This window comes from Euprymna scolopes, chromosome 43 (genome assembly GCF_053919585.1).
Source record: "Euprymna scolopes isolate OS-2025 chromosome 43, ASM5391958v1, whole genome shotgun sequence".
Lineage (NCBI taxonomy): Eukaryota > Metazoa > Mollusca > Cephalopoda > Sepiida > Sepiolidae > Euprymna > Euprymna scolopes.
In genome coordinates, this window is record NC_136524.1 from 30,665,984 (window position 1) to 30,810,162 (window position 144,179).

The 144,179-nt window shown below is 32.9% G+C and overlaps 3 protein-coding genes across 5 annotated transcripts in view; 2 read left to right on the top strand and 1 right to left on the bottom strand.

Annotated features, from left to right (window-relative positions):
- LOC145268265 (scaffold protein ILK-like) overlaps positions 1-16,643 on the top strand; it is a 95,194-nt gene extending 78,551 nt beyond the window's left edge. The window contains exons 10-12 of one of the 2 annotated variants that reach the window (XM_080123626.1): positions 8,779-8,878; positions 12,501-12,631; positions 16,345-16,643. In XM_080123626.1, coding sequence (XP_079979752.1) covers positions 8,779-8,878; positions 12,501-12,631; positions 16,345-16,497 — 384 coding nt within the window. In that variant the 3' untranslated portion in view covers positions 16,498-16,643. The remainder of the gene's footprint in view (positions 1-8,778; positions 8,879-12,500; positions 12,632-16,344) is intronic. The other variant, XM_080123625.1, reaches the window with a different exon arrangement.
- Positions 16,644-61,324: 44,681 nt separating this feature from the next.
- LOC145268266 (uncharacterized) lies at positions 61,325-118,296 on the top strand. Of its 2 annotated transcripts, none has more exons than XM_080123628.1 (9): positions 61,325-61,612; positions 80,468-80,607; positions 92,236-92,377; positions 95,474-95,595; positions 95,986-96,093; positions 101,513-101,558; positions 106,762-106,822; positions 111,728-111,818; positions 117,958-118,296. In XM_080123628.1, exons 1-9 carry the CDS (start codon positions 61,588-61,590, stop codon positions 118,093-118,095), a joined length of 873 nt encoding a protein of 290 aa, XP_079979754.1. In that variant the 5' UTR covers positions 61,325-61,587; the 3' UTR covers positions 118,096-118,296. The 2 variants fall into 2 exon arrangements, with proteins under 2 accessions (XP_079979754.1, XP_079979753.1); XM_080123627.1 differs by lacking the exon at positions 61,325-61,612 and adding an exon at positions 61,930-62,342.
- Positions 118,297-140,634: 22,338 nt separating this feature from the next.
- Positions 140,635-144,179, bottom strand: part of LOC145268267 (uncharacterized) — a 20,290-nt gene continuing 16,745 nt past the window's right edge. Inside the window, exon 3 of the mRNA XM_080123629.1 lies at positions 140,635-143,536. Within this exon, the coding sequence (XP_079979755.1) occupies positions 143,364-143,536 (173 nt within the window). The 3' untranslated portion in view covers positions 140,635-143,363. The remainder of the gene's footprint in view (positions 143,537-144,179) is intronic.

A 144,179-nucleotide genomic window follows, 5' to 3' on the forward strand; every position in this document is an offset into this window, starting at 1 on the left:
AGCTCAGGCATTAACGTCAAAGGAAAAAGTAAATTGTAAGCTAAACGTTTTGATTTTTGGTGCTAGTGCACAAGTCATTCTTTTTAAAAACTTTTTAAATCATTACTATATATTGGGTTCGGTATAATCTATATATATAAAAGTGAAAATGTATGTGTGTATGTATGTACACTTTTCCTCGATGTCCACAAAAGGCTTCTTTCAAAGAAGCACTTGCTCGGTTCACAACTTCTTAAAACTTTTTATATCCTCTATAAATTATAATATTTCAGAGTTATCCACGGAGCTCGCCTGTCTATTTAATTTTATTGACTTTCAAACGTTAATTATTCCACATTTCCCACATCAGCACGCGTTACATTCGGTTTTCAGTATAAAAAAAAGCGAAACTCGACTTTAATCACAGGCCGAAAGCCAGTTGTGTCAAGAGAGCTAAGTAACGTTTGTTCAATGTCGACCGTCATATCAGAATGTAGCTTTCATTTCGCTCCTCCTAATAAACAGGGAGCAGGTTTTTAAAAACAAACAAACCGATTTATTCACCTCATTCAAAACTGTCCCGCACAAAATGCTAACTGCTGAATACCTATCGCCATCACGTCAATCAAAAACGCGCACCTGTTTTTTTTTTAACACTTTACTATTTTCCAACTGCGCGTCGTGAAGGCTTCGTTTTTTTTTTTTTCACGGGCACCTGTTTTTTTTTTTCACATACCCCGAAAAACACCCGGGCAACGCCGGGTACCCCTCGCTAGTATAATAATAAATACAAAATCTGCATTAATCAAAATATAATATTTGAGCATATTTTACGACAGGGTAATACAGGGCAGCATGCTAGTGTGTGTGTGTGTGTATATATATATATATATACACACACACACACACACACACACACATCATCAAAAAAAAGGTCATCAACATCAACAAAAAAAGAAAATCGGTTTTCATCAAATGGAAATGGAATCATGTCTTTTCTGGGGTGACAATTTTATCATTCCACGATTTTCTTTTTTTGTTGATGACCATCTATTAGTTGGCTAGTTGTGTACAAATTGCAATAGTGATAGGAGCTTCCTATCATGTCTGAAAGTGACACAATGTTCAACGAGCGAGATTAGAGATGCACCCCTGTATAATTCATGCTCTCTACCAATCCAAGTTATGACAGCAGGAGCATTGCCGCAAATAACAGGGATGTGCTCAGGGTGGTGAAAAAGTTTCCGGCCACAGTTATGGTCCTTAGTGTGATTTCCAGTGAGAGCCATATCATGCCACCTCGTATCTTCAAAGTCTACTTGAAAGTGAACACCAAAGTATACCTGGATGTGCTGAAGAGTGTGGTGATCCCCTGGTGCAATCAGGTGGCTGCTGGCAGATCCTGAGTGTGGCAGTAGGACTTAGCGCTGGCCCACAAGTCCAAAGAGACCCAGACTTGACTTCAGAAAAAGTACTACGATATCATACTCTCCTCTTACTGGCCCCCGACGTGAACCTGCTGGACTACTTTGTTTGGTCATACATCGAGAACATCACCAACATGACCTCCCGCAACACCAAAGTCAGCCTAATTGCCACCTTCCGCCAAGTATTCACATAGCTCCCGCTGGCGCTTATGGAAAAGGCATGCTCCCAATTCAGGACCAGTATCGAGGCAGAGATTGATGTTGAAGGTGGCTACATTGAATAGATGTTAGCACTATTACATAATCAAGTTACTTGAATTGATCTTTTCAAAAAAGTAAGGCTGTAGTGTTGTTTTCTTTACGATGACAATTTTATCATTCCACCCTGCATAATTCCAGGTTAATATTTTCTAGAAGTAAAATAACCAATGAAGTTTTAATGAGGTCAATACAAGAGTGCTCAATACCGAAGTAGGGCAAGATATACTTTTTATTTGTTTTATGTAAGCATTTGAATTTCACCACACATTCATGAGCATGTTTCAGTCAGCCAGTTACTAATAACTAGTGGCTTATGGCGATGTTGCTTATACATGCAATTTGTATAAGCAATATTGTCTGAAGAGGTCTCTAGTTATTAGTAACTAGCTGATCAAAACATGCTTATGAATGTGTAGCGACATATTAATGCTTATGTAAAACAAATAAAGTGTGTGTGTGTGTGTGGATATATATATATATATATATATATATATATATATATATATTATAACACAAAAATATTTTTAAAAAGTTTTTTTTCTGCATTAGCCATGATCGTATAGAAGTCTTCAGTAATTGGCAATTGTATTGTTAGTATCGCCCACGCTGAAGATTGGACCTTCAGCCTCCAGAAGAGAGTGACTTTACAAATGAATTTCACTTATTCTGTTTGAAATTCTGTGCAGATCCCAGAGTTCAGCCAGATAGACCTGAGAAAGTTCTGAGGTTACATTGGCCAAAACATTTAGAAAAATAACACTCGGGATGAGCACAATAATCAGAATTATCCAAATTAAAAAAGATTTATTGGCATTGATTTTCCCGATATTTTTCTAGTCTTTATTTCTACAAAGACATCAGGTACTTATGAGAGGAACCATGTGAAGGTTGCCAACATCCAAACTAGAAGCGATTTTTGTGGAACAAACTAGATGGATTTGAACTGGGGATTCCCAGGTCGTCAGTCCATGTCATTAACCACTAGCCCATTGTCACCTCTCAGTTAATTTAGTGGAGAATCTTAAATTAAAAAAAAAAAAAAAATATATATGAATTAATATACATTGTGTGTAAATACAAAAATATATTTTATTTTTTAATTTCTTGGGGTTTTTTGGGTTTTTTTTTTTTCTATTTTTTACTTTTGGTTTCATCTTTCTTTTAGTTGAGATTCATTTTTTCACTTTGTTTTAAGTTTTTTTGTTTTTTTTTGGGGGGGGGTTATGTTATTTTGAACTGTAGATTTGACTTTTTTGATTTTTAACATTTTAAGTTTAAAATTACAAATGAAATGTTTTTTTTTTCATTATTCTTAACATATTTTTGTTAAAGTTTTTTTTTTAAATTATATTTTGTTTAATAAAAATATTTTGCTGTTTTTGTTTTCATTTGTAAAATTTTATTAAAATCTGTTTTTTATTTGTTTTTGCTCTTTGATTTTGGGGTGCTTTACCTGTTCTTTCTTTTTTGAAATCAGGTTGAGGAGTGGTGGTGGTGGTGGTGGGGAGGAGGGGAGAGTAAATATTTATTTTGAAGAAAAAATTTTTTTTTTTGTAGTTGGAAAACAAACCCGTTTTCTTTATTATAAATTTTTAATACCCCCCCTCATTAAATTCATATTTTTATTAGAAAAAAAAAAACATTATATCACATCACATCACATCCATCATCGTTTGATGTTCAAATTAAAAATATAGAAATTAACTCATTTTTTTGTGTAGTTGTTTGATAATAAATTAGCTTTGATCATAGAAATCAGTACCTCAACTTGTCGAAGTAAGTCAAACACCTTATATATATATATATATATATATATATATATATATATATATATATATTATATATATAAGAAAGTAAATATAAAATAAGTTTCAGACAACATGGAAAATTATTCTATGAAAGAGTTGATTAGCAAGACAACACACTTGTAAAAATAAGGACACAAACACATCATTAACATTGAACAAAAATATTTCACTTTGCTCAAACATATTCATTTAATAAAAAAAACAAAAAAAAACATTCATTCTTTTTTGGGGGACTGTTATCCTCTTTTTCATAGTTATTGTTGTTGTTTCATCACATTTTGGCCAACTCATCCTCTGACCTTCTTCAGGTGATCCAGCATTCCTATCCCGTCATGGTTAATGGAGAATGAGTTGTTCGAAACGTGGTGAAACAATAAAAGATGAAGATAACAGTCCGCAAAAAAGAATGAATACACAAAGTATGAAGCCTCATCTCAAATGATTAAAAAAAAAAATAAATAGATAAATAAAAAAAAGCAAATGGATATGGTCGACTGAATCGACAGAAATATCTTAGTATAATTTTAATGATATGTTTGTGCCCTTACTTCTACTAGTATGTTGCCTTTCTATCCACATTTTCACAATTTAATTTCACATACATACATACAAACATATATATATATATATATATATAATTCACAAAATAATCTAATTACAATTTAAAGCAAGGCATTGGAATTTTAATTGCATCCTGAATCCATTGAATATTATTCACGACTGTTACTATATGTTACTATATGTTTTGAATGATGGAGATGCTTTTAGTTCTCATTTATTTATTTTGAATCTCATTTTCTACATATATCTGAATGTTTTTTTTTTTATCTAGTTAGGATTACCATATAAATATTAATATCTATATTACATTAAAGTTTACAAAAGCTTTTGATTTATAAACTTAATAACTATTTCTGGATTATATATATATATATATATATATATATATATATATATATATATATATATATATACACATTCAATTCAAAATAAGACACAATGACTTGTGAATAATGTTCAATGGATCAAACACCCAGGATGCAATTTATATTCCAATGCCTGGCTTTCAATTATAATGAGATTATTTTATGAATCAATATGATATACATATATATATGTAGATTGAATTTATATTATTATAATCTCATATATATAATATAGATAGATATATAGATACATTTTTTTTTGTTTTTGCATGTAATGAAATAAAAAAAAAAAAAAAGGCTTTTGCTAATTTTAGTGCATGAATAGATTTTTTAATTCTTTCCCTGAAATGCAATTGGCAGAAAATGCAAGGGTTGAAGAAATAAAGAGGAATGTCTTTGTTTTTTTTTTTTTTTGGGAAGGTTTTATTTTTTATTTATTTTTTTTTTTTTCATTTTAAATTTGACCTTCATCATGAATTTAACCATCATATTTGCATTGAAACATGGGGGCAAAATTAAACAAACAAAAAAAAACAATGCTTGAGCATGTATTCATGTATATAGAAAACTAGTAGACAGACCTAGTGTTGCCTGACAGAAAAATATGCTAAAAGAGTTTATGTAAATTTATGTAGGTCGCCTGTTTATTATTATACTGCAGCAACAACACAATCAAATTCTTTAATGTTTTTTTTTTTTTACAATTTTGAAAGCCATGAAATAATCTATATTGTAATATGCTAAACCATTTCATGTTCAGACCTACGTTATCACCTTTCACACACATTTAAAAAAAAAAATCAGATCATCCAATTAGTAAAAAGATGGTGATTAGTGATCTGATGTCGCTAGAGTAAAAATTTCAGACTTTACCTGTTTTAAAATTGTTCCAAAATCAGATTGTCATCTGCAACTAAAACGCTACAATTTTGAATAAATACGTTTCAAAAAGTGATATTCATTTTATTGGTTTGAAAAATATTTAACTCAAAACTATTTTCACAGAAAGAAGACAGAGAATATTGTTTTAACAATAATTATAATTGTAAATAAATGAGCATATTCATTTTATTTATTTCCAGAATATTTAGCTTGTAATAAAAATTACTTTTCTAGAACAAGAGTAATTTTTTTTTTTTAGTATAATACTTAAAAAAAAAAATTACTCTTGTTCTAGAAAAGTAATTTTCATTACAAGCTAAATATGCCCTGACAGACATTTGTTATTTTAAAAAAAGAATATTATTTTTAATAGTTATGATTGCTGTAAAAAGACCCATGGAATTTCCACAGTTCTTGCTAGTATTAAATTATTGCCTGCCAGTTTTATAGCTCTTTAAAATATAATATCTTTAATAGTGTCTAATGGAATTAAGCATTTTAATGTTTATATTTTATGAAAATACTCATCCCAGGAGGTGTTAGTAATATGTGCAATAGACTGGTTGTACACTGCTATGAGGTAAATCTAGTAAGTAACTTACATGATTGATTTTTTTTTTTTTTATCCAATTGAAATTTTTAAAAAATTTCTAAATGAACATAAAATTGTGTACTTTAAAAAGAAAATATTAAATGTGGTTAATCCTATCCTGCCATGACAGAGTTTAAAACCAACTATGTAACTTAGTAGATGATGCCCTTTTCTCTTCTCTGCAACCTCTTTCCCCACAGAAGAGACATTGCAAGCCTGCTCTATCATTATTTTCATGGCAAGTACTCGACTGAGCTTCAATATATGCCCCCTCCACTAAGCTTTCACAAAAAAAGAAACACTCGATTAGCTACAACCACTATCAATAATTTTCCCCACTTTCTATCAGTGCCTAAACCCAAACGTGGATTCCATGAACAAAGCTTCTTTCCTGGAACTCCCCACCCGTGAAACTCTGTTCTACTGGTCTGTTTTCCAGCTGACTACAATATTATCATCTTCAAGTTCAATGTAAACAAGTTCTTGTTGAACTGTCCTCTTAAATAAATCTATTCAATGTAGCCAAGCCCATTCCTCTTTAGCTGAACATACACACAGGCAGTAGAAGTGCACTTTGACTGTTCATATAAGATTCATTACAACAGCTAACTCATTGAATCGTCTTAATATGATTCATAACACAGCAGAGAGATCAAGACAGATTTTTTTTTTAATTGTACATTAATTTCTTTAAAAAATTTAGATTTAGGTCATGTAAATACAGATGGAAACAAAATTTGATAATGAGGCAAAACTTTAATTCACTAATTTTTCAAATTTTTCTGTGTGTGATGCAACTTAAAAGCATACAATAAGTTCATTATATTGAGGAGTGGTCCTTTTTCTTTAAGATGGGACTGTTTTTTATATGCATAAAAAAAAACGAAATATCATGCACATCTAAGTTGACAAAAAAGCAACATTAAAAAAAAAAAAATCAAACAAACTTCAGCAAAAATTGTTACTTAATTTTAAGTAACTTGATAAAAGATTATTAATGCCGCAAGAAAAAAAATTGCACATTTATAAAAAAAAAAAAAAAAAGATTAGAATTTGCTTGCATACAAATTTTATCAAAGTAACCCCAAAAATAAAAAAGATATGAGAAGTTGAAAGTGAAAGGAATTCCACTACATTTACCTATTTTTAACTACTAAACTCTAAGCTAGTTAGTGATACTTTTCAAAAGCCAACAGTCTAGGTCATTCTTGTAATTATCTTCTGTCAGTTGACTGCGGTGTATTGCTGGTCCTGTGCACTTCTAGGAACTCTTTCCTCCCAGACTTATGCCTTCACTGTTTGAGAAGGGGATAGTTTATTGCTAATTACCTGATTCTTTTTTCTTTTCTTTTTTTTCTTTTTGTGAAAGAGAACTTAAAACTTTATTTTAAGCCCATTATATTGAGGAGTGGTCCTTTTTCTTTAAGATGGGAATGTATTTTGTATGCATAGAGAAGCACAATATAATGCACATCTAAGTTTAATAAACAGCAACATAAAAAAAAAAATCAATCAACCATTACCAAAAATAGTAACTTAATTTTTTTTCTTTTTTTTACATAGGAGTCATCACTTATCAAGGCCTGAAGGCCACTGGAGGACAAGGGTTAATGAGTGTAAAGTAGTCAATGGGACAATATTGTAGTAATCGTTAGTAGTGGGAATTTGGTAAAGCGAATGTCTCATCAAGAATTTGTTTATGTTGGACTTAAGTAACTCACTACATTTAGCGATGGTTGCATTTTAAACTGGACTGGTTCCTGATATTTTCTTATGACATAGATAGACTGGCATCTGGCATATGAGATTGGTTTAATAATTTTAAAAAAATACATTAATAGAAACTGACAATATCTAATAGCAAGATAAAGAGAAAATAACTATTTAAAAAATTGGGGATTTATATAACTACATTTTCATTAATTTCTTTATTTCTTTAATTGACATAATACATCTAATTTTTAAGGTTATAGTTAAGCTTTACTTCTGGCTGGGGTACCCGGAGTTCCTTTTGAAGAAGAGCGAGCGAGAAAAAACTCAAAATTTTCTTCATACATGAATAAGTTTGGTAACAGACAAAATGAAGGAAATATTTGAAGAAAAAAAATGCACATATTTTTACACAAAATGATATATCTTATAGCTCTCTTTCTCTAATAAATTGTCCCAATCGTATTTCTTTTTCTTCAACCCTTGTATTTATTTTCCATGTTTGTAAACATTTATATAATTAGAAATTTTGAAAATTTTGCCGAGTGACAGACATTTTTCTTTTTAATTCTCTATACCGTTTGTCATTCCTTGGCAGGAATTTCCTGTTAACAAAAAAAAAGAACTTGAGAGGAAAAAAATTAATAAAAAAAAACAAAACTATATGACGCATTAAAATAAACATACAAATATTTTTTAAATATCATTTTTATTTTTTTCAAATCATTGTCTTAATAATTTTTCAATTTGTGAGAAAAAGATAAAGATTGTCCTTTTTGGGGGTGGGTGGGGATCATTATTTGATAAAAGAAAACCGTCTGCATTTTAATTTTATTAAAACAAACATGATTTCACTTCCATCCTTATAAGATTGTTGCCATATTTTTTAAATAATTTTTTTCTGTAACTTTCTAAAATTTGAATATTTATGTTTTATAATCTATACAATTTTAAGCATTTATACTTTACAATTTATGCAATAAATATTAGCATATTATTTTCTTTTTTATCAATTACACATGATTGTGAAAAATAATTTTCTTATAAATAAATGCCTACAGAGTTATTTCTGTGAATAAAGGTTGATAATGGCTCCCGGCAGCCGTGTCTCTTGCACCAGAAACTATATGGGGTTTGATCATTTAGAAACCATTATTATTTCATGAGCATTCGATCTTTTATTTTCTTCACAGATTGACGAAGACCTTACTGCTAGAATCAATATGTCTGACTACCGTTTCTCTTTCCATGAGAAGGGAAAAGTGTACTCTCCTGCCTGGATGGCTCCAGAAGGTAACAAAACCACTCTAACATGTTTCTGAATATTTTAGATGAGGATTGGTTATTCATATTATTTGGATTCGTTAGACTACTGTTCTCATTTAGAGTGTGATTTTCACAACGTTTTGGTCGCTAAACCTCCAACCTTCTTCAGGTGTATCTTGTCGAACTCGGGAATTCCATCTAAATTCCCAAGTTCAATAGAAACATTCCTGAGTTCGACAAGATACACCTGAAGAAGGCCGGTGGTTACAACGACTGAAACGTTATGAATATGAAAATCACATTCCAAATGAGAACAGTAGTTTGATAAATCCAAATAATACGAACCACTCTAACACATTTGGGGTCAAATTATTTATCATTCTGTTGTTAGACCCAAATGCCATACCGAATTTTTTATAGAAATCTATTTTCGTAATTACTTTTACTTGAACATGTCTGTAATAAACGTCAGGTGATAACATGAGTCTTCAAAATTTTGGAACCCTCTTAAAAATTCTTTTGAAATTTGCTAAAATTGTTTTCATTCATGTATGAACTTATATATACGAGTTTTTCAATAGTAAGCCACTAACTTATTGCAATGTACCTGTTTGTGTGGACTGTTTTGTTTGATTTCTAAAATATATCACATATACTGTGACGGTACCCTCGGGTAGGGGTCTCCTAAGAAGATTCCAACACCGAGAGCGCGTCTTGAAAAAAATAAATATAGGGTGCCAGCTGAAAGTTATTCAGCCGAGATAGCACCTGTCCAAGTTCGGATCAGTGATATCGTTGTGGAATACTTCGGTGACATTCACGTTAACAAATGCAAGGTAACGAAAAATGATGACGAACACGACGGCATTTATATAAGTGTTATAAACACAACAATTTATTTATAAAACAAGGCTGGAGAGAAAATAACGGAAAACAAAACAGGGCAACAAGACAATAATTCAAACAAAAAAAATCATGCAGACAATGTTATGGGATAAAGAAAGGGGGGGGGGATATGTGATACTTATAATTGTTCAAAGAATATCGTCTCTTATTCTCTTTTCCTTCCTTTTCTTTTTCAAATGGAAATCAATGAGGTGCATAAGTAATGTTCCAGGGGGGGGGGTTATAATGAGAAATTTCAAGAAAATAAAGATTGTCTCTTTTCACTACTTTTTTTTTTCTAGGAGTCAATAATAGATTGTTCATGGGCCGGCCAAAGGGAGGGTCCAGTGATGGGGAGAATTATTTAGAGAATTGCTTCTTTATCTCTTTCTTTTTCTTTTTATATGAGGCACATAATAGTTCAACGTAGTTAGCTATTTCTACGAGATGGGAGTTGGACAATTTGAAAAGTGTACTTATCTTTCCTTTGTCCGGAGTTGCTGGTCCGTATTCCGACGGCGTGAAGTTTCATTAATATTCGTTTCTTGCTTTTCGTTTTTCTTTCCCTTTTGTTTGTTGATAAGCAATTCTCATGACTAACTTTTAAATTCCAACCATTACGTGCCAAAGTATGACCATTGTCTCCTTATCGGCATGATGTGAGTCGACTGGGGTTTTTTTCTTCACCGTGCGATCTCAGTCCAACTATCTCGTGCCAAGGTATATCCATTGTTTCCTTATTGGCGCGATGTGAGTCGACTGGTGTTTTTCACCATGCGACCTGGGCCGCAGTGTCTATAGGTTGAAGAGAAGAATCGCCACGCGTGTGATCGCGTCTGCGCTCTCAGTCCGACTGATTAAATTTCCCGCTTTTTCTTTGCTTCCAGACCGGTTGGGGATGGGGATGTTGTATCAATGACATCCGCTCAAGGCTGGGGTGGGGGTGTGTCATCTCGATATACTGTTGCCATAACAACACGGAAAACTGGGTCATCCCGTCTAGTCTCGCTTTAACTACGACTGATTGTGATATGAGAGGGGGGGGGTTGTCTGCTTGATTAATATATATATATATATATATATATATATATATCACAAATAAAGAGGAGGGGGAGGGGGTATAGCCATTTCTCTTAACAATACCCAGTGTCCTATTTATAGGAGGAGAGTCAATATTTCATTTTCTAATAATTTCTATTTATAGGAGGGTCATAATTTCTATTTATAGGAAAGTGTCCTATTTATAGGAGAGTCAATATTTCATTTTTTAATAATTTCAATATTTCATTTTAATTTGTGTATTCTAACCCATTTTTAGTCATGACACAAAGTTTCAACTCAATAGCAAAGCAATTTAGATACCCTGGGACTTAATGGGTAACCCAAACATCACCCCCTTTTTTTTTTTATTATTTGTATGTAATCAAATTAATATTGCTTGTATGACTCAGATAAATAATGGATTTCAAATCTGTGAATATATTTTTTGAGTGGAAGTTAATTATTTTAAAAGGACACCCATGTTTTGTAAAGATAATAAATGACATTGAATGAACAGGTAATCCTTTGAAACATAACATTTAGTTAATTTAAAAAGGTTTCGGCCATGAAAAAAACGTGAGAAAAAATCTGTTTAAAACATTAAACATAGTTTTATGCCATTGTTTTTTGTTTTTTTTTGTTTTTTCATTATATGTTATGTATACTAATTCTTTACTATTGAGTCGAAACTTTGTGTAATTACTAAAAAGTAATTTCACAAAGTGTCGATTCCATAGTAAAAAAAATTAGATATCCTGGGGTGTAATAGCTTAAATAATCTTTGTACAGTTGTTTTTATGGTTCTGGAGTTTTGAGATGAGGATTGGTTATTTATATTTGGATTCTTCGGACTACTCTTCTCATCTTGAATGTCATTTTCACAACGTTTTGATCGGTGTAATCGCCGACCTTCTTCAGGTGTATCTTGTCAAACTCTGGAAACGACACAAAATTTTCAACGGAACATTTTGTTGAATCCACAGGGTAGCATGCTCTCGTTCCGTCAGCCATGACTGGGTAGAAGTTCTAAGTAATTGCAAGGACACCTAGCATAGTAGATGAAGTACTTGGTAAATAAAATTCAGTTGTAAAGTTACTCTTCTGAAAGATGAAGGTTTAATCCGCAATGCAGGTGACACTCAAGAAAATACAATTGTGAATTATTTAGGAATTCTACCATTATGGCTGATGGAACAAGAGCATAATATCCTCGTGAATTAAATAAAGGTTTTTTTTTTTTTTTTTTTTTTTTTTTTTTTTTCAAAATTCTATCCAGATTCCAAAGTTTAATAGAAAGATTCTCGAGTTTGACAAGATACACCTGAGGAAGGTTGGAGCTTACATCGGCCAACACATTGTGACAATAACACTCAAGATGAGAACATAAAATATACTTATATCAACTTTAAAAAATCCCTGCTTATCATTTGTAGTTAAGATAAAAAGTTATTCCACACTAGTTGTGTTAATTCAATGACAAACTGTTTTTTTTTGAGCCTGTGAATGTTTTTCAAGTCTTCTTTAATACTTTTATTTTAACTTAGTCTTTTTTTTTAGTAATTCATTTTTTTATTTTAATTAAATTTTAATCAAATCGGTTTTATTTTCTATTTTATAAATTTTAATTAGTTCTTTTTTTTTTTTAATTTTGATTGTAATTAAATCATTTTTTTTTTTAACTAAATATTTTTTGTTCAAATTTTAACCAATTTTTATTTTTCAGCTCTGCAGAAAAAACCTGAAGAAATCAATATAAAAGCTGCTGACATGTGGAGTTATGCCATTCTTCTATGGGAATTGGAAACCAGAGAAGTCCCATTTGCTGACCTTTCCCCTATGGAAATTGGAATGAAAGTAAGACTGCTATCTGTCTTTTTTGTAAAAAAAAAAAAATAATAATAATAATAATAGTTCTAGCAGATCTTCTGCTCATTTTTTTAATAATTTTTGTAATTTGTACTAATTTCAACATGACAGGTAAGTACATAATATTTTTACCCGAAATATATTTTTTTAAATTCCATTATACTACACAAGCACCTAAATATAATTTGAGAATGTGTATGTGTGAGTGCATAATAACTTATGTCCTTAACTAAATTATACCTTGAAAACTAATAGATATATCTCTAGCAGATTTTTCATTTCATAAAAAATTGACAAAGAGAAAAATTTGTCTGAAAATTTTCTGACATCTCAATAAGAATCTTAAAAAAAAAAGAGTGCATCAGTATTGTAATATATAAACATATATGCACATACCTAACTTTATTTATACATATAGAGATATAAATAATACGAAGAACGTTCCAAAAATAATGCCTCCTATTTTTCTATTCCGCCCAAACGGATCAGAGAAGATTGCAAATTGCATTGTTGTGATAACTGAACTTATGCGTTCATGACCTAGAGGTTCATCTCTGTCACAGATATTAGTGGTGTAAGACTCTAAGAAAGCAACCTCTGTCATGGACGTGTGTTAGAAGCAGAGATGTGTTATTGAATTTCTGGCAAAAGTGCATTGAGAATAGAATATGTAAAAAAATAAATTCTGGCGCAGAAAGGGTCACTCATTTTAATGGTACCATTCTCGTCTTCATATCTGTTAAACTTTTTTGAGTTAAAAAATAAATAAATAGGAGACCGCTTTTTTTAAACAACCCTTGCTTCAGATACCCATGCACAGCCATTGTTTATTGCTGGCAAAAGTGCATTGAGAATGGTGGTGATTATATAGAAAAATAAATTTTCTATCACAAAAGGTCACTCATTTTAATGGTAGCATGCCCGTCTTCATAGCTCTTCAACTTTTTCAGTTAAAAGCAAAAAATAGGAGGCTTTACTTTTGGAACGGCCCTCGTATTTTGTATTAAATTTTTTAAATGCACGCAAATGAGTAGATAAATCAAAGCATTTTGATAAATTTTCCAATTGTATTCCTTGAAAATAATTTATGTTGGTTGGTTGGTTGGTTGTTTTTGTTTTACGGCATATCAACCCTTTTCGAGTTATTTAATGCCGAATCCAAAGATTTAAGAAAAAATTTTTAATAGAATATATTTGTTGTTTTCAAGTCGGTTTCTATTTAACCCATAGTTGGGACCCTAACAGGTACTACCACTCCGGGTCAGAGTGGACCTGGGAGCAATGGTAATTAAAGGGTGGCAAGCTGAGGCCTCACCACTGGATATAGTTTAAGGCCATATCCAGGACCTCCATTGAGGGATTTTTACCCTCTGCAGGGGGGCAGTCGGTGTATTCTAATTCCCCACCGACAGGGCCAGGAGTTATTAGGATAAGGGTTAGTAAGTGTGTAGTGATCAATGGAACAATGTCGTAGTAATCGTTAGTAGTGGAAATTTGGTAAATTGGATTACTTAAGGGGAACGGCTCATCAAGAACTTGTTTACATTGGACTTGAAGATCATATCCAGGACCAAATAATTTATGTCAGCTATAATAACATTTATGTTTTATTTATTTACTCTTTTCAATCCAAACAAGGCATATTACCACTTGGAACCCTATAAAGGGACTACTGTATCCTTTTCTTGAGTAAGCCAGTTCATGTGTTGGATGACCTTAAATTAATGTCCTTATCTATGTTCTTTTCAAAAATATCTTTTTAACTCTAATTTTCAATATACGAGTTAAATAGCAATATTTATGGCTGTTCATAATGATTATTTTGCTAAATACATTTCCTCTGAAAATATGAGTCAAGTATTGAAAATCTATCGATTAAGGAAATAACTTCAAATTTATTGCATTCCTTGTTTCAGACAAAAAAGAATTTTTGTTTGAAAAATTCTATATTTTTACTTCACAAAATTTGACTTTAAATCCTACAATTTTTATTTGGCTGGGATTGTCTAATATAAAAATATTTCCTCCCAACAATATTTTATATGACTGTAAACCACAAGATTAATTAATCTGTGATTTAACTCCTCTCATTGTTCGGGGATATATATATATATATATATATACAGGGTGTTTCAAAAGTCTTGAGAACATTACAAGTTATTAAAAATCGTTAAGTTCCCAAGACTTTTGAAACACCCTGTATAATGAGACGTGTTTGAATGATGTGATCACCCAGCAATGTTGCACTATTTTTATTTATTTATATACTAGCATTTCAGCCTGGCGTTGCCCGGGTGTTTGGAGGTGTATGTTGAGCAAAAAAAAAAAAAGTTGTAGTAGGCAGGCAGGCTCAAACCCGTGATCCGAAGGAGGAAAAGAACGGGGGCGGGAGGGAGACGTCTTTGCTGTTATGACCACCGATAAAACGAAAATGACAGGCTAGACAATCGAAAAGAGGGGATGACTTTCGAAAATATCAGCGAAAAAAGCAACTCCCCTCTGTTGAAAAGTGTCCAGTTGAGGGTAAAGAAATTAATGTTTTTAGCCAATTTTTCGGTATTTGTCGTCTGAAGGGTCGAGCTTCAAAACGATACTGATCTTGTGAAAATCAGTCACCACTGTCGAAAGTTTTAGACGGACATGCAAACATGCATACATTTCTGTATTGGTAGCTCAAATTTTCAACCCAAACCGATTAAAAAGCTTGCCCTATCTCTGAATACCCTTTATGTAAAATTTCAAATGTTTAGACCAGAAATTGTCTGAGTAATTTGGTAGAAACCACAGAGGTCAATTTTTTTTTAACTTTGGCCCCTATTATGACCCCTTAACATTTATTGTTTTGGGCTCAAATCAAGTTAAATCCATGTTCAAGGAACCTATATCTAAAATTTCAATAGTTTATAATCAACATTGTCGGAGGAGTTTGGTAGCATTCTCAAAGGTCAAATCGTTGAACTTTGACTCCTTGACAGCCAAATTTCTGGCCGAAAATGGATTACAAAGATTTTCTCAAATCTCAATACCCTGTATATCAAATTTTGAGTTTTTAGACTGAAAGTTGACAGAGTTATTGTGTAGGGAAATGTACACAGACAGACAGACACTTTCACTTTTTATATATATATATATATATATATATATATATATATATAAATCTTTATGATGTATGTACCTGTCACAAAACTAACTTGTCATATTCCAAAAATCACATAAATTGATCAAGTAGATTTATTTTTAATTAAGAAAATCAATATTTTTGAGTAAGTAAAAAGAGACTGTCTCGAATCGCTATCTTGAAAAAAAAACAAGATAGATAAGTCCGTAGTAATATGAGATCAGCCTTGTAATACTACAGGTTTCACATTAATCGCTTTAAATCGTTTAAAGATGATTTTCTTTATAAAAAATGAAACTACTTGATCAGTTTGTGATTTTTTGGAATATGACATTTTCGTACCATGACAGGCATGTACACCATAAAGATTTTTCTGTATTTTTACTTTATTTATTTTATTTATTTATTTTTTAATTACGTTGAATTCTAAACAAAAACCGCATTCTCATATCATTTCTCTCCATTTAACGCATGTTCATAATCCTCACTAGCAAGGTTTTACTTTCAACACAAACCATGAAACATATCTTTTTCTATTTTGTCGATATTTCTGACCCTTTATTGTAAAAATTATTACTTTCAGATAACTCTTGAAGACCTGAGGATTACCATTCCTCCTGGAATTTCACAACATATTAGCCGATTGCTTAAAATCTGCATGAATGAAGAGCCGGGCCGTCGTCCGAAGTTTGATATGATTATTCCACTGCTGGAAAAGATGCGTCATTCTAGTTAAGACCTTAAATCTTATTTGACTCCCAAAATTTACAAATTTGAAGAAATAGATTGGGTTCTTATCCAGAATTCAACCTAAAAAAATTTTTTTTTAAATCTGTACAATGTACATACCTGTCATAGAACAAAAATGTTCTGTTCCAAAAATCACATAAAGTAGTTTTTTTTATTATATAAATAAAATCATTTTTAAACGATTTTAAGCTATTAATATGAAATTGTTAGCATTACAAGTTTTAATCATGGAATTATCTGCCCTTGTTTTCTTCCAAGGTGGCAACACGAGACAGCCCCTTTTTGCTTACTCATAAACTTTGATGTTTCCTGTTAAAAACAAAACTACTTTATCAATTTACATGATTTTTGGAATGTGACATCTTCATTCCATGACCGGTATGAGCATTATAAAAAATTTTCTGTATTTTTGTTTTTTAATTAAGTTGAATTCTGGACTTGTATCAAAGATTTAAAAAAAAATACTTATACAACTAATTTTGGGAGATATGAATATATATGTCTATTCATAAGTAGTACATACATATATATATATATATATATATATATATATATATATATATGAAATCTATGCATACAGGTTATATGCAAAGTTATATATAAATGCATATATTCTCAGATGAAAACACTCCTATTGTATACACACATTTGGGTTAATATTAAGTGTGTGGGGAATCCTAAAAAATTGTGCTCAGCACTGCTTCAAAACATCTCATTATATAAAAACATGTTTAATGGTATGTAAATGTATAAGAAGGCTGTTTGCAATGTAGAATATCAAGGTATTGAAGTGACATGAACAAAAACAAACAAACGAATGAACAAACAAAAGTCTTAAGATTATAAATCTTTGTATATCGATTTTTTTTTAATTTTATTTATTTTTTTTCAAAATCATTCACATATATAAATCGGTAAGTACAAACTTATTTTTCAATATAACTGTATTTGTATATCTATTTATTTATTTTAATATTTTTTTTTTCACATATACAAATCAGTAAATACATGAACTTCCTATTTAAATATAACCGTAATGGTAAAATGTCTTTGATATTTTCGAGAAGTACCTCTTTTTTTCAAAAAAAAAAAAAAAAAGAAAAAAAACTTTTTTAAATTTCAAAAGTAAAAAAAAGAAACAGTAAATATAATAGTTTTATCCAATAATAATTTATAGTGTTTTTTTTTGTTTTTTTTAACTATACCTAAAAAAAAAAAGAGGTAAAACAAAATATACACAACAAATAAATGTTATTAAATGCAAGACAATTTACTCTTTTACTTACCTGAGTAAGTTTCTTTTGTGTGTTTTAACTTATTTTAAAGAGTTTTTTTATTCAAAACAATGTCTACTGTTTAGCGACAAAAACATGCCTATCATAAATATTGCAAGAGGAGCCTCAATAATCAATCAAAAATCGAAAATTAAACAAAATGCTGGTAGACCGTTAGATTTTTGCATGATTGATGACATTTATTAAATGTATTTCTATCAGTGATTTTTTTAATTTTAGATTTTGAACGATTATCAAGGGTCCTCGTCCATGCTTTATGGCAGACATGTTTTTTGTTGTTTTTTTTTCATTCTAACTGAACAGATACTCGGTTTGTTTTAAACTAAAAAAAAAAAACTCTTTAAAATATGTTACACACAAATAAACTAATAATATGTAGAAAAATAAATTATCTTGCCTTTAGTAACATTTATTTGTTTGTTTAAACTATGTTTAAAAATACCCATAAGTTGCTTTAAAATAGTACCATGGAACATTTGTTAGGATTCCTCTAACCCACACGTGTAGTGTAATACATTTTATACTATTTTTACTAATGTCTACTATTACGTATACTATAGACATTAGTAACGCACCATCATATATAACATATAAGTGTTTAATTTTCTATTATGTATTAAACACGTCATTAATAAGAGTGTTATTTGTTTTTATCACTCCGCCAAAATAATGTGTGTATAACCACTGATATCCCGAATAAAAAATTTAAAAAAATTGCTTTCGTAGGTAGTCATTAGGTTACAAACGAGCTCTGTTCTTATGTCTGTCTTTGAAGTTGGATTTAATGGTTATAGTCAGCTAACATACTTCCTTATTTCCCTGCGTGGCTGCTATCAGAAGCAATGGCAAGGCAAATCAGTTCCTTCACTTTTATTGTTCTTTAGTATTTCTATTGTGAAGCGATTTATTGAAATAAAATATAAAAAAAGGACATTATTAAAGTCTTTTCTATACACAGTTTGGTCTTCATTCTTTGCTTGTCACTTCGCATATATGGGTGTGGCTTTTGGTCATCCAATAATTGTGATCTGTTAACTCTAGACTAATAAAATTCATGCATAGAAGCACAAGGAGACTTATTGGCGATTTAAAGTATTGGTTATAGTGAGTTAACCTACTTCCTAACTTCCGGCATGGCTGCTACAGGAAGTGGTGACAAGGCAAATCAATTCCTTCACTTTTATTGTTCTTCAGCATTTCTATTGTGAAGCGATTTATTGAAATAAAATAGAAGAAAATAACATTATTGAAAAGTAAACAATAAAAATGAACAAAATTATAAAAAAGATAAAAATAACACAATTAGTCTTTATTTGCACTTTTAATAACAAAATTAAAAAAAAAAAAAAGTTATTTCATTTGAAATTTTATAAGAAATACATGTTTATGAAATTATAAAAACTAGCAGGACCTGTGGAAATTCCTATATAATATTGATTGATGTTGGCATTCTATATATGTTCAACGTAAATGGGGACACTATTATTGTAGCTCTTTTGTTAAAACTGCAAAAGTATTTATCTAAGCTAGCAAGGACACTCAGCGTAGCCCAGTCATAAAGTACGCTTAAATATGATATTTTAATTCTTGCAGATTTCGTATATATTATTATAGAGTTAATGTTCTATCGATTTTAATATGTTATAAAGTTGCGATTTTTAAAAATAAAAAATATATCCATATGACTTGGGTGCATCAGCTTGAATCGAAACTAAAACTTAAGGAATATATATATATATATATATATATATATATATATATATATATATATATATATATATAAAATACTTGAGTTCCTTCAGTTATAATCGAAACCAAAATCAAAACTTATAAGAATTCTTGATAAAATAATTTATAAAAAAAATTAATTACTGAAGTGCCATCAGCTATAATTAAAACCAAAACTTATGAATAATTCTTGGTAAAATTATTTATAAAAAAATAAATGACTTGAGTGCCATCAGCTATAATTGAAACCGAAACTTATGAAGAATTCTTGGTAAAATTATTTATTACAAGAAATGGAAATACATAATTAAATAATGAGTGACTCGGATGTGAGCGTAACACACAAAATAAATAACACACACGTTATTCTGTTAATATATAGATAAATTTATAATAAATTATTTCAATAATTCTTAATTAAAATATGACCAAAAAAACTTTTCAATGATTATTAAATAAAAAAAGAAAGATCGGAAAAACATTAAAAAAAAAGAGTACATGCACAGGGAAGATATAGGTGTGAGAGAAAAAGTAAAGTAACTGATTTGCCTTGTCACCAGTAGTGCTATGCCGGAAATTAGGAAGTATGCTATCTGACTATAACCGATTTAATATATAAAGTAGAAATATTAGACACACTATGCATTCAGAGTCAATACAGGATCACCAAAGTTCCTTACATGCATTAAAACAAAAATTTGTTTCTTATCAAATATTTAAAAGGAGTCAAAGACAATATGTAATTGTTATGTCAGAGGACTTGTTTTATTCAGAGGTCGCCTTAAATTTCCAACACGTCAATCTCTAATTGCAATAATTTTTTTTCTTTTTTATAGTGAGTAAACAAGGGAGATAATTTAGAACAATTTTTTTCTTGCTTTATTGAAAAATAATTATTTATATTGTCTAACGTTGTTTAAATAATATAAAAATGTCATTTTATTTCCTTTTTGTGTAATAGCAGCAATATGTTAAATATATTTTTCATATCTATTGCCCCCCCCTCCTCGATTTTTTTTTTTTTTTGTCTAATATTTTGTTGGATATCTGAAATCTATTAATACGCATACACAAGTAAGATCTGAGTATATAATAACTTTTATTGCTGCAAATTATGAATTCATAATTTTTTTTTTGGCTAAAAATTTTTTTTGTTTAATTCATTGTTGATTGTAATGTAGTTTTTATTTTTATCTACTTGTTCATTATTATTATTACTATTATTATTATTATTATTATTATTATTATTATTATTATTATTATTACTATTGCTATTTTCTGAAACATATTTTTGAGAGAGAAAGGTGAGGCAAAAATAAATAAAAAAAACTCTTTCTGTCCTTCTTTCTGAGTATCTCTTTCGCTTTCCTCCCTCTCCCCCTCTCTCTCTTTCTTTCCCACTCTCTCTTTTTCCCTCTCTCTCTAAGATATGTATTTGTTTTGGAAATATAATTGTCATAAGGTGACACAACTAAGAAATCATCTTATGCATCATTTAATTCAAGATAACAATATTTTCTGCAAACAATGAAAACGAATCGTCGGCTTTTTCAATCTCTTTATTATCCTCTCATTTTATATTTATAATTTTAACTACTAAAAACAACTAACAACATAATATTTACATATCTTTTTTATTAAAAAAAAATACAGACATTATTTAAAATACAGTTCTATTCAATTATTTGCAGGGATGGGGGTAAATGTTATTATTCTATAAGTATTTCATTAAAGTAGTATTCTCCATAGGAGTAGGTGGGGTATTAAGCACTAGGTGGAATACCGATTCCAGGATGACTTCTTATTTCTGAGACACTATTGTGCCCCCTTGATAAGTGTTAGCAGTCATACCACCAGATATTTCAAAGGAATCAAAAACATGCCACATACTGAAACTGTTTGAAAATAGAGCTTATATGCCTGAAGTTATTGTCTTAGAAAAATGTTGAGTTCATGTGGTTAAGAGTGTCTTTCAAAATGAACAAAATTTGCTCCAGTTTTTAGAATCAGGAAAATTTTGCATCATTTATCAATAATTTAAGTCTCATTGAAATCTGAAACAAAATATTTAATGCTCTGTATAAGAAAAAAATAAAAGAAACACACACACACACACACACACACACACACACACACACACATATACAAAAAACATAAAATCTCATAAAAATGCAAAATTGTTCTTTATCTTCTAAACTTATGGCCGTTTCATCAATAGTGAATACAAACGAGACATTTATAAAAAAAAAAAAAAAAAAAAAAAGAAACATATAAGGCATAAATTTTATATACAAATGAATCTTCAGATTTCAAGAAAAAATGTAATTACTTTGGATATTGAGGGTTTGGGAATGTTGGAAAATGTCTCCATTCGTAACTTCTCTGGAATTAAAATTTAGTACTGAGTTCAACACTCAACTTTTACTGCATGACATGTTGTTAGAGGATAAAAATCCAGAGAATTTCCACCGGGTTTATGTAATGATATCACATAATCTTCATAACTGAAAAGGAACGGCAGAATGTGTCAGTTACATGAACTATGTAAGTTAAGTTTTTTAAGTTAAACAACTGACAAGTACTTGGTTAAATATGCAGCAATAACATAATTTTGTAGACTTTTTAGCCGCAATATAAAACAATATTTTAATGGATATCCTTTTGAAAAGTAATAAACAACCAACTGAGAAAACTTGATATTTTAAACTTGGAGAATTATTATATTACACTGTATATGTTCTGGAACCCAATAAAAAGGCATTCATTGAGCTTGAACTTTTTTTCTAAATTAACAAAATTTATATAAGAAAAAAAGATTTTTTTTTCATTATAAAAAAAACTTTATTTATTAGAATGATTTTTTAATCCATTACGATTGGTATATACAATTCAAGTAAACGATTGACAGATATATTGTATTAATGAAGCTGAATCTGCATAGCTTATTCTATCATAATTTATTATTTTATTAATTTGCTTCATTTTGTGTTGATCCATTACACCTCTGCAGTGTACTGCCTTCTAGAAATTTAAATTACCTTTATATACATACAAAACAATACTTCAAGCAAACTACCTTAACCTCTTATTTCAAACATTATCATAGTGACAACTTTTTTTCATCTACATTCTCTTATTAATTACATTCTCCTGGTGTATCAAAATATGTTTGTTCGTATTTTTTTTGTTGTTTTGTTTTTTCATGAACACATGATGTATTTTTTAAGCACATGTACTTCTTAAACACCTGATGTACTTTGAAATAATTTCCTAATGTATAGTTGCTTATTATTTTCAGTGAAGTTGGTTTCAGCATTACTTATTGTTATCAGTTATGGACCTATTCAGAAATGGTTCATCATTTGTTTTATACCCAGTCGTAATGAGGGGGGGGGGGTGATGATGATATAAATAACAAAACAAAAAGTTTAGACTTTTGAACACCCACGATTTTAATAAATTATGTAAACAAAAAAGAAGAAGAAGAAGAATTGGAGTACAAAAAAAATTAACTATGAGTACGACTACAAAAATCAGACAAAGAAAATCGTAAAAAATTTTATTTTTTATACTTACCTCTGTTGCAATAAACAAGGCATTCTATAATTCCTGCCAATTTTATAAAATCTTATTAAAAAATCATATAAAATCCGTTCCTGTTTTCAAAATCGTTAAATTTCAGGGAGAAATCATTTATTTTGATTTATTTTACAGTCTAAATATAAAAATATTTTGTATTTTTATTGGAATTTCTCCTACCTTTTATCACATGAATCTCTGCAAAAAAAAAAAAAAAAAAAAATGACATAAATATTTGAATTTGTGGCCTTAGAAATATGTCTCAAAATTGCTTAAATCAAAACTCCTTCCAGAAAAAAAAGTATATGTTTATTTAAAATTACACTTATTTAAAAAAAACAAAAATACAGAAAAAAAAAAAAATTCATGATCTACATACTCATTACAGGATGAAGATGTCATATTCCAAAAATCACAAATTGATTAATTTTTTTTATTTTACTAAGAAAATTTTATAACGCAGTGAGACAGTAATTTAATAGGCTATGATGTATAAATATAGGTAGACAACTCCATTCGAATTATTAAAATCAGTCTTATGATGGCTATAATTTATTATTAAAATCACTAAAAAACCTAAACTTTTATTTTCTGAATTAAAAAAAAAAAAATGACTTGATCAATTTATGTGACTTTTGAAATATGACGTTTTCGTCCGTGACAAATACATACAGCAGATTTTTTTTTTGTATTTTTTTTTATAAATAAGTGTAATTCTAAATAAGCCCCAAAATATTTTATCGTACGCACACAAAATATACTATGAGAAAGTGATAGACCTTAAAAACTATATTTAACAATACAAATGAAACTTTTTTTTTAAATTATTACCAACACACACACACACACACACACACATATATATATATATATATATATATATATATATATATATACATACATACCAAGTTAAAGGTATTCAAGAGTAATAACTAATGAATTTAACAAGAGTGCTCAATAAAAAAAGAGCAAGATATATATTTATTAATCTAAACAAATTTACATGGTCGCAACACTGGACATGCTAATGTTTTAGACATGTTGCAACCATTTGTTAAGTCACCTGACAAGGACTTCTGGTTTTAGCTGTCCATTTGTCCAAAATATTAGCGTGTCCAGTGTCAAGACCATGTAAATTTGTTTATATCAATAAATATATATAATGCGAAATTATATAAATACCAGAAAAATATGATTTGAATTAATCTGTTTCAATGATATTAATCGTCTCCTCAGAGTTTCAAGACTGACTTAAAATGATTAAATGAAAAGTTAGACATAAAATAAACATAAAAAATTTTAAAATAAATATGCTAATAACGTTTTTATTCTAAAATGTTGTCTTTTATTTTTATTTCTTATTTCATTTTACTATTTTTTTTGGTTTATTTAGTATATTAGCCTTTTGTTTAATCATTTTATGCATGAACACTTAAGGAGACGATTAACAGAGTTGAAACGTAGATTAATCCACGTTGGGTTTTTTTCTGATGTTTATATAATTTTATGTATAATAGCTCTACATAATGTATTGAACACTTTTGAGAGAATATTGTTTTTTTGCCTTATTTAATTATATATATATATATATATATATATATATATATATATTGATAATGGGACGATTCTAATATTATTCCCGATTTGGATGCAATTACTGATTCCGATTCTTTATAAATCTCTAAATATTTAACTATAAAAAGTGTTATTTTGTCCCGATTACCGTAAAAAAGCACATCTTAAATGTCCCTATATTTTCTCAAACATAAAAACACACTTGTGACGGGGTGATCTAGAGATTTTAGTCTTACTGGAAGTTTAAACCAATAAATATTTATTATTTTATTATTGCTACAAGCAGTGGAAGATGTTTCTTAAACCAAAATCAAATAAAAAAGATAATTTAAGGAATCGGTTTTAGCATCGGAAAATAGGCTAAAAAATTTTTTAATTCCAATACCAATTCTGACACCCTAAAAATCTCTGATTTTCCGATTCCGATTAATCATCCCAACACTTATATATATATATATATATATATATATATATATATATTACTATGAAGTCATCAAAGAATATATCTTTACTGCATATGCTTAACTCTTTCCTCTTAGTTATATTTTAATATTTTTATTTTCATATTTCAAAGTTTTTATTCTTGTATTTTGTACCTACTTTAACATATATTAATATATACTTCCTTCATTTCCAATCTAAATATTCCTATTTACAATGCATCCCCACGGGACAGAGTTAGACACCAGGGTCGTTTTTTAATGTGGAGAAAAGGAACAAAAATAAAAATTGTCTCAGTCGTGAAAGATTTCTCCTCCACTAACAGAGAACCAGAAATTGAAGTGCAGTATCTGAAGAACAGATACTACACTTTGATCTGCCCGAATCTAAATGTTATGAAGCCAGTTCTTTATCTATATTTTACATTTTGTATATTTATGACCCTTCTCTTCTGGTGAGATGCGTTTAGTTTCGAAATGCCATGGCCTAGAGAGGCTTTTCCCTCTTATTCATTCCTTTTTAATCTGATGATATAATAAATTTATATGTAACTTTTATGCCTCAACTTTTATTACGCATTTTATTATTTATGTAAATGTAATTATACCAAGTAAGTTACACATAGGCATTTGCATTTCTTAAGTAAAAAATAAAAAAATCCTGTTTCAGTTGAAATAATGCATGTTAGAGATTGAAATAAATTAACTGAAATTTTTATTACTGTTAAAGTTTTTTTTTTATTTATTTGTTTTTTTTTGTAATTTTTATTTTGAGAAATCGATTTCTGCAAAAAAGACTGATTTAATGCTAATAAAATTTTCAGTTATCTCATATTTTATTTCATGCAAATTCAAAACGAATTAACAAACAATTTGATTCTTTCATTTATTTGTGATGCCAAAAAACTAGTGATGGAATGGATTCCGATATTTTTCCCCCTGATTCCATTTACAATTACTGATTCTGATTCCAATTTTAAAACTTTTAAATATGGGAACTATAGAAATATTAGCTATAGAGTTTGTTTTTATTCTGGATTACAGTAAAATCCCATGTAATATGTGCATATATTTTCACAAACATAAACGATACATTTATGGTGGAATATATTGATTTTAGTTTTACTGGTCTTTTAAAATTAATAAATATTTATCATTTTATCATTAGTACCAGCAATGGAAAATTAAATTTTAAACAAACAAAAAAGTAAAAAAAAAAAAAAAAAAAAAAAAAGAACTTAGAAAAGAATCGTTTTGGGCACTGGAAAAGAGTCACAAATTTTTCTAATTCCAATTCCAGATTCTGGTTCTGATTTATTGTCCCAACACTACCGAAAACATAAGCAACAAACATTTTTTTTTTTTTTATTATTTAAAAAAAAAAAAAATTTCAGTTTAGAAAACTTTGTGATAATGTTTTCTTTTTGAAAAAAAAAAAAAATTTATTAGCAATAAATACATTTATATACTAAAATATACTTTTCTGAATTATTTAGATATGGATTGATTCTTCATTCTTTTTGGATTCTTTGGACTACTGTTCTCATCTTGAATGTTATTTTCACACTGTTTTGGTCAATGTGACCTCCAAGCTTCTTCGGGTGTGTCTTATCCAACTCTGGAATCTTTCTGTTAAGCTCCGGAATCTGTATGGAATTTCAAACAAGACTCTTTACTTAATCCACATGAATAGCATGTTTTCATTCAAGGTTCCCAAAATTAATACAAGAATTGTCTGTGCCATAAAGTACTTGGTAAAATTCAGTTGTAACGTTACACTTTTCTGGAGGTTGAAGGGTCAACCCTCAGTGCGGATAATACTCAAAGATACAATACTCGGTCATGATTGAGGAAACGAGTGCATGTTAGCCTCGTGGATTAAATAAAAGGGTTCTATTTGAAATTTTGTGCAGATTCCTCCGTTCATCAGAAAGATTCCAAGTTTGACAAGATATACCTGAAGAAGGTTGGAGTTTACATCAACCGGAACATTGTGACAATAACACTCAAGATGAGAACATAAAATATACTTATATATATCAACTTTAAAATCCCTGCTTATCATTTGTAGTTGAGATAAAAAAAAGTTATTCCACATTAGTTTAGTTGTTTTAAGCCTATGAACGTTTATCAACATTCTCCTTTAATACTTTTATTTTAGTTTAATCATTTTTTTTAATCATTTTTTTTATTTCAATTAAATTTTAATAAATCTATTTTTATCTTCTGTTCTATAAATTTTAATTAGATCTTGTTTTTTTTTTTTAATTTTAATTGTAATTAAATCAATGTTTTTTTTTATTTTAATAAATCTTCTTTTTTTTTACATTTTAATCAAATCTTATTTTAAATTTTAATTAAATTTGTTTTCAATTTTAATTTTAAAAAGTTTTAAGATAGAAAATGAATGTTTTTTTTTCTTTTGCTTCATCATTTGGTTCCTTAAAAAGGAAACGCATATTTTCTTTATATTCATAACACTGCTGTTTATTGTTATCAATTTATTATGCCTGTGAAAAAAAATAAATAACTACCACAAAATTTTAAATATGAATTTAATAAAACATTTTTAACATTTTTGTTTGTTTGTTTTTTTATTCAGTTGAATCCCAAAAACTTTAAGTAATGTTTCTTCTTTGCGTTTTTTTTTTCTTTTCTTGATGCTCTGCTATATAATTAGATATCAAAAATATGCCTTTTAAGTAAAAACACTATTACATATTTACATGTGATGTTGAAATTAGTAAAAATTCTAAAAATTCAAAGAAATGATTCATTAGAAGATCTGCTAGTATAACTTTTAACAAAAAGTCAAAAAGAAACAGATATTAGCAATCCATTATTTTTTATTTCAAAATGTCAGATTTTAATAGTCATAGACTGCAGTTACCTACCCTGGATTTTAAGAACTTTTTGGTACTTGTACAGTTTAGTCAAGACATTAAAAAATGAAAATATTGAAAAAAAAAAAAAAAAAAAAAAAAGTTTAAATTGTATGTATCTGTTATGGAATGAAGTTATCCGAAAAAAAAAAAAAAAGTTCCACTTAATTTTATCAAGTAGTTTCTTTTTTTTACAGCGAACAAAACAATTTGTTATGATACCAAGCAAAAGATTTGATTTTTAGGAAGAAAAGCTAGTATTAAAGATGGGGAGGGAGTGTCGGCACTTTAACTGGAGTTATCTCCTGTGTCGTTTCTAAAATCCAAACAAAAATTTAAAACAAATTCAAGATGTCTGCCTTCAACGCGCTCTCATAAAAACGTGTTTTTCCGCTGTAAAAAAAAACTACTCAATCAAAGTAAGTGAAATTATTTTTGGAGATCTTCATGTCAAAACGGATACGTACAATATAACTTTTTTCCATATTTTCATTTTTAATGTCTTGATTAAACTGTACAAGTATCAACTTTTTATTAACATTTATGCTAAAACTACAATTTGATACATTTTATTTTTTACTTGTAATAATTTTTCTACTCGATCACTTTTTGGAATTTTTACTAATTTTGACATGACATGTAAGTACATGTTTTTTTGTTTAAACGCTGAAATGCATTGGAACTGTAATTATACAGGGCTCTACATAGCCAGTGAAGTAGTTGCAATTTGCGAGTGATATTTCAAAGTGATGACTAGAAATAATGAAACACTTATCTTTTGGCGATTGTATTTCTTTCACCGACGATCTTCCAAAGTTCACTACTGAGTGAAAAATGTCTTTTCAACTTTTTTTTTTATATAAAACGAACAAAGTTAAATTATTTAAACAATAAAAGTTTAATAGAACAATATACTTTTCTTTTTTTAACGAAGGATGTTTAAAAAAAATATCTGAAGAAATTAGAATGTTTATACTTTCAAGTATCAACATAAAATTTGTTGTATATTTAGAATTACACTTATTAAAAAAAGAAGAAAAATCTTTATGATGTACATGCTCACCACAGAACTAAGATGTCATATTCTAAAAATCATGTGGGTTTGGCTAGTAACTTTTCTATTTGGCTAGTAAACGAAAATATTTAGTTGTCACAGGTAAAAAAAAAAAAAAGTAAGTATGAGGATCGAACCCGAACCGTTGAGGCAAAGTTGTAAATTAAAGTGTGAAAAAAAAAAAAAAAGTGCAATGTTAACCATTGCCCCACCGTGAGATGCTAACGGAAGCACGTTTGAATTTATTTAATTAGTTGGATTTAGCAGGTGCCCATTTTAAATGAGGTAAAGTTTTGACTGCGGGATTGCTGAACGCTTTCTTTTTTTCCCCGAAGATGTTATAGGAAAAAGACTAACCCACATGCGGCGAGCGACAAATATTGAATATTTATCTTCCTGAAATCAAGCAAATTAAATAGACAGGCGAGCTTCGTTGTTAACTGTGAGATATTACGATTTGTATGTGATATAAAAAGTTTTAAAAAGTTGTGAAGCGAGCGACCGCTTCTCTGAAAGAAGCCTTTTGTAGACACACAGAAAAAGTAAACACACATACATACATACATTTTCGCTTTTATATTTATAGATTATATACTTTGGGATTTCAGTCAAAAACCTGTTTGAAAGCAATTAGTGAATGCAGTTTCCTGACTCTACCACATATTGACATGGACATTGCTAGTGTGCTTCTTCTTTTTTTTTTTTACATAGGCATCGCCACTTATCAAGGCCAAGAGGCCACTCGAGGATAAGGGTTAAAGAGTGTACAGCAGAAATTGGACAATATAGTAATCGTTAGTGATGAAAATTCGGTAAATTTCTTAACTTATATGGAACGGCTCATCAAAAACTTGTTTACGTTAGACTTGAAGACAACCATATTGTAGTCAGCTGGAAAGCAGGAAAACGGAAGACAAACAAAACCATATATTTATTTTAAAAAATACTTTAGTTTTAACAAAAAGTGTTATTACGAAACAAAAATAAAAGAAAGAAAACGTATTATCAAAGAAAGCAATCTTGTTACCTCATGAGATCGCCAGCCCATAAGTAAACACAGCAGCCATTTTTGTTTTCATTCTCCTTGCTTGATGCGAACACTTCATGCTGTATAAAAAATTAATCACAAAAACAATATGAATTGCACTTCAAATTGCTTCCATACCCACATTCTCTAGATTTGGCTCCCAGTGACTAGTTTCTGTTTGCAGACCTCCAAATAATGCTCCAGGGAGAGGGATTTGGCTCCAATCAAGAAATAATATAAGAAACTGAGACCAAAGACAATTCCTTTTACAAAAAATGCATTTAATTTTTAGCAAAGGATTGGAATCAGTCTCTTTTTAGAGTGATAAACTATGTTGATGAATAAAGTCAAATCTTGCATTAAAGGTATTGTTTTATTAATTAGGTAAAATTAGAACCATTCAGAGGGACAGAGGCTAAGCTTTGTACTCTATAGTTTTGAATAGGAGGCTTAGCCCCTCTCCTATTATTTTAAAATAAAAATTTATAAATGAGTATTTCCTTTGTTGTTTTCAAGTAAACATTATTGATCTTTCTCATATTTTTTCTACTCCTGTATAGAAACTACTAATGAACTAAAAACATTAAAGTTTCTTTGTGTTAAATCTTAGATGTAACCATACTTTTTTTTTGGGGGGGGGGGGGGTATGAGTGTGAGGATTACATTGCAATTGGGACTAGGGTAAATGAAATGGCTTCTTTAGAAGGAGTACCCTTCAGATTTAGGGTTAGTGGTAGAATAAGGCAATTTTTTTTTTCGGGGTGGGGGACTATTGCAGTGTTATGGAGGATTGTGTAATAAGAGTCACCTAAATTTTGAGTTGGTTGTAGGTTTAAGAAAGGATTGTTTGTGTTGAAGGGTGGTGGGGGTTGGGTGCTGTTTCTAGCCTAAGTTAGAGCTACTGAGAGGATTAAAAGAGGGGTGTTCTTTTTAGGGTCCATCCTGTTGAGGGGGGGGTGCTAGAATTTAAGGTTAGTGTTTAAGTTGGATTTTTTTTTTTTTTTTTTTTTTTTTTTAGAGTGGGATGTTTCCACCCTGACTTAGGGCTAGTGAAAATTATGAAATAATTACCTTTCCTCCCCCTTAAAATATTCTAGTGTGTAATCGTTCAAAAAAAAAAAAAGAAAGTAGAATCTCATTTTGAGGAGGAGATTTAGCTGAGAGTTATCATCTACTTTTAAGTATTAATATAATTTCTTTATAATTTGACAAACTTGTTAATGTTTTCCTTTTATGTATTGTATGAAAAGTTTTGATGAACTGATTTGCGAGATTTTCATTTTTATTTTTTTACTCTTGCTATTTTTTCATCGTGCCATTTTTACCTAAATTAATAAACTAATTTAAAAAAAAAAAAAAATATATATATATATATAGGTCATCGTAACATATTTCTTTTTCAAAAGCGCAGATTTTAATCTAGTGTATGGGAGCAAATAAAAGTAAAGTGGAAGGCACCTTGTCATAAATCGTCCCTATGAATAATAGAATTTGAGGTAAAGGGGGTTAACAAGAAAAAAAAAATATGAAGCCTTTTTTTTTTTAATTTAAAATTTTAAAAAATTTAGTATTTAGCCTTTTTTTATTTAAAATGTTTAAAAATTTAGAATTTAGCCTTTTTTTTTTTTTAATATATCTACTTCATGAATGCTTGTGAAATCTACTTTTAATCGATCTTTATTAATTGAAGAGTAGAAAGTGGACCTCGGTTTTACTTTCCACAGCTTCGTAGCTCTTGCTTCCAATATTTTGTCCTTTAGTCCCCACATTCCAAGACGAAGAGGGAAGAATTGCTGTTTTAACAGTCAGAATCGATTCTATTTAACATTTATCAGTGGCTGTTTTGTTTTTTTATCTTGAAGTAGTGGGTTTTTGTTTTTTTTGTTTTTTTTTAGCTCCTTAAATTAACTGGCTTGCGATTTTCATAACAAAAAAAAGTAGCCCAATTTTCCTACCTAACAACTTTTTTGCCGGAGCATTTTCTTCCAGGCGCCAAATAATCAAACTGTGTTCATCTGGTTAATAATTTTCAATCCTCCCATAATATTCTTCATCATTCAACTAACAACCCATTCATCTCATGCGAGTTTTGGTTTTTATTAATAGCAACTCGTTTTAGCAAAAACAAATAAGGCATAAGTTAATCTAATTAAAAAAAATCTTTTTTTTTTTTTTTTACATTATTCTTTCTAAAACCTTTTAAAGTCTTAAACCGGCATTTAAAATTCTTTCGCTTTTCATTTTCTCAATAAAAAAAAATAAAATCAATTTATTCTTTTCAAAAAATATTTCAACTTTTATTTTAATTGAAAAAAAATAGATAACTTCCATGATTACCTATTTTTATAGGTCACTCTAACCCATATATAAATATATATATTCAAAATTCTGTTAACATAAATATAATTTAAGTAATCATGACACAGATAAAAATGATGCAGGTAAAAATGGTACAAGTGAATGAATATAGGTGACAATCTTGATGCCTGAAAAAAAGGGTAATGGCTAAAAAAAGGGCCATTTTTGCTATGCAGGAAAATTTTGCCAATAAATATAAATTGAAAAGAGATTTTGTGACCGTTTTGAAAATTGGCTACCCTCTCCACCCAAAAATTTATGTTAAAAAAAATTGATATAATATTTAGGGAAAATTATACAAGAATATGTTCTTATGGTGTCCGGAGAGCTCATCCGCAGAAAACTTGTCTGTAGATATATCGTCCGTTTTTGCTAGGTAGGAATTCAAAAGAATTTAGGAAAACTCGTCCCGGGAAAACTCGTCTCGGGAAAACTCGTCTCCGGAAAACTCGTCTCCGGAAAACTCGTCTCGGGAAAACTCGTCCCCTTTCGCTAGGTAGGAAAACTGGTCCCTTATTGAATAAATATCGATTGAAAACACATTTTATGATCGTTCTTGAAGGAGATATTGTTTTTTAAAATAAACTATAGCCCCCCCCATAATATTTTTTAAAAAATATTTTTACTTGTTTAATGTTTTTTTTTTTTTTTTTTTTTTAAATAAAATCGATTTTCTAAGTGTCCGTTTTCTACCTAACTGGCTAAGTTCTTAGTGATTTAACTTATTTTAAAGCGTTTATTATGTTCATACAAAGTTAATTACAAATTTTTTTTGTTCTTATTTTAACGATGTTTTTTGGAGTCATAAAAACAATAAAAAAAACAAAACCCAAAAATTAAAAAACAGGGAGCGATTCGATTCTTCGTTACGCTTTTGGTTTTGTTTTTTAATTATGATAGTTTTTTGTTGTTATGTTTTTGTTTTCTGTCATACCAAATGCACTCATGCGTTATTTAAAATTATGATTTTATCAATTATCAACATTTATTGTCGTCCTGTCAAATTTTGCAAAAATTAACTAATAAATTAAAAGCGAAATATTTTTTTGGCGCGAGAGATGCCATGTGTGCTAACAATCTCTCGTTAACTCATTTTTAATTTTTTAAATTTTTACTTCAAAATTCTAAAATCAATCATTAAGAGAGAAAGTAATCACTAAATAAATTTATTAATCAATTTTATTGAAAACTTCGCTATCGTTTATCAAGAATCTTTTTAATTTCATTTTTTGTTGGTTGCTTTTCGAAGGGAGGTTTTATCCCCCCCCCTCTCTCTCTAAATTATATTTTAAAAAATATTAAAATTTATTATTTTCTTTTTAAAACCAAATCTCCCTCAGTAATTTCTTTAATTTTCTATTTTTTTAGCGATTATCAAGACCCCCTCGTTCTCCCGTAACACTCGACCGACATGTTTTTTGTTTGTTTTCTGTTTTTTTTTTTTTTCTTTACCAAATAAACGATTCCAAATGAATTAAATAAACAACATAGTCGGCGAGGTAGAAAAATCGATTTTACCCTTTTATAAACAGTATATAAGTAAATTCTTTTCATATTAATATAAAAAAAAAAAATGCGGTCTTTTTTTTAAAAATATTAGGGGGGGGGGGCTATAGTTTATTTTAAAAACAATATCTCCTTCAAGAACGATCATAAAATGTGTTTTCAATCGATATTTATTCAATAAGGGACCAGTTTTCCTACCTAGCGAAAGGGGACGAGTTTTCCGGAGACGAGTTTTCCGGAGACGAGTTTTCCCGAGACGAGTTTTCCCGAGACGAGTTTTCCCGGGACGAGTTTTCCCGGCACCAATTCAAAATGGTGCCCGGAAAACTCATCCATGGAAATCTTGTCCATTTTTGCTAGGTACGAATTCAAAACTGCCCGGAAAACTTGTCCATGAAAAACTCATCCATTTTTGCTAGGAAGGAAAACTATTCGATTATTGAATAAATATAAATTGAAAACACATTTTATGACCGTTATTGAAGGAGATATTGTTTTTAAAAGAGAATACAAACCTCAATATAATATTTAAAAAAATATTCTTGCTTGTTTACTGTTTTTTTTAAAAAGATAAAATTAATTTTTTAAGTGTTTGTTTTCTACCTAGCTTTGCAAGATTTTAGTGGTTTAACTTATTTCAAAGTGTTTATTCAGTTAAAACAAGTAGTTTCGAGTGTTACTTTAGAACAAAAAAAATATCCGACATGACAGGAGTCCATCTTGGTTGTCTTGATAAGCGCTCAACAATAGGATAAAAAATATTATGGGGTATATATTCTCATTTAAAAAAACAATATATTCTTCAAGAACGGCCATAAAATTTGTTTTCAATCGATATTTATTCAATAGGGAACCAGTTTTCCTACCTCGCAAAAATGGACGGGTTTTCCGTGGACAAGTCTTCCTAAATCCGTTCTTACAACATATAGGAAAGAATGCGATGGTAGGATAACCAATTTGCAATTGAGATCTATTGATTTTTAAGACCGAGGTTGCGGGTGCAGGAATCTTTAGAAGTCGAAAGTAGTAGAGTATCAGTGGGACCGTTAAGGGTAAATTTAACGTGACCTCCAATTTGCAAAAGGCTTTCACCAAAGCACGTCCTCGCCTATATAAAATAAAAAGATGTGAATTAACTTCAGAAAAATAATGACACTCGATAAAGAACTCGAGATCGCTGTATTGTAATGAAACAACATTTATTTACATGTTTCAGAAGCAGTAATTCAAATCGTTCCAACGTAAAGGTTTTTGCAACGAATGTTCATTAGGCAAGCTTAGCTAAATGAGTGTCTCGTGGAAAAGGCATAAAGTTCAAAGAAAGAATAATTCACATTTGATATAGTAACTTTCCATGCTGAGAATTTAGATGCATGATGCACGCAAAGTCATGTAGGATGATTTAACATCCCACAGGAACAGAATCCGGTGTATGTGCTAAGGACAGGCAGTGGTGTTGTTTATTTGTGAACTGCATTCTGGACGGGTTTGATTTTCACTGGCAAAACCTTATATACGTGTGTTCTTGAACATTCCAGTCTGTTTTTTGCATTACAATCCTTTTATTGCATGTCTATGGATTGTCAAATTACGACGTTGTGTGCCTGCACGTATTTCACACACGTGTGGTTTGAAAACGGTGATTGCTATGAGATGTTTTTGCTGAACGTAGCGGTCGCTACAAACACTTAACTTAGACAAAACTAATAAATAAAATTTTATTTAAATCTATTTTTTAGACAAAATGGCCACCAACAAGTAAAACTTTGGGCACTTCTGCATTACACAAATGCCGCAATATTTTTTGGTATGTTTCACTAAACTGTTGCCAGTTGGCACTTCTCAATTAAAGAACAAGGGACAAAGTTCATTCATTTCATTTTATTCAAATTATTTATTAATTTAAAAATTAAAATTATAATATATAATATCTGTGCTCCATGTTTAAAAACAATGTGTCCTCCATAGTATCAGACCTAACGGAATGGTTAATTGTAGGTATAGACAGCTTCATACCCTTGAAAAAATTCCAGCAAAAACCTAACAGCCAGCCATGATTCTCTCCAAAATGTGTTGCTGCCATAGCACATAGAAATCACTTTTTCCATTGCTTCTAACATAATAGATGTACTGAGACTAAAGCCACCTTCAGGACTGCCAGCAACCACTGTTAAAGAGTAATAAAAAATGCAAGAGAGTTGTTTCTCAGTCTGTTAAATCCAAAGTAGCTGAGCAGCGGCTAGGTTCCCACCAGTTTTGGCAAATAGCAAACAGGGTCCTGAACAGAAGTGTGTGCTCTATCCCAACCATCATCAATGGACCTGAGGTAATCTCGTCAGCATTAGACAAAGCCAAACTCTTTACCAGGAACTTTGCAGGTAATTCTACCCTATGCGACCAAGGTCATCAACCTCTCATATTTCCTCCTGTAACAGAAAACACGCTATGCGACATACAAATATCTGTATGTGATGTTGCCAAGCTAATCAAGAACCTTGATTCCAGTAAAGCAACTGGCCATGACAGCATTCCAATTATAGTGTTTAAAAAGCTTCAACCAGAACTAGCCCCCATACTTACAAAGCTGTTTAAGCTTGTCTTAAGGAGAATTGCTTCCCAATACCTTGGAAAACCTCATCAGTATGGCCTGTATTTAAGAATTCAGGTGATCGCTCATCTCCCTCTCAGTACAGACCAATAAGTCTCCTGTGTGTTATGAGTAAGTTGCTTGAATCTGTGTTAAATAAAGAAGTAGTCAACCACCTCAGTATAAATAACCTTCTTAGTGACATGCAATATGGTTTCCGTTCTGCAAGATCTACAGCAGATGTGCTCATACGATTAGCCAATCTCTTGATAAAGGCTTCCCTTCTAGGGCAATTGCTCTGACATATCAAAGGCCTTTGATAGGGTATGGCATAAAGGCCTACTTCACAAATTTCAAGCTACGGTATAGCTGGAAATCTCTTCTCAATTATTAAATCATTTCTCTCTGATAGGTTCATAAGAGTAGTGGTTGATGGGCAGAAATCGGAAGCTCTCAATATTAATGCTGGAGTTTCTCAGGGGTCCATCCTAGGCCCAACTCTCTTCTTGATCTACATCAATGATCTCCCAAAACACATACTAAGATCATTCGTAGAGATTTATGCTGATGACACTACCACCTATGGCAACACATCAAAGGCAATAAATGACCAGGTTCTCTCTGATTCTCTCTCTCCTCTGATCTTGAGCACAGTACAATGGGGAGAGAAGTGGCTGGTTACTTTTAATGCATCTAAAACCAAGCTTCTATCTTTATGTCATCAACGCTCTGATCCTCATCTGACATTTATTGAAATGAATGACTATAGTCTTGGGGAGGCCTCATGTTTTGACAAGCTTTTGGGCTTGACCTTTACTCCTGATCTGAAATAGAACACGTACATCAAATCTGTTGCCAAGGTCGCTGGAAAAATGGTCGGATCCTTCTGCCGCTCCAATAGATATCTCACTGCTGATGCAATTCTCTTTCTATATAAGAGCCAGGTACGTCCAATGATGAAGTACTGTTGCCATATCTGGGCAGGAGCTGCTAGAAGCAGCTTATCCTGCCTTGACAGAGTTCAAAATAAACTTCGTAGCTTAGTGGTGGATGCCCTTTTCTTTTCTCTGCAGCCTCTTTTCTACAGAAGAGTTGTTGCGAGCCTGTCTCTGCTTTATTGTTATTTCTATAGCAAGTGCTCATTTGAGCTCCAGACAATGGTTCCCCGCTGGTCAATCTTTCACGAAAAACACCCGTCTAGCTAAAACCACTGTCAATAATTTTCCCTACTCTTTATCTATGCCTCAGCTAAAACGTAGATTCCATGAACAAAGCTTCTTTCTCAGAACTGCACGCCTGTGGAACTTTCTTCCGTTAGTCTGTTTTCCAGCTGACTGCAATTTGGTTGTCTTCAAGTCCAATGTAAACAAATTCTTGATGAACCGTCTCATTCAATAATCAAATTCACCAAATTTCTACTACTAACGATTACTATAAAATTATTCCATTGACTATTGTACACTCAATAACTCTTATCTGTAAGTGGCCTCCTGGCCTTCATAAGTGGTGATCCCTTTATAAAAAAAAAAATTAATATATATAACTTGTTGACCCATCAACAGGTGCCACAATTATATCTTGTTATAGCGAGAATTTTACTTTAATTAAAAAATTGTTTTAAAAAAAACCCTAATGTTGCTTTAATTTGAAAATTATTAGATTGTTCAAAAAAAAAAAAAATTCAATTTTACTTTAATTCAAAAATTGTTTTATTAAAATTACATTTTCTTACAAAGATTTTTCAATAAATGTTTTTCAATGATATATTGATACATTTTTATACAATAAATATTTTGGTTTTTAAATATTTTTGTATTCGAAAAAGAAAAATTGTGCTTATTAATTATTTACCATGTTATTTGACAAAAGAAATTGGAGTTATCGCCCCTAACAGTGGCGTCGTCTGTGTAATGCAGAAGTGTTAAACATTGAATTACAATAACGGTACCTGGGAAAAATGTCTATGAAAAAAAGGGGGCACTGGAAAATGTTCCTGTAAGAAAAGGGACATTTTTGCTAGGTAGGCCAGTATAGAATAAATATTGATTGAAAACAGATTTTATGACCGCTCATGAAGTAAATATAGTTTTAAAAAGAGGCTACTCCCTCAAATTATATTTTATTACTTTTTCAAATTATTAATATAATAATTTGAAAAAGTAATTACAAGAAAACCTGCAATTAAAACATTGAATTACAATTTTCAACATTTTATAAAGTAAATTAGCATTTTATATACGTACAATTATGTTGACACACCGGTTCTCACCAGATCACCAAAGTTAAGCAACATTGAGCCTGGCCAATACCAGATGGGTGACCATTTGGGAAGGCGAAGCGCTGTATGTATCCCAACGTAAAATACCAGGTTCGGAAACTGGCGCGGTCTATTCATCTCTCGAGGGTAGATGGGCCTCTCTTAAGCCGTGGTAGGCAACCTATCCAGTGATGGCGTCATGATAACAGATACCTTTGATAGTCTTAACGAAGCATCAAGTATTTAGCTATGCACAAGATTTGAATTACACTACAAACTCGGGCAGTGAGTTCAATCCCGGCTGCGGCTGCATGTTACGTTACGTTTTACGTTTTAGCATTTTATTTTATGACAAAAAATAAAATTTCAAATTAAAAACCAATTTTATCCATAATTAGCCATATGTACCGGCATTGTGTAAGTCTAATTTCATTTTTTTTTACTTTGATTTTTTAAAACTATGCTACCTGTTTGAAAGTTAATTTGATTATTACAATATCGTGTGGTCATTAATCTACTAATCAAACCAAATTGTTATAAAACTATGATTAATTTTTTTATAATAATGTTGTTTTAATCAACACTAACAGGACGTACCAAGCCTTGTCCGGTCATGAAATATGCTTAAATATATTTTAATTCATGCAGATTTCATATTTATTATTGCAGAGCCAATTCTCTATTGAATATTATATTGTACCTAATATTTAGTATTGATTTCAAAAATTAAAAAAAAAAATGACTTGGGTGCCATCAGTTAGAAATGAAATCTTTAGTGTTCAAGCTGCATTCCCTACCATCTGAGCTATTGACAGATAGATAAGAAAGATTTAAAATTAAATCACATCAAGCTATCTTTGAATTCACGCATGCACAAAAGTAATAGAAATATCTTGGCAAGTTGAAATGAACATTTTTGTATTTTAACTTGCAGACATATTTCTCTACACATTATTCATCCGTGCAAACAAAGATTTTTTTTATTTTTACAAAGGAATCACCACTTATTAAGGCCCAGAGGATACTCGAGGATAAAAGTTAAAGAGTGTACAGTGGTCAAAAGGACAATATCATAGTAATCATTAGAAGTGTAAATTTGGTAAATTGGATTACTTAAGGGGAACGGCTCATTAAGAACTTGTTTACATTAGCCTTGAAGGTGGCCATATTGTAGTCAGCTGGAAGGCAGATAAACGGAAAAGAGTTCCACAGGTGTGCAGTTCTTAGAAAAGAGCTTTGCTCATGGAATCTACGTTTAGGCTTAGGCACAAATAAAGAGTGGGGGAAATTATTGATAGTGTTTACAGCCAAACGAGTGTTTCTCGTGAATGTTTGGCGAGGGGGGGGGGACCATAGATTGAAGCAGACAAGCACTTGACCATGAAAATAATGATAAAACAGAGACAGGCTCGCAACATCTCTTCTGTGAGAAAGAGGTTGCAGGGAAGAGAAAAGGGCATCCCCTATAAGGCTACGAAGATTTTATTTGTCGTAAACTAGTGGGCTCTGGAATCCGTAGCTGAACACGGTCAGTGGAAGCCGCAGGAGACGCTGGAGACTGCAGGAGGCACTGGAAAGGTGCAGGATGTGCTGGAGTGAGCTGAAGTTTGCTGGTTGAAGAGGGGAGTTTGTATACAGGTAGTTTGTGGTAGTTAGCTCTGAAGAGGACTGTTTGAACTACTGCTGCTACTACTACTAAGACCTTTCAGCTGCTGAGCTCGGTCGACTTGACTGGGAGCATCACATTTTGGGAGACTTCCTGCTCCCTAGCTTGATTGAAAAATTTGCCTAGAAAGTGCTCTCTTTATGAATGAGTACTGAAGTTACTGGAATGGTGCTATAGAATAAGATGTTGACGAAATGTTGCATGTTCGTCATAATGTCAAGAGTTGCCAAAATGTAGAAATGATGACAAGGAAAAGAAGACATCAAATCTTGTTCTATCATTTAAAAACGCCTTTATTGGTTATCTTCGTTATAAATAAAAATTGTCCATTTAAAAATTAGGGAGTGTCATAATTGTGGAAATAGGGGACATAAGTTCTCACATTATATAACAGAAACCAGAAAAGAAAGAATTCGAAAGCTGATGCAAGTCCAGAGTTTGTAGAATAAAAAGACATGATGGTTTATTCTAACATTTAAAAACAGCTTTATTGATTATCTTCGTTCGTTCGTGGAAAGTGTTCCTGTGTGGAGACATAGATTAAAGATTAGACAGGTTTGTTGAAAGAGAAAAGAGAACTCTATCAGCAGCAAATCCAAACATCTGTCTCCCTTCTCTCTTGTCCCTGTCCATGTGACATTGCAGCATCGATGGTTTTCACAGAAGACAACTGCTGTCAACTCGTTATTCTACAGAGAATGGCTGCCTGACTAGTACAGCTAAAGATGTTTTCATTCCTTCTTTCTTCAATCCAGACACTGTCCAGCTTTCTGCTTCTCAAATAAATGCTTCCGTTGTTTTGTTTTTTAAAGAGGCTTAATCTTATATACCCCTTAAGGAGCTAATTACCCCTGAACTAGCCAGCAGCCAGCAGAGGATCTCAGACTACCAAAGAAGACAGACCTCTCTCCTCTCACTCTTTGTCGCTGAATCCCCATAGGCTGTGACTATTTCACTGAAGACCTCCACTGAATTTCAAATCTAAAAATCATTTATCTATATATATAAAAGTAAAAAAAAGCGTGTGTTTTTGTATGTCCAACAAAGGCTTTTTTGCGGGGGCTCTCAGGGTGGGGGAGAGGGTACTATGTTTTAGAACTTTTTATATACTCCCTAAATAGTAATATCTATTATTTGCAAAGGGACATCCAGAAAGCCAATAAGCTTTGATCAATGTGGGGACATCCAGAAAGCCAATAAGCTTTGATCAATGTGGGGGGAAGCCCCTCATATCAGACAATTGCTATTCATTTGGACACTCCCTTTTTGTGGGGAGCTGGTTTTTCCCAACATCGTGGGGAAACAAATAAATGAAACGGCAGAAAGCTGAACTGGCCTTCAGCCAACCTTCATTTCTGCATCTGCGTGAACTCATTCACTTATCAAGTCAACTTTTTGATTGACATCGCTAAATTTGAACGCTTTTCACTTTCTATGGCTTCGTAGCGTAGTGATAACATGTCACATTTTCTTTCACTTTCTTTTCTGCCTTCGCGTCGCCGCGTCACGGATTCGAGGCTGCCTGAGTGTTAACACTTTTATTTCATACCCCTCCAAACACATGGGCAACGCTGGGTACCCTTGCTAGTTTAGTTATAAATTGAGTTTCATCATCAGAAACAATTGCATCAGAAATACCAATTCTTGTGAAGATTCTGTGCGAATATTTTATAGTGCAAAAACACCATAAAATATTCTAATCACTTTGTGAAACTATCTGTCACAATATGGTAATATGAGGTGTATTTTTAGAGATGGACAACTTGTTTTTCTTTAATTTCAGATTTAGCAACTATCGGCTATTTTAAGTTCAGCTTTGTTTGGCAATTTATCATTAAAAGACTAACACCCAAGCAGCATTTGCAAATTGTGCATAATACAATCAATTTACTGGGAAAAACATTCAATGAACGAATAATTTCACAAAATGGACCTGTCAACTGACCACCTTGTTCATGCGATTTAACCCCATTAGATTATTTTCTTTGAAGATATTAAACGTCTAATATCTATGCTGATAAACCAGACAAAATAGACCATTTGAAAGAAAACATTTAGTACATTACTGCCGAAATACAGCCTAATTTAATGCATAGAGTTTGTGAAAATTGGACCTTCCCAAAATTGTATTTAAATTATAAATGCCAAAAATTAATCTTTGGAATAAACAAAATATTTGTATAATAAAACCATTTTTATGTGATTTATTTTAATCTCAAGTTTGTCATTTCTAAAAAAAAGAAAAACCTTTTATCCTGTATATAACATTTTGATTGCATAAATCCCCCTCTGGACCAAATTACCGTAGGTTTGCAACAACAGATGCCACATACAAATTTATTGTGTCAAGACTATTATCCACAACATTATGTAACTTTACAAGTTCATTATAGACAGATTTAGGCCTTATAATAAATTCCTACAATTTATTCTAGGAGAGAAATCATCACTATCGCCATGATCATTAGAGGAAGTAGTTCTTACTTTTCCCTCTTATTTATAACTGCCCCACTCTTCACTACGTAAACTTACACACAGTAGACTTGTATTGCCCTTTCACCCTTATTAACTGAATCATAAATTCATAGAAATAACGTTCACTTCCGATTTGCAGATTCCGAAAGTAACGATTTCTCCCTACGCAAATTTCACCCTTTCTCATTGTTCATTTCATCTATGAAGGGATGTTAGGTTATTCCATTACATCACCTTCCTCCCAAGCTAAATTCTTCCATAGAACTTTGCTTCTACCATTTTTTCCTTTTTAGAATTTGTCCAAAAAATTCGGTCCTTTTCCTTTTCCTTCTCCTCACCATTTGTGTTTGCCGATTTTTTACTTTTGGAGAGTGACTGGATTTCTGAGTTACTGGTACTTCCTTGTTTGGAGGTTGTACATGGAAAGTGTCATATAGCACTTCCATTGGTAACTCTTGGTTTCTGACTGTTTCTATGTATCAGGGTCTCGGTTAATATGTTTTTTGTGGAAAAAATGTCTGCCCTTTTATAATGTAAACCATTTTCCCAATTCTTCTTGAAATTATGCCTTCTTCCCAAAAACTCTTCCCTGCCCGATAATTTTTGAAGAAAACTTTATCCCCGTCATTTTAAGTCTTGTACCTTACATTATCCTTGATACTTTTTTTACTTTTTCTCTTGGGATTAACCGGTCGAACACCAAATGTACCTTCCAGGCAAACATAATTTCAGCTGGGGATAATTTAGCATTTGTATTTGTATTTGGTGTTATCCTATATATTGCTAAGAATTTTTGAATGCTTTTTTCTTCCGTGTCGATGTTATTATTCTTTTTTAAAGCTTGTTAAAAAGGACAAATCTTTCCGTTTGTCCGTTTGATCGAGGGTTAAAAGTTAGTGTTGTAATGTGTTCAATGGCCAGTGCCTCACAGTAATGCTTGAATTCCTAACCTGTGAACATAGTGCCATTATCACTAACAATTGTTTTCGGAACTCCGAACCAACTAAATACCTCGTCCAGCGCTTTTATTGTGTTTGCTGCTGTAGGGTGTTTGTATTTAAAAATTTCTGGCCATTTTGACATACTATCTACGATTACTAGTAAATAATATCCCTTCAGAGGTCCCGTGTAATTGATATGGATGCGTGTCCAGGGTACATCTGTTTTAAGCCAAAGTTGCATCCATATGATGGGTAGATCTTGCGGCTAGTTGGCAACCTTTACATAATTTCACCATTTTCTCAATGTCCTGATCCATTCCAGGCCAGTATGTGAATCTTCTCATTAGGGCCTTCATTCTGGAGATTCCAAGATGTCCCATGTAGAATTCTTTTAGGATTTTCTTTTGTAATACTTGCAGTATTACCACTCTGTCTGCATACATCAGAGTTTCATCACACGTAGAAAATGGAAACATTTTTAATCCTCTTCTATTCTTTTCGTCATGTCCCACTTGTTTTATTATCTTGTTAATATATTTATCTGTTTTTGCTGCTTTCTTTATTTCTTCAAGTGTAACAGGAAGTTCCCTAACAGTATTTATTAATATACCTGTTAGTTCATTTTCTTCTTTTAGTGCTGCTATAACAGTTTCTTCAAATTCAGTTTTACTGGGGATCAATCTTGACAAACCATCTGCATGTGCAATTTCACTAGATGCCAGGTGTTTCATTTTGAAATCATAATTGAGCAAAATAATACTTCATCTCTGTAATCTATTTGCGGTATGAGTAGGAATCCCTTTTTTTTAAACAAAAATCGATAGTAATGGTTTATGGTCCATTTCCAAGACGAAAGATCTCCCATGAATGAATCTATGAAACTTTCTCATGGCATACACAATCGCCAGACCCTCTTTTTCGATCTGACTGTACTTTCTTTCACTGGGTAATAAAACCCTTGAGGCATAAGAAATTGGTTTAGTAGCTTCATCTTCTATTCTGTGTAGAAGTACTGCTCCTAAATCGTATTCACTCACATCTGCCGATACAATTAAATCCTTTTTCGGATCGTAATGTGCAAACGCTAGATCCAATAACAAACATCTTTTTATTTTTTGGAATGCTTCCTCACATTTTTTTGTCCAGAGCCATTTTTTATTCTTCTTCAATAATTCATTTAATGGTGCTCTTAGTTCATGCATATTTGGGATATAAGAATTATAGTAGTTTGCTAGACCCAAGAATGACTGTAACTTCACTATATTGTCTGGTCTAGGCATGTCTCTAATTGTTTCTGTCCTATTTGGATTAGGTCTTCTACCTTTCCAATCAATTACTGTCCCAAATATTCAATCTTGTCCATACATAAATTACATTTTTCGAGAGCCACTTTAAATCCGTAGTCTTCTATTTTCTCGAATACCTTACGAATATGGTTTTTATGTTCTTCAACATTTTTGCTTCTTATCAAAATGTCGTCTAAATTAGCCATTGCAAAATCCAAGCCTGCTAGCATGGCATCCATAATTTGTTGGAATAAATTTGGTGCTACTTTCAACCCAAACGGCAATCATTTTAGGGAAAATAATCCTTTATGAGTATTCATTGTCAGGTATTTAGAACAATCTTCATGGACTTTGACCTGCAAATATGCTTCTGATAAGTAAATTTTTGTGAAAATTTTTTCTCCATTTAATTTAGCAAATATTTTCTCAGGGGTAGGGAGTGGATAGTTATGATCCTTTAAGCAATCATTCAGTCCCATCGAAAAATCCTGACATACCCTGATTTTTTTATTTTTCTTTTTCACATAAACTGTGGGTGATACCCATTCAGAGTAGTCCCCTTTTTTTTATTACTCTGATTTCTTCGAGTCTATTTAATTCTTTCTCAATTGTTTCTAATGCCAAATACGGAACCTTCCTTTTGGGTTTAAACACCAATTTCACTTCATCTTTCAGTTCAAATTTCATTTCCGTTTTAGTGTAGCAATTCAGACCTTCAGAAAATACATTTTTAAAATCCTTCTTTAAATCCCCAACAAATCTTCCTGGCGATTTGGGACTTTCAGATCCTGTCAAATTTACTCTTTTGCAAAATGAGTTTATTGGTTTCTCCCATAAATTGAAAAGTATCATCAAATCTATACCAAATAGATTAGAATTTTTTCCGGGTATCACATACATTTTAGTTTTTAACGTATTTTCATTCAGGGTCACATTAGTATAAAATTCACCCTTAAATTTTAATTTATTTCCAGACATTCCTCTGGCAATTTTCTTTATATTTTGCATCTTTGGAGAACCAATTTTCTTCCATATTGTTTCATCAATTAAGGATATGTCACTTCCAATATCCAAAAGACAGTTTACTTTCCGGCCATTCAATCTGACTTCAATATATTTCCTTTTTTTTATCATACATGGACTCTTTTTTAGAATCAATTGTCTTTATTTCAGGCTTACAGTATTTCTCCTTTTTGCATACTGTTTTTTTTTAATTTTTTATTACATTTTCACCCCAAACAAAGCACATTGCCACTTTGATGTAGGGAGGTACTATCAGGGACATAAGCTGCAGGGGTATTATGTGGGGAGTTGGGCAGCAAGATATCGGTTCACGTTACACTTGAAGTTCTGCATGTCAGTACAGTTGGGGAAGCAGGAACCCGGAAGGGAATTTCAAAGTCTAGCTGTTCTGGTGAATAAACTACTGGAGTAGAAGGCTCTCTCACATTTAGGGATCTCAACTGTGAAGGGGTGGGATTTTGCTGCTTGTCGGGTTTGTTGGGGGTATTTACGTCGAGGGGGTACAATTGCTTGCAGTTCATCAGAGCATTCACCGTTAAAGTACTTGTAGAACAGGTAGGGGGGATGCTACATTTCGGCGATGGGACACAGGCTTAGATGACAGTTCAGGACTTATCAGGTTGGCGACTCTCTTTTGAACCTCGTCTAGGAGTGAAAGACTAGTAGCAGATGCACCAGCCCAAATATGACAACAATACTCCATACATGGGCGAATGGTGGCCTTATAGAAGTACAAGATACTTTCGAGTGTTAGTAGCTTTCTAGCACAGTAGAGAGAACCTACCTTTTTCGCAGCGGTCCTGGCAATGCTCTCAATGTAATTTTTCCAACTCATGTTTCCTGTGAACGTTAGGTCGAGGAGTTTAAAAGATGTACTTTCAGATAAAGAGTCTTTGGCCATTGCTATTGGCGGTAGAGAAGGTTTCTTGTAGTTATTGAAGGAAACAAGTTTAGTCTTGGCAGCAGTGAATGTGACCATCCATTTTTGTCCCCATTCCACTAAAGATTGGAGGGCGTCCTGTAGTGTTTCTGCCATTTCTTTAGATATGTGTTCATTTGTTTTCCTGTCCTGTCTGTTATATAGCATGGTGTCATCTCACAGAAAATTTTGTCAGGGAGATCATTTATGAATATTAGTAATAATAACTGTTGACTTGTGTCCTTTATGCTCGCACTTATAGCATATTTTATTTTTGAAGTAGCACTCTTTTATGAAGAGTTTTTTTCCTCCACACATCTTACAGTATTTTTTACATAGTGGTCACCTTTCTTTACCCTTTGTATTTTATCAACGTTTTTCTCTTCAATACTAGTATTATCCTGTTTTAAGTTTAACAGTTTCTGGTATTCCTCAGTAACTTTCTGTAAGGTTATTTCTATGTCTTGGTTCATAATGGATAATATCCTAGAACGAATCTCTTTATCCTTCGAGGATGTTAACCCTTGCACAAATATCAAGCATTTAAACATGTGCTCTTTTAGGTCGTTCAACTTAAATAACTCGCATTGGGCATTTACTCTCCCAGCTTAGGCGATAAAGTCTTCATCATCTTGTTTCAAAATATTTAAACACCTATAATGAGTATAAAATAAGCTATCCTGCTTCCCGAAAATGTTCGATAAAATTTTTATAGTCTCTTTAAAAGAAATATCTTCGGGTTTCCTTGGGAGTATAAAATTGGTATACTTGGTATTTTCATGGGAACCCAGTTTTTGCAACAGTAAAATAAGTTTTTCTTCATCTGACCAGGCCTGACATCGTTTGGAAAAAATATTTTCATATCTACGATAATATGCTGGAAACGTAAGTCATTAGTTGGTTCCTATAAAAATTCTGTCGGTGAATTGGCAATAGCTTCCAGAGTGAACCGACAATCTTTTTTTTTCTTCTTGTTTCATTAATATTGTTTTTAATACTTCATTTTGTTTTAACTGTTTTTTTTTTTTTTTGTAAAAATTCCATCTGGCTTTGTTGGGCCGCCAGTGCTAACTGTATAGTTTTTGTAAACTCAGCTAATTGTTGCATGTTGAAGAATTTTTCCTTTTTTTTTAAACACAGTAATAAAACAAAAGGTTAACTGTACCTGCACCAGGCATTAAATAAATTCACTGAATAGTTTGTTTTTTTTAAACCACAAAAAAAAAAAAAATATTCTTTTGTAGACAAGGTTTTTCGAGGGGGTTACACACATAAAATTGACACCAAACCAATAGCAGCAATATACATACGTGCGTTCCTTCTGCCATTTGTTTTTCTTCTTATGAAACAAAAGAAATTTGAAATAGACAACTTTCTTCCGTTCTGAGAAAAATTGTTCTTTTCCTTATGCAATAAAAATAAATTTGAAATAAACAACTTTTTTTTTTCCGAGAAAATGGTTCTTTTCAATGCTTTGTGAAATGTCAATTTCTCTTTCTTTTTTTTCCAGTAGGACCGTAACAGACTGAATTTTAAAAAAATAACTTACTTTTGTGTGTGTCTTAGCTTTTTGTTTTTTCCAGTAGTTGAATTTTTTCGTGCAGTTTTTTTTTCCATTCATTGCCCAATATCTTTTTGGCTTAAAGTTTCCTTTTTGTGAATTCGAATCCTGTCACCATTTGTTATATCCTTACTTTAAATAAAAATGCAGCAAGAAATATGGGGTTATTGGTGAAAGACAAAGGGGTTTATTTACAAGGGAATACATGTGACATAAGAGCTACTCGACATACTTCCTTATTCTCTTCCTGTCTTTTTTCTTTCTGCCTCAGTTACGTGAGAGGGTCAATATATCCATAGTTCATTTCATCTATGAAGGGATGTTAGGTTATTCCATTACATCAATATAGATAGAGAATTGCATCAGCAGTGAGATATCTACTGGAGCGGTAGAAGGATCCCACCATCTTTCCAGCGACCTTGGCTTGATGTACGTGCTCTATTTCAGATCAGGAGTAAAGGTCAAGCCCAGAAGTTTGTCAAAACATGAAGCCTCCCCAAGATGAGAGCCATCCATTTCAATTGATGCCAGATGGGGATCAGAGCGTTGATGACGTAAAGATAGAAGCTTGGTTTTAGATGCATTAAAAGTAACCAGCCACCTCTTCCCCCATTGTACCACATGCTCAAGATAAGAGGGGAGAGAATCAGAGAGAACTTTGTTATTTACAGCCTTTGATGTGTTGCCATAGATGGTCATGTCATCAGCATAGATGTCAATGAATGATTTAAATATGTGTTTTGGTAGATCATTATTGTAAATCAGGAAGAGAGTTGGGCTCAGGATGAACCCTTGAGGGACACCAGCATTAATACTGTGGGCTTCTGATTTCTGCCCATCAACCACTACCCTTATGAGCCCAACAGAAAGAAATGATTTAATAATTGAGAAAACATTTCCAGTTATACCGTAGCTGGAAATCTTGTGAAGTAGGCCTTTATGCCATACCTTGTCGAGGGCCTTTGATATGTCAAGAGCAATTGCCCTAGAAAGGAAGCCTTTGTCGAGAGATTCACTAATCCTATGAGATATTACCGTTAGCACATCTGCTGTAGATCTAGCGAGAGAATATGACAACAGCCGGAAGTAAATATATAATTTAGGTTCTCCTTTGTTATTAGAGCGAAAGTCAAAAGTCGAAAAATTTAGTTTACATTAAAAATCATTGATGTTTATTTAATTGTCATGTTGCAATTTGTTAAATATTACTGAATTATTGCATAAAAACATTGACTTTGGCAAATACAGGGTGTCCGTAAAGTTACTATACAGTCTTACAAGTTACTATACAGATACCCTGTAATATATTAACAGTACAGTAAGATATTGTATTAAAATATTTATTTGTAACAAAAGAAATAAAAAGAAATAACACCTTTATGTTTATAAAAATAAACCTGTAAAAAAAATAAATATTAACTATTAATACAAATATAATACTATAAAACAATAAGACTGTATAGTAACTTTACGGACACCCTGTATATTATTGCATGACATTCACCATGAATTGTAACAAGAGGGACTGAGTTACTTCCCATGATACTGTTTATTTATGCATAAACTTGAAAGTTATTCTGAAAACTATTTTCATCGATAATTAATTTTTTATATCATTTTTCATAATTTTTGGATATGTTGCTAATTCGACATGACAGTTAAGTAGATACCATTGGTTTTACTTGAAATTCAATATTTCAATTCTTGAATGTCGCTATTATAACAAAGAAGCATCATTAATTCCTTAACTGACATTCGTAGCTTACTATAATTGATGGATATTCTTGCTTTCCTTTTGCAAAACCATTGATCCAGTTATTTTCAATATTTGGTATGCCTGATATGATAAATACTGACTGTGCATACTGACTTCCTTGTGGGAGAAATTAGAAACTTCTTACACAGAAAAGGTATTGCTACCTCTAACACTAGTAGATACTACTCTGAAGATAATGGACAAGTTGAGAAACTTCTTATGGAAGCTCATTCAAATAACTTTACACTCTAGGGAAGACGTGCTACCCGATGCTCTCCACTCGACTATATCATTACTCTGCTACTATTGTGACTCCTCATGACAGACGATTCAAATATAGCTGTAAATCCGCCTCTGGTACTTTGATTCCTTTTTTGTGCAAAACCAAGCCAAGTATGCACAGACATGATGAAAAAAAAAATAAACAGTTTATTTCAATAAACATTATTTATAAAACAAAATGAAAAATAAATGGTCACAAATTTAATACTTGGTTGACATTCCCTTTGCTGTTTTTGATACTAGGACCTTTTGTCCGAATTTAACTTAGTAACAGCTGAATTAGACGTATTTAAATACTAGCACCTGTAAAAACTAATTCCATATAACCATTTACAAGTAAGACAATGAGAGAGAAGAGGAAGTAAAACCACTTGAAATAATTATAAACTTTTATTTAAAGAGGAAAAAATAAATTGAAAAGGGAGAGAGAAAAATAAAAATAATAATAATAATAAAGTCTGAAGTTCACCTTTTAACCGTATAAAAGACTGTATTTTGACTGCCAAAAAATCTCCCCTTTTGGCGAACCTTAAAGGTTCTAGTAACAGTTCAGGAGAGAGAAAGAATAGAATTAAAAGATAAGAAAAGATTAAGAAAAAGGCAAAATTTACTTTGAAGTAAGAATAGTTTTTTTTTTTTTAGAAGCAAGGATAATTTATACAGAATTTTTTTTTTAAAGAAAAGAATTGTCATTTTTGCTTGAGATATCATAAAAAAAAAAAAAATGTCTCGTTGGATTTTCTTCTTTTATTATGAAATAAAGCTGCATCTTCTTCAACTTTATTTTACTCATATTTGTTGCCTTTTACTGGGGGGGGGGGGGGAGAGCATTACTTGACCTGAAATAGTTTCAACAGTTTAGTCAAACAAAAACTTTTTTCTCATTAGAGAAGGCTCTTTCTTCTTGCTGCACCATTGAAGGTTATACACTTTCCTTTTCACTTCGAATATTTCTTGAGTAACAAGCAAATTATTGTTTGCAACGTCACGTTTTTCACTCGTCTGAGGTTTTTAATATTTGCACTTATTTCTTTTTCTCTAGACAAGACTTTTGACTTGATTTTTTAAGACTTTTCTGTCTGAACTCAGCCGGCATTTTTCTCTTCATTTTCGTCACTTAGACGAAAATTTAACTGAAAAAAAAAATAGGATCTTTATCTAGAGCCTACTGATGTCTCGCCACGATGGGTTACTACATCCAGGTCCGACATATTCAAACACCGACCTTTCACTCTCAAAGGCCAAGGCAGCAACTTCTTTTTTCACTTCCATTTTCAGTTAAATTGGCAAAAAATCACTCGACCAATCGTCAACAAAGAAACAGTCACATGCTATCAGTGGCAGTCTACGACTACTTGCATGGAGGGGTGGATTAAAGAAAAGAAAGAAAGAAGGGTAGATGGAAGAATAAAATTCTGACACCTTCTGGGCATGGCATTAATCAGTTGACAATGATCATCTTGAGGAATTTCTTGCCATGTCTGATTTTTTTTTTTTTTTTTTTTACAAGGTGGTCACCACTTATCAAGGCCCGGAAGCCACTCAGGGATAAGGGTTATTGCATGTACAGTACGTTAGTGTTGAGATTTAATAAAGTGTCTACTTAAGGGGGCGGTTCATCAGGAATTTGCTTACGTTGGACTTGAAGACATCCAGGTTGTAGTCAGGTGGGAAGCAGGCAGATGGAACAGAGTTCCGCAGGCATGCAGTTCTAAGAAAGAAGCTTTGTTCATGGAATCTACGTTTTGATTTAGGCACAAATAAAGAGTGGGGAAAATTTTGACAGTGGTTTCAGCTAGACGGGTGTTTTTCGTGAAAGTTTGGCAAGGGGGGACCAGAGATTGGAGCTCAGACAAGCACCTGCCATGGAAATAATGATAAAACAAAGATAGGCTCGCAACGTCTCTTCTGTGTGAGAGAGGTTGCAGGGAAGAGAGAATGACATCCCCCACTAAGCCACAAAGTCTTTGTACTCTGTCAAGGCAGGATAGGCTGTTTTTAGCAGCTCCTGCCCAGATATGGCAGCAGTACTCCATCCTTGGATGTACTTGGCTTTTATATAGATAGAGAATTGCATCAGTAGTGAGATATCTTCTGGAGTGCTAGAAGGATCCCACCATCTTTCCAGCGACCTTGACAACAGACGATGTACGTGTTCCATTTCAGATCAGGAGTAAAAGTCAAACCTAGAAGTTTGTCAAAACATGGGGCTTCTCTTAGACGAGAGCCATCCATTTCAATTGATGCCAGATGGGGATCAGAGCGTTGATGATGTAAAGATAGAAGCTTGGTTTTAGAAGCATTAAAGGTAATCAGCCACGTCTTCCCCCACTGTACCACACGCTCGAGATCAGAGGAGAGAGAATTAGAGAGAACTTTGTCATTTACAGCCTTTGATGTGTTGCCGTGTCATCAGCATAGATGTCAACGAATGATTTAAGTATGTATTTAGGGTGATCATTCATGTAGATCAGGAAGAGAGTTGGGCTCAGAATGGATCCCTGAGGGACTCCAGCATTAATACTGCGGGCCTCTGATTTTTGTCCATCAACCACTACTCTTATGAACCTATCAGAGAGAAATGATTTAATGATTGAGAAAACATTTCCAGTTATACCGTAGCTGGAAATCTTGTGAAGTAGGCCCTTATGCCATACCTTGTCAAAGGCCTTTGATATGTCAAGAGCAATTTCCCTAGAAAGGAAGCCTTTGTCAAGAGATTCACTAATCCTATGAGATATAACCGTTAGCACATCTGCGGTAGATCTTGTAGAACGGAAACTATTTTGCATGTCACTAAGAAGGTTATTTCTGCTGAGGTGGTTGACTACTTCTCTATTTAATATGGATTCCAGCAACTTACTCATGACACACAGGAGACTTACTGGTCTGTACTGAGAGGGAGATGAATTATCACCTTAATTCTTAAATACAGGGTATACTGATAAGGTTTTCCAGGGTGTTGGAAAGCATTTCTCCTTAAGGCAATACTTAAACAGTTTCGTAAGTTTTGTAAGTATGGGGGCAAGTTCTGGTTGTAGCTTTTTTAACACTATAATTTGGATGCCGTCAGGGCCAGTTGCTTTATTGGAATCAAGGTTCTTGATTAGCTTGGCAACCTCACGCACAGATATTTGTATGTTACTTAGCGTGTTGTGTGTTATAGGAGGAAATACGGGGAGTTGATGGCCTTCGTCACATAGGATAGAATTAGTTGCAAAGTTCTTGGCAAATAGTTTGGTCTTGTCTGATGCTGACAAGATCACCTCTGGTCCATTGATAATGGTTGGGATAGAACGCACACTTCTGTTCAGGATCCTATTTGTTATTTGCCAAAACTGGTGGGAACCAAGCCGCTGATCAGCTACTTTGGATTTAACGGACTGAGCATATAGCTCTCTTGCATTTTTTATTACTCTTTTACAATGGTTGCTTGCATTCCTGAAAGCAGCTTTAGTCTCAGTGCATCTATTACATTGGTAGCTATGGGAAAAGTGATTTCTGTGCGTGATGGCAGCAGCACATTCTGGGGAGCACCATGGCTGGCTGTTAGGTTTTTGTTGGAATTTTTTAGATGGTATGAATTCGTCTATGCCTGTAATTAACCATGATGCAATAATGCTAAAAGTTCAGACTTAGAAGATGACTTCTTTTTCTTTTTGTGGAGATGACGGTCTAATATGCCCCAAAGGTTTTCAATTGGGTTCATTTCCAGAAACTGATTTGGCCATGAAAGTTTATTATTCCCATTTTGGCTTAACCAATATTGTATCACCCTAGCAGAGTGAGAAAGAGCTCTATCTTTCATAAATAATGCGTTCACTTGGTTCATTTTACTACTTGAGAATATTTGTAGGGGTTTTTATGCAATATTGGAGCATATTTAGCAGAATTGATATTTCCTTCACACTCCACCAGACCTAAGCAACAATCACTTCAATTTGCACCCCATACCATAATCAAGAAACAGCTATGTTTTAGCATTGGCTGCAGTCTCTCTTGCTGAGTGAGCCTCTATGCTCATACATTTTCACTGTTGAGAAATAATGCAAATCGTGACTCATCAGAGAAAATGACATTGGTTCAAACAGTCATAGGTCTCTCCACAATCTCACAGGGCCAATCTTTTCTGCGCTTCATATTGGCAGGACGAAGAAGAGGTTTCCTTTTCATAGCTCTACCATAGTAACCCGGCTTGTGAAGATACCTGACAGCTGTTCTGGGACTGACACCAGCTTGTGTTGCAATGTCAGAGGCTTTGCACTGAGGATCCTTTTCAACATTTCTTTTCACAAGATGTAAGGTTCTTTCAGAGAGCATGGATGCGGTTTTGTGCACTTTTTGTCTTCTTTTTTGAATTGTACAGTCACTTGATTAAGAGTAGAAAGGAGTAGTGAAAGATTTCCTGCTATTTTGCGTTGACTGAGACCACCTTCATGTTGACCCATGTTTAGTTCTCGTAGAAATTCTGATGCTTCTTTTCGTTCGTGGCTTGCTTCAATGTCGTTAGATGCAATTTTAATGAGATGAAGTTTTTTCAGCACTATTCTTATCTGTAGATATAAGTAAGCGTATATTAATTGTAGGAAAAATATTTATCTTACTGTCTATTCTTTTCTGTACATGTCTGTGTCTGTCAGAAACCACATTAAAACTAATAAGCTCGACCTTCCTTCAACTCCAGCTACTTTGTTAGACATCAATCCTTACTATGCTCATGTTCGACTACCTTCTGGCACTGAAACTACTGCTGACGTGTAAAACATAGCTCCTAACCTTCTCGAATGGAGAAGACCTTCATAATAAAAACAACCCTGCAAGCCTTGAGGCTTCTAAAGAACTATACTCATGAAGGCGTAGCTGATGAAGAGAAAAAGAATCCTTCATCCACCCCTGAAGAAATCAACACCTCTCAGGAAATTAATACTAAGGACATAAATCCCCACAAATTTGTATGAAGATGATCCAGAGTATGAAGAATCCCTAGTAAATATAAGGATTTCATAATTTGATGCTGGATGGACAATCCTTAATTATCCCTTTTATATAACCCCTTTCATAATAATTCTTGAAGGTGGGAAATGTTATAGTTTTTTTTTTTTTTGTTTTTTTACACAGGCATCACCACATTATCAAGGCCAAGAGGCCACTCAAGGATAAGGGTTAAAGAGTATAGAGTAGAAATTGGAAAATATAGTAATCATTAGTAATGAAAATTCAGTAAATTTGTTAACTTATATGGAACGGCTAATCAAGAACTTGTTTACGCTAGACTTGAAGACAACCATATTATAGTCAGCTGGAAAGCAAGAAAAACGGAAGACAATTCCACAGGCGTGCAGTTCTAAGAAAGAAGCTTTGTTCATGGAATCTACGTTTAGGTTTAGTCACAGATAAAGAGGTGGGGGGAATTATTGATAGTGTTTTCAGCTAGACGAGTGTTTCTTGTGAAAGTTTGGCGAGGGGGGACCATAGACTGAAGCTCAGTCGAACACTTTCCATGAAATTAACGATAAAGCAGAGACAAGCTCGCAACATCTCTTCTGTGAGATAGAGGTTACAGGGAAGAGAAAAGAACATCTCCTACGAGGCTACGAAGTCTATTTTGAACTAAATTATTAATTTGATAATGCCCCCCTAGCATTATTTCTTCCAAAGATTCCTGGGCCATTTGAGAATTTGTGAAGTATTTCAAAAGCCAAAAAATAACCCTCTATTTGAGAGTTTAAATGCTTACAGATTTTCTTATTATTTCTAAGATACATTATTTATTATTATTCTTATTATTTCTAAGAAAAGTAATTTATTTCTTTTTGTTCCAATTAGCAAAATATTAAAATTCTATTATTTCTATTCATTTAGTTTGTAAGTTAGATCCAGCGACAGCAAGTATTCTCAGTGTTCCATCCATGTTCATATTATTCTATTATTTTTATTTACTTTGTATTTTAATCAAGTGGCAGCAAGTCAAAATCTACACAAAACGCCAGGAAGAAGACATTCTGCCATGATAATATGAAGATCATCCAGAGTATGAAGAATCCCAAGTATATATAAGTATTTTATAACTTGATGCTGAACAGACAACCCTTAATTACCCCCTTCATAACCCCTTTCATAATAATTCTTGAAGGAGAAAATTACTCTTGTCCCCATGACCCTCTAGTATTATCTGTTCCAAACATTCCTGGCAGTGATAAAATGTTAGGAAGAAGACATTCTGCTATGATAACACTGCATGAGGACCACAGCACGTTTATTCTTTGTTAGTTAATCAAACCTGTACTAACGGTATACCAGTCTTTTCTCCATTTCCAAACATCTTTTCACTTACTGCAAATATAAATATCAAAGAAAACGGGACAACTATACTATAATAGCGAAAAGCGGAAAGCAGTAAAAAACATTCAATCACAGAAGCCCAATGGTATTTATTGACTTTTGTGTCAATTTCAATTTCAACTAAAATATTATCTATTTAATTAGCATGTCAGAAGTACTTAAATATTACCATACTATTTAAAAAAAAAAAAAAGAAACACATAAAAAGCATCACCATATTTTTTTGGCAGCATGTGGCATAATTACAAGGGACATAATACAAGGGTAATAAAACATGCAAGAGAGCTAAAACTGTTTTTAGCACAACAGAATTACTTCCCTTGTAATTATGCCACGTGCTGCCAAAAAAATATGATGATGCTTTTTATGTGTTTCTGTTAACTTATATTTATGATTCTCACCACTCAATTTATTAAAAAAATAAACATTTAAGAAATAACAGAATAATTTAACAAAAATTTTTGGTATTAATCGCATTTCTCTCTCACAGGAACACAATTGCAAACCTGCTAATAGATTGTATGCCTGAAGGAAACTAAACAATCTAAATATATACAGTCGTACATACACAAATGCATATAGTCATACATACACAAATGAGACTGAATGCTTAAGTTGCCAAAATTCAATCATTGTCGCAGAAAACATTAAAAAAAAGTCCACAAACTTATTTAAGGAGTCACCATTTTTGCATGCACATTTCCAAATAAGGAAGCCGCATTTGCTAACAGTAAAATAAAAACAACAATGCATTGAGGATTCAAAACTGTTTCGATGCAACAAAAAATTAATATCCTGCTGGCTGGTTGAAGAAGAGAACAGTTCAGTCCACACATGTTTATAGCTAGTAGTCGCTGGGGCAAAGGAAGCCAATTACAGGAGAAAGAAAGGGCAAAGTCTTCAGTGTGTTTGCGTGTTGTCGTGGATGAGTGTGAGTTGTATCGACGAGAGTAGCTCATGTAGAATGATAAAGTTTGTGTGGGTACAGCACGTGGAAATAATGGTGAGTTAGAAGAGGGTCATAGTTAGCTTGTTGTACTCACGTTCTGCGTAGGGTTGAAGCCCCAGGCGATGTATACTGCTGGGCAAGCAGCCAGAAAAACCTAACAGCCAGCCATGGTTCTCCCCTGAATGTGTTGCTGCCATCGTGAACAGAAATCGCTTTTTCCAGAGCTACCAACGTAATAGATGTACTGAGACTAAAGCTGCTTTCAGGAATGCAAGCAACCACTGTAAAAGAGTAATAAAACATGCAAGAGAGCTATATGCTCAGTCTGTCAAATCCAAAGTAGCTGAGCAGCAGCTTGGTTCCCACCAGTTCTGGCAAATAGCAAACAGAATCTTGAACAGAAGCGTGCATTCTATCCCAACTATCATCAATGGGCCTGAGGTCATCTCGTCAGCATCAGACAAGGCCAGACTATTTGCCAAGAACTTTGCAGCTAATTCTACCCTATGTGACAATGACCATCAACTCCCCGTATTTCCTCCTATAACAGACAACACACTAGGTAACATACAAATATCTGTGTGTGAAGTCGCCAAGCTAATCAAGAACCTTAATTCCAGTAAAGCTACTGGGCCTGATGGCATTCCAGTTATAGTGCTGAAAAAGCTCCAACCAGAACTTGCTCCCATACTTACAAAACTGTTTAAGCGTTGCCTTAAGGAGAAGTGCTTCTCAACACCCTGGAAAACCTCATCAGTATGCCCTGTATTTAAGAATTCAGGTGAAAAGTCATCTCCCTCTCAGTACAGACCAATAATCTCCTGTGTGTCATGAGTAAGTTGCTGGAATCCATATTAAATAAAGAAGCAGTCAACCACCTCAACAGAAACAACCTTGTTAGTGACATGCAATATGGTTTCCACTCTGCAAGATCTACCGCAGATGTGCTAACGGTTATATCACATAGAATTAGTGAATCTCTTGACAAAGGTTTCCTTTCCAGGGCAATTGCTCTTGACATATCAAAGGCCTTCGATAAGGTATGGCATAAGGGCCTACTTCACAAGATTTCCAGCTACAGTATTACTGGAAATGTTTTCTCAATCATTAAATCTTTTCTCTCTGATAGGTTCATAAGAGTAGTGGTTGATGGGCAGAAATTAGAGGCCCACAGTATTAATGCTGGAGTCCCCCAGGGGTCCATCCTGGGACCAACTCTCTTCCTGATCTACATAAATGATCTCCCAAAACACATACTTAAATCATTCGTTGACATCTATGCTGATGACATGACCATCTATGGCAACACATCAAAGGCTGTAAATGACAAAGTTCTCTCTAATTCTCTCTCCTCTGATCTTGAGCGCGTAGTACAGTGGGGGAAGAGGTAGCTGGTCACTTTTAATGCATCTAAAACCAAGCTTCTATCTTTAGATCATCAACGCTCTGATCCCCATCTGGCATCAATTGAAATGGATGACTCTCGTCTTGGGTAGGCTCCATGTTTTGACAAGCTTCTGAGTTTGACCTTTATTCCTGATCTGAAATGGAACACCTACATCAAATCTGTTGCCAGGGATGCTGGGAAAATGGTGAGATCCTTCTACCGCTCCAGAAGATATCTCACTACTAATGCAATTCTCTATCTGTATAAAAGCCATGTATGTCCAAGGATGGAGTACTGCTGCCACATCTGGGCAGGAATTGCTAAAAACAGCCTATCCTGCTTTGACAGAGTATAAAATAGACTTCGTGGTTTAGTGGGGGATGCCCTGCAACCTCTCTCACACAGAAGAGACGCTGCGAGCCTGTCTTTATTTTATCGTTATTTCCATGGCAGGTGATCATCTAAGCTCCAATCCCTCGTCCCCCCTCACCAATCTTTCACAAGAAACACCCGTCTGGCTGAAACTACTGTCAATAATTTTCCCCACTCTTTATATGTGCCTAAATCCAAACGTAGATTCCATGAACAAAGCTTCTTTCTTAGAACTGCACGCCAGTGGAACACTCTGCCGCTTGCCTGTTTCCCACCTGACTACAACTTGGATGTCTTCAAGTCCAACATAAACAAACTCCTGACAAACCGCCCCCTTTAGTAAGACACTCTATCAAAACCCCCAATACTAATGATTACTACAATACTATCTCATTGATTACTGTACACGCAATAACCCTTATCCCTGAGTGGCCTTCGGGCCTTGATAAGTGGTGACCCCATGTAAAAAAAAAAGAAAAAGAAAAGGAGGGTTTGTGATCTTGCCTTTTATGTATTCGGTCACATGATTGAGAGCTGGCTTGTGAGTGGACAAGCCAGGGAGAAAATGGATTTCAAATCTCGAGAGAAGTAGCTCCTCCCTGTGATGTAGTAGGTGCCGGCTGCTACATGTCTTTTTACCTTTGTTGTACAGGGTGTGACAGAAATATCTCCAACATTTTGACATGTGATCTTCCTAGTCGCGCTCATGCAGTTTAAGGGCAATCATTAATTTATATGGATGGAACTGCATATTAGTGTGCAGAATTCTTCTGACTGTTCTATCAGACAATCCCAAGGCGAGCACATGTTTGCGAGCTGAACGTGTAGGAGACTGAGTAACAGAAAGTCTTACAGCTCGGATAATGTCTGGCGTTCAAGTGCTTTGAGGCCTGTTACAGACCAGGATATAAATACCCTAACTCACTACAAGAAAAAATAATGAAACGAATTGAATGAAGGAAGCAAAGAACTCAAATGCTGGAATAAAATAAACATGTCGTTTATTTTCTGTTGAGAAATGAAAGTCTTGGGTGTACACGTGTTCATTCGGCCGTTGACGACTACGCACGTGGAAGGAAAGGGGAGTGCAATAGAGAAACGCGAAGTGGCAAGCCATCTGTAGAAAGAGATGGTTAAGCTCAGTAGAGAGTCGCGCACATGTCTGTGTTGATGGATCAGAGCCGAAGGGGAGATAGAGTGAGAAAATCAATCCAGTTCATGGAGAGAGAGAGCGTATAAAGTGTATGTGCGCTTATCCCACATTACAGTAGCAGGGAAAGTGACGTTAGGGCGCGCGGTCGGTTCATCGACTCAACAGGTCAAACGCTGGTCCGGACGCAAAAGGGAAGTTGACAGGTTTTGTTGACTTTTATACTGGAGTTAGTGTTCTGGGTGCGCATGTCTGGTTATCATTTAAAAGGAAGTGACGTCACAGCTCGGGTGTGTATGTGTGTGTGTGTGTGTGTGTGTGTGTGTGTGCACGTTAGCATGTGTGTGTATGCGCATGAATGTGATTGTGTGTATGAGGATGTGTATATGCGTGCGTGTGTGTGCGTATGTGCGTGCGTACGTGTGGGTATGTATATGTGAAGAAAAACGTGTTTGAACAGGCCTTCCATGTGGCTTTCTTTTAAGCATTGAGCCTGTAGCTCCGAAATGTGCAATTCATAGCTGTATTGATTTTCTATCTACAACAGCATCATGCCGTCCTAACTTGTAATGAATTCGGAAATCTCTCTGTGTTTCAGTTACAGATTCACCATTCTTCAAAAACATTTCTACAGTAAAAGCACGATGTGAACCAGAACCAGTCCAATCTATATTGCTTGATGAGGGTACCCGAAAATAAAAATGGCAAGTTATTAACTAAATGAAAACATCATTAGCACTTGTATAAATTTATTAGTAACAGATAGTTAGAAAGTTTAAAATGTGGGAGTTAATTCTGCTGCAGTGCTGCACTGCTGCAGTCTGCACTGACTGCACCCTATATATTTGAACTCTCCGTTGTTTTTTTCCTTTTTTTTTGCAAAACTCAATTGTCTTCGAAAAATATTCTCATTAATAATTAATTTTCTGCCATTTTTATCATTTTTAAATATGTTCATTACTGTGACACGACAATAGAGCCCATTGATTTCACTTGAAATTCAATATTTCAATTTCTGAATTTCTCACGATTTCAATTTCATAGGGGACATATATAGTTCATCACCGCTAAAAAAACAAAAAAACAATAGGAAACTAATATCTTAAAAAGCTAAGTTTTTACTTGCATTTTATTTTTTTCTAAAGCTTTCAATTTGTCTTTCTTTAAAACACACACACACACACACACACAGCTTCAGCTGCAATGTTTATAGGCTGGCAACGCTGTTTTTCTTCAAGTACGTAACAAACGATAACAACGACAAACCGGAAGTCGGATTTGAGAACGTTCAATGTTTATTTCTTTTACATGTGTTCAAGATGAATTTGGAAGAAGGAGCAAACGAATTTCATAAACTTTTAACAAAAATGCACCCAAGATTGCTGCCACAGTTTATATCTTGGATACAAGACCATGTTGAAGTTATAGAAAAGGGTAAACTATATTTTTACATTTTATTAGCCTGACGGTTCCTTACGGAGATAAAACAGAAAATTTGGAGTACCTATTTAGTATTTACTATGCCTCCCGACGGGACAGAGTTAGACACCAGGGTTGTTTTTTAACGTGGAGAAAAGGTACAAAAAAATAAAAAATTGTCTCAGTCGTGAAGGATTTCTCCTCCACCGAAAGAGAACAAGAAATGGAAGTGCCGCATCTGAAGAACAGACACTACACTTTGATCTTGACCAAAAGGCCAAGAATTTGGAGTAGCTTACTTGCGATCTCTCTCTCTCTCTCTCTCTCTCTCTCTCTCTCTCTCTCTCTCTCTTTCTCACGTTCACCTATAATAAGGCACATATCGCCACTTGGGGCTATTATTTGAGACCGTGCTTAAGAAAGATTAACAAGATCTTGGTTTACGTTACATTTAAACATCTGCATATAAGTACAGGCTGTACTTAATACAGCTATGGAAGCAGGTAGCAGGAGGGGAATTCCAAAGTCTAGCTGTTCGAGGAAATAAACTATTAGAATAGAAAGCTTTATGACATTTAGGGATCTCAACAGTGAAGTTTGTTGCTAAGCGGGGTTGTCGGGGATATGTACGTCGAGGAGGCACAAGTCCAACGAGTTTATCCGAGTAGATTCCATTAAAATATTTGTAAAACAGGCACAGAGATGCAACATTGCGGCGAGCGATGGGACAGGGGTTGGAGATTAGTTGACAAAGTGGAAACTATAATAGAGTGAAAACTCTTTTTTGGATCCTATCTAAGAGGGGGAAACTAGTGGTTAGATGCATGAACCATTGCACCAAATCACCAGTCCGTATGAAACAACAATACTTCATGCATGGGCGAATGGTGGACCGTTTGAATACATTGATTTAAATTTAAAGTGTGTAATTATAATTTTTTTTTTTAATTGGTTACGCTTGTGCTCTATTTCTTCGATTCATTCTTAATTTCACAATAAAAAAAATTTGCTTGCACTTAAAAAAAGAAGTATTTCGTCACAAAAATATAAAACTTTAATTTAACTTTTTTTGTTTTCGTTTCTTTTTACTTTTTTTCGTTTCTTTTTACTTTTTTTAATCAGATTATTCTCGATCAAACACTAAGCTAAAGCGGGAAAAGGGATCGGAAAGGCGATCGGAAGTGGGGGGGGGCAAACAATTCAGAATTCACCAACTCTTAGAAAATAATTACACAACATTTTAAATTTAAATCAATGTATTCAAACGGTCCCTCGTCCCTCGGAAAAGAAATTGCGTGTTACCGAAATTCAAGTTTTACGATATCTTTTTGTTTATTAAATTGTTAGGTGAAAGCACAGAATACACCCGCCAGCCCGGTAAAACAAGTGCATAAGTACCAATAAAGTGATTTTTTAATATCGTATCCAGCTAAATCCATAACAAGCGGCACCTGAATGAATGGTTTATTTTATTAACGCTACATCGTAATCACGTGATTTAAATTTTAGCAGACGAAAAATTGGGAGTCAGAAGAGTCATGAGTTCCCTAAAGTCTTTTAAATAATTAGTCGTTTTAACTAAATAGAAAAATAACTAAGACTCTTTCCGTAGGCTTTCAGTTTTAATGTGGGAGATCCTCATCCTCACCCACCGCCAAAAAAGGTAACTCTAGATTTGGAACAAAAATTTAAATTGCCTTAGTCTAGAAAGATTTTTTTCCTCGCTGTGTAAGAACAGAAGAGATAAAGTATGGTATTGGAACAGGTAGTACAATTTGTTTCTAGCCAAAAGGTTAAGATTAATATTTTTTAATCTATTTTTACTATTTTTTTTCAACGTTTATTATTACATTTAATTGTCAACGTGGATCATAGCGTATAAGCTACAACAAAAACAAAGTTGGTGTTTCTATATTAATGAAAAAAAAAATTAAATTTCAAGTAAAACAAGTGGTACCTACATAAATTTCATGTCGCAGATAGTAACATATCCAAAAATTACGGAAAACGATAAAGTAGAAAAACAATTATTAATGAAAGAAAAGATGTTTTGGTTTCCAAATTGGTACTTGTACAGTTTAATCAAGACATTAAGAAATGAAAATATTGAGAGAAAAAAAAAATTATATTGTACGTAATCGTTATGGAATTAAGTTTTTATAAAAAAAATAACGGTAAATTTTTAGATTAGGTCCACTTCCACAATTTTCTTTAAAATGACGACTTTAATAGGTTTCGACTATGCTGAATATGGAAATCGCATTTGCAGAAATAAGTAGTTATCGAGATATAAAAAGTTGTACTATGCATTGTATTCTTTGGCGGCCATCTTTTTACGCGAGTGCGCGCGCCATAAACAAATCTGCGCACGTGAAAAAGATGGCCGCCAAAGAATAAAATGCATAAAACAACTTTTTATATCTCGATAACTACTTATTTCTGCAAAATTTCAATGCGATTTCCGTATTCAGCATAGTTGAAAACCAATAAAAGTCGTCATTTAAAAGAAAATTGTAGAGGTGGGTGGACCTAATCTAAAAAAAAATACCAAAATAACTTAATCTGATCTAGTATTTTTTATTTTTATTTATTTTATTTTATTTTATTACAGAGGAAAATCAAATTTTAATGAGATGCCTATTGCCGGGGGCGAGGAGGGGGTATGTTTTTAAACTAAAAAAAGTAATTAACAAAAGACAAAATGAAAAAGGGATTAAAAAAGGACAGAGAAACTGTAAAATAAGTGTGTGTGTGTGGGGGGGGGCCCTAAAATATTTATGTAGGTATTTTTTCTGCCCATGTTTCAAAATAATCTCGTCAAATTTTGACAAACTTTAAATGGTGATTGGAGTTATCTCCCCTGACGCCCCCCCTTCATCCGCGAAAAACAAGATGGCTGCGACACAATAGATCTCATTAAAGTTTGAGTTTTCTCTGTAAAAAAAAATAAAAACTACTTGATCAAATTAAGTGACTTATTTGTATGAGAACTTTATTCCATAATGAGTGTATACAATATAACTTTTTTTCAATATTTTCATTTTTTAATGTCTTGCTTAAACTAAAAAAAGTACTTCAAAATCTTTTTTTCAATATTTTCATTTTTTAATGTCTTGCTTAAACTAAAAAAAGTACTTCAAAATCTTTTTTTCAATATTTTCATTTTTTAATGTCTTGCTTAAACTAAAAAAAGTACTTCAAAATCTTTTTTTCAATATTTTCATTTTTTAATGTCTTGCTTAAACTAAAAAAAGTACTTCAAAATCTACCGATTTGAATTAGAGAGTTAACAGAGGATGTAATTAAGTTTTCAGTTTCTCACAAATTCAATCAGTTATATATATTAAATTTATTTATACAAACATTGACAGCTACATATGTGCATACATGTTTCTGTAATCACCCGTTATTGGGGAGATTACATCTTCAGGCCAAGAATTACCCTTGAAATATATATATAACTAGCAATCGGTGCCCGGCGTTGCCCAGGTGTTTTGAAGTGTATGCTGAGGAAAAAAAAAAAAGGTCAATTTTTTTAAACTTTGACCCCTATTATGACCTCTTAACATTTATTGTTTAGGGATCAAGTAAAGTTAATAAGTTAGATCCATGTCCAAGGAATCTATATATAAAATATCACGTGTTTAGACCCTAAATTGTAGGAGGAGTTTGGTAGACTTCTCAAAGGTCAAATTGTTGAATATTGACCACTTAATTGCCAAATTTCTGTCAAAAACCTATCACATCGATTTTCCCAAATCTCAGTACCCTGTATATCAAATTTCGAATCTGTAGGCTTAAAATTGACAGAGTTTTAGCGTAGGGAAATGCACACAGACGCACAGACACACACAGACACTATCACTTATATATATATCTTCTATATATCTATAAAAACAGAGATGTGTGTGCCACAGACGATTTCTGATTGGTTAATCCAATAATCACATCTCCTAAAAAACAATGGTTTCTACGCTCTTACCTTTACCATAAAATATTATGGCTTTATTTATTGTCCATCTTGGAAGGGTTTAATTTTTTCCTAACTTGCGATTTACAAATTAAAAAAATACGAAACTACAATCTAACAATCGAACCTCCGACATCACGGCCGCCATTATGAAACTAAACTAAAAAAAAAAACGCGCGTTCACTCATGGTCTTTACATTTCGGGTTTGGTTACTTGTGCAGTTTTCCATTGACATTAAAAAATGGAAATATTTAAAAAAATATATATTGTACGTACTCGTCATGGGATAAAGTTTTCCTACAGAAAAAATCACGTAATTTCATCAAGTAGTTATTTTTTTATAGCGAAAAAAGAAAAAAATCAACGCTACAAGCGAGTCATTATTAATTAAACAGAAAGTTCAAGTAGGGGGATTTCCCTTTTTTTTTTTTATATCGAGGCCAAATTTCGCAAATTTGGCCTTTTTTTAAAGCAGTTTGGCCTTCAAAATTTCTGTTTGGCCTTTTTCCTCACCGATGAAATAAAAAAAGCAAATAAAAACAACGCAATAAAACTTTTAAAAATACGGCACACTTTTGTTGTTCTTGTTTGTTTTTTTTGGTAATTTTCCTTATTTTTTTATTTATTCAAGATAATACTATTAAATGGACACTATTATGCCAAATTAGCCCCCCCCCCAAAAAAAAATGCACAAAGATTCGAGATTTAAGGTTTTGACGAGATAATTTAGCGAATTGTCCGGACTATTGCGAGAGAACCATCCATTAGTTTTTCCTGAAATTTTGCCACAATTTGTATTTCAATACATAGATGTGCATAGTAACAACATTTTTTTCCGAAAATTCCCGTTGCGTCTCCAGATTTCATCGGTGAAGAAAAAGTCCAAACAGAACTTTTGAAGGCCAAACTGCTTTTAAAAAAGGCCAAATTCGCGAAATTTGGCCTCGCTATCATAAAAAAGTGGGAAATCCCCCAACTAGAACTTTCTGTTTGGTTAAGAATCAAGGTGGCTGATTTATATATTACTCGCTTATAAGACTATCAATACACACAAAAAAAATATAGATTTATTTTTGGGTAAAGTTCCCCCGGGTTTTCCTTTCACTTGAGTAAATAATGGTCTTTTGTTAAATATATGGCGTACTATTATCCTTATATATATGATGTTTATGTTTATATATATATACATAAGTGATAGTGTCTGTGTGCATTTCCCTACGCTAAAACTCTGTCAATTTTAAGCCTAGAGATTCGAAATTTGATATACAGGGTACTGAGATTTGGGAAAATCGATGTGATAGGTTTTCAACAGAAATTTGGCGATTAAGTGGTCAATATTCAACGATTTGACCTTTGAGAACTCTACCAATCTCCTACAATTTTGGGTCTAAACACGTGATATTTTAGATATAGATTTCTTGGACATGGATCTAACTTATTAACTTTACTTGATCCCTAAACAATAAATGTTAAGAGGTCATAATAGGGGTCAAAGTTTAAAAAAATTGACCGTTTTTTTTCTCAGCATTAACCTCAAAACACCTGGGCAACGCCGGGCACCGATTGCTAGTCTATCTATAAAAACAGAGATGTGTGTGCCACAGACGATTTCTGATTGGTTAATCCAATAATCACATCTCCTAAAAAAGTATAGTTCTTACGCTCTTAACTTTACCATAAAATATTTTGGTCTTATTTATTGTCCATCTTGGAAGGGTTTAATTTTTTTCTAACTTGCCATTTACAAATTACAAAAATACGAAACTTCACAATCCAACCTCTGACTCAACGTCCGCCATTCACACAACAAGAAAGCAAACGCGGTACAGATTATTAGTACTACTACTACTACCAACAATACAGCACGAAAACACGCGCACACACGCACACACACTCACGTCCACTACCGTCCTTGGCTACGTCACGTTGTTATGGCAACACGATAAATACACAGTAAATTTGATTTTCTTCATTTCTACGCAAATATTACGCAAATATAAATCATATAGAATATCTGTATGAATATAATTACACGTAATAGTTAAATAAAGATGATCATCGTATAAGAGAACCGAAAAAGAAACTAACAGGGAATTTGTATAAAGTTGTATTTTCTTTTTAAATAAATAGAAAAAAGGGGTGTTGATAAGACTATCGATACTTATACAGTTTAGTGACGACATTAAAAAATAGAAATATTGAAAAAGAATTTTATTGTACGTAACTGTTATAGACTGAAGTTCTCCGAAAAAAAATTTCACTTCATTTGATCAAGTGGTTTTGTTCTTACAGCGAAAAACAATTATTTATCACGACGACGTCAACGTGGCCATTTTGGAAATGTACCTAGCAGAATACCTCCATTTTAGGCCAAATTTCGCAATCTAGCCTTTTTTTTTCTCGCCATATTGAGATGCGCACAACACATCTGCAATTTTTTTAGGTTTTTTTTTTTTTTATATCTGCAATTTTTTTGGGTTTTTTTTTTTTTTAAATAAGAATACTATTGAATATGCAAAGAAATTGAAGAATGCAAAGAATTGAAGAATTTTTATACGAGATTATTTTCGAAACATGCTCAGTTGGACACGCATGGATAACTTCGAAACTTCGCTTATTTACTTCTGTTACAAATTAGAAAAAAAAAAAACCACCCCAAAAATGGCATCTGTCTTCGCAAAAAAAAAAAAAAAATCTCATTCTGGTGGGGTGGGGGGGAAAGGGCTAGATTGGCCTAAAATGGAGGTATTCTGCTATGTACGGCAGTTACCTGCCCTTGGGGAATTCCTGGGCCTGCAATAACATTTCCAAAATGGCCACGTTGACGTAGCCGTGATAAATCATTGTTTTTCGCTGTAAAAAAAAACTACTTGATCAAATGAAGTGAAATTTTTTTTCGGAGAACTTCAGTCTATAACAGTTACGTACAATAAAATTTTTTTTTCAATATTTCCATTTTTTAATGTCGTCACTAAACTGTATAAGTACCAGACTATCAATACACACAAAAAAAATATAGATTTATTTTTGGGTAAAGTTCCCCCGGGTTTTCCTTTCACTTCAGTAAATAATGGTCTTTTGTTATATATATGGCGTACTATTATCCTTATATATATGATGTTTATGTTTATATATATGTATAAGTGATAGTGTCTGTGTGTGTCTGTGCGTCTGTGTGCATTTCCCTACGCTAAAACTGTCAATTTTAAGCCTACAGATTCGAAATTTGATATACAGGGTACTGAGATTTGGGAAAATCGATGTGATAGGTTTTCGACAGAAATTTGGCGATTTAGTAGTCAATATTTAACAATTAGACCTTTGAGAACTCTACCAAACTCCTCCTACAATTTAAGGTCTGAACACGTGATATTTTATATATAGATTCCTTGGACATGGATCTAACTTATTAACTTTACTTGATCCCTAAACAATAAATGTTAGGAGGTCATAATAGGGGTCAAAGTTTAAAAAAATTGACCATTTTTTTTTCCTCAGCATACACTTCAAAACACCTGGGCAACGCCGGGCACCGATTGCTAGTATATATATAAACATAAACATCATATATAAGGATAATAGTACGCCATATATATAACAAAAGACCATTATTTACTGAAGTGAAAGGAAAACCCGGGGGAACTTTACCCAAAAATAAATCTATATTTTTTTGTGTGTATTGATAGTCTTATCAACACCCCTTTTTTCTATTTATTTAAAAAGAAAATACAACTTTGTTATTTATGAGTCGTGGAATTGCATTCATCTACAAAAGATCTAGCTAATGTGCATATTTTTTATCGTTTTTAATTAATTCCCTATTAGTTTTTTTTTTCGGTTCTCTTATACGATGATCATCTTTATTTAACTATTACGTGTAATTATATTCATACAGATATTCTATATGATTTATATTTGCGTAATATTTGCGTAGAAATGAAGACAATCAAATTTACTGTGTATTTATCGTGTTGCCATAACAACGTGACGTAGCCAAGGACGGTAGTGGACGTGAGTGTGTGTGCGTGTGTGTGCGTGTTTTCGTGCTGTGTTTATATTATGCATATTGTTTTGTATCTTATCAACTTCTTCGAATCTATGTGTACAGTAATAAAAACCCGTTTTTCGAGCTGAATAAATATGTTACATTGAATAAAAACACAAAAAATATATCCAGTTTGGTAGAAAAGTAACTTCTTGCCTTTGATAACATTTATTTGTTATATATTTGTTTTTTGACAACTTTTTCGAATCTATGTGTACAGTAATACAAACCCGAAAATGAAAATACCACGAGTGAACGCGCGTTTTACATAAAAATAAGTATTTTTAAATTTTATCTTTCTAGCTTTAAAAAAAAGTTTTAAAATTTTATCAGCCGGCATAATTTATTATTAAATATTGAAAAATTTCAGGAAAATTAATTTTTGCTAGATTTTCAAAACATTGTTTTCGTGTTGTGTGTACGTGTCTGCGGCTAGCACCAGAATGGCGGCCGTGATGTCGTAGGTTGGATTGTTAGATTGTGTAAGTTTCGTATTTTTTTAATTTGTAAATAACAAGTTATGAAAAAATTAAACCCTTCCAAGATGGACAATAAATAAAGCCATAATATTTTATGGTAAAGGTAAGAGCGTAGGAACCATAGTTTTTTAGGAGATGTGATTATTGGATTAACCAATCAGAAATCGTCTGTGGCACACACATCTCTGTTTTTATAGATATATAGAAGATAGATTAAAAATTCAAACCGTTAAAAAGGTATTTTTAAAAATTCTGTCTGCTATTAGCTCTGAGGTATTTCTCCTTTGGTTATGTCACGTGACCCAATATGTCCAACCCAGCATCTAACCTTATCAAACATTTTTATTCTTATCGGAACTGTTTTCCATGAATAATAGTTTTTCTCTTATCGTTTTCCATAATTTTTGGATATGTTACTATTTGCGACATGACAATTATGTAGGTACCATTTGTTTTACTTGAAATTCAATATTTTTTCCGTTATTATAATATGGAAGCACCACTCTTACATATCCCATATTTTAAGCAATATGGAGAATTTTATTTTAAAGATTTATTGCCTTTATTTTGAGTGATTCTAAAAAATAAAAAAATATAGTAAGAAAATTTTCCACACAAAAACAAAAAAGAAGAATACTTGCCTCTCTACGAAAGCAAAGTTAATTAAAATTGCCTCAGTATAGAAGGACTTCTCCTTCACAAACCGAGGACAGACAAGATAAAGTTTAGAATCAGAACAAATATTGTAAAATCGACAAATATTTAAATTATGGGAATTTAAAAAGAAATATTCAGACCAAACAGTTTTTCTTAAATTCTGAATGGTTGCTCTTGACCCGAATATCATAAAGTTTTACCTCTACTCCATTTTCTCTCTCGTGTTTGATGGGTAGCAACATCATTTGTAATATCATCCACTGTGTCTGGTTTCTCCCATGTCTCTGTTTGAATGGCTGACATCATTCTTTTGTGACCTCATTCAGTATGCACAATGACAAACCAGCAAGACCCACAATATTTCAGTAGTATGCAAGCCCTTCCAGAGTGAGGTTTGTAGAGTGAGGTTTGTCTATGACTCATGACCCAAATCTCATAGGAGACTTTGCAGATTGATTTCATCATTTTGTGGCATCATCAACTGTGCATGGTTATCCTCCATCTCCATTTTAATGCATGGATAAGCAAACAAGGTCCACAGACTTTTTAGTAATATTTTAAGGCTCCATTCAGTCTTGACAGACTATGGATATCCACTCAAGGGTGCCTGCGTGTGAAATTATTGTTGTAGCAAGAGTTGCATAATCTCCAACACCACCTCTCCTGAGTTAGCACTGTTTTAATTCCAGTTGCAAGTAATATATGTTCAGGATGACTGGAAACAATGCTGAGATAAGTGGATAGCCGATACAGTGCCTAGTGTTCCCAAGTGATCACCCATCTGGTATTCACCAGGCTCATCGTTGTTAAACTTCACTGATCTGATGAGAACAGATGTTTCAAAATATATATTTCCCCAAAACCTCTGGTCTTGATGGAGGGGAGACTAAAACATGCAGCTGTGGTTTCAAATAATCTGAAATAACAGTAAGGAGAGACTTGATTCCAAATATTTCTCATATGTTATATCTCCCCTTTTTTGGAAATAGGATACGATTATGAATATCTCCAGTATCAAATAATCTTTATACACTGTGAAATTTACTTTATGAGGAGAGATATAACATGAGAAATATTTGGAATCAAGTCTCCCCTTGCTGTTATTTCAGATCATTTGAAACCATAGCAGCAAGTTTTAGTCTACCCTCCATGACTGCCAGAGGTTTTAGGGAAATATCAGATACTTTGTAATTCATATGCAAAACTAGGAAAACAAATGACTATGATTGAAACATTTTATGGCTTTAAAAAAAATTCCAAAAATAGGCTCTGGATGATGGATAATCCCCTTAATGCGCGACCTTAATGACAAATGTTACATAGCCTACTACACAATTTAGGTCATTACCTTTCTAAGGAGCCTTCATTTGTTGAATTCTGATCAATAGTTGTCGATATTTGGAACTTATAAAATTGCCAAGTTAAAGGAATTCAAGAGGGAAAACTTGTGAATTAAAACGAGGTTATTAAGAATGCTCAATAAAAAAGAGCAAAATATAATATTTTTTATTTATATAGACAAATATTACATAGTCGCTACACTGAGTATAATGTTTCAGACAATTGGTCGGTAAGGACCAAAAGTCCTTGTTAGGCAACGTAGTAAAGTTTGTGTACTACTGAAAGCGCCTGGTTCTAAAATGGAAGAATTAAAGAAATATATTTATTTTAATAAAAATAAAATGTTAAATTTAAAAGGGGATTAAGTGACATTTTTAGACTCCAGACCTAGAAAGCAAAAGATGTATGTCAAGGCTTAACAGAATAAAAAAAGTTAAGTCTTGATGCCCTTTTCCCCCTCTTCCATTTTCATAGGCATTTAAGGCATTTTTATAACAATATAATTCTTTTATTTAACACTGGAGGAGCATATTTAGTTAAGATCTATTGAGACCCAACTTGTGCAGTTAAACTACCGTATGCGTCCGTCGCACACAAGCTTCAAGCTTCAACAGTTTGAAACAATACAATTATCATTCGATTTTTCTCTCTTTCGTCATTGAAAGAGAGAAAAAGAGAATGAAAGACAGAGAAAGAGAGAGAGAGAGAGAGAAAGAAATATACATAACGCTTGAAAATTGTTTAGTTTTTTTTTAGGTCTTGATGACAAATTCTTTCGGATTTGACCTTTTGAATTCTGGGGTCCCAGATTGTTTTGACACAATCGAGTTTCATAACAACTGTTAGTCAAACCTGGTTGATATATTCTGACATTTTGAAAATCACAACACCTGCATTACACACGCATACTTCCCCACAAGTATAGAACTAGTTGTGCACAAGGTTTATTGATGTAGAAGCCCCAAGCTCCCCCCTCCACAAAAAAGGGAGCTTCTTCATTGTGCCACAATTGTAGTGAAATTTGAAAATCGAAACATTAAATTTCAAGTAAAACCAATGGTACCTACTAAATTATTTTACAGCAATGAACGTATCCAGAAATTATAAAAAACGATAAGGTAGAAAATTAATTATTATTTCATTATTAATGAAACTAGTTTTTGAAGACAATTAGCGAAAATTGAGTGTTGCAAATAATAACAGCACTAAGATGGATACTCCACCAGACTAGATGTTCTGGAATTCAGTAAGACCAAGAGATTACAAGAAAGGTATATTATACAACATAATTAAGTGGTCGATTAATAAGAGGAGAATAAATGTTTTTTCTTTAATTAATTCTTTAGTAATAACTCAAGATTAACCATATGTTCGTCTTCAAGATGAATATGGTCAGTTCTTCTTTATAGTTGTGAATGTTGGACAGTAGCAAAGGCAGCTGAAAGTCGTTTACAAACAGTGAAGATATGTTTTTTTTTAAGAGAATTCTACGAATCTCATAGGCAGACATAGGAAGAAAAACTATACTATCAGGGCTTTACGTTGTGAGTGAAACAGTCACACTTGCGAGTGATTTTTCAAAGTGGCGACTAGAAATAATGAAACGCTTATCTTTTGGTAATTGTATCTTCCAAAGCTTACTACACCAGGTCACTACTCAATACAGGGCTCTACGGAGAAATTTATCTTTTCGTTTACTAGCCAGATAGAAAAGTTACTAGCCAAACCCACATGATTTTTAGAATATGACATCTTTGTTCTATGACGAGTATGTGCATCATAAAGATTTTTTTTTTTTAATAAGTGTGATTCTTAATATATACCGAATTTTATGTTGATACTTGAAAGTATAAACTTTCGAATTTTCTCAGATGTTTTTTAAACAGCCCTTGTTAAAAAAAATTATATTAGTTTGTTAAACCTTTTATTTAAATAATTTGACTTTGCTCGTTTTATTAAAAAAAATAAAATAAAAAGTTGAAAAGATCTTTTTCACTCAGTAGTGAGCTTTACAAGAGTGTCGGTGAAAGAAATCCAATCGCTAAAAGATAAATGTTTCATTATTTCTAGTCACCACTTGGAAAAATCACTTGCAAAATGCAATTGTCTCACTCGCAATGTAGAACCCTGTACACACATTTATTGATTCAATTCAGTAGATTTGGAAGATTGTCAGTGAAAGAAACACAATCGCCAAAAGACAAGCGTTTCATTATTTCTAGTCACCACTTTGAAAAATCACTTGCAAATGCAGAGCCCTGCAATACTGTCCATGCCAGACAGTTAAAGTTCTTTGTGGGAAGATGGCTTGGAAAAAAGCTTGATGTTAGGAAAAAAAATTGCCGGAAAAAAGAAGAGAGGAAGACAACAAAATTCACTGACAGTCTCAACAGGGTCACTGGAAATCCGACTATGGATCTCATTAGAAAGATCGAATGCAGAGGGGACTGGAGAGTCACGATCGTCAATGTTTGCAATAACAGACCTGATACCTGAAGAAGAAGAACTTAAGATTTGAGAAGTAAAGTAGAATTTAATGGAATGCTCAAATTTAATTGAATGCTCAAATTTAATTGAAGGCTCAAATTTAATTGAAGGCTCAAATTTAATTGAAGGCTCAAATTTAATTGAATACTCACATTTAATTGAATACTCACATTTAATTGAATACTCACATTTAATTTGAGTACTCACATTTAATTGAATACTCAAATATCTATGTATCTCATGTAGGGATCAAGTGTTAGCTCAAAAAAAAAAATTGAGGTGCTTTGTTTTCTGTGGAGTTCAACTAAAGTAAAATGCTATATAAAAAAAGTATGTATTTTTAAAAACATTTTGTATGTATGCATATACATGTGTAAGTGTCATAAAGAGTATTTCCTGTCTCTTCACACCTTTTGTTTCAAGCAATGTGAGGACATGATGTATATTGCTGTAAAAGCCAAATGTGTTTTGTTTTTCTTATCAATCATTATGTGTGAGCATTCAACTTGCTTTTCACTATCCTGATTGCATGTTAATTTTTTTTTTTTAAATGATAATAATGGATCACATAATATGATATATTGTCATACTTACATGGTGTCTTAATAAACTATAACCTTACCTCCTCCCCCTTTTTTTTTTTCATTATACTGCTTTTTTATCCCCAAAAAGACACGGTGCCACTTGGATGTAAGGGGCTACTATTTGTGACAAAATTTACAGTGATATTATGTAGGGAGTTGAACAGTAAGATGTCTGTTCACATTACACTTGAACTTCTGCATATCTGAACAGTTTGGGAAGGAATTCCAAAGTCTAACAGTTTGAGGAAAGAAACTATTTGAGCAGAAGGCTTTCCAGGATAATTTAAAACATGCATATATTTTTCAGGATTCAGCTCTTTTGAAAAATTAATATGATTAAAAACATTTTTTTTTTTCTAAAATTGCCCTTAAAGAAAGAAGGAAAAAAACTTCTTATCGACTGACCAAAAAAATAAACATTGTCCCAGGATCAGTAACCCTAACCATCTTTCGCATGTCAGCCATTTTAGTGTTTTAAAATGCCTAACTATAGTGAAATTCCCTTTCTTTAAAATTTGGCCAACCAAAGAAAAGATATTTTTTTATTTATATATATATATATATATATATATATATATATATATAGAGAGAGAGAGAGAGAGAGATAGCAGTCCACTTTGACAATTGACACTAAACAATACTTTTGACAGCTTCATAACTCTTGCTCCCTTATTTTCCTTTTAGTTATTTCAATTCATGAACGATGTTTCTGACAAAGGGGAAAGAATTGCTGTTTTTTACGTCGGAATCTATCTATATATAATAACACATATTGTTTGCTAGTTTTTGACCTGGAAGTATTTTTTATTTTTTTTTAGCTCCTTACATCAAGTGGTTTTATGTCTTGTCTGGAGCATATTCCATTAAAAAAAAGGGTTTAAACAAACATGTCTAAGCTTTTGCTATTACCACTGATTCTTTATGATGTGACATTATTTTTTTTTCTTTCTTTTTTCGATGACTACCATTCTTTCTTTATGATATCATTTGTTTGAGTAAGTAATATATATATATATATATATATATATATATATATATATATATATATATAGTCTTTGAAGTTTTTAACCTTTAAAACTATACAAAAAAATATTTTTTATCATTGGTTAGAAAACCATCTAGTCAGTAAGTCATTTAATCACCTGCAATCACTGCATCAACTCGCTCTCGAATTTACTATAATACCAATAATTTATTTTTCAAGGGATCATCAGTTGTTTACCATGAAACACTGTTTCGGGGATTTAAAAACAAAACAGTATATTACATCATGACTCTCCAGCAGTGTTGATCAAACACCACCACCCTTAATCTTAGGAAGAAGACATGTTACAAACATTTGATCCAATTTCCTATTCTTAATTGCAATTACTAACCTTATTCATACTATAAAAATGAATTTCTTACCTGTGCGATTCATCAATTTCCACATTTAAAATGGATACATTTTTTTAATTTTTTAATTTATCAGTCTTGTATTTATAAGATTAGGATTAATCCATTTAACTACTTATCACCCCCACTATGATTAGTATTTATTATATTTACATTCTTGTTTAAAATTAGATATATAAAGGTTAAAAATATTTTTACATATATACATTTTTATATATATATATATATATATATATATATATATATATATATATATATATATGATAGAATGATAAATTTGTGATCCTGAAGGAAACAACACTGCATCTTTATTTTAAAATTGTTCCTATTTACAATGCCTCCCCACTGGACAGAGTTAGACACCAGGGTCGTTTTTTAATGTGGAGAGAAGGAACAAAAAATAAAAATTGTCTCAGTCATGAAGGATTTCTCCTCCACTAACAGAGAACAAGAAATTGAAGTGTAGCATCTGTAGAACAGATACTACACTTTGATCTTGACCCAACGGCCAAGAATTTTATTTTTATTTTAAAATTGTTATTGAAAAAATCAATTCAGATAACTTGATTATGTAGTAGAGTTGACATCTATTCTATGTAGCCGCCTTCAGCCTCAGTCACCGACTTGATATAAGTGTTAGTAGAAGCTCAGCAGATGACGCCGATCAGGCTTTGGTGTTGTGGGAGGTCATGTTGGTGATGTTTTCGACATATGACCAAATGAAGTAATACAGCGAGTTCAGGTGGACTTGCGGGCGGGTGCCGAGTCCTGCTGCCACACCCAGGATTTGCCAGCGGCCATCTGATTACACCAGAGGATGACCACACTCTTCAGCACATCTAAGTACACTTTGGTGTTGACTTTCAAGCTGACTTCAACGAGGTGAGGTAGCATGATGTAGCGCTTACTTATAATCACACCAAGCATTAAACGGATTTGCATTTTGAGGGTGCTGGCAATGGTCCTGTTGTCATAACTTGGATCGGTAGAAAGCATGTTTTGTACAGCAATGCATCTCCAATCTCACTCATTGTGTCAGACATGATAGAAGGATCCTATCGCTCTAGGGGATTTGTACACAACTGGCCAACTAGTAGATAGTCTACAACAAAAAAAGAAAACTGGTTTTCATCAAGTGGAAATGGAATTTTTTTTTTTTTTTTTTTTTTTATGGCGACAATTTTATCGTTCCACACTGTGCATGTATGTGTATGTGTGTGTGTGTGTGTGTGTGTGTGTATATATATATATATATATATATATATATATATATATTCCCGGTAGAAAGATACCCGAAAATTAAGAATAATTGAATTTCAACAAGGGTCGTAGATAGTGCTCAATTAAAGAGACCGAATTATATATATATTATTCTTTATGTAAATACAGTCGTATCTTTCTACGATGTGCAGATTGTTTCAATCATATTTGATTTCATCAGGCAAGAAAAATTAAAATACAACAATTAAAAAGGTTCCAGACCTTTTCAAATTTTGAGGAGAGAAATAATGCCATGACTATGAGCAAAAATTAAAGTTCTTAAGAACTTTAATTTTTTGCTTATTGCCAAAATTTGAAAAGGTCTGGAACCATTTTAATTTTTGTATCCTAATTTTTCTTGCCTGATGAAATCAAATATCATTGAAACGGTCTGCACATCGTAGCAAGATATGACTGTATTGATATAAAGAATAAAATCTCTCTATCTATCTATATATATCTATATATATCTATATATATATATATATATGGCAAAAAAAAAAATTAAAATATTCTTGTGTCTCATTTTGCTCTCGTGGGGAGACAAGTAGGAGCAAGCTAACATGCAATCATATTCTGTAGACTTTCCCTCTTGACTGATGGGGTTTGTCTTGATTTACATAGACAACAGTGGTGACCACCCTGTAAAAAATAGATAACCGTGGTGACCACCGTGTCAAAAAAAAAAAAAAAAAAAAAAAAAAAAAACATGGATAAAGGGTTATCGAGATCATTTTGGGGGTCACCATTTGTAAAATCTTCATTTTTTTTTTTTTATTGCGGTGTTCATAATGAGAGACATGTTATGCAAAAAAAAAATAAATAAATAAATAAAGACTAAGAGGTGTACATTCACACAAAAGATATTTAATATTTGTTTAAGTATAGAGGATTACAGCAATAGGAGGAATAGAATGTTCGTGAATATTAAGAGTTCTTGCCATGTGTTGTGGCAAGGTCTGAAATATCGTATCAAAACTTCTCCGCTCAATTATGAATTATATTGTACTTTGGGGGGGGGGGGCAGCTTAGGGAAAATCGGAACCGATTCAAAACCAAACCCAAGGTTGCGTTTTCCAGTGTGCATGGAGACAAGCAAGATAAGATCCAACAAGTTTTTAGATCTTTTTATTGCATTCCTTGGGTTTTTTTATTGTGTAATGCTAAATATTTCAATCAAATATTTCGAATTTCATTCTCGGCCTTAAAATTAACCTAAATACTGGTAAAACCTTAATTACTTCCCCTTAGACCAATTATGAAAACTAAATGAACGTTTAATCAAATTATCTCCCTTACCTGAATAATCTTTAGCTTTTGTCAAGAGATTAAAATGGTGGCCAAATTATGATTAAATTAATGAGTCCTTTTAATAATTATGATTCAAATAAACGATTCGTTCTCTCCTGATCATAACTTTGGTCTTGCTAACATGTTAACATCTATCAACATTTTGAATTTACTAGGAGATTTTATTATTTTTGGTGCTTCTTCACAATTAGAGCAAGATTCGAAAATTGAAATATTGAATTTCAAGCAAACCCAATGGTATCTACTTAATTGTCATGTCGAAATAATTAACATATTCAAAAATTTTGAAAAATGATAAGGTAGAAAACTAATTATAAATGAAAATAGTTTTCAAAGAAAATTAGTGATAATTGAGTTTTGCTAAAAAAAAACTAAACAAGAGGTATTATTATCATAACAGGAGAGGTAATTATTTTCTGAAATCTTTGAAAATCTTAGGTCAATTTAGCAAAACTCCATTTTCACTAATTTTTTAAAACCTATTTTCATTAATAATTAATTTTCTACCTTATTGTTTTTCATTATTATTGGATATGTTCATTACTGGGACATGCACTTTAGTATTTCTGATTGACTTTTTTTTCAAAATCTGATTGTGTATCCTATTTAGATATGCTGGCAAACATGGAGGAAGAAAATGTTGAAAATACCGATATAATTATGGAAAGCATCTGTGATGACTTGCAAGAAATGGTACCATTCAATGGTGTGTTTTCCTCAGAGAACATTGTTTCTCCCACTGTTGGTCCTGTAAGTATTTAGATATTACTATATATATATATATATAACTACTTCATGTACTCACATAAAATTAATATACGAAAGTATAAATTTATGCATAATCTTTAAGTATTTACTTCAAAAGTGCTCAATACGTAGGTATAGCCAGTTAGTGATTTATAAAATATATATGGCGATTAAGCTACACTGAATATTCCACATTTCATCCACTCTAGGATTCTATAAGCCTGAAGAATCCTAGAGTGGATGAAACACGGAATATTCAGTGTAGCTTAATCGCCATATATATATATATATATATATATATATATAATTTTTTTTTTTTTTTTTCTTTAATCTTTTTCACATCAAGCAAGGTGTACTGCTACTCAGACACAAGGGGCTACTATTGGGATCATGTCTACAGGGAACTATGTGAAGAGTTGAGCCAAGAGATATGTTTGCATTATATGTAAATAGCAATGCACATGAAAAAATTGAAAATGCATAAAATATTTCAATAATAGTATACATAGAAGAAGCTCAATAAAGAAAGAATCTTTTTAAATTTTTAAAATCTGACTAAAAACAAGGAAGTTATGACTATTTTTGTGCTTCACACGTTTGGATATTTTTTCCTCTTTAAGGCGATATGCGTTTCTGTCACATTTTTACTCTACCTTTTTCAATAAAAATGTTATATCTTTGTTAAAACACAAGATTAAGCAATGAAATTTACCATATAAGTGTATTTTTGTGCAAGAAATCAGAATATGTTAATGAAAATCTCCAGAAATTAATGGTTTTCAAATAATCTGCGGTAAATGCACATAAGTATGGTTGCAATTCCATAAAAATGCCATGTATCCATAAACAGAAAAGAAGTTGGAGAACTCAAAGTTGAATTGTAATGCATTTTTATGTACAAGTAACTAAAATCCAATATTATGACTGTTTCAAAATAAATATATTGCAATATTTCCTTTGTATTATTGTAGATTTACACCTTCTGCTAAATTGCCTTCACTTTCCTTCCACAAATATGATTCTTCCCTTTTTAGGCTATTACAAATGAATATGCTGAAAAAACTTGGCAGAAATAAAATATGTGTGTGTATGTATGTGTGCATGTGTATATATGTATTTATATATATGTGTGGATTATATACATGAGTATGTATGTATATATATATATATATATATATATATATATTATCTAAGTAAATATATATAGATTAATTATGCATAAAAAATTAATAAAAACACTAAACAGAATACTTTTTAGTGGTGTAATTAATACAATTTATCAATACAATTAATACAATTGATTAAATATGAATATTTAAATTTAAGTAAATTTACTTGAAAAATTCAAAATATATATATATATATATATATATATATATATATATATATATATATATATTTTGTGGAAATATTTTTTCAGTTATGTATCACTTTTTCTTTATATGCTAATCCTTAATTTATTAAGCTCAGTGTAATTACAGAGCATATAACAAATAAATGACAAAAGTCTATATTTCAAATTTCATGATGTTGACCATCTTACAATTTATTCCTTTAATTACATTGACGTTTACAATTCTTGACAGCACCTATTTCGTAGCACAAAATCATTCACTTAAATATTATATAAATCAATGAATCTATTTTGCCCTTAACTCACCAGAAGAACTAGCAACTATTAATCCAACAAAAGAAAATAAAATACATTTGGGCATGATTACTAAATCCTAAAATTGGAAAAGAAGTTGCAATTACTTTTTATTTTAGCTTTTATTAGGCCATTTTGAATTTTTCAAGTAAAGTTGCTTAAATTTAAATATTCATATTTAATCAATTGTATTAATTGTATTGATAAATTGTATTAATTACACCACTAAAAAGTTTTCTGTTTAGTGTTTTTATTAATTTTTTATGCATAATTAATCTATATATATTTACTTAGATAATATTCATAATTGTAATATATATAACATATATCTATATATTTATTTAATTTTATACGAAGCTAATTACAACATATATATATTCTATTTCCAGTTATACCAATTGTTGATTTTATCTGAATTTTATATCCATACTAGCATTTCAGCCCGGCGTTGCCCGGGTGTTTGAGCAAAAAAAAAAAAAAAGTGGTAGTAGGAAGGCAGGCTCGAACCCGTACCGCAAAGGAGGAAAAGAATGGGGTAAAACCTAACGTTTATGCTGTTACGACCACTGCCAAACCGGAAGCGACATTTTTAAAAATTAAGGCTAGACAATCTAAAGGAGAGGATAACTTTCAAAAATATCAGCGAAAAAAGTGACCCCCACCCCCTGTAGAAAAGTGCCTAGTTGAAGGGGAAGATATCAATGTTTTTAGCCAATTTTTCAATATTTGTCGTATAAAAGGTCGAACTTTAAAACGATACTGATCTTAGTAAAATCCATCGCCTCTATTGAAAGTTTAAGGCAGACTTGCAAACATACATACATACATACATACATACATTTATATATTAGTAACTAAAAATTTTCGACCCAAACTTATGAAAAAGCTTGCCCTATCTCTGAATACCCTTTATGTAAAATTTCAAATATTTAGACCAGAAATTGTCTGAGTAATTTGGAAGAGACCGCAGAGGTCAATTTTTTAAAAACTTTGACCCCTATTATGACCCCTTAAAATTTATTGTTTTGGGCTCAAATCAAGTTATTAAGTTAGATCCATGTCCAAGGAACCTATATCTAAAATTTCAAGTGCGTAGACCCAAAATTGTCGGAGGAGTTTAGTAGAGTTCTCAAAGGTCAAATCATTGAACTTTAACTCCTTAATCGCCAAATTTCTGTCCAAAAACCGATCACATCGATTTTCCCAAATCTCAGTAACCTGTATGTCTAATTTTGAGTCTGTAGACTAAAAATTGACAGTTATTGCGTAGGGAAATGTATACACACACACACACACTCACACACGTTCACTTTTAGATAGATATATAGTTTTATTAATATTTTAATTAAATTTATTATTACATAAATTATAATTCTTTATTGTCATTTAATTATTTTTCATTAATCTTACATTTAATATAAAATTTCCCTTTGTAATATTTTATCATAATTATCTTAAATACATTTAAAGATCTGTAATTCTTTTAAATTTAAATGAGTTGTTTCCCTTTAATAAACGTAGTTATATTATTCTATTTTCTTTTATTATATTGATAAATGATAATTGGGTTTGTATTACTGTACACATAGATTCGAAAAAGTTGTCAAAAAAACAAATATATAACAAATAAATGTTATCAAAGGCAAGATAAGTTACTTTTCTACCTAACTAGATAATTTTCTAGTGTTTTTATTTAATATAACATGTTTATTCAGCTCGAAAAACATAGTGCTTACCGATGTATTGGAAAATTTAAAATGGCCCCCCCCCCGACTCTCTCCTTGATACGGTAAGTTTGGAAAAAGGAGTTATAAATAAAAAACTAGACAAAATACTCTTAGAAACTCGCTCAATATATGTTACCGTAACATAGGCTGACATATATTCGGTGGGTTTTTAACAGAATTTTGCATTTTAAAAAATTTTTAAATCCTTTTCCCAAACTTACCATGTTCAAGAGAGAGTTGGCCGCCATTTTAAATTTTCTAATACATTGGTAAACACTGTTTTTTAAACTGAATAAACATGTTACATTAAATAAAAACACTAGAAACATATCCAGTTAGGTAGAAAAGTAACTTATCTTGCCTTTAATAACATTTATTTGTTATATATTTGTTTTTTGACAACTTTTTTGAATCTATGTGTACAGTAATACAAACCTTGATAATTTATCTAGTTTTATTCATATTTTATTAAATATTATTTATTTATTAATCCAATTTGTACTATTAATTTAATTATATTATTTAATTAAATTAAATATTAACATTTAAAACATTTCAGTATAAATTAATCTATACGTGTGAGTTTTATTTATCAATAATCAGTTAAATTATAATATTCAAATGAACAGCTAGTATGTCTATTAGTTATCCTTCTATAGTTATTTCCGCTACTCTAATTGAATTCAAATATATCTCAATTTTTATTATTTTTTTTATTGTATCCTAATATATTGAAATTTGATCACATACTTAATTTATTTTATATTTTATCTGAAAATTCTAAAGTAATAATAAATTATTTGATATCCTTTAAGCTATTTTTTGTATTAATGTTAGTTAATTATAATTATTATCAACGTATATTTTACTTTAATTTAATACTTTTATGGCGATAGGTATTCAGCAGTTAGCATTTTGTGCAGAAGTTTTTAATGAGGTCAATAAATCGGTTTGTTTGTTTTTAAAAACCCGCTCCCTCATCTCGAAATGAAAGCTACCGTAGAGACCACTGACTTTCAGCCAGTGATTAGAGTCAAGTTTCGCTTTTTTTATACCGAAAACCGAATGTAACGCGTGCCGATGCGGGAAATGTGGAATAATTAACGTTTGAAAGTCAATAAAATTAAATAGACAGGCGAGCTCCATGGTTAAGTGTGAGATATTACAATTTATAGATGATATAAAAAGTTTTAAGAAGTTTTGAAGCGAGCGAGCGCTTCTCTTAAAGAAGCCTTTTGTGGACATCGAGGAAAAGTGTACATACATACATACATTTTCGCTTTTATATATATAGATTAGAAATGAGACAATTTACCTTCTAACAGACATTCACACAGAATTATCATTGTAACACATAAAAACATTAATTTACTTATTACTTGGGGTATGAAAAATATTTGGAAAAAAAATTTTCAATACAACAAAAAAGGAATGGATCAATTTATTCCGTACTTCGACAATTCACTGTTTTTGAGTATATTTGCTGATGACACTATGCTCTATAACAGGCACGAGGGGAAAACGAAGGAATACATATCTAAGACAATGGCAGAAAAACTAGAGGAAGACCTTCAATCTGTAGTGGAATGGGGACAAAAATGGATGGTGATATTCAATACTACCAAGGCTTTCAATAATTACAAGAGTAGCAATATCTGAAGATACATTACCTGAAAGTACTTCTTTCAAACTCCTCGGCTTAACGTTCACAGGGAACAGGAGTTGGAACAGGGAGTATTGCCAAGGCTGTTGCGAAGAAAGTGAGCTCTCTCTACTATACTAGAAAGTTATGCTTGAAAATAAGGCTACCATTCACCCATGTATGGAGTATTGTTTTCACATTTGGGCTTATGTATCTTCTACTAGCCTCTTGTTCCTGGTTCAAAAGAGTCGCCAACCTGATAGGTCCTGAACTGTTATCTAAGCTTCAACCTGGGTTTGTATTACTGTACACATAGATTCCAAAAAGTTGTCAAAAAAATAAATATATAACAAATAAATGTTATCAAAGGCAAGATAAGTTACTTTTCTACCTAACTGGATATATTTTTCGTGTTTTTATTCAATGTAACATGTTTATTCAGCTTGAAAAACATACAGTGTTTACTGATGTACTGGAACATTCAAGATGGCGTCTTATTCTCTCTTTAACACGGTAAGTTGTGGAATAGGTGTTATAAATAAAAAAACTAGACAAAATACTATTAAAAACCCGCCGAATATATGTCAACCTATGTCACAGTAACATATATTGAGCGGGGTTTTAATAGTATTTTGTCTAGTTTTTTATTTATAACACCTTTTCCATAACTTACCGTGTTAAAGAAAGAGTCAGGCGCCATCTTGAATTTTCCAATACATCGGTAAAACACTATGGTTTTCGAGCTGAATAAACATGTTACATTGAATAAAAACACAAAAAATATATCCAGTTTGGTAGAAAAGTAACTTATCTTTCCTTTGATAACATTTATTTGTTATATATTTGTTTTGTGACATTTTCGAATCTGTGTGTACAGTAATACAAACCTCTTCAACCTCTGTCGCACCGACGAAATGTTGCATCCCTCTGCCTGTTTTACAAGCATTTTAATGGTGGATGCTCCGACAAACTACAAGTCCTTGTAACTCCCCCCCTCAACATAAATATCCCTGTCAAACCTGATAAGCAGCAAAATCCCACCCCTACACAATAGAGATCCATAGATGTAAGAAAACCTTCTACTCTAATAGTTTCTTCTCAATAACTACTAGATTTTGGAATTCCCTTCCAGGTTCCTGCTTCCCTAACTTTACTGACATGCAGAAGTTCAAGTGTAATGTAAACAGACATCTTGCTGCTCAACTCCCTACATAGTATCCCTGAAACTTTATATCCTTGATATTAGCCCCCCTACATCAAAGTGGCACTGTGCCTTGTTTAGGATGAAAATGTAATAATAAAAAAAAATCTACTACCTTTGCAATAATCAGCTTTCACTCCTGTTAGCTTCTTTCATTAAGTGGCTTCATACTTTGTCTCTAGCGATTTCCATGAAAAAAAGCAAGATTTATATTTGCTTTTTTCTCATTGTTTCACAAATTTCATGACAAAATTCCTCATAGGGGAGTGGTACCAAGCTTTTAAGTACCGCAAGGGTAAATAAAAAAAAAATATGACGCAAAATAGCTGTCTCATAGAATCAACGTTTTTATCATTACTTTCCTAAAAACTCTTCAAATATATCATGTAGATTATTATTTACTAGCAACGATGCTCATGTAACCACTTTGTGGGGACCCTTGCAGTAAGTGAATGTTGTAAGAGCCGCACCAAATATGACCTTAACCTTTGACAATGGTGTGCACCATTCCTAGGCTTGAGATCATCATCATGTCAGTGGTGTGGGCTGTAGGAAAGTGTGTGTGTATGTGTGTGTGTGTATATATATATATATATATATACAGGGTGACCCCCCAAAAAAAAACAAAAGCTAAATGGAAGCCATCTTGAACATATGCTGTAGAATGGAGAAAAAAAGGCCAGAGACCCTAGTGTTTTGATGTGATGTTTTGAATATAATAAACTAGCTATGACCAAAGTTTCATTTCATTCGGACAAAACACTAAGAAACGGGGCCTAATTAGAATTGGGGCCCGTTTTTCTGGATCACACCGTGTGTGTATATATATATATATAATGTGTGTGTGTATATTTTGGCAGCAGATCATTATTTAGATACGTTTGATTGAATACAAAAGAGTTATTCCTTTGTCCGATCTTGTTGGATATCTTTTCTATTTGCCGAGTGGTCTTTTTAATTTCGGCAGGTGTATTATACAGAATGATGCCCAGAAGTTGTTAGTCAGCCATATTTTCTCAAGCACACTTTCTATCAGGCATCCGATTGTTGTCAGGAGCAATTGTTTTCTTTTCCTTTCCTTTTCTTTTCCTTTGAGGCTTGGTGTATTTATAATTTTTTTTTTTTTTTTAATTGGCTATAAAGATTGGTAAAAAAAATAAATTAAATAAATACACCAAGCCTCAAAGGAAAAGAAAACAACAACAATTGCTCCTGACAACAATCGGATGCCCGATAGAGAGAGCTTGAGAAAAATATGGTCGACCAACAACTTCTTGGCGCCATTCTGTATAATACGCCTGCTGAAATTAATAAAACCGCTTGACAAATAGAAAAGATATCCAACAAGATCGGAAAAAGGAATAATTCTGTCGTGTCCAATCAAACGTGTCTAAATATATATTCATTCAGGTTTGAGATGTTCAAAAGTTGAGGTTATTAGATAATGCTCAATAATAAGAGCAAAATATTTTTTATTTGAGGGTAAATATGGTCACTACAAACAGCAATCTGTTTCAGTCAATGAGACTTTGCCAGGCGACCCTGAACCCATCGACGCCACAAAAAAAAATGAGAAAAAAAAAAAAACGTTTACCCTCAAATAAAAAAAAATATATATATATATATATATATATATATATATATATATATATATAGGCTATGACCTTTACCTTGGAAAATGATGACATACATCCCTAGGTAAGAGGACCATCATCATGCCAGGTCTGGTCATGTTTGGTCCAGTGTTGTGGGCTGTAGAAGTCACACACACACACACGCACGCACGCACCTACCTACCTACCTACCTTTTATATATATAGATTAAAGCATGTGAAAGGATATTTCTGAACAAGATGGTAGTATTTTGAGGATTTAAAGTGTATATGACTATTTGATATTCAAATCTTGAAATCTGTAATTATCCAAAGTGTTTTTATGGTTATTGGACATTGCTGATTTAAACTTCTGCATGTTAGTACAGCCAAGAAGCAAGAAGGGGAGGGAATTGAACTAGCAGTTCAAGGGAAGAAGCTATTAAAGTAGAAGACATTCTGGCATCTAGGAACCTTAATAGTGAAGGGGTATGATTTTGCTGCTAGTCAGATTAGTGAGGAGAATATATGTCAAGGGGGGCACAAGTGCTGTGAGTTCATCAGAACACATTCTATTAAAATATCTGTAAAATAGGCACAGGAATGCAACATTGCGGCGATGGGATGGGTTGAAGTTTGGGCAATAGTAGGGGACCTATTAGATTGGAATCTCATTTTTGGACCCTATCTAAGAGTGAGAGACTAGTGTTAGATGTACCTGTCCAATGTGGCAACAATGCTACATACATTGGGGAATGGTATCTTTGTAGAGATAGAAGATACTCTCAGATGTGAGTACTTTTCTAGCACGGTAGAGAGAGCTCGTCTTCTTTGTAGCAGCCTTGGCAATGTCCACAATGTATTTGTTCCGATTCTTGATGCTTGTAAATGTTAAACCGAGTAGTTTGAAAGATACTCTCTCAGGTAAGATGTTATTAGTCCTGGCAATCGGTGGATGAGAAGGTTTCTTGTAATTGTTAAAGGAAAGAAGCGTAGTCTTAGTAGCATTAAATTTTACTATGTTAAATGATATATATACAGGGCTCTATGGACAAATTTATATTTAGTTGACCTTTGACAACTAAATATTTTCATTAACTAACCGAATAGAAAAGTTAGTAGCCAAATCCACATGATTTTTAGAATATGACATGTTCGTTCTGTGATGAGTATGTACATCATAAAGATTTTTCTGTGTTTTTTTTTAAGTGTAATTCTTAATATACAACAAATTTTATGTTGATACTTGAAGGTATAAACATTCTAATTTCTTCAGATATTTTTTTAAACAGCCTTCATTAAAAAAAGAAAAGTATATTGTTCTATTAAACTTTTTTTGTTTAAATAATTTAACTTTGTTCGTTTTATTAAAAAAAATGCTGAAAAGATACTTTTCACTTATTAGTGAGCCTTGGAAGATCGTCAGTGAAAGAAACACAATCACCAAAAGATAAGCGTTTCATTATTTCTAGTCGCCACTTTGAAAAATCACTCACAGATGGGACTGTTTCACTCACAATGTAGAGCCCTGGTGTACATTTGTTTTGTTTTTTTGCATATATATATATATATATATATATATATATATATATATGCACCTATATATATATATTTTTAATTTGATTATAATTTGATTTTTAAATTTTAAATTATCAATCACATTACTTAATATTGAATTAGCTCTAGGACATTTGACTATCGAGCTTATTATATATCTAAATTACAACGAGCACCTTCTCTTTCCTGTATTTTAATTAAACTAGTAATTTCACTGTTACATTAAAATACACTCAGCTCTTTAGACTATTGTTCTAATCTCCTTTAAATATATGTATGTATATATATATATATATATATATATATATATATATAAACATATATATATATATATAGAAACATATATAATAGAAACATATATATATATAGAAACATGGAACATGATATCATCAGCAAATATACCCATCTCGGAGGATATAATTTTATCGGGGAGGTCATTTATGAATATCAGGAATAATAAAGCTTTAAGGACCCCCCCCCCCTGCATTAATATCATATTGATGAGACATAAATCCATTGAGGACATCCTGGGTTTTGTCTCTTTTCTCGGAAGGATCTGATATATTGTGTATTGGTCTAGAAATACCATATGATTTAATACTGCTTATTTTTTATGGTTATTAAATGTTTGCTCTTCCGGTGCAAATATTTATTCATTTATTCATCTGTTATTATACTAAATATGAGTCAATCAACATTTGTTTCCCAGGGCATTTTTTTTTTTTTTTAATAACACAAAATGTGTGTATTATTTGAATTATTTAAACAGCTGTTGGATTTGAAGATGACTGAGTTGTAGTCAATAAGAAAGCAGTCTCGCATCAAAGTGTTTCACAAATGGGGAAGCCCTTGCAAAAAAACCTCTGTTCATAAAAATTTTGCCTGATGTTAGGCATGTGGAGGGAGAAAGGAAAATCTTTTTTTGTGTGTGATAGAAAGATGAGTTCTTGCTGTGAATGACTTACAAGGAGGAAGAGGGTATCTAATTTTAAAAAAAATGGACTGACATGTCATGTCAAAATTAATAAAAATTCCAAAAATTATGATAAATGATTGAGTAAACAATCTGCTGGAATTATTTTTTTACAAAAAACAGTTGTTTTTGATCCACCATTTTCTATAATTTGAAGTAGCAGAATTTAATTGAAAACAACAGAAATAAGTCAGTTTGTCATGTGGAAATTTTGACATTAAAAGAAACAAAAAATAATCAAATATCAAAATAATTGTAATTTATTTCAATAATGAAAATGAAAACAAAAAATAAGATATAACAAAACATACATAATAACCGTTTAAGAATTAGGATTATTTGGTAAATTGATTACCTCCCCTGGATTCTGAGAACTCTTAAAAATTAGCAAGTACAATAAAATTGCATTATTTGATAAATTTTATTATTTGTAATTATTTTTCTACTTTATCATTTTTCATAATTGAAATTTTTTTTTACAAATTTCAACATGACACGTAAGTGCATAATATTTTTATTTAAAATGCATTAACGTTTTTTATGTTTTTGTTTTTATTCAATTCGAATCCCCAAAATTGGGCAATTTTTTGTTTCTCTCTGTATGTTTTTTTTTCTTGATCCTCTGCAAGGTTTATGAAATATAATTGGATATCAAAAGTATGTATTTAAGGTAAAGACACTATATATCATGTTAAAATTAGTAAAAATTATAAAAAATGATTGATTAGATCTAGAACTATTTTTTATAAAATATATATATATATTTTTATTAATTTTGACATGACATGTTAGTCCATCATTTTTTTTTTTTTAATTAGATACCCTCTTCCTCCTTGTAAGTCATTCACAGCAAGAACTCATCTTTCTATCACACATATTAGCAATCTGCCTTTTTTTTTTTTTTTTTTTTTTTTTTTTTTTTTTTTTTGAAATGGCGGATTATTTTAACATTTTTCTAAAATTATAGACTTCAGTTATCCCTCCTGGATTTTAAGAACTCTTAACATCTATGATAAAGCTGTATAAATCAATAAATTTTAGTTTTTACTTGTAATTATTCTTCTACTTGATCATTTTTTATTTTATTTTTTTAATTTCTACGTAACAACTAAGTACATAATAGTGTTTTCATCTTCAATGCTTACTTCAGTGTTTATTTTTTTAAATGCATTATTTTTAAATATCCGCTTGCAAGGACCGAATTTTGTTTATAATGTTTTCAATTCTCTCTCTCTCTCTCTCTCTCTCTCTCTCTCTCTCTCTCTCTCTCTCTCTCTCTCTCTCTTTCTAGAACGCTGATTGCAAACCTGAGACAACAGTTCATATTGACGCATTCCTGTACAAAGAGGAGGAACTGGGAAATCTGGAAAATGAAAACAAAATAAATTTATATTATTGCAAAGACTGTAATTCTCAAAGTATCGGCCATCTTTGTAAGTATTACACCGAATTTCTAAACATCTTTTAAAAAAACATAATTCATTAACACTAAAGATTTTTGTATTTCAGAAAAAATAGACAAAGTGTTCAGTACTCTAGATAGAGCAGATATTTTTAAAGACCACGTTGCCTGGGAAAAAGCATAATTATGATTTGTGTATTAATTTTTTTTTTACAGATTGTTATCCTCATCTTCATAGTTGTTATTGTTTCACCACATATCAGCCGACTCATTCTCTGGTCTTCTTCAGGTGATTAACCGTGTTGGGATAGGGATGCTGAGTCTGATAACTGTATCCCCAGTAATTACTGCCTTCCATAGTTGTTGTTGATTTCTCACCATGTTTTGGCAAACTAATCCTCTGGACTGCTCTGGGTAGGATTAAAATCGCTATCTTCAGACGATGTTCACCTAGAAGCGTAGAGACTCAATGCTATTATCCACTGTGTCACCGAAACATGGTAAAACAGCAACAACTATAAAGATAAGGATAACAGTCTTCAGAAAAAATGAATACATCATTATGAAGCATCATTTCAAAGGATTCTAAAAAATAAATATGGAATAATTTATAAAATGTTTATAATTAGCTTAACATACTTCCGAACTATTACATGAAAAGGCTGTCCCCTTCTCATGTAAGTAAAACATACTAGATAAGTGAAAATGATATTAGGAAAAGGCTAGAATCGAACCCTGTATGTAAGTGTTAAAGATAATGGAAATTGGAATCTTAGGATTTCAGTCCATTGTTAATTCAATTAGAAATAGTTAAATATTGTTGATGTCGGAAAAAGAGTCGATTGTCTATTCTTTTAGAAATCTGGATATTAAATATGTCAGTTAAAAGAATGGACAATGCGAGTTAAAATATATTGTTTAAAAATAGGTTAGATTTAGAATTGAGGATTCTTTTGTTTGCCAAAAGTGTGTTTGGACAAACATATGTAAAGCCACATGAAAATTAGTCACGTTTGAAAAGCACACTTATGACGTCATAAACAAAAGAGATTTCTTGATATAGGACTCTAAGGGTTCAAAGTTAGAAGTCAGTTGAAAGTCAAGAGTTGATGAGAGAGAGTCAGTTGGAGAGGAGAGCCTCTTAGAAGAAAAGGGAGGGAAACAGACCCTGTAAATCAAATTGTGAATTCCTGACATCACCGATCGGTCGATTGAAGAATAAAGAAACCAACTATGTTTGTAAGTGTTGTCTTGTGTCGTCATTCCTTACAGCAAAAAAGGTAAATTTGTTTTTATCATCTTGTAACGAACTTTGTTACAACCCTTACAAGTATTATGTGTCCTCTCCACCATCATCATAGGTGAAGTATCTCCTCCTCCTCCTCTCTATATGTGTATAAGAACTGTTGTATCAATATCTCCCAGCCGTATTAATGTGTTAACAAGAATCATCCCAATCAGATATAAATGTCTCCCTCATTATCATCATCATCATCATCATCTGTTCTGAGTCTCTGTTATATGAGTCCCCAATATGAGCCCCCTGCTACACGACAGAACTTCTGGCATAGCTGCTACCGGAAGTGGTGACAAGGCAAATCAGTTTCCTTCACTTTTACTGTTCTTCAGCATTTCTTATCATGAAGCAATTTATTGAAATAAAATATAAGAAAAGGGCATTATTGAAAAATATACACAGTAAAAATTAACAAAATTATACAGATAAAAATAACACAATTAATCTTTTTCAATAGCCACCTCCAAGAATTCCTGTGGCAGCAGAGAATCAAAGCCGACTTTTTGGGAATATTATGTATTGGATACATTTTTTTATGATGTTTGGAATTTTGTTATTTTGATTTCAATAATTTTATTTTCATACTGTCATAGACGTATATTTCTTATATAAATTAAAAAAAAAACAAAAAAGACTTTTATTTCATAAATATATTTTTTTATAAAATTTCAAATATAAACTTTTATTTTGTTATTAAAAGTGCAAATAAAGACTGATTTTTATCCGTATATTTTTTTTTGTATATTTTTCGATAATATCCTTTTCTTTTTTATTTCAATAAATTGCTTCACAATAGAAATACTGAAGAACAATGAAAGGAACTGCTTTCAATAGCACTACAGTGGAAGATAGGAAGTATGTTCGCTGACTATAACTGATAAATTTCTTCTAATTCTGAATTGATGCTATGGTTACAAAACTGTAAAACTAAAATTTCCTGAATGTATGTGTTATATTAGATTATATTATATTAGATGTGTTATATTAGATAGGTATATATTTTATAAATTATATAGTATATGATTTGCATACAAATAGAGCAACTGCAAAAACATAATTATTTAATAATGAAGCATAAAAATTAATGAAACGTGAGGATATTTTTGTGGTCACTCGATAAAAAGCAGCAATATACAACTTGCATTAAAGCTACAAGGGTCATTTCAAAAGTAAAGCCTCTTATTTTTTTTTTTTTTTTAACTTAAAAAGTTTAAGACATACGAAAACCGTAATAGTACCATTAAAACAAGTGACCTTTTGTATCACAGAATTTATTTTTCTACAGTCACCACCATTCTCAATGCATCTCTGCTTCTGACACACATCCATGATAAGGGTTGCTTTCTTAGGATCTTGCAACATCAATATCAGCAATGATGAAACTTTCAGATCATGCATGCATAAGTTCAGTCATCATATCCAGGGCTATGACAACAGCATATTTGTTTTTCATTGTTTTGACTCTCGAGTATATATCCGGCATGGTTGGACACAGTTAATCGACCGAGAACCACATTACTCTATTTAAAAGCATATAAGATATCAATGGATACAAACTCGAGAGTCAAAACAATGAAAAGAATATGCTGTTGTCCTAGCCCTAATCATAACAATGCAATTTTTCAATCACTTCTGATCCATTTGGGCAGAATAATAAAAAATAGGAGGCATTACTTTTGGAACATCTCCTTGTAATTTCGATGGGTGTTAGGTGAGTAGTTAATTGCTTATTTTTGTTTTGTTGCTTGACTACAAATAGTTCGGAATGTAACATTTCTGTCCATATTTTTTGACATAATTTTATAACTCAGCCTTTTTGTTCATTCACAGCTTTGGTTACCCATTCAGCCACTCAAGCACAGGTGAAATTCATTTTCCAGTATCTGTTACCAGATCTTACTGGGAAAACATTATTAGATGTTGGGTCAAGGCTTGGTCCCATATTATATGGTGTAAGTAATAAATTAAAACTAAGGTTTGTATTACAATCCACAAATACGTACAAAAAAGTGGTTAAAAATTAAAAAAATATAACAAATGTTATCAAAGGCAAGATAATTTACTCTGCTACCTATCTGGAAAAGTTTTACTCACTTTAAAATGTTTAATTGGTTCGAAAAATCTTACAGTGTTTATTGTGAACAAGACAAATGGTGGCAAGCTAAGTTAAGCAAGTTAAGTATGTAAAGTTTGGAAAAATTAGCTTAAACTAAAAGATTATACAAAATACTGTTAGAAACCCACCCAATATATTTTACTGTGACGTATATGTTTATAGTTTGTTGGGGGGTTTAAAATTTTTTTTTTTTTTTTAAGTAAATTTTTTTTTTTTTCTTTTCTAGGCCTATCTTTTAACAAATGCAAATATCCTTGGAGTTGAAATAGATGAAAATTTCTGCAAGATACAACAGAAAATTATCCAGAAATATAAATTTGATGACAGGATCCAAGTAAGTTTATTGATCTATCTATCTTTCCTTAATTGTATATGTATTAGTGATTGGGCATTTTTAATATTTTTACCAGTTCTAGTACAATTACAGATTCCGATTTTTAAAAATTTCTAAACGGTTTCTCGTTGCCAGTCTTGTGACCTTAAAAGATTAACAATAAATAAGACCACATAGTGGTATATTTACAAGTATTATAGAAATACAGAATGATATCTTATAGAAAAACTGTACTTCCTTAGGCTTTTACATTGTGCCTAAAAAGGTCCATACAATCAGGAAATAGAGTAGATCACTGTAATGGTAAGGTGTTAAAAAAAAAGTTTTTGTGGTATATTATGTTCATATTTTGAATGATGCACCACCAAAGTCTTAAATGCTTAAAGTCTCTAAACGGCTCAATCTGACCATGTCTCCAGTCGTTTTTTTTTTTTTTTCATTATTGTAGCGAAATTCGAAAATTGAAATATTGAATTTCAAATGAAAACAATAGTATCTACTGAATTGTTATGTCACAGTAATGAACATATCTCAAAATTACAAAAATTAATTATTAATGGAAATAGTTTTTGAAGACAATTGGCGAATATTGAGTTTTTGTGTAAAAAAAAAAATAAATAAATAAAAAATCCAAAAAAATCGGAGAGTTCTAATTGTAACAAAAGGGAGGTAAATCTTTTCTGAAACCTGAAAATCTTTGGCCAATTTAGCGAAACTTAATTTTCTGCCATTTGTCTTCAAAAACTGTTTTCATTAATAATTTATTTTTTACCTTATCGTCTTTTGTAATTTTTGGATATGTTCATTATTGCTGCGTGATAATTTAGTAGATATCATTGATTTCATTTGAAATTCAGTATTTCATTTTTCAAATTTTGTAAGAATACCAAAGAAGAATCCTCCAGGCTTGTGACATTCTTTTAGTTAACTTATTAAATGTGTATTGTTATCTTTGTTAATAGTTGAACCACCACCTCTTCCTCAAAAAGATTGGGACAAAAATGATAATTCTTTTACATTTTTTTTTTTTTTCTGTTTTTATCAGATTGGATTCTTACGTCTACAGTTATTTGCCATTTTTTGAATTTGGTTCCTTCATTTCAGTTGTTTTTAGCACATTTTCTCTTATCTTCTTTGCCTTGTGTTGAACTTTGTCATGGAATTTTGTAGCCAACCGTTTATTGAGGATTCAGTTTGCATTCCATTCTCCAGGCCATCTTGTGGCATTCTTTCAGTTAACTTTTTTGATACTTGTACAGTTTAATCAAGACACTAAAAAATGAAAATATCCAGAAAAAAAATGGTATATTGTACATATCCGTTATGGAATGAAATTCTCCGAAAATAAATTTCACTTAATTTGATCAAGTATTTATTTATTTTTTTACAGCGAAAAAACAATTTATGATTCCGATCAAAAGGTAGCCATGTTTCGATTTTTAGGAAGAAAAGCTATGATTTAACATGGAAAGGGGGGGGGGTGTCAGCGCTTTAGACCGAGTTATCACCCTGTGGCGTGTTCTAAAAATCCAAACATGGCTACCTTGAGCACGCTGTCATAAAAACGTGTTTTTCCACTGTAAAAAGAAAAAAAAAAAACTACACAATCAAATTAAGTGAAATTTTTTTTCAGAGAACTTCAGTCCAAAACTGATACGTACAATATAACATTTTTTTATGTCTTGATTAAACTGTACAGGTACCACTTTTTTGAATTGTGTTCCTGTCTTTGCAAATTATTGAATTCAGAACATCAAGATCGCCAAACTTTCACAAGAAACACTCGTCTAGCTGAAAACACTATCAATAATTCCCCCCACTCTTTATCTGTGCCTAAACCTAAGCGTAGATTCCATGAACAAAGCTTCTTTCTTAGAACTGCACGCCTGTGGAATTGTTTTCCGTTTTCCTGCTTTCCGGCTGACTACAATATGGTTGTCTTCAAGTCCAATGTAAACAAGTTCTTGATGAGCCGTTCCACCTAAGTTAACAAATTTACCGAATTTCCATTACTAACAATTATTATATTGTCCAATTGACTACTGTACACTCTTAACCCTTATCCTCGAGTGGTCTCTGACCTTGATAAGTAGTGATGCCTATGTAAAAAAAAAAAAAGAAAAAAATCCATACTCGATTTTGGCCATGTTGTAAATGAACAATAAAGTTGAGAATTCTTCCTTTCCCCTTAACCTATGTTTGCTGCTACTATAGATGTATTGCAGTTCTCCTCTAACTCGAGCAATGCATCTTCTAGTTGTTGTGCAAGATAACCTTCCCAATTACTGTCATCTGTTTATTGATACCCATCACAAGAATTACATCTTCCCAAAAAGGACCGGGTCAGTCGGGTTCTCATCCAGAATTCCCCTGATATAAAGAAAAAAAGAAAAATTATGTATCCGTGACAAAACGAAAATATTATATTCCAAACATCATGTATATAAATTGATAAAGCAGAGTTATTTTTTATAAAGAAAATCATTTTTAAACGATTAATGTGAATTCCTAGGCATTATGACATAAACCTTGCAAGTTTGAATTACTGTTGAGTTATCGCCCCTTTTATTTATTTATTTATTTTTTTTTTTTTGTAAGATTGTTTTCGAAGTGACGGACAGGGCAACTGATTTTATGTTACTCATAAAATTTGATTAAATTATTTAAAAATACAACTACTTGATCAATTTATGATTTTTGGAATATGATATTTTTTGTTTTATCACTAGTACATACATCATACAGATTTTTCTGGGGTTTTTTTTTTTTTTTGATTTTTAATATCAAGAAACTTCTGAACAAGAACTAGGATTTTTTTATTCAGGTTAAACTTCACTGGATCATTGGGGGGGATTTTTATTTAGGTCAAACTTCTCTGGGTCTCTTTTTTTTTGGGGGGGGGCGGGGGGTATTATTTAGGTCAAACTTCTCTGGGTCTTTTTTGGGGGATCTTATTTTTTATTTTGGTCAAACTTCTCTGGACCTATCAGATTATACAGATTATAACTATGTCCACCAACCACTGTAATGTAAAGGCTGCAACTCTTTGCCATGCATAGATACTCGTTCATTATAAAGAGACTAACTATATACTGTAGTTGCACGAAAAAATGCTTTGAAATGCACTACATGCAAGGTGCCTTCAATAAGTTTCCAAACTTTTTATATAGACATTAAATATTGTCATAGACTCTTGAAAATTCAGTATTGTTTTTGTAATACATCTTATGAGATGGCTGACAAATTTTTATGATTTCAGATTGAAATGAACAGCTACAGCAGGAATTGGAATACACTCTACTAAAGCCTGATTGTCTCAGCTGGTGAATTTAAAAAAATACAATTTGGACGCGAGGAACAATATGCAATAAAATTCTGTTTTAAGTTTAAAAAAAAAAATTCAAAGAAATGTATAGAATGCTTCAGACTGCTTTTGGACCATCTTGCATAAATCAAACACCAATTTTTGAGTGGCATAGGGACAATAAGAGGAGTGAGGAAGTCAGAACACTAGAATTGATTAGCTAAATAAAGAGTTTCACAAGGAACTGAGGATGCGGAATATTTGCATGAAGTTTGTTCCAAGTCTGTTGCCAAGGTCGCTGGAAAGATGGTGGGATCTTTCTACTGCTCCAGAAGATATCTCACTACTGATGCAATTCTCTATCTATATAAAAGCCAAGTATGTCCAAGGATGGAGTACTGCTGCCACATCTGGACAGGAGCTGCTAAAAACAGCCTCTCTTGCCTTGACAGAGTACAAAATAGACTTCGTGGCTTAGTGGGGGATGCCCTTTTCTTTACCCTGCAACCTCTCTCCCACAGAAGAGACATTGCGAACCTATCCTTGTTTTATCGTTATTTCCATGGCAGGTGATCGTCTGAACGCCAATCTCTGGTCCCCCCTCTCCAATCTTTCACGAAAAACACCCGTCTAGCTGAATCCACTGTGAAAAATTTACCCCACTCTTTATCTGTGCCTAAATCAAAACGTGGATTCCATGAACAAAGCTTCTTTCTTAGAACTCCACGCCTGTGGAATTCTGTTCCATCTGCCTGCTTCCCACCTGACTACAACTTGGATGTGTTCAAGTCCAACGTTCACAAATTCCTAATGAACCGCCCCCTTAAGTAAACACTTCATCAAATCTCCACACTAACGTAATGTACTTGCAATAACCCTTATCCCTGGGTGGCTTCTGGTCTTGATAAGTGGTGACCACTGTGTAAAAAAAAAAAAGAAAAAAAAAAAAGAAAAGAGTGCTCAAAGAAGATCAGGCGATTTGACCAAAATGAGCATCAAAACAGTTCCTCACCCTCCATATAATTCACACCTTGCTCCCTGTGACTTTGGTTATTCAAGAAAAAGAAGCTGTTCAAGGAAGTTCAAGGACAGTTGAGGCGATAAAAGAGGCTGTGACAAGTCATTGACATGCTCACACATGAAGACTTCCATGAAGTTGTTGGAATGGTACAAAAAGAGCATTGCAGCCAGAGGAGATTACTTCGAAGGGAGCTAGATTTTCATGTGTCTACTATCAATAAAAGTGCCCATACGAAAAAAAAAATCTGAAACCTTATTTATGGTACCTCATAGTACTGTTGAATACACACGGAAAACCGTCTCGGTAAGGTACTGCTTCTTTGCATGGATCCTTTACTTAGCTTTTGTAAATAATACCTTTTATCTAAATCGTGTTTTTAAACTGCTTCGTTTGCCAAATTTGTTGGAATTGTATTAAGTAGATTTCGCGTGATAAAAAAATTGTACTTGTGTTAAAGAAAAAAATGTGGCAACATAAATCCAATCAAAGATTCTTTTCCAGATAAAGGATTAATCCAGACAGGATCAGCATAAGTATAATGGTCTTCTTGTGTTAGGACAGAAGCCTATCACTAAAGAATTGAAAGAGCTTCAGTATATTTTATAAAGCTGTTCTGGCATTGGATTGGTCCATTCTTATCACACATGGTTATAAATAGAATTGCCCAAATGTTGTCATAACCTTCCATTTTGCCCAAAATATTACACCCACTAGCTAGAGAAGGTACAGAGGCAGCTAGCTGAACATTTGGAATTTAGAGCAGTGAAACAGAGCTGGTAACCCCCACCCTCTACCGCAGTTTTTGGTGTTTGTCATCAAAACTGAAGATGGCTGAAAACTCAGCTGCTGATCAGCATGGGAGTCAACTGTCTTGACATAGGATGCAACAAACTCATTTGGAGCCAGCTCAAATCTCCCAACCTCTCAGGGTGGGGTGGGGGGATAATGAATGCTGTTACAGTTACAATAATCTATTAGTGATGAACAGACCTACAGAAATGTTCAATTTTAGATATAGATTTGTTTTTTTTTATTCACATTCAAATTTGACTTACTTTACAGTTGATAATTGTTTCATGTTTTATATTTAATAGGTTTATCATAATGATATCATTGATCGAGCTGACCTCTTAGAGAAAGGTAAGTAAATGATTTAAAATTTATTTGTATTCTAAATTTGAATTGAGCTTAAATTCTTTTTTTTTTTCTTTTTTTTTTTACACAGGCATCACCACATTATCAAGGCCAAGAGACTACTCAAGGATAGGATAAGGGTTAAAGAGTGTACAGTAGAAATTGGAAAATATAGTAATCATTAGTATAGAAAATTAGGTAAATTTGTTAACTTATATGTAACGGCTCATCAAGAACTTATTTACATTAGTCTTGAAGACAACCATATTGTACTCAGCCAGAAAGCAGGAAAACGGAAGACAATTCCACAGGCGTGCATTTCTAAGAAAGAAACTTTGTTCATGGAATCTACGTTTAGGTTTAGGCACAAATAAGAGGGGGGGAAATTATTTATAGTGTTTTCAGCTAGACGAGTGTTTCTTGTGAAAGTTTGGCGAGGGGGGAGCATAGACTGAACCTCAGTTGAACACTTTCCATGAAAATAACGATACATCAGAAACAAGCTCGCAACATCTCTCCTGTGAGATAGAGGTTGCAGGGAAGAGAAAAGGACATCTCCTACGAGGCTACGAAGTCTATTTTGAACCCTATCAAGGCAGGACAAGTCCTTTCTAGCAGCTCCTGCCCAGATGTGGCAACAGTATTCCATCCTTGGACGTACCTGGCTCTTATATAAATAGAGAATTGCATCAGCAGTGAGATATCTACTGGATCGATAGAAAGATCCCACCATTTTTCCAGTGGCCCTGGCAACATATTTAATGTATGTGTTCCATTTCAGATCAGGAGTAAAGGTCAAGCCCAGAAGCTTGTAAAACATGAGACCTCCCTAAGACAAGAGCCATTCATTTCAATTGATGCCAGATGGGGATCAGAGTGTTGATGATGTAAAGATAGAAGCTTGGTTTTAAATGCATTAAAAGTAACAAGCCACCTCTTTCCCCATTGTACCACTTGCTAAAGATCAGAGGAGAGAGAATTAGAGAGAACTTGGTCATTTACGGTCTTAGATGTGTTACCATAGATAGTAGTGTCATCAGCATAGATGTCTACAAATGATGTAAGGATGTGATTTGGAAGATCTTTAATATAGATCATGAAGAGAGTTGGGCCCAGGATGGACCCCTGAGGGACTCCAGCATTAATATTAAGAGCTTCTAATTTCTGCCCATCAACCATTACTCTTATGAACCTATCAGAGAGAAATGATTTAATAATTGAGAAGACATTTCCAGCTATACTATAGCTGGAGATCTTGTGAAGTAAACCTTTATGCCACACTCTATCAAAGGCCTTTGATATGTCAAGAGCAATTGCCCTAGAAGGTAGCCTCCATCGAGAGATTCGCTAATGCTATTAGATATAACTGTAAGCACATCTGCTGTAGATCTAGCAGAACAGAAACCATATTGTGTGTCACTAAGAAAGTTATTTGTGATGAGATGTTTGATTACTTCTCTATTTAACACAGATTCCAGCAACTTACTCATGACGCACAGGAGACTTATTGACCTGTACTGAGAAGGAGATGAGTGATCACCTGAATTCTTAAATACAGGGTTTACTGATGAGATTTTCCAGGGTGATGGGAAGCAATTCTCCTTAAGACAACGTTTAAACAGTTTTGTAAGTATGGGTGCTAGTTCTGGTTGAAGGTTTTGAGTACTATAATTGGAATACCGTCAGGGCCAGTTACTTTACTGGAATCAAGGTTTTTGATTAGCTTGGCAACATCACATCCAGATATTTGTATATCACATAGTGTGTTTTCTGATACAGGAGGAAATACTGGGGGTTGGCAGCCTTGGTCGCAAAGGGTAGAATTGGCTGCAAAGTTCTTGGCAAAGAGTTTGGCTTTGTCTGATGCTGATGAGATTAACTCAGGTCCATTGATGATAGTTGGGATAGAGCACACGCTTCTGTTCAGGATTCTGTTTGCAATTTGCCAAAACTGGTGGGAACCAAGCCGCTGCTCAGCTACTTTGGACTTGACGGACTGAGCATACAACTCTCTTGCGTTCTTTATTACTTTCTTACAATGGTTGCTGGCAGTCCTGAAAGCGGCTTTAGTTTCCATACATCTATTACGTTAGAAGCAGTGGAAAAAGTGATTTCTATGCGCAATAGCAGCAGCACATTCTGGAGAAAACCATGACTGGCTGTTAGGTTTTTGCTGGAACTTTTTCGAGGGTATGAAATTGTCTATACCTACAATTAACCATTCTGTCAGGTCTGATACTATAGAGGACACATCCTTTTTAAACATGGAACGCAGAGATAGATCTGATATAAATGTACGGAAGCTATCCCAGTCAGCCATAGAGTATCAATATACTGTACGATGGAGAGGTACATCTTGGGACTTATTACATTCCATTTTTATCTTAACTGATACAACTGAGTGGTCGGAAGATCCAAGTGGAGACAGAACAGAAGCTGAACACAGTTCAGGGCAAGTTGTGAGAAAGAGGTCTAGAAGACTTGCATACTAGCCATCAGTATCGGGAACACAGGCGGGTTCATGGACAATCTGAGTAATGGAGAAATCATGACAGAACCTCTCCTCATCATTGTCTTGTTTGAGTGAGTTAACCATTCCACATTGTGAACATTGAAGTCTCCACAGACATGAATATTAGCTGAAGGATAAGCAGATAGGGCGTGGTCAGTTTTCTCAGATATGCTTTTAAAGATAGGAAATTCGCTGTTGTGGGAGGGCGATAGAGAGTAAATATAAATGCAGTAGTTTGAGCTAGTGCAACCCGGAAGCACATATAGGGTAAGTTAGGATCTTTGGAGATGTCCCTACTACATGGAAAGCCATCTTTAATATAGGCACATATTCCATGCCCATGGCGATCGTGGAGGTCAGATTTGGAAGTTAAATTAGAGTATCCTTTAATTACGAACTCATCTAGGGAAATGGTCTGTCAAATGCCAGTTTCACTTAGAAATAATATGTCTGGTTTATTCTCCTGTAATTGGGTTTCAACCTCTGGAAGGTTAGAACGTAGACCCCTGATGTTAGAGAAGGAGACCTGGTAGTGGGGGTCTACATTAGAAGTTGAAGATCCGGGTTTAATCGTGTGTTTTTTATTGAGACTTTTTAAATGAAAGCAAGAAAAGCAAGGGAGATAAGTCAGTTTGTCATACAGAATTGATCGCAAAGAACTCTTTATCACTAAAACATACTATAAAACTATGATTCAATAAATTTTATTTTTACTTATAATTATTTTTTTTATGGATCATTTTTCATAATTTTAGATATGATACGAAACAATGTAATGGTATTCTTTTGTATATGTCTGTGTGTGTGTGTGTGTGTGTGTGTGTGTGTGTGTGTGTGTGTGTGTGTGTGTGTGTGTATGTGTATATGTGCTTGCTTGACTATAACATTTAATCATAAGCAGAAATTGACATATACATCAAAATCTCCTTATATGTGATTTTGAAAACTTTGAACTGCCTATTCCTGACTCTTTGCATAGTGTTTGTGCATCCGCGTAAATGTTTGCATATGCATCTATGTATGTTTGCATGCATGTGTGTGCGATACAAATCAATTTAATACTTGCAACGCGTGGCCAGGCAGGTACACCTAGTTATAAATATAGAAGAAAGCTGTGTGTGTCTGTGTTTGTATGTCCAGCTAAAAGTCAAAAAAGAAAATGAATTGATTAAACTTTTGATATTAGTGCATTCTGTGAACTGGATTTCTGTAAATAGCCGCTTGGGTTTGCCAGACACCTGACGTAAACTGCTCGCGCATGTCAAGCATCGCCAGTCAGGCCAAGATCACAGTGTAGTATCTGTTTTGATGCTACACTTCACCATTTCTGTCCTCGGTCAGTGGAGGAGAAATCTTTCATGACTGAGATAATTTTTATTTTTGTCCCTATCCAAAGTGCCCCTTTTTAAGGAACTGGATTTTCCCCACATTAAAAGCCGACCTTGTATCTAACTCTACCATTGTGGGAAGACAACATTCATTCTGGGCTTGAACTTTACTCCTGATCTGAAATGGAGCACGTACATTAAATCTGTTGCCAAGGCCGCTGGAAAAATGGTAGGATCGATCCAGTAGATATCTTACTGCTGACGCAATTCTCTATCTATATAAGAGCCAGGTATGCCCAAGGATGGAGTACTGTTGCCACATTTGGGCAGGAGCTGCTAGAAAGGACTTGTCCTGCCTTGATAGAGTCCAAAATAGACTTCGTAGCCTTGTAGATGTCCTTTTCTCTTCTCTGCAACCTCTATCTCACAGAAGAGATGTTGCGAGTTTGTCTCTGCTTTATCGTTATTTTCATGACAAGTGCTTGACTGAGCTTCAATCTATGATCCCCCCTCGCCACCCTTCTACAAGAAGCACTCGTTTAGTTGAAACACTATCAATAATTCCCCCCACACTTTATCTGTGCCTAAACCTAAACGTAGATTCCATGAACAAAGCTTCTTTCTTAGAACTGTGCGCTTGTGGAACTGTCTTCCGTTCTCCTGCTTTCCAGCTGACTACAATCTGGTTGTCTTCAAGTCCAATGTAAACAAGTTCTTGATGAGCTGTTCCACTTAAGTTAACAAATTTATCTAATTTCTATTACTAACAATTACTATATTGTTCAATTGACTGCTGTACACTCTTAACCCTTATCCTCGAGTGGTCTCTGGTCTTGATAAGTGGTGATGCCTATGTTAAAAGGAAAAAATTACAATTAAAATGCACTAGTACCAAAATTTTTTAATGGGCTTACGTTAATAACATTTCAGGAAAATAATATTGTATCTTCCAGATATATATATATATCATAATTTAGGAATTTAAAATTTGTGATTTGAAAAAGTTAAATTTCAAATATAGAAATTTTATTGTATGCAAAGCAAAGAATACAGTATATATTTCCTTAACCCATGAGTTTTCGATGTTTATACATCTCCTCGGAGGAAAATATTAGCAAATGTTATAAAAGGTTTGCACCTTATTTGCTAAAGGTAATAAACATAGAAAATTTAATGAAATGTTTTTTAAGTTTTTAAATCATTTTAGCTGTATAGAATAAGGGAAACTGGCTGGCTATTGATGCAGCAAAAAAAAAAAGAAAAAAAAGGATATTTAACTTCAAATCGAAAGTGTATGCTAAATCCTGTAATGTAAGTGTGTGGATATATATATATATAAATAAATATTTTTTTCACTTTTATTTTTCAGCTGACATAATTATTTTGAATAATGTATTTGAATTTTTCATGCCTCTAGAAACACAATCAAAGTAAGTATATTTATATCTTTATTAGACTTCTCTTAGTCTGTCTATATGTTTGCCTGTCCACTCGACTTTTTCTCAGAAACTACTGAGATGATCTGAATAAAATTTTGTATGATAAGATGCAGCAAACTAACTATTATGGTATCCATTCGATGCACAGTTAATGATTAATATTTAATGTGAAAATGAGCACAAATTTAACCATTTCCAACCATCAATTCTAAATCAACAGGCTATAACTTTTTCTTGTTTATTAATGGGCTAAAGTCTAGTCATATTTGAATGAATTTAATTGAAAACTTTTCCTATGTTGGGTTCGATATCAATTAAAACAAATGACCTTTTGAATTTTATTCATTTACTTTTTAAAATATTAATCGATCACCACTTGTCGAGGCCAAAAGCCACTTGAGGATAAGGGTTGACAAAAACTTTTATTTGGATGATGGAACGGTGCTATGAGAGGATTGAGAATTATGATTAATGCTCAGGACAACACAGCAGATACTTGGTGACATTGAACTTGAAAACGATCATGTTGAATTCTGTTGGGAAGCATTCCCATGGTAACTTTTTTTTTTTTTGCATAGGCGTCACCACTTATCAAGGCCGATAGGCCACTAAAGGATAAGGGTTAAAGAGTGTAGAGTAGTCAAAAGGACAATATAGTAATCGATAGTAATGGAAGTTCGGTAAATTTGTTAACTTAAGTGGAACGGCTCATCAGAAACTCGTTCACGTTGGACTTGAAGACAACCATATTATAGACAGCTGGAAAGCAGGAAAACGGAAGACAATTCCACAGGCGTACAGTTCTAAGAAAGAAGTTTTGTTCATGGAATCTATGTTTAGGTTTAGGTTAAGATAAAGAGTGTGGAAAATTATTGATAATGTTTTCAGTTAGTCTAGTGTTTCTTGTGAAAGTTTGGTGAGGGGGGACCATAGATTGAACCTCAGTCGAACACTTTCCATGAAAATAACGATAAAGCAGAGACAAACTCGCAACATCTCTTCTGTGAGATAGAGGTTGCAGCGAAGAGAAAAGGACATCTCCCACCAGGCCACTAAATCTATTTTGAACCCTATCAAGGCAGGACAAGTCTTTTCTAGCAGCTCCTGCCCATATGTGGCAACAGTATTCCATCCTTGGACGTATCTGGCTCTTATATAGATAGAGAATTTCATCAGCAGTGAGATATCTACTGGATCGATAGAAGGATCCGACCATTTTTCCAGCGGCCTTGGCAACAGATTTGATGTACGTATTCCATTTCAGATCAGGAGTAAAGGTCAAGCCCAGAAGCCTGTCAAAACTTGAGACCTCCCCAAGACGAGAGCCATTCATTTTAATTGATGCCAGATAGGGATCAGAATGTTGATGATGTAAAGATAGAAGCTTGGTTTTAGATGCATTAAAAGTAACCAACCACTCCTTTCCCCATTGTACAACGTGATCAAGATGAGAGGAGAGAGAATCGGAGAGAACTTGGTCGTTTACTGTCTTAGATGTGCTACCATAGATGGTAGTGTCGTCAGCAAAAATGTCTACGAATGATGTAAGGATGTGATTTGGAAGATCATTAATGTAGATCAAGAAAAGAGTTGGGCCCAGGATGGACCCCTGAGGGACTCCAGCATTTATACTGTGAGCTTCTGATTTTTGCCCATCAACTACTACTCTTATGAACCTATCAGAGAGAAATGATTTAATAATTGAGAAGACATTTCCAGCTATACCATAGCTGGAGATCTTGTGAAATAAACTTTTATGCCATACCCTATCAAAGGCCTTTGATATGTCAAGAGCAATTGCCCTAGAAAGATTGCCTCTGTCGAGAGATTTGCTAATCCTATGAGATATAACTGTAAGCACATCTGCTGTAGATCTAGCAGAACGGAAATCATATTGTGTGTTACTAAGAAGGTTATTTTTGCTGAGATTGTTGATTACTTCGCTATTAAACACAGATTCCAGCAACTTACTCATGACGCACAGGAGACTTATTGACCTGTACTGAGAGGGGGATGAACGATCACCTGAATTCTTAAATACAGGGCATACTGATGAGATTTTCCAGGGTGACAGGATGCAATTCTCTTTAAGACAACGTTTAAACAGTTTTGTAAGGATGGGTGCTAGTCCTGGTTGAAGTTTTTTGAGTACTATAATTGGAATACCGTCAGGGCCGGTTTCTTTACTGGAATCAAGGTTTTTGATTAGCTTGGCAACATCACATCCAGATATTTGTATATCACATAGTGTGTTTTCTGATACAGGAGGAAATACTGGGGGTTGGCAGCCTTGGTCGCAAAGGGTAGAATTGGCTGCAAAGTTCTTGGCAAAGAGTTTGGCTTTGTCTGATGCTGACGAGATTAACTCAGGTCCATTGATGATAGTTGGGATAGAGCACACGCTTCTGTTCAGGATTCTGTTTGCTATTTGCCAAAACTGGTGGGAACCAAGCTGCTGCTCAGCTACTTTGGACTTAACGGATTGAGCATACAACTCTCTTGCGTTCTTTATTACTTTCTTATAATGGTTGCTGGCAGTCCTGAAAGCGGCTTTAGTTTCCATACATCTATTACGTTGGAAGCAGTGGAAAAAGTGATTTCTGTGCGCAATAGCAGCAGCACATTCTGGAGAAAACCATGACTGGCTGTTAGGTTTTTGCTGGAATTTTTTGAGGGTATGAAATTGTCTATACCTACAATTAACCATTCTGTCAGGTCTGATACTATAGATGACACATCCTTTTTAAACATGGAACGCAGAGGAAGATCCGATATAAATGTACGGAAACTATCCCAGTCAGCCATAGTGTATCGATATACTGTACGATGGAGAGGTACGTCTGAGGACTTATTACATTTCATTTTTATCTTAATTGATACAACTGAGTGGTCTGAAGATCCAAGAGGAGACAGAACGGAAACTGAACATAGTTCAGGGCAAGTTGTGAGAAAAAGGTCTAGAAGACTTGCATACTGGCCGTCATTGTCGGGCACACGGGTGGGTTCGTGAACAATCTGAGTGAGGTCATAAGCAATGGAGAAATCATGACAGAATCTCCCCTCATCATCGGTCTCGTTCCATCATAGCAATAGGAGTAAAAATAAAAAAAACACGAAATTCAGATTTTTTTTTCATTGTTTTAAGAATTTACAACCATAGCCTGACTTAAGTAACCATAATTTGTAAACTAATAATCCTACTGGGCTCAAATTTTTAACACGTGTCATCTGAAAGTTATTGATTTTTTATTATAGATACCATCTATTTGTCAGGCTCTGGGCTTATTGCATGTCATGCCGTGTGGATATATAATTAAGTACAATCACACAGGAATATATCTATCAAATTCTTATACATCTTTCATCAGACAAAATTCCAAAATATTCTTTATTTAAAACATATTTTGAAACAACACACACCACGCAATATATAAACAAGTCCAACTTGTCAAGGCCAAAAGCCATTCTAGGATAAGTGTTAGTGAGATTTTTCAGTTGGATATTGGAAAATACTATGAAAGGGGGGAGAACTATGGTTAATACACAGGGTGAGACATTAAATAGAGAGAGAGTTAGCTGTTTTTTTTTATTCTGGTGGTAACCTGCTTCCTAACATTTTTTTTTTTTTTTTTCTGGTTTACTCTCTCCCATGAAAATAAAAACATATGAATGTTGATGTAAGAACAAAAACACCAAATCAAAGCTGAATACTGAAACAAAGTAAATAATGAAATAAAACAAAATACTTTTTCTTTCTAAATTAATAACAAAATTCTAAAATGCTAAATTTCTTCTTTTGGGCATATTTGCTGCACTTCATTTTTTTTTTCTTTTGTTTTTTAATGCGTGCCTGATTATTATTAAAGACATGAACTATAAAATGAAACAAAATAAATTAGTAAATAAAATATATACAACTTAATGTTGGAAAAAATATTTGTTTCATTTACATTTTTGAATTTAAAAAAAAAATTTTTTTCTTTATTTATTTATTTTATTTATTTATTTTTTTTAGAAATTGCTGTTTGATTCCTAATATGCCAATACTCAACTATCTTTTTAATTATTTTATTTATTTATTTTTTTTCAGGGCTTTTTTTTTTTTTAACTTAATGATCACTTTGTAAAACAAAACAAAAATACCTCTGTCTAAAAGGATTTCTCCTTTGTTGAAAAACACCAGAACCCTGGTTGTAGGCTTGTTTAACATGCTTTCTAAGATTTCCTTTCATTTGAAAGTCCTTGTTTCTTAATTTACAGCTTATAACTCATAAAAACAAAACAAAACCACCTCAGTATAGAAGGATTTTTTTCCTTCATTGAAAGATAACAGAACCAATAGTTATAGGATTAATTAACATGCTTTTTATTAGGGCTACATTTCTCATCTTATCCGCCACTTAATAAAAACAAAACACAATTACTTCAGTCTATAAGTATTTCTCTAAATACACCAGAACCAATGGTTTCAGAATTGATTAAAATATGCCTTTGTCAACATTCTTTAGTCACTGCTTTCCTCAGTCTACAATAATACGCTAGATAATTAATTTGTTATTTAGGAAGTTGGATACTTTCAATGAATCTGTTCTGGTTTTGTCCCATCTTTGTGCCATTTTTCTACCGGGCTATGCTAGTACACAGGCCCTGCCAGTTTTTAATCTTTTAAATTCTTGTTTTTTATTTTTATTTTTTTTTATTTTTTGACCAAAGCCAATGGGCATCTCCTGCTTTTATGATAATCATCTTTTTCATTCTTGTTAGCTTCTTACATCAAGTGGCTTCATGCCTTGTCTCAAGCAATTTTCATTTAAAAAAATTCTATCAAGGTTTTTTTTTTAAGTTTTTGTCTTTTTAATAATCTTTTAAATTCTTTTTTTTTTTCTTTTTCTACAGTTTGTGGAAATTTATAAAAGCACATACCTCTCGCAAAGGTGTTGTTTTAATTACACATCCAAGTATTGAAGAATCAGTAAAGCATTTAAAGGTAAGTATGTTTCATGCACGCATCAGTAAACATCTTAATTACGCATTAATTACTATGATGAAACAGAAAACAAATTTTTAAATTTTATTCAAAATTAGCAGGCCACCTGGCATTAAATGCTTAAATATGATATTTTAATTCATGCAGATTTCATATTTATTATAGAGCTAATTCTCTATTGATTACTATATTGTACCCAATATATAGTAGTGATTTCAAAAGTTAAAAAAAAATGACTTTAGTGCAATCAGCTAGAATCGAAAACTAAACATTTAGTACTCCAGCCTTAGTCGTTACTGTTTGAGCTATCGTTAGATGGATGAGAAATAGCTAAAATTTTACCATGTATAAATGTATATTTGCACATACATAAAAAAAGCACTTTAAGTTGATGTATGCCTGCAAAGTTTCACTTTTTTTTTCAATTTTGAACCCTTAGCATCTATTTTTACCAGCTAAAGGTCCAAATCTCTTATATATCAGATTTTAAATCTGTAGACCAAAAATTTGAAAAAGGAGTTTGATAGAGACCGTTCCTCAAACAAACAAACAGACAAAGTCATATATATATATATATATATTTATTTATTTATTTATATATATATATAAATATATGAGAGAGAGATATTAGTAAATATATACTTCATCAAGCTACATATTTTTGCTAGTTTGGGAGGGTGATATTGTGGTGTATGTTGACCCCTCCCTGTCCAACAGAAGAGGTAACAAACCAGATGATATCATGATACCACTCAACATACACATACACACAAAAAGAAAACAGGAGTTAATGCCTGGAAGAATGAACGGATAATATGTTACATATATGTCTGGCTGGTGATCATCTAGCAATTAAAATGGACAGCTAATTCATTTATCAATGAGTACGAGGCACTTTGTTTATAAAAAAGACTTAGTTTATTTTACGATATATTTAATATACATACTTCAACACAATGACAGCGGCGAGGAGTTCGTAGTAGGGGTGTTTGCGAACTGTGTCAATTTGTGTCCCTCAGCTGTCTGTCTCTCTGACTGTCTGCCTCTACTTTGTTTATCTTTTATTGATATCTCTTCAACCTCTTAACCTATTTCTTCGCCAGTTGTTATTGCACTTTTCGTTGGTTTTCGGTCTGACTCATGATCGATTGACGTCATGGATCCAGGTCGCTACAAGTCCGGGGATTCCATTGTTTATTTTCGTTTGCCTGGACATTAGTTTGCTCGCACCTCTGCTTAACAAATATACTAGCCATCCCTGCCTAATGGAAAAATGATATCATGAAAAACAAGCATACTACATCATTGTTTGGTTTTTATATATCAGAAGTCACTTTAAATTAAAAAAACAAATAAATAATGATTTTTTTTTAATTTTAAAATTGCGTTATTATTTGATTTCACTTTCGATCATAAAAATTCAGGAATTCATGATGCTTCATAAGATGTGCTACCAAGTGCATAACACATCGGCCAGACTTATATTTTGTGAAGATGTGAAAACCACCAATCTGTCCATAACAACAGTAGGGGGGTGGTATTCTTAGAGGAACTTCTAACAGTGTTTAGAAACAATTTTAAAATAAAAAATCATTTTTTATTCTCTTAATATGCTAAGGGTTTCGATATATATCATATATAAATATCGAAAGTCACTTAAAAACTAATAAATGATATTTTTATTTTAAAAATGCATCATTTTCACTTTCTATTATAAAAATTGCGTATCACATGATGCTTCATTTGATGTGAACATTTCTTTATTCAGCACTTGTACAGTTTAATCAAGACATTAAAAAATGAAAATATCAAAGACAAAAAGGTTATGTTGTACGTATCCGTTTTGAACTGAAGATCTCCGGAAAAAAAAATTTCACTTAATTTGATCGAGTACTTTTAAAATTTTTTTTAATTTTTACAGTGGAAAAGCACGTTTTTATGAGAGCGCATTGAAGGCAGACATCTTGAATTTTTTTTAAATTTTTGTTTGGAGTTTAGAAACAGCGAAGGGAGATAACTCAATTTAAAGTGCCGACACTCCCTCCCCATCTTTAATATTAGCTTTTCTTCCTAAAAATCGAACCTTTTGCTCGGTATCATAATAAATTGTTTTTTCGCTGTAAAAAAAATAAACTACTTGATGAAATTAAGCGAAACTTTTTTACGGAGAACTTCATTCCATAACAAATATGTACAATTTAAACTATTTTTTTTTCAATATTTTCATTTTTTAATGTCTTGATTAAACTGTACAAGTACCCTTTATTTAAACATGTGCCAGTAAATGTATGACACATCGGCTAGACTTGGCTTACAACGGGAGGCTCGTTGGCAACAAAATGATTAAAAGTCCTTTGAAGTACTCTAACATTGTAATGAATCCCAATCTTTTCAATCACCTTGTCAAATCCTTTTATCACACTCCCCAGGGCTCCCATTACGTTACTATGATTCTGATACTGTACATTCTTTAACCTTTATCTTCGAGTAGCCTCTGGATCTTGATAAGTGGTGACTCCTGTGAAAAAAAAAAAAAAAAAAGGTACTACTTCTACCCCCCCCCCCCCCCCCCATTTTCTTCAATTTCCACCATTTTTTTCATCTCCCTTTTCAGGTTTTGGTATTTTTCGACCTTCTCTTTCTTTTTCCTCCACATTCACATGGTTCTGCTTTATCAATTGCCTTGTGTTCCTTTTTTCCAACAAGACTAAATCTGGTCTCCTTGCTTCACTCACTTATTATTATTATTAGTAGTAGTAGAAGTAGTAGTAGTAGTAGAGTCTGAACATATTTAAAAAATAAATAAATGATTTTATTCATTTTAAAATTGTATCATTTTTATTAATTTACTTATTTATTTTTTTTTTTTTTTTCAATTTCTATTAGGATTGTTTCTGATATTTATTAGGTTGGCTTAATGGTACAATTCTTGGTCAATTCTCAGCTCAGTTTGTGAATAATTTTTTTCTGGTCTCTGAATTATTATTGTTGTTACATTGTATTTATATTAATAAATATTAATTCCAATTGCAAGTGAGACTGAGTGACAGACAAAGCCAGTTAGAGATGTATAAAACACATATAAATATTTTGGCTGCTTGTCCAGAATTACCCTTATATATATATAAAAAAAAATAAAAAACAAAGTAAAATCTGTATAATGTACCTGTGATGAAAAGAAAACATATTCCAAAAATCATGTAAATTAATCAAGTAGTTTTATTTTCATAAAGAAAATAAAATTTTATAGTGAAACTACAATAGACTAGTCCGATGTGCTGTCTTGAAGTCTGAAAGAAAGGCAATAACTCCAAATAATTCAAATTTGCAAGATTTTAGAAACCCATTCTTAACAAGGGAGGGTATTGGAAAAAAATCAAATTCACTTAAAAAAAACTGTGATCAATTTATGTGATTTTTGGTATATGATATTTTCTTTCTGTCACAGGTATGTACATCATGCAGATATTTCTTTATTTTTGTTTTTAATATAGGAGGAATTCTGGACAAGAACCAAACTTTTCTTTATTAAAGTGTGATTAAATTAGTTGTTTTTTTTTATTTTTGTGTTTTTTGTTTTCTAGTATATTAATTTGGTGCTTGCGCAGAATAGTGAATTTTTAAACCAACACATTTCAAGTGTAAACATTATTACATACTTATGCATCATGTTTAAATTAGTATATATCCCAAAAATGATCCAGTAGAAAAATGATTACAAGTAAAATTAAATTTTAATGAATTATCAGGTTTTATCCTATGTTTTCATGTGAAAGAATCTTGCGAAACAAACAGATTTATCTCCCTTGCTTTGCTAGAAATCCACCATTAAAAAAATAAAGATTAACAAATGGGCATTTTCTATGATTTTTTTTATTACCGAAAAATAGATATAAGCACATTTTCTACTGGATCATTTTTTTGCAAATTAATACTATTTTTGACATGACACATAAAAACATAATATTTACACCTGCAATGTGTTTGTTTCAAGATGAGGTCAAGTCAAGTTGGCGATGTGTCTAAACTACACACTTAGTTGATTTTTAGATGGTGGTCGGATCTGTTTTAAACAAATATCGCATTTAAAATTGTTGCTGACAAGTAGATTTTATGTTATTAATAAGGTTAGGACAACAGCATATTGTTTTAACTCTCGAGTGTGTATCATTTGATATCTTGTATGCTTTTATATAGAGTGATATGGTTCTAGGTTGATTAACTGTGTCTGACTGTCAGATATATACTCAAGAGTCAAAACAATGAAAAGAATATTCTCTTGTCATAGCTCTAGTTATTGACCTTTATTATCCAATGTTTTTTGTAATGGTTTTTAACATTTTGGTTTCCACCTAAGATACTCAACAAACAATGTGCATGCATAAAAGAAAATCATAGTGTTTTTCAATATCAACAAAAGAATAAAATTGAAAATTCTGGAAGAGATGTAATAATTAATATAATAATATTATATTTTTTTTTTAACGAAAAGCAAAAAATAAAAAGAAACGACGCTGTTTTGCAATTTCTCATTGTTCCAAGGGAGACAACTCTCTTTTACTAAGAGATTCGTTCATTTTTTTTTTTTTCATCTCATAATTTAGGACTCTAATAATGCTATCGGTAAGTTTTCATCAACGGTTTACAAAAACATACTTTTATGTTTTTTGTTCCTTTTTTGTGGGAGCGGGGTATTCAATTATATAACTTGTATAGTTTTAAATAGGTGCTTCTGCAGCCTATCCTGCCTTGACAGAGTACAAAATAGACTTCGTGGCTTAGTGGGGATGCCCTTTTCTCTACCCTGCAACCTCTCTCTCACAGAAGAGACGTTGCGAACCTATCCTTGTTTTATCGTTATTTCCATGGCAGGTGCTCGTCTGAACTCCAATCTCTGGTCCCCCCTCGCCAATCTTTCACGAAAAACACCCGTCTAGCTGAATCCACTGTGAAAAATTTCCCCCACTTTTTATCTGTGCCTAAATCAAAACGTGGATTCCATGAACAAAGTTTCTTTCTTAGAACTGCACGCCTGTGGAACTCTGTTCCGTCTGCCTGCTTCCCACCGGACTACAACTTGGATATCTTCAAGTCCAACGTTAACAAATTCCTAATGAACCGCCCCCTTAAGTAAACACTTCATCAAATCTCCACACTAACGTAATGTACTTGCAATAACCCTTATCCCTGAGTGACTTCCAGGCCTTGATAAGTGGTGATCACTGTGTAAAAAAAAACAAAAAAAAACTGTTTTTCTGTAAGTAACAGTGCCGACATTAACTAAGAAGAAGAACCGTTTAATATTTCACAAACATTCTGTTTACATTGGGGGGGGGGAAGAGATGTAATAATTGATATGATATTATATATATATATATATATATATATATATATATATATATATATATATATATATATATGTATATATTTTAATGGGAAACAACAACAAAAAACAACAAATACCAGTACCATTGATTTATGTGAAAATTACACACATAAATGTTTTAATAAAATTGCTGAGTTTAACAAAAAGGAAGTAAGGTTAGGGTTAGCTAAACCTAACTCTAACCTTAAAACTACTTCCTTTTCATTAAACTCAGCAATTGTGTTAAAATATTTATGTACAACTTTCACACATATCAGTGGTACTGGTATTCATTATTTTTTGGTTTTGTTTTTTCTTAGAATAAAAAATTATTTATTAATGATAGAAGAAAAAATTTTTACAGAAAATTATTAAATACTGAAATAATGTTCTGTAAAACTGTTTTGGTTCATTTTGTCTCATCTTGAGTGAAAATTAAAATGGCGATCACTGAAAATCATTAGGGAATACATTGGATAATAACATAAAAACTACTTCTCGGCAACAATTTTAAATGTGTTAAAATAGATTAAAATTAAATTAATGTTTAGTTGGAACTCCTCTGCGTCTTAACCCAAAATATACTATTCTATACAGACACCTACATATTTTTTTCTTCAATGTTTATAATTGATATTTTTCATTGAAAATACCCCTAAAAATAAGCATTAGGTAAGTTAGTGTTTTTACCAAAAATACACTATTCTGTTCAAACACTCCTAATTTTTTTCTTCAATGTTTATATTTGATATTTTTCTCTTTTTCAAATTCCAGGTCGATATCAAAGTGACTGATTGGGTCAAAGAAGTTGATATTAGTTCTATTCTGAGTAAAGCCAGTCTTGTTCTACTCGGTAAAAGAATACCTTCAGAAACTGAATTGGCAAACTTACACCTTTATGAAACAATATAAAATTTTTAGGATCCTATTTTTTGTTAGACCTGAAAAAAAAAAATTCTCACACATGAAGCTGGGCCAAAAAAGGATTCTCACACGTCGTTGAAAAAAAAAAAAAAATAAGAGAAAAATGCATGCATACCAAAAAAAAAACTCAAATAGAAAAAAAAAAAAAATCTTATTTTGATTTTGTTATTAAAGATATTTTGTTGAAAACTTTTTTTTTTTACTATCTCTAAAATCGTTTTTATAGATTGAATTTCAATGCTAGTATACCAGTTCAGTACTAAATTTCTGGTCTTGCAAAAGTTAGGTTGTGATATTATATAATTAGTGTAACCTCAAATGACATAGCCTTGTCTTTTTTTTATCTGAGCGTTTTTTTTTTTCAATTACTCTCCCAACCCCACCAAAAGATCTGATATTTTAAATTCAGAAGCAAAGCAATAGTTTTTTTGTTGTTTTTGTTGGTTTTTTTTTGTGGTTTTTTTTTTGGTTACTTTTTATTTTTTGTAACTTTTGTAATTTTATTGATTTAACCTAACCCAATAGATCAGTAAAATCAAAAATTGCCAAAAGCTGAAAAAAAATGCTAAACATTGATTTTTTTGTTGGCTGACGGTTATATCTATTATTAGTGAATCTATCGACAAAGGCTTCCTTTCTAGGGCAATTGCTCTTGACATATCAAAGGCCTTCGATAAGGTATGGCATAAAGGTTTACTTCACAAGATCTCCAGCTACGGTATAACTGGAAATGTTTTCTCAATTATTAAATCATTTCTCTCTGGTAGGCTCATAAGAGTAGTGATTGATGGGCAGAAATCAGAAGCTCACAATATTAATGCTGGAGTCCCTCAGGGGTCCATCCTGGGCCCAACTCTCTTCCTGATCTACATCAATGATCTTCCAAATCACATACTTAAATCATTCGTTGACATCTATGCTGATGACACAACCATCTATGGCAACACATCAAAGGCCGTAAATGACAAAGTTCTTTCTGATTCGCTCTCCTCTGATCTTGAGCGCGTGGTAAGAGGTGGCTGGTTACTTTTAATGCATCTAAAACCAAGCTCCTATCTTTACATCATGAACGCTCTGATCCCCATCTGGCATCAATTGAAATGGATGGCTCTCGTCTTGGGGAGGCTCCATGTTTTGACAAGCTTCTGAGATTGACCTTTATTCCTGATCTGAAATGGAACATGTACATCAAGTCTGTTGCCAAGACCGCTGGAAAAATAGTAGGATCCTTCTACCGCTCCAGAAGATATCTCACTGTTGATGCAATTTTCTATCTATATAAAAGCCAAGTATGTCCAAGACTGGAGTACTGCTGCCACATTTGGGCAGGAGCTGCTAAAAACAGCCTATCCTGCCTTGACAGAGTACAAAATAGACTTCATAGCTTAGTGGGGGATGCCCTTTTCTTTTCCCTGCAACCTCTCTCCCACAGAAGAGACGTTGCGAGCCTGTCTTTGTTGTATCGTTATTTTCATTGCAATCTATAGTCCCCACTCGTCAAACTTTCACGAAAACCACTCATCTAGCTGAAACCACTGTCAATAATTTCCCCGACTCTTTACCTGTGCCTACACTTAAATGTAGATTCCATGAACAAAGTTTCCTTCTTAGAACTGCCCATCTATGGAACTCTCTTGCATTTGCCTGTTTTCTAGCTGATTACAATTTGGTAGCTTTCTAGTCCAACGTAAACAAATGCTTGATGAACCGGCCCCTTAAGTCCTCCCTTGCCAATCTTTCACAAAAAACACCCGTCTAGCTGAAACCATTGTCACTAATTTTCCCCATTCTTTATCTGTGCCTAAATCAAAATGTAGATTCCATGAACAAAGCTTCTTTCTTAGAACTGCACCTCTGTGGAATTGTCTTCCGTTTTCCTGTTTTCCACCTGACTACAACTTGGATGTCTTCAAGTCTAACATAAACAAATTCCTGATAAACTGACCCCTTAAGACACTTTATCAAATCTCCATTACTAACAATTACTACGATATTATCCCATTGATTACTGTACACCCTTATCCCCGAGTGGCTTCTGAGCCTTGATAAGTGGTGACTACCATGTAAAAAAAAAAAATCAAATTTTTCGGTGGTGGCAGCAGACTGAACAGATCAAAAAAAGGACCAGACTGTTATTTGAGGTTAACCACCTGTACAATATCACGTAACCTAAATTTTCAGAGGCCAGAAATTTGGTACCCATCTGGTACACTAGCACCTGAATTTTTTTTTTTTTTTTTTTTTTTTTTAAATTTGTATTAGCACACCTTTTTAACATTGTCCAGATTGTCAGATATGTTGAACTACGACACCACATGTCCCCCGTTCAACAACTCGCCGACTCCAACATTGTGTGCCGCCATGGATTGGTTCTAGATTGTTCAGTAAAAAGCACCTGAAGAAAGTCAGAGGTTATAATTAACCAAAATGTGAGAACGCTCAAAATGATGTTACGTTATTCATAAGACTGGTCGAGTCGTTAGTCATGGTTTGTTTGAATCCGTACAATTATGCATGCCTCCACAATCAGTCGTAAACAAAAAAATGTCTCTTGTACTTTTAATAACAAGCAACGAGACTGCTTAGAAAAAATGTTTATTCTCCATTGAAAATACTGACAGCAAGGAAGGGTTACAAGGTGGCGCTGGTGTGTGTACAAAATGAAAGAGATATATAACGTCTTCGCTCCCTCTGCTGCAGTTGCTTCTTCTCTGCTATTGTCTGGCTGTCTCTCTTTTATTGGGAAGGAAAATATAGGGAAGATAGATAAGAAAATAGAGAAAGAAGGAGAGAAGCTAGAAACAATAAATAGGGAATATGGAAATACATATATCTAGAAAAGTGAACATGTCTGTGTGTTTGTGTACATTTCCGTACGCAATAACTCTGTCAATTTTCAGTCTAGAGACTCGAAATTTGATATACAGGGTACTGAGATTTGGGAAAATCTTTGTAATCTATTTTTGGCCAGAAATTTGGCTGTTAAGGGGTCAAAGTTCAACGATTTGACCTTTGAGAACTCTACCAAACTCCTCCGCCAATTTTGGGTATAAACAATTGAAATTTTAGATATAGGTTCCTTGAACATGGATCTAACTTAATAACTTGATTTGAGCCCAAAATAATAAATGTTAAGGGGTCAAAGTTTAAAAATTTTGACCTCTGCGGTCTCTACCAAATTACTCAGACAATTTCTGGTCTAAACATTTGAAATTTGACATAAAGGGTATTCAGAGATAGAGCAAGCTTTTTAATCGGTTTGAATCGAAAATGTGAGCTACCAATATATAAATGTATGTATGTTTGCATGTCTGCCTAAAACTTTCAACAGAGGCAACGAATTTTCACAAGATCAGTATCGTTTTTAAGCTCGACCCTTCAGATGACAAATATCGAAAAATTGGCTAAAAGCATTAATTTCTTCACCCTTAACAGGACACTTTTTTATAGGGAGGGGTCGCTTTTTTCGCCAATATTTTCAAAAGTCATCCTCTCTTTTCGATTGTCTAGCGTTAATTTAAACCTACATCACTTTTGGTTTGGCAGTGGTCGTAACAGAAAAGACGTCAGGTTTTTTTCCATTCTTTTCCTCCTTCACGGTATGGGTTCAAGCCTGCCTCCTACTACCACTTTTTTTTTTTTTTTTGCTCAACACACACCTCCAAACACCCAGGCAACGCGGGGCTGAAATGCTAGTACATAAATAGATCAAAATTAAAAATAAAATTATCTGAAAATGAAAAAAATGGGATCAGAAAAATGTTTGAAAATAAAAATCTATATATCTATAAAAGTGAAAGTGTCTGTGTGTGTACATTTCCCTACCAAGCTACTCTGTCAATTTTCGGTCTAGAGACTCGAGATTTGACATAAGGGATATTGAGATTTGGGAAAATCTTTTTAATCAGTTTTCGGCCAGAAATTTGGCTGTTCATGGGTCAAAGTTCAACAATTTGACCTTTGAAAACTCTTCTTCCGCCAATTTTGGGCCTAAACACTTGAAATTTTATAATGTAGGTTACTTGGACATGGATCAAACTTTGTAATTTGATTTGAGCCCTAAACAAATGTTAAGGGGTCAAAATTTGGGTCAAAGATTTTTAAAACTTTTCTCTATGGTAGCTAAGGAAACCTATTATATAGAAAGGCATTACGATACAAATGCACACTTTTTAATATATAGATATGCATATAAAGTTATGAACAGCACATAGGGCCCGAGCAAAGCCAGGCTGAACTGCTAGTATAATATAAAATAATCATCTTTCAATTAATATTATAGTTTGCTCCTCTTAATAGTGTTGAGTTTTCCTTATCAAGTAGTTAACCACCTCGGCAAAAATAAACTTCTTACTGGCAAGCAATGTTGTTTCCATTCTGTTAGATCTGCAGCAAATGTGCTAATGGTTATATCATAGGAATAGCAAGATGGAGGCTTCCTTTCTAGGGCAATTGCTCTTGACATATCAGAAGCCTTTGATAGGATATGGCATAAAGGTTTACTTCACAAGATCTCCAGCTACACCGTAGCTGGAAATGTTTTTTCAATTATTAAATCATTTCTCTCTGGTAGGTTCATAAGAGTAGTGATTGATGGGCAGAAATCAGAAGCTTAATTATTAATGCTGGAGCTTAAGTATTAATGCTGGAGTCCCTCAGGGTCATCCTGGGCCCAACTCTCTTCCTGATCTGCATTAATAATCTCCCAAATAACAACCTAAGATCATTCGTAGACATTTATGCTGATGACGCTAGCATCTATGTCAACACATCAAAGACCGTAAATGACCAAGTTCTCTCTGATTCTCTCTCCTCTGATCTTCAGCACATGATACAATGGGGAAATAAGTGGCTGGTTACTTTTAATGCATCTAAAACTAAGCTTCTATCTTTACATCATCAATGCTCTGATCCCCATCATCTTTGGGAGTCTCCATGTTTTGACATGCATCTGGGCTTGACCTTTACTCCTGATCTGAAATGGAATACATACATCAAATCTGTTGCCAAGGTCGCTGGAAAAATGGTGGGATCCTTCTATTGCTCCGTTAGCTATCTCCCTGCTGATTTAATTCTTTATCTATATTAAAGCCAGGTACATCCACGGATGGAGTAGTATTGCTACATCTGGGCAGAAACTACTAGAAAGGATTTATCCTGCCTTAACAGAGTTCAAAATAAGCTTCGTAGCTTAGTGGAGGATGCCCTTTTTTTCTCTTCCCTGCAACCTCTTTCTCACAGAAGAGACGTTGCGAGCCTGTCTTTGTTTTATCGTTATTTTCATGGCAATCTATAGTCCCCACTCGTCAAACTTTCACGAAAACCACTCATCTAGCTGAAACCACTGTCAATAATTTCTCCGACTTTTTACCTGTGCCTACACTTAAATGTAGATTCCATGAACAAAGTTTCCTTCTTAGAACTGCCCATCTATGGAACTCTCTTGCATTTGCCTGTTTTCTTGCTGACTACAATTTGGTAGCTTTCAAGTCCAACGTAAACAAATGCTTGTCGAACTGGCCCCTTAATTAATCCAATTTACCAAATTTTCACTACTAATGATTACTACGATATTGTTCCATTGACTACTGTACACTAAATAATCCTTATCCTCGAGTGGCCTTCAGGCCTTGATAAATGGTGATTGACTCTTATGTAAAAAAAAAAAAAAGTTTTGCTTTGTTAAAGATTTACTCTTTGGTAATACATAAAAAACCGACCAGCCAAATAGAAACATTCATTACAAACTCAACCCTGCCATAAAAAAGAACCTACTGATGATTTTATATGCCAGGCCTTTCTGCTTGTGTGGTAATAAAACTTCTCAAATGCACTTGTGATGTTAGGCTTTATAAGGTGTTAACTTTGGTCAAAATTGCCTGTTCCTTCTTTCATTGGATTTTTTCGACTATCAATACTTATCGAAGATATTCCTACACAAAACCTATGAACACTGTTAGATACATAAAGTACATTTGTGTGAAATTTCATTAAAAAAATTGTCCCAACCATTTCAGAGTCCATAGGGAATGCACACATACACACACACACACACAGAGTTCCTTTTATATACTAGAGATTAATAACGGTTGTTGAACTGTAATATTACTGATATTTTTTGGAAAGGAATATATTTGTTTGAAGTAGCTGAGTGGTTTTAGCTACATGAGTAAAACAATCTAGTCGGTTGTTCATAGTCGTATATGATAATATGCTTTAAACTTTCAGTGTATCTTTCGATATTTGCCCCCGAGGTTCAGGATAAAAATTTATTTTAAAATTAAAATATAGAATAAAATATTATCTAATCCAATTACATGACCGCATGTGTTAGACAACATAGGTTAGTTTGGAAGTTAATTTGTATCTCAGCTCAGGCCTTTATTTATCCCTCTTTCTCTCACATCCATCCTTATCACTTCCCTGGGCTTTTCCTAACTGATCTTGATACCTCAATTCTTCTATATTTATTAGCTATGAACACTTTTATCCATTCTTTTAATGTGACCATCAACAATGTCACTAGAATTTTCATGCAAGCTTCCAATATTCAAACTGCAAATTTTCTTTGGAAGATATTTCTTTAATTGAGGCAAAAAATTTGGGTACTTGTACAGTTTAATCAAGACATTAAAAAATGAAAATATCGAAAGTTTAAATCATACGTATCCGTTATGGAATGAAGTTCTCCGAAAAAAAAAAAATTCACTTAATTTCATCAAGTAGTTTTTTTTTTTTTTACAGCGAAAAAACAGTTTGTTATGATACCGAGCAAAAGGTTCGATTTTTAGGAAGAAAAGCTAGTATTAAAGATGGGGAGGGAGTGTCGGCGCTTTAACTGGAGTTATCTCTCCATGGCGTTTCTAAATTTCAAACAAAAATTTAGAAAGAATCCAAGATGCCTGCCTTCAATGTGCTCTCATAAAAACGTGTATTTTCCACTTTAAAAGAAAAACTGCTTGATCAAATTAAGTGAAATTTTTTTTCCGGAGATCTTCAGTTCAAAATGGATACGTACGATATAACCTTTTTTTTTTTTTTTTTTTTTCGATATTTTCATTTTTTAATGTCTTGATTAAACTGTACGAGTACCAAAATTTGTTATGCTGGATGCTCTTCATGATGCTAATGGGGACTAATGTTTTTTTATCGAGACACTATTTCTAAGTAATTGTTCACCAAGACTAAAGAGCACTTCACCTACTCTTTTGTTTGTTTGTTTTCTTTTTCTTAATTTGTTTTTCCAAATAATCCTAATATCGATTTAATAACAATAAAATAATTTTGTTTCTTACTTTTAAATTGAAAAATAAAATTAACAAATTTTGTAAGGTTAAATTTGAAAATTTTAGAAAACCGAGTTTTTTATATATTAATACAATAGCGTGTGTGTTATTTTGTGTGTCACACTTGCATCTGTTTTTCTTCCGGATGACTGTTGTTATGACCTTCCATTTCTTGTAATAAATAATTTTACCCAGAATTCTTCATAAGTTTTGGTTTCGATTATAACTGAAAGAACTCAAGTTATATATATATATATATATATATATATATATATATATATATATATATATATATATATATATATATATGCATACATTTTTTTTTCTTTATAAGTTTTGGGTTTGATCCAAGCTGATGCACCCAAGTCATGTGGATATATTTTTTTATTTTTGAAATCACAACTTTATAATATATAAGAATCAATAGAAAATTGACTCTATAATAATATAATCGAAATCTGCATGAATTAAAATATTATATTTAAGCATTATGACTGGGCTGTGCCAGGCATCCCTGCTAGCTAGATAAATACTTTTGCAGTTTTAACAAAAGAGCAACAGTATTTATCTAGCTAGCAGGGATGCCCGGTCATAACGCTTAAATATGATATTTTAATCAAAGCATCTCCATTTACACTGAACATCCACAGAATGCTAACATTAATATATTACATATGAAAGAGTCCACTGGAATTTCCACAGATCCCACTTATAAAAAATCATTTTGTTTAATTACTTTTCCTGAGACTTTTAGTGGTATCCACCCTAAGCAGAAGACTTAATATATATGTACATTTTTTTGCCCATCATTTTGTTGTTGGTATTAAGTCCAAGGATGGTAGCAATTTTTCCATTTTAAGGACCACCATCCCTGGACTTAATATCACCAACAAAATACAAAAAAAAAAAAAAAATTGCAAAGTCTTCTTCTATGATTAGAGTGATTGCCAAAGTCCTTCAAAAAATAAATAAGATAAAAAAATGATTTTTTTTTATTTTTTGTTTAATAATAAAAAAAATTTATACATCATTATTCAGTTTTCTAAAATTTTCAAATTTAATTTCACGAAATAATACTTTTCTATTTACAAAATTTTGCTTTGAAAAAGATCCTTTTTTTTTTTTTTTTTTTTTTTTTTTTTGCTTTTTCTTTACAAGGAAGTTATCATTTATCAAGGCCCAAAGGCCACTAGAGGATAAGAGTTAGTGACCCCCTTACACTCATTAGACAACATCTTAGTGATCGATGGTGGTAGGAGTTGATTATTTAAGAGAACAAGACATCAAAAACTTGTTTACATTGGACTTGAAGATGACCATGCTGTCAGCTGGAGAGAGCATGCCAACGGAACAGAGTTCCACAGGCAGGCAATTCTAGGAAAGAAGCTTTGTTCATGGAATTTGCGTACATATTTAAATACTGATTGAGAATAGGGGGAAATTTTGGGTAGTGATTGTAACTAGATGAGTGCTTTTTGTGAAAGTTTGGGGTAGGATGATACACATCTCTTCTATGTTGCAAAGAAGAGAAAAGGTGCATCATCTACAAGGCTTCGAAGCCGGTTCTGAAGTCTGTTAAGCAGCTCTTCCTCAGGTGTGGCAAGAGTACTCTATTTTAGAATGTACTTGGCTCTTATGCAGATAGAGGATTGCATCGCGATTGAGAATTAAAAAAAATATATACATTCTTAAAAATTTCATTAAATGTGACAGAATTATCTCCCTTATACACTTTTGCTCAGCCATCATAATTAACTGCAAGTTTTTTTGGGGTTGTTTTTTTTTTTTTTTTTTTTTTTTTTTTTGCTTTAAATGTATTTTAAAAATTATATATACAAACATAGAAACGTGTCTAATATGAAATTTTTGTTTATTTTTTATTTTAATAATGTAAACTAAATATATTTTAGTGAATATTTTATTGTTAAACATAAGAATTGGAAAAATCTAGAAGTTGCAGATTGTCCGATTATAAGAATTCAGAAAGAAGTAGTACGAGAAGCTGTGAGTAAGATGAAGAAGGCTGGAGGTCAGGTGTTGTTGCAGGAATGTTGAAAGCTGCAGATTAAACGGGCATTGAGATGATCACAAACTTGACATAAAAGACTTTGGAATTCCCTTCCAGGTTCCTGCTCTCTTGATTGTACTGACATGCAGAAGTTCAAGTGTAATATAAACATCTTGCTGCTCAACTCCCTACATAGTATCCCTGAAAATTATGTCCCAGATAGTAGCCATCTACATCAAAGTGTCACTGTGCCATGTGTGGGATGAAAATGCAATAATGGTTCCCAAAAGGTACTTTTGCATTATATGGACAGCGCCATTGTTAGGGGGCGATGACTCTAATTTCTGTTTGATCAAATAATATGGCAAACAAATAACAAAGAAGTTGTTTTGTTTTTTTTCCAAACAGAAAAATATTTGAAAACCAAAACATTTATTGTATAAAAATGTATCAATATATAATTGTAAAAACATTTGTCTGCATGAGAAAATATAATTTTAATAAAAATTTTTTGAAAATAAATTAAAGAAACATTGAATATTTTTCTCCCAAAAAAAGTTTTTGAATTAAAGTGCAATAGTTTTTTTTTTGTTGTTGTTTTTTATTTTTTTTATTTTTTTTTTTTTTAACAATTTGAAAATTTAAATGAAACATTTTTCCAATTAAAGCAACATTGGATTTTTTTGGATTTTTTTTTTTCTGAAACATTTTTTTGGGGATTAAAGTAAAATTGTCATTATAACAAAATATAGTTTTATTATTATTTTTTTTTGTGGCAACTGTTGAAGGATCAACAATATATTATAGTCTTAATTTTTAAATTAATAAACAATTTGAACGGAAAGAAGTGCAATCTGGCAACAGTTAAGTGAGACAAAAAAATGGTGCCGTCCATGTAATGCAAAAATGCCTTCCAAAAGACTGCGAGTTTAGTGCAATAATGAAATTGTAAAAAGAGTAAAGAGTAAGCATTAGAGGTAATTACTTAAGTTCCTGAAATTGATTGGCAGAATAATTTTAGCAACAAATAAAGTCAGATAAGCATAAATTACATGCAGCTTTGTTTTATCTTTTGACAAAGTATAACTCGCGCCATATTTATCTTGAAACAAATTCAAGAGGAGTACCTTCATAAAAAGAAGTGCCTGTATTTTGCTTTTTGTGGATATTTTTTTTTTTTTTTTACATGGGGGTCACCACTTATCAAGGCCCGAAGTCCACTCAGGGATAAGGGTTATTGCGTGTACAGTAATCAATGAGATAGTATTGTAGTAATCATTAGTATTGGGGGTTTTGATAGAGTGTCTTACTTAAGGGGGCGGTTTGTCAGGAGTTTGTTTATGTTGGACTTGAAGACGTCCAAGTTGTAGTCAGGTGGGAAACAGGCAAGCGACAGAGAGTTCCACTGGTGTGCAGTTCTAAGAAAGAAGCTTTGCTAATGGAATCTACGTTTGGATTTAGGCACAGATAAAGAGTGGGTAAAATTATTGACAGTAGTTTCAGCCAGACAGGTGTTTCTCATGAAAGATTGGCGAGGGGGGGATGAGGGATTGGAGCTCAGACGAGCACATGCCATGGAAATAGCGATAAAACAAAGACAGGCTTGCAACATCTCTTCTGTGGGAGAGAGGTTGCAGGGAAGAGAAAAGGGCATCCCCCACTAAACCACGAAGCCTATTTTGTACTCTATCAAAGCAGGATAGGCTGTTTTTAGCAGCTCCTGCCCAGATGTGGCAGCAGTACTCCATCCTTGGACGTACTTGGCTTTTATAAAGATAGAGAATTGCATCAGTAGTGAGATATCTTCTGGAGGATATATGGAGAAAGCGTGTTACAAAATGTCAAGAGAGGCTGTCTGTTGTGGTTTGCATAAATTAGAGGTTTATCCTGAAAGACTGGAAATTTTGTACAATTCTGGTTTGTTTATTAGCTTAAATACTTGGAGAAATACTAGTGCTATATATCATTCCTGACATAAATTCAAGACAAATACCTTCAGAAAAAGAACAGCCTGTATTTTGCTTATATTAAGATGGAGAAAGCGTTTTACAGAATGTTGAGAGAAAGAGGGATAAATAAATACCTGGCTAGAGATATATTACTTTGGGAGTGAATTTCTAAAAGTTATAAAAATAGGAGTTTATCAGGTTGTTGCTTTCTATTTGCCTCTTAGAAGCATTACCCAGGGAACAAATATGAGTTGTCCGACAGAGGTGGTATATGCTGATGATTCAATACTTGTCTTGTGAAACAATAGATGTTTTGTTTATTAACTTAAATACTTCATTCCGAGACAAATTCAAGAGAAGTATCTTCATAAAAAGAAGAACCCGTATTTCGCTTTTGTGGAGATGGAGAAAGCTTTTTACAGAATGTCAAGAGAGAAAGTGGGATAAATAAATACCTGACCAGAAATAGCTTACTTTGGGGGTGAATTTCTAAAAGCCATCCAACACATGCCAGCGCGTAAAACAAATGTTGAATCAATAATGGTTGTAGTGATGACAACAATTTTAAAAATTGCACCCAAATAGCATTTAAGCTAACATATCAATCATTGATTCTGACAAGAAAAAAAAAAAAAAAAAAATTATTGTTGTACTGTTATTGGTACCATAACTTACTCCAATGCAGGTTATTTTTCTTTAATTTATGTAGCCCCGCCAAGTTATCTGGTAACATGGAAAGAGGAAAGGAAAACATGCAACAAGTAATAAGAATGGTCTTGAGAGAAAGAGGGATAAATGAAGACTAGACCAGAGATAAAAGTTATACAAGTAGGAGTATATCGTAGTTCTGTAGTGAAGTTTTTGCTTTCTATTTGCATCTTGGAAGCATTGTTCAGGGAGTTCAAATACAAGTTGTCCGGCAGAGATGGTATATGCTGATGATTCCTGTGAAACAATGAAAGCTTTGTTTATTAACTTAAATATTTGGAGAAATACTAGTGCTACATTTATTCTGAGACAAACTCAAGAAAAGTACTTTCATAAAAGGGAGAACCTGTATTTCGCTTTTGTGGCGGTGGAGAAAGCTTTTTACAGAATGTCAAGAAAAGTTGTCTGGTGGATTTTGTTTTGATTAAACTAGAAACAAATGAGTGATTGGTTAAAGTTGTTCCAGCAATGTACAGAAATACACAAAGTTGTTAGAATTAACAACATATTTAGTGATAGCTTTAGTGTTAAAGTAGGTGTTTATCGGAGTTCTGTATTGAGGCTGTTGCTTTGTATTTGCACCTTAGAAGCATTGTCCAGAGAGTTCAAATACGTGTTGCCCGGAAAACATGCTGCATTCTAGTGTCTTAATATTGTCTGTGGTAACAATGGAAGACCTACTTGTTAAGTTAAAGACCTGGAATGCTATGGAAAGTAAATGGCTGAGAGTGAATGTTAACAAAATGGAAGCGATGATCAGTGGTTGCAGTGTTGAAAAACGTCTAAAGAAATGATAGTTCCTCTGCTCAGTTTGTAGAAAGCAAGTTGGGAGTGATTCAAATTTTTGTGGTATTTGTAAGCATTGGATGCAGATTCAGGGAAATTTACGTTGCAACAGTACTCTGTTTTTACATTTTCACGAGAGGAAAGGAAAACAGATGCAGGGGAATTGAGAGATGATGAATGAGTTTGTGTGCAAGGAAAGCAAGAGAATGGAGACGGATGAAAAGTCAGATGTGTAGGAAGTATATCTGGATATCAAAACTATTAAGGATGTCCAGAAGTTTTGTTAACTTGTTGATACCATTGGATCACAGGGTTGAGCAGGTGCTAGTGTGATTGAAAAAATTAAGAGCAGAGAAGGAGGAGGAGGAGGAGGATCATCATGATGATAAACAAGTTCCCCTGCTCAGTTTGTAGAAAAGAAACCGGATGGAATTCAGTTTTTTATGGTACTTGTAAGCATTCGGTACACAAGAAGTGTACTTGAATTACAGGTAGGTTGAGAGACGAACATTGCAAATATATGAATAGACGAAGTAAGTTTAGAGGGAATTCTACCATTACTCACCGGCATTTCATTTGTGTCTTTTTGTTGTACCTTGTAAAGCATTCGGTACACAAGAAGTGCAGGGGATTTATTGGTAGGTTGAGAGATGAATGATGAACCAGCTTGTGTGCAAGAAATGCAGGACAATAGAGATGGGTGAAAGTATATCTGGATATCAAAACTATTAAGGATGTCCAGAAGTTTTGTTAACTTGTTGATACCATTGGATCACAGAGTGGAGCAGGTGCTAGTATTATAGCAATAGTTAAGAGTGGATGAAGTAAGTCCAAAGAAGTTTTGCTATCACTAATCAAGAGAGCATTACAACTGTCGATGAAAGGAAGAATGTATGATGTATGGAGGCGAAATCTGAGCAGTGAGGGTTGAAGACATGAGTTGCATGGTGAGAAATGATATGAGAATGATACGATGAATGTGTGTAATGTGATTCTTAATGACAGGTTTATATCTTACAGAAGATTACATCGCGACAGTATAGATAGATGTGTGAAAAACAGAAAACTTTGATAGTGTGGCCATGTTGAAAGAATGAATTAGAGTTATTTTTTTTTATTTTACATTGCAACAGTACTCCATTTTAGGGTGTACCTGGCTCTTCTACAGATAGAGGATTGCATCGGCAGTGAGATACCTACTAGAGTAGTAGAATGATCCAACTATTTTTTTGGTTGCTAATTGAAATAACATGATCGGTTCCTAACAGGAAAGGAAAACATGCAAATAACTAATAAGAATGGTCTTGAGAGAATGGAGGATAAATGAAGACTGGGCCAGAGATAGGTTACTTTGAAAGTGAATTTCTAAAAGTTATAAAAATAGGAGTATATCGTAGTTCTGTAGTGAGGCTGTTGCTTCCATTTGCATCTTAGAAGCATTATCCAGGGAGTTCAAATATGAGTTGTCCAGCAGAGATGGTGTGTGCTGATGATTCAATACTTGTCTTGTGAAACAATGGAAGTTTTGTTTATTAACTTAAATACTTGGAGAAATACTAGTACTATATTTATTCTGAGACAAACTCAAGAGAAGTATGAAGAATGAACATACATCTAAGAAAATGGCTGGTACCTTAGAGGAAGACTTCCAGTCTGTAGTGGAATTAAGGACGAAAATGATAGCTAAGCTTCTTTCTTTTAATAATTGCAAGAAATCTTCTCAATCACTGATTGTCATGGCTAATGATACACTACCTTAAAGTAGTTCCTAGGGTTAACATCCACAGGCATCATGAATTGGAAAAAATACATAGCCAAGGCTGTTGCAAAGAAGGTATACTCTCTCTATCATATTAGAAAATTACTCACATCTAAGAGTATCCTGTACCTCTACAAAGCTTCCATTCGTCTATGCATGGAGTATTGTTGCCACATCTGGGTTGGTGCATCTACTACTAGTTTATCGTTCTTAAGCAGAGTTCAAAAAAGTCACCAAACTCTCTGTCTCATCACTGATATATTGCATCCCTGCATTTGTGTCTTAGACATGTTGTTCTGGTAGCTTCGTATGACAGTTTTGTTTATTAATACTTGGAGACCTGAAGTTTCCTTTTTATTAAGAACTCTAGTTAACACTTATAAGCAAATAATAATAGTTTAAAATTAGTACAAACCTCTGATTTTGTGAAGCAATGTAGGCTTACAAAAAAAAAACAAAAAAACAATAGTTACTGCATGCTGGGGAGTCTCATGAAGTAATGATATTTCTCGTTACCTAATATGCAAATGAGATGTTAACGGCTTGAATAAAAAGCTTGTTTTTCAGAGACGGAGCTGGGACTGAATTTGGAGTCACGGGCATGGACACCAGTGTGACGAATTTAACCACAAAAATTGTTAGTTGAAAGTACAGAATTGTTTATAATTGATTATTTTAGATAGAGCTTGATAGATGAAGTTATAATGCATGCTGGAAGCCACACCCAATTAGCCTTTCTGTAGTTAAGCATCTTCCTATGGAAGGGACGGTCAATTGAAGACGTAACAGAAAAATCAACATCAATAATAAAGAACCCAATGGAGGAGAAGAGGAAAGAGAACAATGAATGGCTCTCGTCTTCAGGAGGCCTCAAGTTTTGACAAGCTTCTGGGCTTGACCATTACTCCTGATCTTAAATGGAACACGTATATCAAATCTGTTGCCAAGGCCGCTGGAAAAATGGTGGGATCTTTCTATCGATCCAGTAGATATCTCACTGCTGATGCTATTCTCTACCTATATAAGAGCCAGGTACGTCCAAGGATGGAATACTGTTGCCACATCTGGGCAGGAGCTGCTAGAAAGGACTTGTCCTGCCTTGATAGAGTTCAAAATAGACTTCGTAGCCTCGTAGGAGATGTCCTTTTCTCCTCCTTGCAACCTCTATCTCACAGAAGAGATGTTGCGAGTTTGTCTCTGATGTATCGTTATTTTCATGGAAAGTGTTCAACTGAGCTTCAATCTATGGTCCCCCCTCGCCAAACTTTCACAAGAAACACTCGTCTAGCTGTAAACACTATCAATAATTCCCCCCACTCTTTATCTGTGCCTAAACCTAAACGTAGATTCCATGAACAAAGCTTCTTTCTTAGAACTGCACGCCTGTGGAATTGTCTTCCGTTTTCCTGCTTTCCGGCTGACTACAATATGGTTGTGTTCAAGTCTAAAGTAAATAAGTTCTTGATGAGCCGTTCCATATAAGTTATCAAATTTACCAAATTTTCATTACTAATGATTACTATATTGACCAATTTCTACTGTACACTCTTTAACCCTTATCCTTGAGTGGCCTCTGGGCCTTGATAATGTGGTGATGCCTTTGTAAAAAAAAAAAAAAAAAAAAAGATTCAGAAACAGAAATGAGAAAAGATCAAGTAAAGATGGTTTTTTGAGTAATAATTACAGAATCAAGAGACTGATCAGTTTTTGAAGAAAATCCAGAAGAACAATACCAGAATCATTGAGAAGAATTTTCAGTAAAAAGAAGAGCAAAGAGATCAGCCTTATCCTTAGAAGATGAAATGATGTGGAGACCATTAAAAAGAGGAGGAATAGAGTCATGAATCCTTTGAGAATAGGTAGACTTAACCCCAGAAATTACTCTCTTGCAGGTATTGCTAGCTCTTCTGTAGGATTGTCTAGAAGTCTCAGAATCATTGTGATGATACTAATTGAAGTAAAGATTACGATGGACAATGGTAGAAGCACAAACAGACAAAAGGAGAGTGAAGTTTGGTTTGAAACTGATGATAAGGAATACAGGTGTCAATTCCAACAAGAAGCCAGTCAGTAACCTCGTTAGCAGCAGCATTCAGAGACACATCAAAAATAGGATTTGCTGGAAGATCACATAAGAAACTGAAGTCCATCTCAATCAGCTTTCATGAAAGGGACAACCAATTGAACACATAACAGAAAAATTAACATCAACATGATCAGAAGGACACAATGGAGGAGAAGAGGAAATAAAACATGATTCAGGAATAGAAACGAGAAAAAGTTCAAGATGGTTGATGAAGATCATTATTAGGAAAGCATATAGAGAAGGTGATAATTTGGGACAAGTCATGAGACAGAGAAAAGTTAAGACAGATTTCATCAACTAGATTTGTGTGATTAGAGTGAGAAAGCCAGTCCGAATGATGAGCATTAAAGTTACTAGTCATTAAAAACAAAGAGCTTGACAGATGAAGTTATAATGCATTATCAATGCTGTTGGATATGGCATCAACAACAGAGCAGTCACTGTCAGATGGGGAACAGTATAAAAAGGACACATACATAAATAAAAGAACATCCATGAGATACAAAACTGAGGACACATACAACGGGGAGATCCTTGCAAAGAAAAGTAGCAAGACGATGCAAATACGTGGAAGAGTCTAAACGGACAAAGGGCAAATAACTCTCCACATGTAGATCATTGCTATCGATAAAAGAATTTAAATTAGTCTCACACAGAGCAAGAATCTGAAGATATTTGTGCAAATGAAAGGATTAAACATTGGGAAAGTTTGACCTGAGACCTCTGACATAAAAAATAGTAAGGTGCTTGTTGCGTGGATCTGTAGAAGGTATGATAAATGAATAAATAAAAAGTAGAGAAAAGTAGAATCACTTCAAATAAAGCCTGAACGAGACCGCACTACTAGCCTGTAATCTCCTGGGCTCCAAACAGGCTAGCTAAAAAGATAAGGCATTCAAGAGACTAATAATTTAATCACAAATATTGTACAAATTAATTTTCCTGAGAAGATCTTAATGCCAGACTTTGTCAAATCCTTTGGGGTTACCTAGTGCAACTGTCCTATGTTCACCTTCTTGCAGATCTCAGCTTCTAATCTCTAATTTAAACTCTAGTGGGAAACTCCATTTTCTCACGTGGAATTTTGCATTTTAACGATGCTTTTACAATCCATTTCAATATCGTTACACTGGCCTTTGGAAATGTCTAGATTTTTCCTCATGGCATAGCTGTTCAATATCTGTTTCATAGATTTATGACCCATGACTTAGTCTTAGACTTAGACTTAGGAACTCCTACGTCCTGTGATGCATGAGGTAGTTAAAGTATACCATCATTTACAATCTGAAACCAGATCCACATGTTATATTGTGACTTCTGACACAAGTTGTTATATTAGTGACAGTGTTATATCATTGTCACATCTCAATACCCAATAACAACGGTCACAATAACAAATTTAGCATATGGTAGCAAGAAAGACAGACAGGGTATCAAGTTAAATATTTATTGAAAGAAACAAAATGGATGAAAACGTCTCTTGTTGATAAGAAGTTTTCGATAAGAAGAAAATAGCAAAGTCCTTGTTAATATGGTTTATTAGAGTGAAAATAATCAGAAATGTCTCTTGTTGACAGGATGTTCCAAGGTGAAGAGAATATTAAGGTCCTTGTTATTAAAGTTGTTAAAGGTGAATAATTTGAAATGTCTCTTGTTGTTAGGATTCCGAAATGGGAATAACAAAGTCCTTGTTATTAAGGTTGTTGTTGTTGTTGTCAGTGGGCGAACTGCTTCTGCTACTATGAGAAAGAAAGGGTGGAGATGTTCGAGTTAGCTGCCGCTGCTTCTGTTAAAGAGAGAAAGATTAATCCATATGAGTCGGTGGGTGGACGGCTTCTGCTACTATGAGAAAGAAAGGATGAGGACATTCGAGTTAGCTGCTGCTGCTGTTAAAGAGAGAAGGAGTAATCCATACAAGTTGTTGCATTTGCTTCTGCTCCCACTGCTGTTCAGCTAACATGGTGATCACTTTATATATTGTGCACGGACGTAGTTGTAGACATATTTTCCAGGTATGAACAAAAGGAAACTTTTGCTGACAGATGTGTCATGAGGATACGGTTAGCTTTGCCATAGGGAATGTTTATTTCCCTGATTCTGATTTTTTTTTATTTCTATTTAAACCTGGTGTGTCTGTGGATGAATTTAGACTAAGTTTGTCACTTGTAGTCCTTTCATAAATATTTTATCACATATGTTTGTATCTCATCTGTCGAAATCTCCTGGCCTTCTCTATCTTAGCATAGCAAATTCCTTGGCCAATGTGTTTTGCCCAATAATTCTTTGCTGTAAGGAACTGTGTATCATAGTGGAAGGATGGGTACAAAAAGCATAGTTTCTGACAACTGAATGCGTCGTTAACAATCGATCGAATATCGTAGGAAAACACAGGTTGGCGCCATTGTTGTTTACATATGGACGCTGTCATATTAGGCTGCTCCTGATGTTGGGATGTCTTTGCTCCTGCTGATGCAAATCTGTATTTTGTTTATATATCATTATAAGCCAAAATGGGGATCTTGTATTTCACAATATAACACTGCCCCTCAGATTTCAATTGGAGCTATGAAACAAAATCTTTGAAGCATGTGGCAAGTTGACCTCTAGTGCTCCTTGCAGGTGTCTTTCTGCTTTTGTCAACCTGTGAAAAATGTCACGGTTTTCTCCTCAATTATTTACTGGAAGGTTCAGTGGTTGTTGATTCTAGTCATTTCATAGCGAGAGTGGGAGATCTGTAAAGGTTAGTTGTTGTGGATTAACCGCCTGACATGTGCACAGTGGATCCAGGCTGTAGCATCATTTCCGTTCTACACCTTAGACATCATATCATTTGATGATTGTGTAGTCCCTTCCTCCATTGTAGGTGAGATGATTGTGGCCAATTAAGTAACACTTTGTCTCCTGTTTGTAGCGGGTCCTTGTATGAAAAGTGATTAACTTTATTTTCCGTCCAATGGTCAGCTATGTCATTCGCCAGGTTGACTTGATGGTGAATGTGTTTAAGCAGCGTATTTATTTGCATGCCGCTTGTTGCTCATTATATCCGTTTCATGGGTTGTCAGCAGTTCAATACAGGGTGGCGGCCTGTGATCACATAATGTGGGGAAATATCTGTTGTTGCATTTGTTGTGGCATTCATGGATGGAACGACTGATTCAAGAACGTCTGTCCATTTACATTGTCTGTCTGCAAAACACACAGAGAGCATTCTTCATAGTCCGATGTTGTATCTTGATATTTCCTGAGCTTTGTGGTTGCCAGGGACAGCTGAATTCTTGTTTAATAGATATCTTGTTGCAGGATTGTCGATAGACTTCTTCTGTTAAGCGTGTTCCTCTGTCAGAAGATATAATGCTTGGGATATCTCTGTAGTGAAGGAAGAATTGACATAAGCTGCAGGCGGCGGTGCTAGCGCAATTCTTTCCACACAGTATGGCTGTGAAGTACCGGCTAAAGCTGTTCACTATTGTTATGATGTATCGTCTCCCTTTCTAATTCAACATTTTAACAAAGTCGATGAAAATGAGTTCAAAGGATCTTTTTCACATCTTGCAGTAACCAATGGGTCGGGAGGTGTGTCTGTCATAATTTCCCTTGCATTTTGTGCAAATATCATAAAGTTTGATGTATGCCTGAATGTTTTGATTCTTGGACTCTCACCAATAGCTGGAAAGAATTTTGTGCATACGAGTTATGCCTGAATGGTTGCATTTGTCATGTGATTGATATACATATCTGGCGCGGAGCTTGTATGGCACGACTAGCATTGGTGAATGTTTATTATCTCATGTAGGGGACTAAAAATTAGAGGACACCGGGGAGGAGTAATCTGCCCCTGCTCTAAGGCTGGTTGGTTTTTCCCTTTGGTCATGGGCAGACTTATTGCCTTTCCCTCTCAAGAAGAGGAGAACCTTCGTTCCACCACGAGGTGAGCTCTGAGAACTTTTTCCACCAGTCGGTGAGTCTTATCGAACTGTTGCTATTGTATTGTGTTTTATTGTTGTTTAAATGTTTGTCAGTGTATAATAAATGTGTAAATGTAATTGGGCAATTGTGTTTATTCATATATTTTTTGTTTAGTTAAAACTAACACTCATATCATTAAAACAGAAGTTCCTGGTTCTAGAAAAAGATGATGTGACTTCTTCTTGAAAAGTTTGGCCCAATGGTTATTAGGATCAATAAGTGGACCATATGGCTTGGACGTCTGGAGGGTGCGCATGATCTTGGCTAAGGTCTCGTCTTGTTGCTGTTCTTTCGTGATGGTAAGATGGTTGTGAATTCTATCCATTGGAATGGAAAAGGTGGAGTGATAAGCAAACAATGCATCAGCTGTGCATTTTTGCATAAAAATATTTTGCGGTGTGTGTGTCTTAGTGACGAGTCGCAAATGTTCTTATATCTCCGAGTCACTATGATGGAACATAAATATCCATGTTGGAACCACTTAATATAAATGTAATGCCTGCTGGGCTAGGGTAATTTGATGTCTTTAGTTTGTTTTGTCCATTACTACTACTAAGCATGTCGGCTCATACGTTGGATTCATCTTTCACATATTCCAAGACAAATCTGTAGCACAATATTTCCTCTTACCATCTTCGTATTTTTGCATTATTGTATTGTCTTTGGTCAAGATATGTCAGCGATTTGTGGTCTGTAAATAATACAAAGGGGTGGTTGCATAAACAATAATCAAATTTCTGAATTGCCCATTTCACGACAAATGCTTTGTGTTGTTGTAGACCAGTTCTGTTCAGTGGACTTGAATGTGTGAGAAGCTTCTGCAGCAATATTTTTTTTCCACTGCTTGCATCCAAATTGTGCCACATGCAACATCGCTGATGTCTATGGTTAATGTAAAAGGATTTGAGAAATCAGGAAAGGAGATGACAAGTGGGAAGGAGAGACGGTCAATTCTTTTTTAAATGCCCTGTCAGCTTTTTCCATCCAGAAGAATGGTTTATTGATCTTATTAAGCTCACGTACAGAAGCCATAATTTTTTAAAAGATGTCTGATCTAATTTGTTCACATAGGCACGTCTTGAGGATTTGCCTGATCCATACTAGCCAACCAATGAGACTCTGTAATTCTTTCTTTGAAGTTGGCGGCATCATTTTTTTGATGGCTCAAACGTATTCAGGGTTCTCTTCTTTTTCTATCAGGAGTCCACTGGTGCACTTGGTTGACATTTCTCTCTGGGGCAAATCTTAAGGTATGTCTGAATCATCCTAGAAGTCATTTGCAGATTATTGACGATACTACCTGCTGATTAGTGAGGTAATTCGATCCCTCCATTTGAATCCGAGTTGATATTTTAGGTTTGTTGAAATCTCAGAATATGCATTGTGAAATGTGTACAACACTTGAAATCTCACCAATAGTTTTCTTACAAATAAACCAGCCAGACAAGATGCATTTCATTATTCCATTTTATTAATCCAATTATTTTAACTCAACTACAAACATTATGTTTTTATAATAAGCCTTATAAAGCAAGAAAGAAGTAATTATATGCCTTGGTTATAAATTTTCAGTGCATATTTAAGATGTTACTATGTATTTTTGGTCGCTTAAAGTTGGCTAGAAATGCATTTATTTATTGTATCTTTTTGGGGATCCGTCTTAATAATTTCAACTTTTCTTCTTCTTCTTCTTCTTCTTCTTCTTCTTTTTATAATAATAATAATAATAATAATAATAATAATAATCCCAAAAAACAACTCCCAAAATATAATTTCTTCTTCTTCTTCTTCTTCTTCTTCTTCTTCTTCTTCTTCTTCTTCTTCTTCTTCTTCTTCTTCTTCTTCTTATTATTATTATTATTATTATTATTATTATTATTATAATAATAATAATAATAATAATAATAATAATAATAATGATAATAATAATAATAATAATAATAATAATAAAAATTTAAATTTTTTTAAAAAACCCCAAAAAACAACTCCCAAAATATTAAAATACGATAGAACTTCTAAATACCAAATTAATTGGTTCTAGCTTGGCTTACGTAAGAAAAATTGTCTAAACTGTTCCAAGCCTTATGAAAACACTTGCAGCGACCACTACATATGGCCGGAACAAATCTTCGGCAGGAACATTTTCGTAGCTATCACCGTTTTCAATGACCACGAGTGTCAAAAATTAAAAGTACCTGAAAACTTTTTCGTATGCAGGGACATCACGTTTCGTAAGCTGAAAATTTTGTAAGCAGGGTCTCTCGTATCTAGAGGTTCCACTGTATAAAATATGAATACACAAATGTGATTCTCTGAAATATTTCATCGTTATATACAATAAGCCACTTCATGGCGCAGTTGAGAAGCATGAACCAATGCCTATTGACAAATGTTTGCTTTCTAGAGACATTTTAAAGAAAATTATTTCAACTATCTTTGAAAATATATTGACTAATATTCTGACCCACACCTGACGATAAGAAAATTAAAAAAAATTTTTTTTAGTTTGGAGTCACGACTTATCAAAGCCCGAAAGCTATTCGAGGATAACGATTAATGAATGTAAAGCGGTAGTGGTAGTAATCGTTAATGGTGTAAATTGGGTAGAATTTGATTATTTATGGGGACAGCTCAACAAGAGCTTGTTTACATTAAATTCGAAGGCTACCATGTTGTATTCAACTGGGAAGCAGGCCAGCAGAACAGTGTTCTGCAGGCGGGCAGTTCTGGGAAAGAAGCTTTGTTTATGGAATCTGTGTTTAGATTTATGCATAGATAGAGAGGGGGGGAATCATATATAGCGGTTGTAGCTAGTCGAGTGTTTTTGTGAAAGTTTGGAAAGGGATGGACCATAGATTGGAGTTCAGTCGAGCACTTGCTATGACAATAGTGACAGAGCTCATGATGTCTCTTCTGTGGGAAAGAGGCTGCAGGGAAGAGAAAAGGGTATCACCTGTGTAGAGAACGATAAATAAATGAAGATGTATAATTTGGATCCTTTGGACTATTGTTCTCATCTTGAGTGTCATTTTCACAACGTTTTCGCCGATGTAACCTCTGACTTTCTTTAGGTGTTTCTTGTCGAACTTGGGAATGTTTCTGCAAACTCTGTACAGAATTTCGAATGGCACCCTTCATTTAATCCACGGGGGTAGTAACATGCTCTTGTTCTGTCAGCCATGATTGGATAGAAGTCATAGGTAATTCACAATTTCATTTTTCAGTGTCAATCCACACTGAGAATTGAAACTTCAACTTCCAAAAGAAGGTAACTTACAACTGAATTTTACCAAGTATTTTATCCTTGCAAATTCAGTTGTAAGTGACACTCTTCCGGAGGTTGAAGATTCAATCTTCGGTGGAGGCGATACTCAAAATACAATTGTGAATTACTTAGGACTTTTTACCTAATCATGAACAATAATGAGGAAATGAGAGCATGCTACTCCCATGAGTTCTGTTCAAAACTTTGTGCCGATTCCAGAGTTCAACAGAAAGATTCCAGAGTTTGACAAGATACAACTGAAGAATATTAGAGATTACATCGACCAAAACGTTGTGAAAATAACACTCAAGATGAGAACAGTAGCCTTAATAATCCAAATAATACAAATTATGGTTATCTTCAAGTTTTGTCACCGGGTGTTTATAAAGGTTTTGTGGGGAGTTGCAAAATGAATTTTTTATTTTTTCAAATGGTACTTTTTTTTTTAAATAAGTAAATGAACAAAAAAAAAAAAAGAAAAAAATTGGGTCATCATTTTTCTTTTTTTTTTTTCTTTCTTTTTTTGTCAGTTTGTTTATTTTAAAAAATGCAATTAAAAAAAAAAATTACAAAAAAAAAAGAAAAAAAAAAAAAGAAGCTTGTTTCATTTTGCAGACGACAACTTCACACACCGGGTGATGAAAGTTGAAGATACCCTGAATTATCAATCCTCATCTAAAAAAAATTTAGGAACAAAAATGAAAATATGTTATGTGAATCGTAGCAGATATTTAAATGGTTTTGCTTAACATTTATCAGTTTCCACATTAAAAATATGCCTTTTTATTTATTTGAATCTTTCAATGCATCTTATCCTTAAGTATGGATCAAAATGTTATCTCTGTGTACTTTCAAATATAGCTGACTTAAATTCCTCCAACATTTTTTGAAAATCAAACATTTGTCAATAAGTTTATTACGTTCATACATTAGTACAGGAATTTGGACAACACTGAGCTGAGTGTAATTTGTCCTTGACTCCTTAGTAGGGGAACCCCTTCTATTCTAAGGCAATTTTTATTTTTGGCTACTTCCAGAGTGCTCCCTTTTGGGGAGCTGGTTTCTCCCACATTAAAAACGACTTTGTGTTACATTTTACGCTTGCAAATAAATACCAATAGCAACTTTATTGAGCGCCATCTTATAATAAGTAATCCTCCTCTTTTTATAGGAGCGTTATGGAGAAAGGGGACAAAACTAAGGAGAGAAGTGGGCAGGGTTCGGTTACATGTAACATATTCGTGCTTCTTAGCTATGTCATGAAATGCTTTGCAGCACTCAAAATGAACTTATAAATTCATTTTTATATTAGTAGTTTTTAATTCATCCCGTTTATTCTTAATATGATCTACATTGAGCTTATTTCAAATTGATTAGAAATGTTGTTTGAGTTTGGCTTCAGGATTGAGTTATTTCTAGAGCAGTGAGAAAATGTTTGTGCTTCTAACATTGGACGATCAAAATTTGTAGTGGACACCGTAGACTCGGACATCTCTGGCCAGTGGCCCTCTGTATCACTTGAGAAAAAAGGTTGTTGATTTGGTTCTGTATATATAAACATTGCTGAGAATTAATTGGCGGGTTGACTGGAGGCAAAGTAATAATGACTCCTTGATCTGAAAAAAAAAAAATAAATGAATAAATAAAACTAAAAATGCAAAATATTATAATATTTTTAACTCGATTCATAGAAAACTTTTGAATCATCGTTTATTGGGAGGGAGGAGTTCAGTCAATATTTTGTTTCAGGAGCCGAGCCCAAGAGCTAAGTAAGGCCTGACTCTTCAAGAACAAGCACTTTTTACTATGATTTATTTCAGGAGTTTATATTAATTATCTTCCTTGATTGAGCTTTTTAAAAAGTTAAGCTACCTTAGTTATTAACAAAGTGGGATTTTACTAATTATACACAACAAATTAAGGCACGGCGAATGTACAACAACTGCTCCTGCAGATTGTCTATTCATGTGATATTTGTTGCATGAGGAACTAATCTCAGGTTATACTGCTAGAGTAATGTCCCTTGGCGGTGACGGACTTGTATTGGAGATCATGGCGCGAGAATAAATAAGATGCCTGTAAACCACGTGTATGCGTTGTGTTGTTTTCATTAATGGGAATCTGCATGTAAAGAAAATGAAACAATATTTAGGCACATCATTCGAGTAATCTGGATTTCTTATGTCAAGAACAAGAATCAACCGATTTTAATTTAGACGAACTGGCATGCTGTTTGTTTTTGTTTTTTTTTATTTTAAT

What these genes read in the sequence shown, in the direction of transcription:
- LOC145268266 (XM_080123627.1), top strand. Translation starts at nt 62,228, where the DNA reads ATGAATTTGGAAGAAGGAGCAAACGAATTTCATAAACTTTTAACAAAA. An exon ending in CCTCTAGAAACACAATCAAA is followed by an intron (nt 106,823 to 111,727) that starts GTAAGTATATTT and finishes CTTTTTCTACAG; the next exon opens with TTTGTGGAAATTTATAAAAG. An exon ending in AATCAGTAAAGCATTTAAAG is followed by an intron (nt 111,819 to 117,957) that starts GTAAGTATGTTT and finishes TTCAAATTCCAG; the next exon opens with GTCGATATCAAAGTGACTGA.